This window comes from Lemur catta, chromosome 3 (assembly GCF_020740605.2).
Source record: "Lemur catta isolate mLemCat1 chromosome 3, mLemCat1.pri, whole genome shotgun sequence".
Classification (NCBI taxonomy): domain Eukaryota; kingdom Metazoa; phylum Chordata; class Mammalia; order Primates; family Lemuridae; genus Lemur; species Lemur catta.
Window position 1 is genome coordinate 84,273,240 of NC_059130.1, and position 144,179 is coordinate 84,417,418.

General features: G+C 40.9%; 1 long non-coding RNA gene across 1 annotated transcript; it reads left to right on the top strand.

Annotated features, from left to right (window-relative positions):
- The first annotated feature begins 6,680 nt into the window (after positions 1-6,680).
- LOC123634715 lies at positions 6,681-84,819 on the top strand. The gene is made up of 4 exons (XR_006733991.1): positions 6,681-6,870; positions 10,334-10,387; positions 39,162-39,236; positions 84,765-84,819. It is a non-coding gene; the product is annotated as an uncharacterized LOC123634715 (long non-coding RNA).
- The last annotated feature ends 59,360 nt before the right edge of the window (positions 84,820-144,179 follow it).

Consider the following 144,179-nt stretch of genomic DNA (forward strand, 5'->3'; position numbering starts at 1 on the left):
TTAAATTTTAATATCATTATTGACCCAAGGGTCATTCAGTAGCAATTTGTTTAATTTCCATGGATTTGTGTAGATTTGAGTGTTTCTCTTGGAATTGATTTCTAGTTTTACTCCACTGTGGTCCGAGAAGGTACGTGGTATGATTTTGATTTTTTTTTTTTTAATTTGCTGAGACTTTTTTGTGTGGCTTAAGATATGATCAGTCTTGGAAAATGTCCCATGTGCTGATGAGAAGAATGCATATTCAGTAATTTTTGGGTAGAATGCTCCGTACATGTCTGGTACGTCCATTTGTCCTAGAGTCTCGTTTAAGTCCAGTGTTTCTTTGTTCATTTTCTGCTTCAATGATCTGCCCAGTTCTGTCAGCAGGGTGTTGAAGTCCCCAGCAATGATGATGCTACCATTTATTTCTTTGCTTAGTTCTATATACATAGAATTTGCTTTATGAACCTGGAAGCTCCTTTGTTAGGTACATACATGTTTAGGATTATGTCTTGTTGAATCGCTCTCTTTACTGTTATAAAATGACCATCTTTGTCTTATTTTACCACTGTTGATTTGAAATCTATTTTACCTGATATGAGAATGACTACACCTGCTTGCTTTTGGTTTCCAGTTATGAGGAGTATTTTTTCCATCCCTTTACCTTGAATCTGTGCGAGTCCTTGTGAGTTACATGTGTTTCTTGGAGACAGGATATACTTGGGGTATGTTTTCCCCATGTATTCAGTGAGGCTATGTCTTTTAAGTGGGGCATTCAGACCATTCATGTTCAGTGATGTAGGATACTGTTTGTTCATCATGTTGAACAATACCTATTTGTTTTGTTTTCCCTCTTGTATGATTGTTTTATTAGAGCTGTGAGCTTTAAATTTCAGGTGTTTTTACACTGGTAGGTATCTATTGTGCTGTCCCATGTATAATGCAGTTTGGAGTATTTCCTGAGTAGTGACAAATTCCTTCAGTGTTTGCTTGTCTGGAAAAATCTTTATTTCTCCATCAACTATGAAATTCAGTTTTGCAGAATACAAAATTCTTGACTGGCAGTTGTTTTATTTAAGAAGACTCAAAATGGGGCCCCCAATTCCTTTTGGCTTATAAGAAGCTGAAAAGTCTGCTGTGAGCCTGATGGGTTTTCCTTTGTAGATTAGTTGTTGCTTTCATTTTGCAGCTCCTAGAATTTTCTCCCACATTTTGACTTTGGCCAGGTTGGAGACAGTGTGGCAGAGGAGGAATGCCTCCCTCCCCTACACGGGGCTGTCTGCCCATGTTCCAACAGAGGTTTTGCTGTTCCCCAAATACTCTCCAGCATACTTCCTCGGTTACATTAGTTGCCTGTAGTAGTTTATTAATTGTTTGGGTCTCTCTTTATGAAGGAGATGAGCATCAGGTAACTCTAGTTGGCCATCTTGCTGACATCACTCCTTTCATTTCTGTCAATTGATTTGTTTTATAAAGGTGCTAAGGTAATTCAATGGGAGGAAAGATAGTCTTTTCAACAAATTGTATTGGAATAATTAAATACCCATATGGAGAAAAATTAACCTTGATTTTTTCATTATACCATACACAATAACTAGCTGAAATGGATCAAAAACCTAAATGTAAAACCCAAAACTATAAAACTTCTTAAAAATAAACCAAGAGAAAAATATTACAACAATAGAGGAGGCCATGGTCTCTTAGGACACAGAAAGTGTGAGACTTAAAAGGAAAAATTAATAAATTGAGTTTCACCCAAATTAAAATATCTGTTCTAAAAACAGTTAAGAAATGAAAAGGCAAGCCATAGACTACGAAAAAATTTTTGGAAACATGTATTTAACAAAGGTTTTGTATCCAGAACAAAGAACTTTTACAATTCAATAAGATCATTAACAATTCAATAGAAATGGTGAACAAAAGATTAGAGCACATTTTTCATAAAACAAGATATATACAAATGATTAAGAAGCACATGAAAGGATGCTCTGCCTCAGAACACTTTTCATATCATCCTGCATATGTTATTGCAAGATTTCTTTACAAGTCATCCCAAGGTTTCTAGTCTATACCACAGTGCCTTGCAAAAACACCGTATGAATAAAGCAATCTAATTTGATTATTGAGCTGTAGTGATGGATCTAACTTATTCACTCAGTAAAGTTTAAGGTTTTTTTTTTTTTTTGTCCCACGTGGTTGTTAAAACACTCAAAATCATTAGTAATTAAGGAAACAAAATAAAACAATAATTAGTTGCCCACTAATTAGAATGATTAAAATAAAAAGATTGACAATATTGAATGCTGGTAAGGAAGTGGAGTACCAAAACTGTTGTATATTACTGGTGGGAATGTAAAACGGAACACTTACTTTGAAAAACAATTTGACAGTTTCTTGTAAAGTTAAACATGTGCTTACCATACAACCAGGCAATTCCACTCCTGAGTATTTATCTAAAAGAAATAAAATCACATGTCCACACAAAGACTTGTCTGCAATGTTCATAACGTCTTTATTCATAATATCCAAAACCTAGAAACAACCCAATATCATCAACAGGTAAATGAATAAAGAAATTATAGTATGTTGATACAATGGAATAGTAGTTAGCAATAAAAAGTAACAAACTAGTGAGGTATTCAACTATATGAAAAAAATCTCAAAAACATTATTTTTAGCAAAAGAAGACTTACACAAAGAACACGTATCACATCTTTCCATTTACAGTGACAGAAGGAACGTCACTGGTTTCATGGCATGTGGGTGTGGGGTAGGTAGGTGGGAGCAAGGCAGGGAAGCTCTTCTTCATGTTGAGGGCGTGGATTACAAGGGGAACCTGGAAGGGGCACAAGTAAAGTTTTGGGATGATGGACATATTTTATATCTTGATTGTGGTGATGGTTATATGAGTGACATTTGTCAAAACTCATCAAATTGTTCAAATGGATGCATTTCATTGATATAAATTATACCTCAGTAAAGTTGATTTTCTTTCTTTTCTTTCCTTCCCTCCTTCCTTTCTTTTTCTTTTCTTTTTTTAGAGATGGAGGTTTCACTGTGTTGCCCAGGCTAGACTTGAACTCCTGGGCTCAAGCGATGCTCCTGCCTCAGCCTCCCGAGTATCTGGGACTACAGGCATGTGCCACTGCACCTGGCTAATGAACTGATTTTTTTTTTTTTTTTTTTTTTTTAAGGCCAGGGTATAGACTTCAGGGACTTACCCGTATCAATAGGTGACAAGGCAGATACTCAGAATTAAGTACTCTTCCTTCACTCTCAGCCCAGGTTCCTCCTCTTTCGGGATATATTTTCCCAGGTAAGGGCAAAAGTGCCCTAAAACTGGATGTGCCTCCTACCTGTACAGAGCTCACTGGAGCTACTCAGTCTGTATTAACAAATCTAGAGTGATGCTAAGATGATGATCATTAACTCTAATTTTGCTTTTTGGCAATTGCCCCTTTGTTTTAGCTTCAAGTGTTAAAACTTTAAAAACTCCCCCCTCTGACAGAGCAGTTGTAACTTTGTGATCCACCATCAGCATCAAACAATTTTTAGAAACACATTATAACTGTAGAAGAAAACTATCTCAGATTAAAACATTGTATATTTCTGAGTCTTTGTTTACATAATGATATACTAGGATAATAAAATATTCACTTCTCAGGTCAAATAATGTTATTCCATGGCTTACAACCCTCTGTGTTTTTCTGTTGTCTTGGAGATAAAGTCCAAACTCCCTGGCCTGGCTCCTTAGATCCTTCATAATCCAACCCTTGCCATTCTGTTCAGTCTCATCCATCAACACTTCTCTCATCGGGTTTTAAGCTTGTGCTTTTCCATGCATAGTACTATGTTGGCTCTATTCCTACTCCCTGGAATGTCCCTTTTTCATATGTTAATCTGACTAAGGCATACTTGACTTTTACGACTTAAGTCACATGAAAACTCTGTCCAGAAACCTTTCTGACCTTCCCCCTTCCCATGTCTGTGCCACATAAGGCTTGTCTCATATACCATACATAGACCTCGATCGCTGCATTTATTTAACCATATGGAATTATTTCCTTCTAATCTTTCTTGTTCATCTTGAGGGCACAGATTATTCATCTTTGTGTTTTCCCACCCAAGAGCGTTGGCTGGCACCTAGTGGATATTAATAAATATTTGTTGAATGGGCAGACCCAAGAATCACATAATTCATAGCTTCTGAAAGGAAACTTCTCCCCAAACTCTTCCTCAATAGAAGGAAATATTTCTCTGTTCCCTCATCCCACCTCCAAAGCTTGCTGTAGAGTCTTGAACAAAGAAGGTATTTAATCAATTTTGGCATCTTTGTTGCAATGGGCATTTAATGCAGGTTGCCTTTAATACTTCTTTTTATTTTAAAGTCAAAAGACCTTAGTTTTACTTTTGGTTCTGCTATACTTGTGAGCGTGAATAAACACTTTCACCTCTCTCAGCTTCACTTTCCACATCTAAAATAATAGGAATGATAAAACTTGCCGCATTGGATTACTTTGAAAATTCAATGACATATCATATAGATCAAGAACTGTTGCATTTGAAATGGTCAAGCAGGTCTCTCCCAAAGGGTGATAGCCACAGTTGTTCAGGGGTCTTCAAGTCTGTAGAAACTGGGGCTGCTGTCTCAGAAAGATGTCACGGGATAGATAGTCAGTTTGGGGGCCTATGGTTGATAAATAATCTGGAAAAATCGGAACAGGTTGTGGCACAGCAGGGAAAGGCTATAATCTTTTCTCCCCCTCCTTGTTTCTTCTAGAGACTTCTATCCATGTCTGGCATAGGTCATCGGGCAAAATTCATTTGTTGGTTTCACCCTATTGACATCTGTTTCTGTCAGTGCAAGCCCAAGGCAACTTTGGTGCAAATCTGCACAAGTGTCAGCCTTTTTTTCCTCAAGAAGGCCCAGAGAATATGCTTGAATCAGGAAGGGGATTTGGGGATGAGTGAAAAAACATTCCATGGTATAGGCTGGAAATATTTGGGGTACACTAAATAGCAAAACTTGGGCAAGGACTACCTCTGAATCTTATGGCCAGTGTCAAACCTCTTGCCTTGCAGATAGTAACAAAACAAAACAAAACAAAACAAAAGACAACTACTTTGTTTCCTGGTTCCTTTCTTGTTTAAAGTGGGAAAAATTGCATAAGAGACTATCAATGGTAATAATTATCCTATTGTAAAGGCACACAATCTTTTTCTCTGTGAAAGTAACTATATATTATCTCATTTGATCCTCACCACAGGTCCATGGGGATAGTTAGGGCAGGTGTTACTACTTTATAGCTAAGGAAAGAAATATTCAAGTCCGCAGAAGTTAACTTAGCTGTCCAAGTTCACCAGCTAAGAAGTACGTGGCGTGGAACTTGAACTCTAGTCTCCTGGTTCTAAATTCTCAATGAACGACATAAGCTGTTTTCTCTTCCATGCCTTTGCTCTTATTATCCTCTTTGCCTAAAACAACCTGAAGGGAAGGAAGAAGTTTCCAACAGCCACATTATCCCGAGAAGGAATGAGGTAATGAGCTCCTCATTGCTGGAGAGGGGTAAGCAGAGGATAAACCACTTGGCAGGGATATGGTAGATGAGATCCAACTGTTGAATAGTAGATTGGACTCGACAGCCTTAAAGTCCCTTCCAAACCTGTGATTCAGTATCATTAACCTGCAAGCACTAGAGCTGGCATGTAAGCCTTGGACATGGAAGCCGAGCTGAGAGAGCAGAAGTACAAGATACAAACTCTAAATCAGAGGAGACCCTTCAGTTCACAGAATTACAGAGCATCATAGCCAAGGGGGTCTTTGGCCCAGCTCCCTGTGACAACTGTCAAACTCTCCTCCCCCCTAGCATCCATGCTTATTAGGACAGCCCCAGCGACTTGACAAAGGAGAACCTCCAGGTCTGTGTGGCTCTGAGAGTCTGGAAAGAGGCATCTTGATGGCTCCTGGAGGGATCAGGGCTGGAGTAGGTGGTAGGAGGGACCCTCACAGGGACCAGCTGGACTGGAGCTCCTCAGGACACGGAGGACTGAAGACACTTGACTTGAAGATTTAGACAGGACTCTGTTGGGAGAAACAATTCACTTTAAAACTTAGCCGGTGAAACACGGGCACAGATTATCAACAGGTGAGAGATGGGCCAAACCAACTCCTGTTACTGATTCTTGGAGCAGAGACTGGGCGGGCAGAGCATGGACTGATTGCACTGTAGAGCTGCATAGCTTCGAGTTGAAATTCTGGTTCTGTCACTCTCTTGTGAGGTGACTCTGCAAGTTAGTCACCTGTCTTTCCCTGTTTCCTTCTCTATAATTTGGGAAATCCTTATCCACACCTCTCAGAGAAATGAATGAGATGACAGATACACATGCATACACATGGCACACAATAGGTGTTTAATAAATTCCAATTTCTTCCTCCCTTCTTGGATCGTAATAGCACGTCCAATTATTGAAATATAAACTGTTGTATAACATCAAAGATACATAAAAACACTAAAAATCTAATAAATTGTTTACTGCTTTTCTCAGACTAAGTGAGGACCAAAGGTTAACATTTACTGTCCATCATCTAGTACACTTTGAAACAAAAAATGGGAATCTGTGGGTCATTAATTTGGCTCACAGGGTCACCGTGCCCAAGGCCAAACCAGTTCTTTGCAGCTTTGCCAACGCCGAGTTTTCCCCTGCAGCCTGGGAGCTCCTTCCCTCACCCCACGCCCCCTGTCAACAAGACTGATGAATTCAATACCCCTCTCCCCAGCTGACAGCTCGCTGAGCTGACTCCAATCAGCGGGATCCCCTGGTCGCCTGACTCAGACCTCCCCAGTCAGAGGCGGGGTCGGCGGACAGACAGACGGTCTGGAGAGGCTGGTAAGTAAGAACTCCCCAAGCGCCTCGCCAAGGGACGGTTTGACGAGGCTGCCATTCACTCTAGTCAGCCGCGTGTGGGATTCGTCAGGACCCAGCCTGGCTCTCCTTCCCCCCATCTCTGAGCCCTGAAGGATTTTTCTGTAAACCTGATTGCGCCCGCGGAAGGCATTGTAAGTCCGCTGGTTTGTGATTCATCAATCCACGACAGCTTGTTATTCCAGAAGCGCTTAGGCCCTGAACCAGGAGAGTGGGAAAGGGTTCTCGGTGCCACGACAGGACAAAAGTTCACTGGTTTATTGATTCACGACACAAATATTTACTCAGCCTGCTGTTTATGGAGTTCAGCTGAGGAGGAGGATGTTTACTGGCAGGACTCACTATAAAGAAATCCAATTCAGTGAAATGGAATCCAGAAATCCTGACTTAAGGACGATTGATAGGGAATTAATATTGAGCATGTGAGTCAGGCATTTTACATATGTCACTTGATGGACTCCATGATGTCTTTGTATGTAATACAGTAATCTTCATTTTATAGATGAGAAAACTGAGGTTCATAGGTGCTCATTGACTTATTCAAGGCCCACAGCTAGGAGGTAACAGAAATGGGATTCAAGCCTGTCTGGCTTAAAATCCCATGATCTTAGCCATTTTTGCTGTATTACTTGTTCTCATATCCTTATTAAATTGTTGATGGGATAAAAGGAAGACAAAGCTGTTTATGGAAGCACTTTGGAAAATGTAATACTCTCCACTGGGAATACTGGAGTGTTCTTTTTGAGTTATCTGGAATTGCAGTGGGTGTAGCTTTCAGTGGACAATGGAGCATTTGGTCGACTGACCTCTCTTCCAAGTTCAGGAGGCCTCTCGAGTTTCAGTCATCAAGGCTGCCTTGGAGCACTGGGATTCTGAACTATTTCCTTATGTGCTTGTCCTGGGCCGCGGCTCCTCAGTGTGAGCTGAGGCTGGTGGTACTCTCCTGCCACATGGAGAGATGAGGTCAGCCCAGACTCTGCCCTGGGGTTTTAATCTAAATAACCACTGCAACAGGCTGTATTCAACCTGGTGAAAATGTTTATTTCTTATATCTGCTTGAAGTAAGCTTCCTTTCCGAAGACCCCCACTAAAGGAGGTAGAGAGGGCTTTCCTATGTTCAGAGAAATTTCTCTTGCATTTCTTAGCTATTATCCATAGAGGTTGAGTTTTTCAGATCCAGAAGACATGGAGATAGTGTTTTAAGAGACAATATGGAGTGGCAAACCACGCACCGAGCTGGGAGTCTTGTTCTGGGTCAGAGGCCCAGGTACTCAATGATTCACTCACTGCATGACTTTGGAAGAGTTGCTTAGCTTCTCTGTTTCCAATTTTTTTCATCTTACAGAGTTATTCTGCAGGTGAAATGTAATAATAATTTTATTTATTCAGTTTTTTCATTCATTTAGTAACTGCAAGAAACTTCAGATATACTGATGAATAAGACAGCCATGTGCTATGGTCATGAAGCTTACAGTCTAGTGGGAGAGGGAGTCATAAATCAATCTTGATAGAGAGATAATTATTTAAAGAAACGCTGTGAGAAGTATTAGAAGAAAGGAAGGAACACAAGGTACCTTGCGGGCCTGGGGCTGAAAGTGTGAAGGTGAAGCTTGAAGGATGAGTCATAGGTTGTGGCGTGAAGGGGAGGAGAAGGGAGGAGAAGGGCGTTTTGCTTAAGGAAAGCAGCAGGCATGCAGTTTCAGAGGAGTTTGGCACAAACTAAGAATGGAGAGAAGGTCAATGTGTAGTGTGACCACATGGCCCTGTTTGCTGGAAACAGTCCCTATTTAAGCCCAAAGTACTCATGAATAGAGTCTTCCTGCTCTCCCTACATCATCCCATTGGGTGAGAAATGATGCAGTCATCTCTTTAATGTGCCTAGTGTGTAGTGAGCAAAATGGAACGATAGGATGAACAGGTTCACAGGGGTAGGCTCAGGCTTTGTAGGCCATATTAAGGAGTTTGGTCTTTACCCCAAGAGCAGGAGGCACCGATGAGAGGGTAAAAAATAGATTATAATACTAGTTAGTATTCAGGATTTCTATGTGCCTGCATTATGCAATCTGCTCTAGAAGAGATAGGTAATATTCCTATCCCCATGTTATATATGAGGAAACTGAGACTTACACTGATCAAGGGACTTGCCTAGGACTACATGGATGGATAGCTGGCAGAGTGCTGATTTAAAGCCAGGTCTCATTCCAGAGACTGGGCACTTAACCATTTTGACAGTGACTCAAGTGTGAAAGCCTTTTGCTAGAAATGTCTTCTGTTCAAGGGATACTTCTTTTCTGAACACTTAGCTGACTTTAGTGCATGTGTGTTGAAACGAATTGAAGTAAACTAAAGACTTCACAGCAACGTCTCCCCACTCTATAGAATGGCAGAACTGAGTGTTAGAAGGAACATGAAAACAGCCACAGTAGCCGTCACGGTGGCATCAGGATTCAGGATTCTGCCAGCTGTGAATGAGCAAAGCCACTTCCCTTCCCAGAGTGCAGTGCTCAGCTCTCTGGCTGGAATAAACCTGCCCCTTCACCACGCTGTGTCCAAGAACACATCAAATGTGAAAGGGCTCTCGAAGCTGAAAAATGCAATAGTGATAATAACAACCAAACACATGGCAAACATTTGTTAAGAACTTCCTTTTTATCCAAGGACTGTGTTAAGTGATTTATGTAATTTTTTTTCATTTACCCTTCAAAATTACCCCACAGAGTAGACGCTATCATCATCACCATTTAACAGATGTGTGAATTGAGGCAAGAGAATTAAATAACTTGTCCAAGGTCACAGGGCTGGTACTCAGAGCCACCCTAGTGGCCCCCAAGCCAGGGCTCTTAGCCATTATATAAGTTATTAAATAATTTTATCCATTCCAAAGGGGATAAGGTCCCATAAATGGCTCTCAACTATTTCTTCTGGGAGCTTAAGAGCCCCAAGTAGGATGAGGATGTTCAAGAGGAGAAGAGGTGGAGGGCAGAGAGGCACTGGCTTATGGGGGGCTGTCCAGGAGGAGAAATGGGACTTCAGATCAAGGTGCACCCACAGGGCTTTGAGGGGCTTCTGAGACAGCCAGGCAGGGCCAGAGAGGAATTAGTGATGAGGCCCAAATTTGTTAGGTTAGAACACAAACAACAGATTCTATTTGGAAGACAGATCTCCTTCTTGCTCCAAGTAGCAATAGTAAATGACAATGTGACTGCCATTGAGGTGAGTTCTCAGGTGAATTACGTTAGGGATGATACAACACTGCCATGTGCTTTTCCTCATCAATCAGCCAGCAAACACTGCATAAGCTCAGACTCAACTAACACCATAACTGTCATATTTTGATAATTTATTACATATCAACCATCATGCCATATTCTTTTGCACCTTACTCCAATAAACCTTCATATCAGGCATTAATATTCCTGTTTTACAGATGAAGAAACTGAGCACAGAGAGATGAGATCCCAAGCCCAAGGTCCATTAGCTGGTAAGTGGGTTTGAACCCAGTTGTTCTGACCTCAGTGTGTTCTTAATTACTGGGCAATGTCACCTCCACCAGCATAACACCAAGTGAAGTATTTACAGAATACCTGCTCTGTGCCAGGCCCTGAGAGATGCTGTTACATAATTTATTTAATTTTGGTCTTGTTATATAACCTTGGGCATGGTAGTTAACCCTTCTGGTCTTCTATTTCCTCATCTGTAAAATGGGGATAAAATAGCACTTACCTCAGAGGGCTGATGTGAGGATTAAACGAGAGGAGCAAAGCAAAGCACTTCATACAGAGCCTGCAAACAGCAAGCAGTGAAAAAGTGTTTGCCAAATAAATACTCTCCACAACTGCCTTGTCATGTGCTTACTTTATTTTATTATTCCTGTTTTATCCTGGAGCCGGGATCCCTAAGGAAGCAGAAGATACTGCTTGCCTGCCTCTGAATGATGTAGAAGAGACTCAAAGTCATAGCTACTGTTTTTTCTCCTCTTCCTGCTCCTCCTCTTCCTCCCCTTCCTCCTCTTCACATACGATAAACTGCACGTATTGAAAGTATACAATTTGATAAGTGTGTGTATGCACCTATGAAGCCAACAGCATAGTCAAGATCATGAGTGTATCTGTCACCCGCACACGTTCCCTCACGCCCCTTGGTGGTCCCCTCCTGTCCTTCTCTGCTGCTTTCCTCCCACCCCCACCCCCATCCCCATCCCCGGGCAACCATGGATCTGCTTTCTCTTCTCATAGATTAGTTGCATTTCTAGCATTTTACATAAACAAATCACACAGTATTCTTTTTAAATTTTGCCTTTTTTAACTTAGCATAATTATTTTGAGGTTTACCATGTTATTTCATGTATAAATAGTTCATTCCTTCCTATTGCTGAGTACTATTTCATTGTAAGGATATACCACATTTATTTATTGATTCACCTGGCCAGGCATGGTGGCTCACGTCTGTAGTAGTAGCACTCTGGGAGGCCAAGGTGGGAGGATTGCTTGAGGCCAGGAGTTTGAGACCAGCCTGAGCAAGAGCAAGACCCCATCTCTATTAAAAATAGAAATTAGCTGGGTGTCATGGCGCATCTGTAGTCCCAGGTACTCAGGAGGCTGAAGCAGGAGGATTGCTTGAGCCCAGGAGTTTGAGGTTGCAGTGAGCTATGATGACACCACTGCACTCTAGCCAAGGCGACAGAGTGAGACTCTGTCTCAAAAAAAAAAAAAAAAATTATTCATTCACCTGCTGATGAGCATTTAAGTTTGTGAATTTTGAATATCACAAATAAAGTTGTCAGAAACATCAGTCTTTTGGGGGGAATATGCTTTCAGTTCTCTTGGTTAAATTCCTGGGAGTAGAATGGCCAGGTCACATAATAGGTGTGTGCTTAACTTTAAAAGGCTGTCCGAGCTGTTTTCCAAATGGGTAACATTTTGTATTTCTACCGGCAATGTATGAGAGTTCTACTTGCTCCATATCCTCACCAGCGCTTGGTATGTCAGTCTTTTAACATTTTTGATATTCTAATAGGTGAGTAGCATATCTTTCTGTGTTTTAGTTTGCATTTCTCTAATTACTAATGATGGCAAGCATCTTTTCACATGTTTATTTGTCATCTATGTGGCGTTTTTTGGTAGAGTGTCCATTCAAATCTGATGTCTCTAAGATTTGGTTGTTTGTTTTCTTACAGAGTTTTGAGAATTCTTTATAAATTATAGATACAAATCATTTATCAAATATGTGATTTGAAAATATTTTCTCCCCTTCTGTGGTTTGTCTTTTCATTCTCTATATAGTGTTCTCCCACAGCTTAGTGATAATCTGTTCATTACAGTTTTTACTCTTCTCTCTGTGTTTAACTTTGGATAATCTTCACATTCACTCACTTGTGCAGTGTGGAATCTGCCATTAATCCCATACAGTTCATTTTTCATCTCAGATGTTGGAGTTCAGTTTGGGTCTTTTTTTACATTTTTCATGTCTCTACTGAACATGCTCAGTCTTTCCTCTAGCTTCTTGAAGATATGGAATGTGGTTAAAAAAACCTATTTTAATCTGTTAATTTTATCATCTGGGTTAGTGCCATTTATTGAGTGTTCTCCTCATAACAGGTTGGTTCTTCCCCCACCTTGGGTAGTTTTCTCACATTCTGTGCTATGACCATCTTGCAGGAATCATAGTCCTGCATCGTCTAATGTCCCATGTCTTGGAAACCATTGATTTTTTTTTTGTTTGGTTGGTTTTTTAGTTGTTTCAGGTAGGAGAATAAATCTGATCCCTGTTACTCCATGTTGGCCAGAATTAGATATCTCCATAGTTTCTTTAGGCAGAAAAACTCTTTCTATACATTGTCAAGGCTCTCATTTTTACAGATTAGAAAACTTAGCAACCACAATCTATTATCTACAGTTTTGGGGGCCTAAGGAGTATTACAGCTAGGGGGAGAAGTGTCATTAAGGCCACAGGGGTGGGATGAAGCCAGGCTGTAAAGGATGTCAAAGGCTATATAAGCAGAAGGGATTTTATCCTGTGGTTGGTGAAGGAAGAATCGAAGAATCATTTTACATCTAGGAACGGCAGAGTCAGGCTTGATATCCTAGTTTATCTTAACACATCCCCTTTTTATGGGGTTGAATTGTATTTACCTCTAATAGCAGAAGGGAATTGATAGAGAGTGAAGAGTTGAGTTTGCTGAGCTTTAGACCACATTCTGATCGTATCTGTGTGACTGAACAAACCAGTTTATCACCCTCGGGCCTCAGTTTCCACATTTGTAAAATAAGCATCTGAACACTTTACACCCATGCCCCTTGATTGTAGTAAAGATTAGCTGAGAGAATGTACATTAGGTGCCTAATATGCTTCGTGGCATATCGTAAGCCCTGCATAAAAAGAAGCAATTATTAATTGAGAAAACTGAGGCTTAATGAAGCTATTTCAATTGTGGTAATAGAGCAAGTAAGAGGCAGCACTGAGCCTCCATCCAACTCAGCTCTCCCATAGCTTTCCATGCCTGTGATCCTTGGAAGCAGGATTTTATCCAAAAGAGGTAAAAACAATTAGTTTAGGCAAATAGCCATGGGGCCACAAAGATACACATAGTGGTGATATAGGAATGTCCACTGCCCTCCAACACGTCCTAATCTAGCAGTTATAGCCCAACCTGATACATTTTCTAAGGAATGAATGTCAGAAGCTGTTGAATTTCAGCCACACAAGAGAGTTAATTTGACCAATTGTCTGTCAAATGAAGAATCAGAACTAGACTATAGTGTGCAATGATTTGTGGTCGTATGTTTTAATATAACGTTTTCGGCAAAATTAAACTGTAAGAAACTTCATCAAGAAACAAAAAAAGCTTTTATTCGTCTTAGTTCTTCCATGTTGCCAAAACTTTGTACAGCCTGTTCTCATGGCCTGAGATGCAGTGTCCTGTGTATACAATATTCCCTCCCTGTCTGATTAGAGAACCTGTACTCTTCTTTCCATTCTCAGCTCAAATACTAATAAACTTTTCCTGACTTTCCCAGGCAGATTATATATTCTTTCTATCTTGATTCTACTGCATTTTGCAAATATTGCCATTTTCACAATTGACTTGTTTTATTTTATTTTTCTGTTTGTATCTCCCATTAGTATGTAGACTCTATATTGGTAGTTGCTTCTCTGCTGTTCACCATGGCATCCCTGGAATCTAGGACAAGTCCTGAAACTGTTAGTGCTCAATAAATATTTTTGGATAAATGAATGAACAAATGGACATTGGGAATATAAGGTGAAGTGATGTACATAAATAGCTTTGCACATAGTAGGCCTTCCCTTTTTCTCATTTCCCTCCCTTCTGCCCACCTGAGCTTTCAATAGCATACATGATGTCTTCCTATCTCTACATATTTATACCGATTGGTTCCTGAAGAACATAGTAGAGGCTCAGCAGACGCTGAATGAACAAACATACAAGCCTTGAGCCTTAGTTGCTTTATCTGTTGCATGAAATGGTTGGATTAGATTTCATAGTCACTCAACCAATATTTCCTGAACCTCTACCATGTGTCAGGCACTCAGCCTGCATCGGTCATGGACAGTGTCACCCAGAATCCTACCGACGAGTAGAATTGAGACTGGGACTACAATGCAAGGTAGAAAGTGAGGAGTCACATCTTGAGATACACCTGAGACTGACAAGGAGTGAAGGAGACTGAAACCCAGACCTGTCCTGTAGAATGGGACAGGTTTTCGGGAGATGGTGCAGCTGCAGTTATAAAGAAAAGACTCAGGCTGGGTGCGATGGCTCACGCCTGTAATCCTAGCACTCTGGGAGGCCGAGGCGGTTGGATCATTTGAGCTCAGGAGTTCGAGACCAGCCTGAGCAAGAGTGAGACCCTATCTCTACTAAAAATAGAAAGACATTAGCTGGACAACTAAAAATATATATAGAAAAAATTAGCCAGGCATGGTGGCGCATGCCTGTAGTCCCAGCTACTTGGGAGGCTGAGGCAGTAGGATTGCTGGAGCCCAGGAGTTTGAGGTTGCTGTGAGCTAGGCTGACGCCACGGCACTCTAGCCTGGGCAACAGAGCGAGACTCTGTCTCAAAAAAAATAAATATAAATAAGTAAATAAATAAATAAATAAAATAAAAGACTCTGTACTCCTCATCCAGAAGTCACCTTTTTTCATTCAAAATACTCTAGCCCTCTCTCTGAACCCCTTTTGGAACAATTCCTTTGTTGGGAGGTGTGATGTTTTGTGTGTAAAATGGGTCAGACATTTGGTTAAACATCATTCTGGGTGTTTCTGGGTGAGATTAACATTTGAATGGGTAGGCTGAGTAAAGCAGGTTGCCCTCCCTAACGTGGATGGGCCTCATCCAATCAGTTGAAGACCCGAATAGAACAGAAAGGCCCAATGGAGGAACTCCTGCCTGGCTGCGTGAACTGAGACATTGATCATTTCCTGCCGGCAGCTTCCAACTGAAAAGTTGGCTCTTCTTGGGTCTAGAGCTGGCTTTCAGACTGGAACTTATCGCAGACTCTCCTGGTTCTCGGGCCTTTAGAGTCTAACTGGAACCACACCATTGGCTTTCCTGGGTATGCTGGGTGTATAGATGTTGGGATGTCTCAGCCTCTATAATCAGCCATGTGAACCAATTCCTTATAACACACACACACACACACACACACACACACACACACACACACACACACATATCTATCTATCTATCTATCTATCTAATCTATCTAACTACTGGTTCTGTTTCTCTGGTTCCGACCCAATACAGAGAGTAAGAAGGAAACCACCCTTTCCTGAGCCTGAACATGACAGGTACTGTGCTAGGTGCCTTATGTCCATTACCTAATTCATTCCACATAACACTCCTCTGAGAGTGCCTATGACTTCTAGTTTCAGGTGAGAGCCCTGAGGCTGAGAGAAATGAAGCACCATTCCCAAGGTCACACAACTAGCAAATGAAAAAATCAGGTTAAAACTCCATTTCCTCTGGTTCTGTAGCCCTTGCTATGTCTCCTTCGCTCAACCACATCCTTCTCTGCATGTTTTGTTTCTCTATTAGACAGTAAGTTCTTTGTGGGCAGAAACCAGATCTAATTACTTTTTTCCTACTTGCTCACCTTTAATTCTTGTGCCTAACACAGTGTCTGGCACATGAAGGTGAGGCAGGAAGGGTGGCCTCAGGACTTACTGTGTGATCTAGCTGGGTCATGGGATCTCCGCAGGAAAGGATTTCAGAGCCCACCTCACCCTTCCCATCTCTCCCTTCACCCTTGTTTCTAGTCCAAATCCCTTTCTTCCCTGTGCAGTTGGTAATAATTATATGGCCATGCATTCCCCCAGGAATTGCAGGGTGTCCTGAAGTTTGCATGGAAAGGTTGTGGGGCACACCTCCTCAGGAAACACTTCCACAAGCCCCTTTCGGCACCTCGACTTTCCTGCCACCTGGGCCTGGAGCCAGATCTGCAGTTGGGCTGGAGGAGGGAGGACAGAGTGTGAGCTGAAGGGGACGGGGAGACCCTGACAGACTCGCTGGGCCCCTGATGATTGAACACTGGCTATAAATAGAAGGACTACGAAGCAGAATGTCTTTTTAATATGCACATGGAATTCATTTGTTTAATGAAGAATTTTCCTGGAACAGAGAGCTTGCCATCAGAGCTGAGCTATTTTTGAGTAGGATGTGAAGGAAAAACTCCAGAGGATTATTTGCTGTTTGGATTTATGCTTTTAAAATAGGTTGCAATAAAAAGCAACACTATAGGGGCAGAAATAAGATCTGAGCTTGCCAAGGGCTGGAGGTGGGGTCAAGGGATTGACTAGAAATAGGCATGAAGGAACTTATTGGGGTGATGGTGGCGTTCTGTATTTATCGTGGTAGTAGTTATTAATACATGGCTGCCTACGTGTGCCAGAACTTGTAGAGCTGTTCACCCAAAGTCAATGAATTCTACTGTATGTAAACGATACCTCAATAACCCCGACTTACAAACATGCCACCATGTTCTTTTTGAAGGAGGAAGGGAAGAGAGGGGAATGAATGCTTTCAAACACCTACTTTGTGTGGGGTCTCTGTAGCTTCTTTATGTAATTTATCTGCAAAGCACCATGAGTTAGAGATTATTATCCACCTTTTACAGGTCAAACACCTGAGCCTTGGAGAACCTGAATTAATTGCCCAAGGTCACACATCAGCTCCCACTGAGCTTTATGAGGCGGTTTAGAATTCCACGATGACCCCTTCTACGTACCTGGACGTTCAGGGAGATGGAGCCTAGAACTGAAACTGTGGGAATAGACAGAATTGAGTTTTTGCTTCCTAAATAAAATGCTTCAGACAGCTCTATGTTTTCTCTCCAAAATGTTCCTCCATTCTGTATTCTTTGGCTGTTTCTAGCTGCATCTGGGAAAAGGTCTTAATAAGGTGCTAATGGTCTTTAACAGCTTTATTTAGTACCCTACGTACCCCTAGATCTCCCTTTTTATCAAGTGTTCTTGGCTTTGAGCAGACTTTCAAATCTTAAAGGGGGCAGGGGGTGCTCCGTAGGACTTGCCATCATTCCTGGATCCCATTCCCATGGCTGACGTCATTAATCAATCATGACACTCTATGAACCCTGACTTGCCCTTGCAATCCTTCATAATACAATCATCTGGGCAGTAATTACTAACAGATTTGAGTTGGCATTTAAGATCAAAAGCCTATTTGCCATTCTACCTGTGTTTCCAGGCCTAACCTAGGTGCATTTATAAATTGAGGGTGAAATCTTATCCTTTCCACTCCTTGGACCTGGAACCCTGAGAAGAGTTAATGTCTGGATCTAGAGGCAAAAGTAGAAAGAACACAGATTAGACAATTACAGTTGGGTTTGGATATGAGCTCTGTACCACATTCTTCCATCTCACCCTCAACACCCATTTTCTTCACCTGTAAAATGGGGATAATAATAATAAAAATAGCTACCCAAAGGTGTTGAGGTGAAGTGTAAATCACATGAGATAGCACACAGGAAACAGAAGCTCGCTATGTCCCAGGTTCTGTACTAAAAAATTTTACATGTATAATCTCATTCAACCCTACAACAAAATTATGCATAAGAAACTTTTATGTCTACATTATGTAGATAATACTTAATTTGTCCAAGTCACACAGTAAAGGATAAAGTTGAGAACCGAACTCAGGTCTGACTCTGAAGCTCATAGTGTTGATCACAAGCTACACTGCCTCTTGTTCCAGGCATGGGGCAAACAGTATTTGGGATGGTCCTTCCCTTACTGCACGGCTGAGAGGACTGGCAAGGACTCAGACCAGGGATCAGCTCACACATTAGACTGGCGCAGGCGCTGAAGAGATGGAAGAAGCCCAGTGTAGCAGGAAAATCTGGGAGTGGTGACAGGTATTGGTACCAGCACCAGCAGGCACCTGTGTTAGGGAGGGGGCTCATTCCTGGAAATGGTTCTCTCAGGGTCCTGCTAGTCTATATGGTGTCTTTGTACAAATTAGAAAAAGTGCTCCCTCTGGGCAAATGAATTATAAAAAATCACTCCCTCTAGGAGGACACAGCTCAGAAGAATCAAGGCTAAGAGTATTTGAATGAAAAAAAATAGGGCTCTTTCCACTAGGTAAAGGAATTAGCACAGTGTGAACTGGATGTCAACAAGCATTCAGCCCCATGACTGATGTGCTTGCGCATTACACAACTTGTATAGCAATACAAAGGGGTCCTGGGTCTTGATGGGAGAGAAGGGTACAGTCTTGAGGAATCTGGGAACAGGTAAAAGAGGAATGTCCAGGTAGGTAATTTTGTCAGGTAGGTAACATCATTGACTTGAACCAGAATTGGACTCCAGCTCTGAGTGATTCCAAAGCCAGTGTGACTGATCATAAGAATCATTTGGGAAGTGGCAGGTGGGGGGGGGGTGGTCTTGGTAAAATGCAGATTACCAGGCCCTTCTCCTGAATAGTCTAGCTCAGAAAGTCTGGAGTGAGTAATTCTAATGATCAGAAAAGTTTAGGAAATATTGCTCTATCTCATGCTTATCACGCTGTATTATAACTGTCTCTGTTAGCAGCCATGGCAACCAGCTGGTCTTCTGGACTATGAGGTTTTCAAGGGCAGGGCCATGGCTGATTCAATTCCACAGCCATAGCACATAAAGCAAGGTCTGGCACATAAAATGAAAATGGGATCAATTAACAGAGAACTGATCCATCAGCTTCATAGTCAATCTAAGAATCCTGGCTTACCCGCCATGCTATTGTCACATCTGCCAAGGTAACTAATACGTATTCCTCCCTGCTTCCTCACTTTCCCCTATTCCCCTAACCAACCTCTGTTACTCAGCCTACCCCCAAAGGACAGGGCCTGCCATTCTGGAAGACCCCTTCAGACTTAAATCTAGAACTTGGCACGTTTCCTGATATCCACACCTATGTTTGGGTCTGGTCTGTACTTCTAACCCATTGTCCGTGATCTTGCATAATTGGGCCTCATTTTTCCCTCTATAAAATGACATGGTTTTACAACATGATTTTTGAGGTCTCTTCCAACTCTGACATGCTGGAATGCTCTGACTTGAATCTAGAATTTCTGGGAAATTCTGTAAGAAGTGAAGTCCTTATTTGAGGCCTTCATACTGGCATCCTTTAGCTTTTTGGTTGGAGCCCAGGCGATGAACAGCTGCAGTCTGGGATTTTCCTGAGGTAGGCTTCACTGGTGGGTCTGCTTCGCTTTATGGGCAGGCTCTGGAGGGCTCTGGGCACCCCCTCGGGCGGCTCAGTAAATACTGGCTGCCTGACGATGTCTTGGATGGGAACCCAGTTGGACGAGGAATGCGTGGGAGACTTGGAAAACACAGTTCAAAGGCTGTGCTGAGTAGGTTTCCAAATGTACTTACCCTTCCAGGCTTTGAATTCGAGCTCCATCGGAAAAACACAAGTGTCTAATTCCAAGGGAATGGCTTCTAGTAATAATAATAATGATGAAAAGGGCTTTGAAGGCTTCTTGGAAATCAGTTTCTATAAAATACTGTTTTGAGGATTTGAGTGTAAGTCAAGCAGAAACATGGATTGAAATTCTCCCTTTTCATACTCATTCTTTTAAAATATTTTATTTTTGAATATGAAAATAATGTGTGCATATGGTTGAAGAATGCAAACAGTACTGAAAAATACAAAACAAAAGTGTAGGTCTTCTTCTCATCTCATCCTCAGTCTCACGTGGTAACAATTTATTTCGTTTTTGTGTGTGATTACTATGTGAGTTTTTAAAAATTTAAAAAGTTTTTTTATTGTGATAAAATATACTAACATAATATTTACCATTTTAACCATTTTTTCAGGATACAGCTCAGTGGCATTAAATACATTCACATGGTTGTGTAACCGTTACCACCACCCGTCTCCATAACTTTTTCCATCTTCCCAAACTGAAACTTCAGCCTCATGAAACCATAGCTCCCCATGCCCTCCTCCCCTCTGCCCCTGGAAAACCTCATTCTACTTTATGTCCCTATGAATTTGACTACTCTGGGGTCCTCAGATAAGTGGGATCATACAATATTTGTCCTTCTGTGACTTGCTTATTTCACTTAGCACAAACAATTTTTGACTACTTTTTATTTTAGGTAGGCTACTACCCTACCTCTAATTTATATGCTTGTATGGTGTTACCTAAGCTCTCCAACTTAAACAGTGTTTATCGATTCTTTGCAAGGAAAGATTGAGCGTAATCACCCCATTTCCAAGATTTCTTCACACCTTTTCTCCCTCATGCTGTTATTTTTAGATCTTCAAGTAGGTGTTCCTCTCTGCTGAACCCCAGTCATACCCAACTGCTTGCTTGCTATCTCCACTTGGATGTCTAATAAATATCTCAACCTTAAAGTATCCCAGCCTAAATTCATGATCTTTGGTCCCTCTTACCACCCCCCAACCCCACCACCATCTCCAATCTGTTCCCCCTGAGTTGTTCAAGTCCCCAATCTTGTAATCATCCTCCAGTTATGTTTGTTCCCCTCCCACCTCATATTCAAACTGATGAAAACTCCTGTTCACTTGACTTCACGATATATCCAGACCCTGGGCTGGGTGCAGTGGCTCACACCTGTAGTCCCAGCTACTTGGGGGGCTAAGGTGAGAGGATCACTTGAGCCTGGGAGTTCAAGGCTGCAGTGAGCTGTGATTGCGCCACTGCACTCCAGCCTGGGTGACAGAGTGAGACCCTGTCTCTAAAAATATATATATATATCTCCAGATTCTGACCACTTCTTATTAACTCTCCCTAGTCCAAATCAACATTACCTTTCACTTGGATTATTGAAATATTCCAGCTTGCTTTTCTGCGTTCCCTCTTGCCCTCCTACAGTCTAATTACAAAATAGTATCCAAATAGTTCTTGAAAAACAAAAATCAGATCACGTCACTGTTCTGCTTGGAGTCAGCCCCTGGCTTTCCATCCCATTAGCAGTAAAAGCCAAAGTCTTTATGCTAGCCCAGGGAGCTCCACACAAGTGCTGTTCAAACTGTACTGTGCACAGGATTCACTTGGGGGCTTGTTAAAGTGCAAATTCTGATCCCAGGTGACCTAATGCTGCTGGTTGGAAGACTACACTTTTGCTGCGAGATTGCACAATCTCGTGCTCAGACCTGCACCGTGCTGCTGGCCTCTGGGGCCTGCCCTGATGCTCCCCTCCTCTCTCCTCTTGCTTCAGCCCCAGGGTCCCTTGGGTACACACTCCCACCTCTGTCTTAGCACTTGCCGTTCTCTCTGCCTAGTGCTCTCTCCCCCAGACATAAGCTATAGGGCACAGTCCTCCTCTTCTGCAGCTCTGTACCCTAGCATCGGTTTCTTTTGAGGCCTTTTCTCCTTTTCCCTATTTAAAATGACAGCCCTTCCTTCTGTGGCTCTCCCTAGTCCTTGTCCCTGCTTAATTTTTTTCTTTTTAATAGCAAAGATGTACAAACCATGGCCTGTGGGCTATGGGTCAAATGGGGCCCACAGCTTGTTTTTGTAAATAGATTTTTGTTAAAGTCACATGCATTTGTTTATGTATTGTTTATGGCTGCTTTCCTGAGATAATGGCAAAGTTCAGTGTTTGTGACAGAGGCCTTCTGGCCTACAACACTTAAAATATTTACTGTCTATCTTCTCTTTACAGAAAAAGTTTGCTAACGCCTTGGTTTAGTCCATTTGTGTTGTCAGAAAGGAACACCTGAGGCTGGGTAGTTTATAAAGAAAAGAGGTTTATTTGGCTCATGGTTCTGCTGGCTGTACAAGCAGCCTGGGGCTGGTACTTGCTTCTGGTGAGGGCTTCAGGAAGCTTCCAATCATGGCAGAAGGCGAAGGGGAGCTGCTATGTGCAGAGGTCACATGGAGAGAAAGCAGGAGAGACAGAGGCAGTTGCCAGTTCTTTCAAACCACCAGCGCTAATGAGGACTCACTCAGTAGCTAGAGCATGGCCCCGAGCCATTCCCACCACCCAAACACCTCCCACTAGGCCCCATCTCCAACCTGGGAATCAAATTTCAACACGAGGTTTGGAGGGCTCAAACTATAGCACCCCTGCTTGATAGCAGCCATCACCATCTGACTTCCTAGAGAAGTCATTCATTTGTTTATGGTCTGTTTCCCCACATTAGAATGTAAACTCTGTGATAAATGGAACTTTATCTGTTTTTTTGTTGCTGTATTCCTAATACTTAGAAAGGTGCCTAGCATGGAGAGTTACTCAATGAATAATTATTAGATGAAAAATTATTGTTACAAATTAAAATATATATATTTAACCTTTTATTTTCTTAGCCATTTAGACACTATCTACTGACTTCCTCCCATGTGAGAGGACACTGTGGGACTATCTTTTGTCTCCTACCCAATTCTCTGACTCCTGATGGCCAATATCATTTTCATATTATTAGTGTTGATACCATTATGTTCTGTGCTATAATTACTGCTAAATCTTAATTGCTTTGTCTATAGGTTGATTATATAAAAGGTCAACCAAAAAAAAGTAATTTTAAATGTGATAATTGGGTAAACACTATTTACAACAGAATCCAGGAGTGTGATTGAACCCATGGAGAAGAAATGATAATTCTAGGTAATGTTTCTGCTGCCAGAGAGAAATGGACTTTCTTTTCTCACTCTTATCAATAACTAACTATCCTACATAGTTAGGCCATGACTTTTGTATATAGCTTCTGAATTTTTCCAAAGTTCCTAATGAATCTTTTCTAAAATTCATAGAAAATATAAATATCTTAGATTATTGTGCTTCTCAATCCTATAGTTTTTGAAATAGAATAAACTTTCTCCTTTAAGACTCCCCACCCCCCAGGATAGCTTCTGGCTTGCTATTCTAATTTTGACAGAATGCTTGCTACATCTGTTATACAGTAGTCAACCTGGTCTTTACATTTCATGTCTGCATTACTTCTATGGTATCTTGTATCATATGTGTTTCTCTTTCTTAGCTTCCATTTTCATTTTGCTACATTATGGTATCTTGTATCATGTTTCTCTTTCTTAACTTCCATTTTCATTTTGCTAGATTATATCCTGAAGTAATATTTCCAAAGAGGAGTGTGGGAGTGTGGGAGGTAACTGTATAATTTCCTATTGTTATAACACATTACCACAAACTTAGTGGCTTAAAACAACACAAATTTATTATCTTACAGTTCTGTAGGTTAGATGTCTGACATGAGTCTCACAAAGCTAAAATCAAGGACTGAATTTCTTTTTGGAGGATAAATCTGTTTCCTTGCCTTTTCCAGCTTCTAGAGGTTGCCCCTATCCCTTGGCTTGTGGCACCGTTCTTGCATCTTCAAAGCTAGCAACATTACATCTCAGACCATTCTTCCATAGTAACAGCTCCCTCTAACCACAGCGTGAAGTTTCCAGCTTTTAAAAAAAGTATTTATTTTTTTAATTGACAAAATTGTATAGTGTACAACATGACGTTTTAAAATATGTATATTTTGTGAAATGGCTAAATCAAGCTAATTAAGATATGCATTAAAGTTTCCTGCTTTTAATGATCCATGTCAAGGTCCTTAGTTTGATTACATCTGCAAATTTCTTTTGTCATGTAAGGTAACATGTTCACAGATTTCTGGAATTGGGATGTGGACACCTTTGGCAGGGATGGGGGAATCATTTTTTTGTCTATCATATAACTTTTCAGAGTCCTTCTCCATCCTACAATCTCTTTAATAGCTTTACAATGCTTATAGAATTCTAGGTTCAAAAACATATTTCCTCATCCTTTTTTTTGAGGAGAACCTCTATTTTTTATTTTTTTTAGCTTTTAAAATTTTTTAATTTTTAATTATTATGGGTGCATAATAATTGCATATCTTTATAGGGTACATGTGATGTTTTGATATAGGCATACAATGTGAATTAATCAAATCAGGGTAATTGGGGTATCTATCACCTCAGCCATTTATCATTTCTTTGTGTTAAGAACATTCTAATTCTACTCTTCTAGTTATTTTAAAGTATAGCCTTATTGTTGATTATAGTCACTTTGCTGTGCTAGCAAATATTGTTCATTCTGTCTAACTGTCTAACTATATTTTTGCACTGATTAACCATCCCTACTTTATCCCCCACTGCCCACTACCCTTCCCAGCCTCTGGTAACTGTCATTCTAATCTATCATCTCCATGAAATCAATTGTTTTTAGTATTTAGCTCCCACATATGAGTGAGAACATGTGAAATTTGTCTTTCTGTGCTTGGATTATTTCACTTAACACAATGTTCTCCAGTTTTTGTTGCATGTTGTTGCAAATGACAGGATTTCATTCTTTTTTGTGGCTATATGATATTCCATTGTGTACATGTACTACAAATTCTTTATCCATTCACTTGTTGATGGACATATAGGTTGATTCCAAATGCTGGCTATTGTGCACAGTGCTGCAATAAACATGGGGGTACAAATATCTTTTCAATACACTGAATTCCCCTCCTCTGAATATATCCCCAGCAGGGGGATTGCTGGGTCATATGATAGTTCTATTTTTAGTTTTTTGAGGAACCTCCCTACTGTTTTCCATAGTGATTGCTCTAATTTACATTCCCACCAACAGTGTACAAGGGTTCCCTTTCTCCACATCCTCTCCAGCATTTGTTATTGCCTTTTTGATAAAAGGCATTTTAACTGGGGTGAGGTGATATCTCATTGTAGATTTGATATGCATTTATTTCTCTGATGACTAATGATTTTGAGCATTTTTGCATATACCTGTTGGCTATTTGTATGTGATCTTTTGAGAAATGTCTATTCAGATCCTTTGCCCATTTTTTAAATCAGATTATTTGATTTTTTCCTATTGAATTGTTGGAGTACCTTATATATTCTAGTTATTAGTATTATTACTTTTATTTATGTTTTGAAATAGAGTCTTGCTCTGTTTCCTGGTCTAGAGTGCCATGGCATCAGCCTTGCTAACAGAAATCTCAAACTCTGGGCATAAGCAATCTTCCTGCCTCAGCCTCCCAAGTAGCTGGGACTACAGGTGCATGCCACCATGCCTGGCAATTTTTTCTATTTTTAATAGAGATGGGGTCTCACTCTTGCTCAGGCTGGTCTTGAACTCCTCAGCTCAAGCAATCCTCCTGCCTTTGATTCCCAGAGTGCTAGCATTACAGGCATGAGCCACCGTGCCCAGCCATATTCCATTTCTTTGATGACTAATGATGTTGAGCATTTTTCCATAAACCTGTCTGTCATTTGTATGTCCCTTTTTGAGAAATGTCTGTTTACATACTTTGCCCATTTTTAAATTGGATTATTTGATTTTTTACGATTTAGTTGTTGGAGTTCCTTATATATTCTAGTTATTAATCCCTTGTCAGATGGTTAGTTTGCAAATATTTTCTCCCATTCTATGGGTTATCTCTTCACTTTCTTGATTGTTTCATTTGCTGTACAGAACCTTTTTAGCTTGATGTGATCCCATTTGTCCAATTTTGCTTTGGTTGCCTGTGCTTTGGGGTTATTGCTTAAGAAGTCCTTGCTCAGACCAATGTCCTGAAGCATTTCCCCAATGTTTTCTTTTAGTAGTTTCATAGTTTGAGGTCTTAAGTTTGTTTTTAATCCATTTTGATTTGATTTTTGTGTATAAAGAGAGATAAGTGTCTAGTTTCATTCTTTTGTATATGTATGTCCAGTTTTCCCAGTACCATTTATTGAAAAAACTGTCCTTTGCTTACTATAAGTTTTGGCACCTTTGTTGAAGATAAGATCACTATAGATGTGTGGATTTATTTCTGTATTCTCTATTCTGTTCCATTGGTCTATATGTCTGTTCTTATGCCAGTACCTTGCTGTTTTGGTTACCACAGTTCTGTAGTATAATTTGAAATCAGGTAATGTGAGTCCTCCAGTTTTGTGCTTTTTGCTCAGGATGGCTTTGGCTATTCTGGGTCTTTTGTGGTTCTGTATAAATGTTAGAATTATTTTTTCTATTTTTGTGAAGAATGCCATTGTATTTTGATGGGGATTGCATTGAATCTGTAGATTGCTTTGGGTAGTATAGACATTTTAACAATATTAATTCTTCCCGTCTGTGAGCATGGAATATCTTTTCATTTTCTGTATCCTCTTTAATTTCTGTCATCCATGTTTTATACTTTTCATTATAGAGATCTTTTACTTCTTTGAATAAGTTTATTCCTAAATATTTTATTTTATTTGTAGCTATTGTAAATGGGATTACTTTCTTGGTTGCTTGTTCAGATTGTCCACTGTTGGCATATAGAAATGCTACTGATTTCTGTATGTTGATTATGTATCCTACCACTTTACTGAGTTTGTTTAGTAGTTCTAATAGTTTTTTTTGTGTGTGTGGAGTCTGTGTTTCCCTAGATATCAGATCATATCATATCATCTGTAAACAAGGATAATTTGACTTCTTCCTTTCAAATTTAGATGCCCTTCAATTTTTCTTTTGTCTGATTGCTCTAGCTAGAACTTCTAGTGCTATGTTGAAGAACAGTGGTAAAAGTGGGCATCCTTGTCTTGTTCCAGATCTTAAAGTAAGACTTGCAGTTTTTCCCCATTCAGTATGACACTAGCTATGCATTTGTCATATATGGCTTTTATCATGTTGGGGGAAGTTTCTTCTATACCGAGTTTTTTGAGAGCTTTTATCATGAATGGATGTTAAATTTTATTGAATACTTTTTCAGCATCAATTGAAATAATCACATGTTTTTTGTCCTTTGTTCTGTTGATATGATGTATCATATTGATTGAGTTGCATATGTTGAACCATCCTTGCATCCCTGGGATGGATCCCACTTGATCATGATGAATGCTCTTTTTAATGTGTTGTTGAATTCAATTAGCTAGTATTTTGCTGAGGATTTTTGCATCTCTGTTTATCAGAGATGTTAGCCTATGGTTTTCTTTTTTTTTGTTTTGTCTTTGTTTGGTTTTGGTATCAGGATGATACAGGACTCTTAGAATGAGTTTGGGAGTATCCCCTCCTCCTTGACTCTTTGGAATAGTTTAAGTAGGATTGGTATTAGTTCTTCTTTGAATGCTTGGTAGAATTCAGCAGTGAAGCCATCAGGTCCTGGGCTTTCCTTTGATGGGAGACTTTTTATTACTGCTTCTATCTTGTTACTTGTTATTGGTTTATTCAGGTTTTGGATTTCTTCCTGATTCAATCTTGGTAGGTTGTATGTTGCTAGCAATTTATCCATTTCTTCTAGGTTTTCCCATGTATTGGCTTATAGTTGCTCATAGTAGTCTCTAATGATCCTTTGAATTTCTGCAGTATCAGTTGTAATGTCTCCTTTTTCATCTCTGATTTTATTTATTTGGGTATTCCCTCTTTTTTCTTAGTCTGGATAATGCTGTGTCAATTTTGTTTATCTTTTCAAAAAACCAACTTGTTGATTCACTGATCTTTTGCATTTTTTTTGTTTCAATTTCATTTATTTCTGCTCTGATCTTTATTATTTCTTTTCTTCTACTAATGTTGAGTTTGGTTTGCTCTTGTCTTTCTAGTTCTCTGAGATGCATTGTTAGGTTGCTTATTTGAAGCTTTTCTACTTTTTTGATGTAGGCACTTATTTCTATAAACTTTTCTCTTATTACTGCTTTTACTGTATCCCGTAGGTTTTTATATGTTGTGTTTTCCTTTTCATTTGTTTCAAGAAATTTTTAAATTGCCTTCTCAATCTCTTCATTGACCCACTGGTCATTCAGAAGCATATTGTTTAATTTCCATGTGTTTGTATATTTTCCAATGTTTCTCTTGTATTGATTTCTAGTTTTATTTGATTGTGGTCAGAGAAAATACTTGGTATGCTTCCAATTGGTTTGAATTTTTTACTTATTTTATTTTTTGACTTATTATTTTGACTTATTTTGTGGCCTAACATATGGTCTACCCTCAAGAATGATCCATGAACTGAGGAGAAGAATGTGTATTCTGCAGCTGTTGGATGAAATATTCTATAAATATTTATTAGGTCTATTTGGTCTATAGTGCAGATTAAGTCCAATGTTTCATTGTGGATTTTCTGTCTGGATGATTTGTCCATTGCTAAAAGTAGAGTGTTGAGGTTTCCAGTGGTTATTGTATTAGGGTCTATCTCTCTCTTTAGCTCTGATAATATTTGCTTTATTTATCTGGCTGCTCCAGTTTTGGATGCCTATATATTCAGAATTGTTGTATCCTCTTGCTGACCCCTTTGTCATTATATAATGACCTTCTTTGTCTCTTTTACAGTTTTTGTCTTGAAATGTATTTTATCTGATAGAAGTATAGCTATTCCTGCTCTTTTTTGGTTTCTATTTGCATGGAATATCTTTTTCCATCCTTTTATGTTCAGTCTATGTGAATCTTTGTAGGTGAAGTGGGTTTCTTGGCAGACAATATGTGGTTGGCTCTTTTTTTTTTTTAATCCATTCAGCCACTCCATGTCTTCTGATTGGAGAGTTTAGACTATTCACATTCAATGTTGTTATTGTTAGGTAAGGGCTTACTCCTGCCATGTTGTTATTTGATTTCTGGTTGTTTTGTGGTCCCCTCTTTCTTTCTTACTTCCTTCCTGTCTTCGTTTGTTAAAAGTGATTTTCTCTGGTAGTGTGTTTTAATTTCTTGCTTTTTATTTTTTCGTGTATCTGTTGTAGATTTTTTGATTTGAGCTTCCCATAAGGCTTGCAAAAAACATTTTATAACGAATTATTTTAAATGTATGACAACTCTGCTTATAAACAAATGAGCAAAGAGAAATATAACAGAAATTCTGTGGTTAACCCCATCTCCCCCAGCTCTTTAATTTTTTTTTGTTTCCATCTATATCTTTTTATACTTTCTATCTTTCAAAAAGTTGTAAGTATTTTTGGGAGGTTTGTCTTTTAGTTTTTCTACTCAAGATATAAGTGATTTGTTACCAGTGAGTTTTATGTCTTCTGATGATCTCTTATTATTCATTATTGTCCTTTTCTTTCAGATTAAAGAATTCCTTTTAGCATTTCTTGTAAGACAGGTCTGGTGTTGATGAAATCCCTCAGCTTTTGTTTGTCTGGGAAAGTCTTCATTTCTCCTTCATGATTGAAGGATATTTTTACAGTCTATAATATTCTAGGGTTAAGGTTTTTTTTCCATCAGAACTTTGAATATGTCATGCCACTCTCTCTTGGCCTGTAAGTTTTCCACTGAGCAGTCTGCTGCCAGACATATTGGAGCTCCTTTATATGTTATTTTTTTCTTTTTTCTTTCTTCTTTTAGGACCTTTTCTTTATCTGTGATCTTTGGGAGCTTGATTATTGAATACCTTTAGGTAGTCTTGTTTGGGTTAAAACTACTTGGTGTTCTATGACCTTCTAGTACTTGAATATTGACATCTTTCTTTAGGTTTGGAAAGTTCTTTGTTATTATTTCTTTGAATAAACATTCTACCCCAATCTCTCTCTCTACCTTCTTTCTAAGGCCAGTATCTCTTAGATTTGCTGTTTTGAGGCTATTTTCTATATCTTACAGGGATGCTTCCTTCTTTTTTACTCTATTTTTTCTTTTTTCTCTTCTGACTATATATTTTCAAATAGCCTGTCTTCAAGCTCACTAATTTTTTTTCTGCTTGGTCAGTTCTGCTATTGAGAGTCTCTGATGCATTTCTCAATTTGTCAATTGAATTTGTAAGCTCCAGAATTTCCACTTGATTTTTTAAATTATTATTTCAATCTCTTTGTTAAGTTTCTTTGATAGCCTTCTAAATTCCTTCCAGTGTTGTCTTGAAGTTCACTGAGCTTCTTCAGGACAGCTATTTTGAATTCTTTGTCTGAAAGGTCACATATCTCCATCACTCCACAACTGGTCACTGATATCTTATTTATTCAATAGTTCGTTTGTTGAGATCATGTCTTCCTAGATGTTCTTGATGCTTGTGGACGTTTTTTAATGTCTGGGTATTGAATAATTAAGTATTTATTTTAATCTTCACAGTCTGGACTTGTTTGAATCTGTCCTTCTTGAGAAGGCTTTCTAGATATTCCAAAGGAATTGAGTGTTGTGACCTAAATCTTTGGTCACTGTAGCTGTATCAGCACTGGGGGTGCCCCAAGCCCAGTAATTCTGTGAATCTGGCAGACTCCTGGTGGTACCACCTTGGTAGAGTTGGGTAAGATACAGGAAAATTCCCCGAATTACCAGGCACAGTCTCTCACTCTCTTCCTTCACTCTGTTCTGGGCTGCTGGAGTTGGAGGAGGAATGATGTGGGCACTTTCTCTTGGCCACTAGCACCAGGTCACATCTGAAGCCAGCCCAGTCTCACCCAAAACCCATGGTGACTGTTGCCTGGCTACTTCTGATGTTTATTCAAAGACCAAGGGATTTTTAGTCAGCATGTGATGAATCCTGCCAGGACTGGGTCCTTCCCTTCAGGGCAGCATGTTTCCTTCTGGCCCAGAGTGGGTCCGGAAATTCCATTCAGAACATAAGGCCTGGATTCAGGGGCTTCAGGAGTCTGTTTGCTACTTTTTTGCTGTGGCTGAGCTGGTACCCAAGTTACAAAACAAAGTCCTCTGAGTTCTTCCCTTTCCTTTCCAAAAGTGGAAGAAGACTCTCCCTGAGCTTCACTGCCTGCAGTTGGGGGAAGGGTGACATAGGCACTGGCTGGGCTGCAGCTGCTGGTGTCTCACGGAGTCATGTGCACCCCATGTCCACTGGCTTTGAGCCAGCACAGCTGCAGGAATTGCCCAAGGAGTACAGCCTTTGTTGCCCGGATTGCCCTACAAATTTTTGCAGGCCCCAGGCTACTTTTTACCAGCCACTGGTGGCGCTAGCAAGGACTTGGGTTTTGGGGCAGAGAATTTCCCTCTTACCAGGCTGATCTAAATGCCCAGCCCTGTGCTGTGTTCCCCTGTGCCAGGGTGGCCCTGAGTTTCAATGCAAAGTCCCACATTCACTTCTCTCTTGTCCCAGACACACTGATTCTCTCTCCACTGGGCATGCTGGTGCGGCACTGCTGGGAGATGGGGGAGGAATGGCGTAGACAATGCAAGATTATCTTTACTACCCTCTTCTGTGTCTCTTTCCTTGATATCATGTCAAAACCAGGTAGTATGATCGCTCATCTGATTTTTGGTTCTTCTGAAGGTGCTTGCTTGCTTGGATCGTTGTTGAATTTGGTGTGGTGCAGAGGGATGATCACTGGAGGTTTCTATTTGGCCATCTGCCCTCTCCCCTTATAGCTTTGGAGACATTGCACTATTGTCATCTGAGATCTGGTTTTTGTCCTTTGTAGGTCCATTTACTGCCACATCCCTTGGCAACTTTTAAGATTGTCTCCTTGAAATTTCACCAAATTATGACTGGGAGTGGGTATTTGCTTTGTTTGTTTGCTTTTTTTCATCCATCACATGTCACACTGAAATGCCTATTTCAATCTGAAGAATTGTATCTCTATTTAGGATAAGAAATATTTTTTTCTGTGTTTTCTTTAATAATATCTGTATCCCGTTGGTCTGTATTAACTTACTATGTACCTCTTTTTTCCATGTCTGAAATTCCTATTAAAGAAATGCTGAGCCTTCTGGATCTATTCTCCATTTAGTTTATCTTTTAATTTTCTCTTATTTTCCTCTTCCTCACCTTTTGCTACATGTTTCATGAGATTTCCTTGACTTCACTTCCAGATTACTAATTTTGTCCTTAAGTATGATCAATCTGTTATCTGGCCCTTCCATTAAAATTTTTTAATGTTGATAAACATAGTTTATATTTCCAAGAATTTTTGACTACCTGTTTCTCATATCAAAAATAACTTTTTCAATTTCTTGGAGGTTACTGATTAAATTTATTTTGAAAATTCTTTTCTATTTTTTGCATATTTCTATTCCTGCAGGGTCGGTTGTTTGTATTTTTTAAATCTTTGTGTTTCTCTTTCTCATCAGTTTTCCTCAAATGTTGAGCCAATTGACTTACTTTTATCTGTGAATCTCTTGTTTGATAGCATAGGTAGCTGGCAGGGGTTCCCTTTGTAATCCAACAAGTGGATTTACCCAGAAGGCCTTTTTCTCTAGCCAGGAGAGCTGATGGTGAGCTCTGTGTAGATGAGGAGGTCTTGTTGCAGGGCAGGCTTGTCTTTATTGAGCATTGTGGGGAGCAATCTGTTGTGTGAGTCCCCACAGTCTCCATGGTGAGTTGACCCTGGGGTTGGAGCACTGCAGTGCATTTCCATTCCGGATGGAATCATCTTTCCTCTTGTTCTTCAGGTCAAGGTGGGCTTGCACATGTTTACCTTGAACTCTTCTGTGCCTCCATCCCTAGGCAAGACTTCCATTCTGCAGCCTTCTCTGGCTCCCATCTGGAGACCTCTCTAAACACCATCAGGAGGCACAGCTCACACGCTCACTGCAGTCCTCTGTGGGGTCCAGTGCTCAGTTCTCATGTTCCCACTTATGCTTCAATGACCCTTCAGAAATGTGTGTAAATCTTCTGTGTGTGGATACCACCCTCTTTTGTAAAAAATTAAAACTGCCTAGGATTTATGTATTCCATTTTGTACAACTTTGGTGTCTGTTCAATGGGCTTTTGTCTGGGTGCATGCCTAGTCTGCCATCTTCAACCATAAACCTGACATTCTAAAAGTCTAACCACAATTCAAATTTAAAGAAAATAACTTGTGTTTTCTCCACTTAGAAAGTGTTTCTCCCCTCTTCTTGTAGACTGGTCACGGCCTCTCCATGGGGCTCCCATAAGAGGATCTTGTGCTTCTTTTTCCCATGACACATCACATTGTATTTGCCTCTCCCTGTATTGGCTGCATCTCCAGGTTATAAGGCTGTTGAGTGCAGGGCACGTATTTGTGTTTAGATCCCCAGTGCTACACACATAGTACAGTGCATCTTCCCAGACTGAATTCATGCATACCCATTCTATGAACATGGGAACCCAACGTGATACCACATAGCTTTAGCTTTCAAGGAATTCAAAGCATAATGGAGAAAACAGACTTGCCAACAGAAAATCCCAAGACCATGTAAGTGGAACAGGTACAAAGTACATGGGACCATAGACAATGGAGCAGATAACTGTGCCTGGGGTGGGCAGAGAGGTCAGGAAAGGCCTAAAGAGGACCTTCTATTTATTAGTTTTGAAGGGCATACAGGGGCTCTCGGGGAGGTCTGGGTATATTATAGCCTTCTAGAAACAAAAGAGAAATTCAGAGATAATTATGGCTGGGGTATAAAGTATAATAGGGGTGGGGGCAGGGAAGGGGTCCTAAGAGGTAGGCAGGGGCTAGAACACACTAAGAGTGTTAGTGGCCCAGGTGAGCACTTGGTATTTTATCCTGAGCAGAGCCGCTGGGAGGTTTTAGGCAGAGAGTGTATGATCATGTTGACATATTGTAAAGATCTTGACTGCAGTATGGAACACGGACTGGCAGAGTCCTGAAGATTTTGAGACGTGAACGCGATAGTCTCAGTGAGAGGTGCCCAAGGCTTGACCAGGGGAATCAGAGCTGGGATGAAGGGAGACAGAGGCAGATTTGGGCAGTGGCAAGAGGGTAGAATGGGTGGGATTTGGTGGTGAAGAAAGAGGAAGGCTTTCTGAGGGCCCTTCCAGTGCTGGAGTTCTAGGACCCAGTGACTACAGGAAGGACACGAGCTGCGTTGTTTTTGAGTCAATCTCAAGCGAAAGGCAGAAAGGCTGTGGCCAGAGTAATTTACAAGATTCCTCTGGGCTGTTTTAATCCATTATGAAGCTGCAGATCCAGCTGAAATGGCACATCTTCAGCTCTGTTTTGACAGCCCTGCTACCCACTTCCTTCCCAGGAAATCGACTGGGAGTGGGATGTTCTGGTAAGATATATGAGATCAGTTTTTTTGTCAATTTGGTTTAATTTTTGAAAATTGGATTAGCATCCAACTGAAATGGATGTCAACTGCTTGGAATGCATCTTTGGATCTGAGTGATCTTGATGTAAACCAAATGTGATTGCCTAGTAAAGTTTTTATCTATGCAGAACCATCTTGATATCTCAACCACTTCCCAAGTTTAACTCTTACGTAGCCGCCAAAAGCAACATATTTCACCTATTTGGCCTTTGTGGATTTCTACTTTACCATTATGCTCCTTTCCTGTTCCCAACCAAGACAACACAATGCAAAGATGTTCAGGAAAAGGGAGGTCTTGCCATATTCTGAGCACCTTTTGTGTGTTAAGCACGTCCACTGATGTTATTGGATAGACCCTCACAGCCACATTAAAGATAAGAATTATTATCTCCATTTGAGAGATGTGGAAATTAGGTCTCAAAGGGATCTCTAAGTTAGTAAATGGGAGAGAGGAATTCAAATCCAGATCCATGTGATATATGGAGCACTTACTATGGCCTGACATTTTACCTGCATTACTTCATTTAATCCTCATAGCAATGTAAAATATAAAGGCTAGAAAGGCTAAATAAAAAGAGGCTTAGCAAGATTAAATAACTTCCCCCAAGGTCACTCACCAGAGAGACCCATGATTTCTTTATTTGCAGGCCAAAGGTAAATATTATATGCCTAAGGGCATGTTAAGAAATATATGGGTAATATTATATGTCATCGCTAGGAAAACTCCCTACGATGCTATTCAAATAAAGAGAAAGGAAGGTTTCAGGTTCAGAAGCAAAAATCTCTGTTTGCTTGATGGCCACTCTCAAAGCCTTTGGAGAGGGGGCTAGGATGAGTTGTTCCAGGCCCTGTATCAGACCGCTCCACATGCCGTGTGGAATTCTAACACTCCAAACAACCCTTTGGGGCGGGTGTAATTATTCCTGTTTCCCAGATGAAAAAAAATGAAGTTCAGAACGTTTATGTAAAGGTTAAGTAATTTTTCCAAGGTTCCTACATAGGTCTGTCTCACCCAAAGCCACAGGTTGTCAGGATAGTGCTAACCCACTTTGAGGGTAGTTGTTTAGAGCAACACGTGAAAAGGAAGGTGAGCAGAACGCAAGCTCTGCCATTGGTATTTCACTTGGCCTATGATGTTTCCCTGGGTAGGTGGTGAATAAACGCCCTGTGATGAAATTTGCAGATGATTCTAAATCAGGCCCTGGGTAAACATGAGCGACACAAAAAAGCAATACAAATGATCCCAAATGAGGGAGGTTAGAAGTGCAGGCAGGAAATAACATGATGAGACTGATTACCACACGGGAAATTCTGAATTAAAACATCTGGGTAGGCCAACGTGAAACAGGCCACTAAACATAAGCATCTTTCAGTAGCTCGGAGCTCTGCCGTTGGAAGGGCCTCAGTGGTCATTGTATCCAATTCCTTCATCCACAGATGAGGAAACTCAGACAGGGGAAGGAAATCACCCAAAGCCTTTGTCAAATTAATGGCAGAGCTGGGATAATTCCCCTATCTTCCATCTCCGAGTTGACTTCTCCTTTCTTTATGGCCCACTGGTTTTGGAGTCAAAGGGACATCAACCTAACTCTACCCTTTAGATGCTGTGTGTCTTCAGGTACATTACCTAATCTGCTTCAAACCCAGTTTTCTTATCTGGAAAAGTAAAGTAATACATATTTCTTAGGGTTATTTTGGGAAATAAGTGAAATAAAGATTGGCACCTAGCATTTAGGAGTTCAAGAACGATTAATTCTCTGGTTTGTTACCAGCAGAGAAATGCTAGAAGGGCAATAGCTGTGGTCCAGTGTGTTGGATGATCACACCTTGCATGAATTACATGAATTATATGAATTACACCACGCATGGATGGACGCTGAGGCTCTTCAAGGAAGATCTGCAGTGGATGCAATGGGAATAGGTCATGTGATGCAGCTGCAGTTGACAGTGTCTTTAAATCAAGGAATAAAAAATCAGTTATAGAGAGCCTATGATATGCGAGGTAGACTTTGTGTCCCCTGTGTGGCCCAGACAGTGAGGGATGGAGGGGGGTGGGGTAGCATGATGTCACCATCTGCTGAAGCCATCTAGAAAGAATCACTTTCAGAGGAAAGTAGTAGTCTTTCTGCTAATGTTGGGTCTTGCCTTGATGTTCATGGTGGCTGACTGAGCAGGGTGGTAGGTTGCTGAAGGTTGGGGTGGCTGTAGCAATTTCTTAAAATAAGACAATGATGGAGTTTGTCATCTCAATTTTTTTTCATGAAAGATTTCTCTGTAGCATGCCATGCTGTTTAACAGCATTTTTACCCACAGTAGAACTTCTTTCAAGATTGGAGTTAATCCTCTCAAAACTTGGTGTTGCTTTGTCAACTAAGTTTGTGTCATATTCTAAATCTTTTGTCATCATTTCAACAATGTTCGCAGCATCTTCACCATGAGTAGATATCATTTCAAGAAACCACTTCCTTTGCTCATCCACAAGAAGCAACTCCTCATCTGTTAAAGCTTTATCATAAGATTGCAGAAATTCAGTCCCATCTTTAGGCTCCACTTCTAATTCTATTTCTCTTGCTATTTCCACCACATCTGCAGTTCCTTCCTCCACTGAAGTCTTGAACCCTTCAACATCGTCCTTGAGAACTGGAATCAATTTCTTCCAAACTCCTATTAATGTTGATTAATTTTGACCTCCTCCCATGAATCATGAATGTTCTCAATGGCATCTAGAATGGTGAATCCTTTCCAGAAGGTTTTCAATGCATTTTGCCCAAGTCCATCAGAGGAATCACTGTCTATGGCAGCTATAGTCTTATGAAATGTATTTCTTAAATAATAAGACTTGAAAGTCAAAATTAGTCCTTGATCCACGGGCTAGAGAAGAGATGTGTGTTAGCAGGCATGAAAACAACATTCATCTCATTGTGTATCTCAATCAGAGCTCTTGGGCGACCAAGTGCATTGACAAGGAGCAATAATATTTTCAAAGAAACCTTTTTTTCTTAGCAATAGGTCTCAACATTGGGCTTAAAATATTCATTAAACCATTCTGTACACAGATGTACTGTCATCCAGGCTTTGTTGTTGCATTTCTAGAACACAGGCAGAATAGATTCAACACAATTCTTGAGGGCCATAGGATTTTCAGAATGGTAAATGAGCATTGGCTTCAGCTTAAAGCCACCAGCTGCATCATCCCCTAATAAGAGAGTCAGCCTGTCCTTTGAAGCTTTGAAGCCAGGTGTTGACTTCTCCTCTGTAGCTATTAAAGTCCTAGATGGCATCTTTTTCTAATAGAAAGCTGTTTTGTCTACATTGGAGATCTCTTGTTTAGTATAACCACCTTCATCAATGTTCTTAGCTAGATCTTCTAGATAACTTGCTGCAGCTTCTACATCCCCACTTGCTGCTTCACCTTGTACTTTAATACTATAGAGATGGCTTCTTTCCTTAAACCTCTTGAATCAACCTCTGTTACCTTCAACTTTTCTTCTGCAGCTTTCTTATCTTGCTCAGCCTTCACAGAATTGAGGAGAGTTAGGACCAAGCTCTGGATTAGGTTTTGGCTTAAGGGAATGTTGCGGCTGGTTTGATCTTCTATACAGATCACTAAAACTTTCTCCATACCAGCAATAAGCCTGTCTGACTTGCTTATTATTAATGTGTTCACTGGAGTAGAAGTTTTAATTTCCTTCAAGAACTTTACCTTTGCATTCACAACTTGATTAACTGGCACAAGAAGCCTAGCTTTTGGCCTGTCTTGGCTTTTGACATGCCTTTCTCACTAAGGTTAATTATTTCTAGCTTTTGATTTAAAATGAGAGATGTGTGACTTTCCTTTCACTTGAACACTTAGAAGCCATTGTAGGGCTGTTAATTGGCCTAATTTCAATACTTTCGTGTTTCAGAGAATACAGAGGCCCAGGGATAGACACAAAATTTCTAGATTAAGTTTTCTGTCTTATGTGGATTTGGTTCATGGTGCCCCAAAACCATTAGAATAGTAACATCAAAGATGACTGATCACAAATTACCGTAACGACAAAAAGTTTTGAAATATTGGGAGAATTACCAAAATGTGACACAGAGACAAGATATGAGTACATGCTGTTGGAAAAATGGTGTTAATAGACTGTTCAATGCAGGGTTGCCACGAACCTTCAATTTGTAAAAAAAAAAAGGCAGTATCTGTGGAATTCAATAAAGTGAAGCACAATAAAAGGAGGTATGCCCATAAATCAGAATAAGTGATTCTCTTCTAAATATTTGAATGTACTAATTCACTTAATCCTTATAGCAACACTGTGAGGTTGGTACTCTTAAGTTTACTTGGTAAATGGAATGTCACTAACATATCAGTAAATCAAATCAAAAGGGAAAATGTCAAGCAAAAGTAATTTGTAAACTTCAAGTTCCATAAAAATATGAGTTAGCCTTTTAGTTATTCTATTTCTCTACTTTGATTTAGAAGACACACTGCTAGGAGTATAAAAAAGGGAGAGGGATCCTTTATAGAGATTTTAGAGACATTGCCCTTTGTTTATGCTATTTATTTCATCTTTGCTACAGGTCTTTGAGGAAGATACAACCATTGCATTTTACAGATTTGGAGACTGAGGCTCAGATAAATTAAACAACTTAGTCACTTGCTTTATGGCCACCCAACTATGAAGTGGCAAAGTTACGATCCCAGCCCAAGTCATTTGTCTCTATAGCTCTGGCACACCCAGAGATGGCGAGGGAAGTAGGGGCAGAGCCAGGAAAATGAGAGGAAGGAAAAAGAAGGAGGAGGACTGGATTAAAAGAGGGGTTAGAAACATCAGAAGAAAACTGGAGCCTTGCATCCCCTCTGCTTTCAGCACCATTTCAAATGTTTTCCTTATTCCAACAGTCAGGAGCAGATGTCCCCAAAGAACCTCTGTTCCCAGGGAAAGGCCAGGGATCAATCTGCTGGGAACCGCAAAAGGTAAGGAGAGTCTTTTATTTACAGAGAAATCCGAGAGGGCAAGCGGAGGGCCAGGCTTTGAGATGTGTGCCCATGGGCTCTATTAAACGTGAACATGATGTTTGCCGTGGTTGGGTTACAAGTTTTCTTCTTTTCCTGAGTGTCAGGAAGAAAGCACAGTGTGAGGGGCATGAACGTTGGACCAGCCTTAGGTGACAGCACCTGGGCAGGAGCCTCCCTAACTTGCTTTCTGCCCTGGGTCCTCCCATGTCCTCCCCTCTAACAGATCTCATTGTCCTCAACTGAGTCAGAGCGGGCTGGACCAGCTGGCATGTACAGGGCCTTCTGCTCTGTATTCTATGATCTTAATTTATTGTTTTTTATTCTAATTTCGCACATCTCAGGGAGAGTGATTCAGGTCTAAGTTTTGGAGAAGAGGGAGCATTCCTTACTGCTATTTCGGAAGCACATGTTTATTAATGTCACATCTATGCTTCGCCCTCTAGTTTGGCACTTTTGCAGGTTTCCCACACCACGTGTTTTGGACCCTGTATTTGATACTTCAGATGCTTCTATTATTTAACTAGGGGTTATGGGGTGGTGGGAGGGGACTGGGGGGTACCTGAAAGGTAGATTCCCTGTTTGCAATCCCAGGTCCACTCAGTACTAACTGTGAAAGCTTGAGCGAGTTACCGACCTCTCTAGGCTTCCGTTTCATCCTCTGTAAGAGAGGGTGATAGTAGTCTTAATACCGACCTGAGTGGGTGGTTGTGAGGAGTAAATGCATTCGTTTCCGTAAAGCACTTCGAAGAGTGCCTGGCCGGTAGTAAACACTCAATGATACATATAACTTTTAAATACATTCTTACCAACACTACCATTTTATACATGATAAAATGGACCCTCAGAATGTTTAAGCAACTTACTCAAGGTCCCAGAATAAGCCTATGCTAGGAAGAATGGTGGGAGATTGAGGATATTTTGTTTACATTTCAACCTGGGACCCAGAAGTGCCTGGATCGTGCCCAGCTGGTCACTGTGCTTTCCTAACCTTGGTCAGTTCTGCCCAAATCTGAGGCAGGTTGGCAAGAGAGGAAGCAGAATGTATGTGTGCTGGCTCCTAAGGCACAAGCCCCTACGCAAATACAGCTTGCCCCCTGAATAGCCTAGACCTGACCTGACCGTCAGACTAAGGCTCCTTCCTAGGAGCCAGGAAACTGGTGGGCAGAGGGTGGAAGCATGGGAGGGGGTGGTCTCTCCCAACAGCAGCTGCAATTTAGCTGGTAGTGTTCAAGGCCATTCACAAACTGGCCCCATTCTCACTTCTGGACTTCATCCTCAAGACCTTTGTGTTTCAGCCTCATCTGAATATTCCCTTTCCTGGGCTTTGTCTACACCACAGTTTGTCCTGGCAGGAGGCAGAGTGGCTTCACCCCCCATTCCCATTTTAATCCTTCGTATCTCGACAGACAGCAGCCCGATTAAAAAGGTCCATCCTACTGTTAATTTGGCCATAGCCTGAGCAAAGCATCACAATGTGTTGGTGTCATTAGAAATGGCAAAATCTGTCCTTGTGTAGATTGAACTTAGATGAAGCAATGACCACAACGTAAAACTCACAGTGACGCAAACTGCGTATGCTAATCTCTGGTATTGAACCCTCCCCCCAAATGTGATGGAATGATCAAAGTTTGTTGCCAAAATTAGATCTGTATTATTTTATGTGAGAAATTGGACTTGGTAGAAGTAATGGCCACAAAATAAATTTCACTGTGACCAAAGCTATAATTGACAAAATGGGATAGGGACAATAAACTGATTCAGTGAATCAAATCTATATATGATGAAAATGAAGAAGATTTCATCATGTAGAACATACAATGGGGGAAATAAAAGTAAAAATGCAGATTATAAGCACATGTTTCCTGTAGTACAGCAATGATTTAAGTGTCAGCATCCACAAATAAGTAATGCACATCTTTAGGGAAGGTGGGGTCACAGCATCTGATGAATCAAAGGACAAGGTCAAATTGTCAGGGTCCATAGTGACTTGCATGTGGCCCACCACAGTGGTTTATGTGAAATATTTGATGACACCTTTCCCTAAACATTCTGGCTGGAGGCACCATTTGATATCCCAATGAGGTGGTCATGCAGTTCTTAATTAACGCACCCTTGGCTAGGTGAGATTACCTGTATTTTCTGAAATTATGAGGGTCTTTCTCAGTGTCCTCAGCAGCCGTTACAGGGAGTGAAACCACAAAATTGACATAGGCTTTGCTATGGCCTGCAACTCCTGTAGAGCACCCCAGGTGTGCTGGACAAACCTTTCTTCTTGGACACTGTATACTTCAGGGGTCAAAGTAGGTAACGTCAACAGCTGGTGCTAAAAAGTACCTAATACTCATATACATAAAATTGACCCATAAAACTTCCTTCCAGAAAACACCTCCTTTGAATGTCCTTTTGTGATTTTAGTCATTTACTCGTCATTGCCTAAGTGGGGCACCAGATGCATTCAGTATGGTTCATAGCTTCCAAGAAGGCAAGACACGTCACTCACACAAATACAGTGCAATGTGCTAACTTAATGCTAGACTCTACCAACTATGTGGAGGGGGAATGTGCTAACTTAATACTAGACTCTACCAACTATGTGGAGGGGGTGGTAACCAGTTTTGCTAGATCAGTCTTCAGAAGGGGGTGATACTTAAGCAAAATTTAAAGTCAAAGGGACGAACGCATCCAGGCAGACAAATAGCATGGAGAGTGCGGTGAGGACAGAAAGTCCTTCAGGCAGCTGGAGGGTTGGCACCTGAGAAGAGCCCTCTGATCACTTTTACCTGCTGCCATGTTCACGGGCGTGAGCCTGCTGAGCGCATTGGAGAGAGGCAGTCGTAGATTGGATATCCATCAGAAAATGTGCTCAGCAGTAATTTTCACCCTGGTTAATATAAAATTGGAGACAATTAGTTTTTTGAGTCATGACTAATTCTTTCAACAAATGTTTTATTGATTAACTCATTCAGCATTTTATCAGACTCTTATTCCATAACAGACACTGACCTGGGCCCTGAATTTACAAAGGTATGTAAAATATTCTCCGTGCCCTCAAAAGGCTCACGGACTAGAAGAACCACTGGTCTCCTGATCTCTAGACTGGCACCCTGTCATTTATGATTCACTATAGGCAGATTTCTAAACCACAATGCAGGCCTGGGCATTCCTGGATTAGACCCTGAAATGGCTCTTCCTTGTGAAGAGGAAATAAGTCTCAGCTCTGTAGCATGGCACACAGACTTCTTCACACCTCCCCAAGCTCACTGTGGCACCTCCTTCCTAACCCACCTGGAGGTGTTTGCCCCCAGGCCTTTGCTTAGGACTTGCCCTGTGCCTTTGATGGTGTTCCTCCTTCTGTTCTGGCCACCTCTGTCTTGGCCTTCAGTTTTCACTTAGATGTTAGTGCCTCTAGGAAGCTACTGGCCTAGGCGTGCCTCCTAATGTCCACTTTGAATCTCCTCTCTCGTCAGTCTCCCTGTTCTGTCTTCTTTGTCCTCATCTCTTCTGTGCTGAGCCTTATTTGGGTTGATTTCATCATGGTATCTATCAGCTTCCAATTTGGAATGCTTGGAAGGTGCTCTTCTCTTCTCTTTAGGCTATCCCTGCTTACCCAAGGAAGATGGTTGGACAACTAGCGCTTGATTTGTAATATGAACATGATGAACTGATAAAACTCCAGTCTAAAATGATGGCAAGAAAAATCCTTTTTCTGTTCGTGTAGCATGGTGGCCCTAGGATGGGTGCAGCATGATTTCCTTGAAGCCTTGTGAAATCTTGAGCGTTAGAATCCCCTGAGCTATTCAACTTTGGGGAATTTTGTCTAGGACTCTCTTCACAAAGCTGAACCTCAAGTCTCTTCATTATACCAGGGGACAGCAGGGAAGCAGTTGAGGAGGAGAAATTAATGAAAAGGATTCTTATCATAAGCTTCCTCTCTAATTTGGGGAAACAGAAATCTCGGTATGTTTTCTCAATAAGCACTCTATTAGAAGCCTTCTTATCCTGACAGGCTTCGCTCTTTCATAAACACAGCAAGAATAACCTCTGGACGCTGGCTTACCATAGTCAAGTATGAAAATGTGAATTCCACGGGTCACTGTTTTTGCAGCCGCCAGATGTGGATGAAAGGGGAAGGGTGTTTTATTGTGTTTTCTCAAGAAACAGAGAAAGGTCTGTCCTGAGATGGGCCTGTTTCCTCCCACACAAGTGGCCACCATGTGGCCAGAGGACAGCTAGCTAATTTGCAAGATTAAGCTTTTCCAAATATTTGGAATTGGTCTATTCTGTCTTCAGCTAATAAAATAGATTTTTGCTTCAAAATGGATTTAGGAAGCAGACACAAGAGCTTCTAAGGGCTTGTTGGCAAGTTACCTGTTAACAGGGTCCATGTGTCAAATGAATGTACAGCGGGTAGGCTCTATGTGGACTGTCTCTAACTTGACCTCTCAAGGTTGCCTGCCTTCATGCAGAGGTTTAGCCAAGGGCAGATGGTGCCCAGTGCCAGCTGATGCTAAGAGATGCCCAGGACACAAGCTTCTGTCCTATCGTCTACTCACACTTGAAGTACAAGAACAAACATACATTAAAAAAAATAAACCCATGCACAAAATGAAGAATCCACATTAATTGCAAATATTTGATTCAATGTTTCATTCATTAATTTAATATTGAGTGTCTACGATGTGCCAGAGACTCTGCTAGGTACTAGAGAAATAGATGAAGTAAGTCACAGTCCCTGCCATAAAGGAGCTTATGGCTTATTTGGGGAGACAGAGTTATAAACATCTATAATATAAAGTGCTATAAAATATAAGCTGCGAAAGAGCTTTGGAGAAGGAGGCCCAGAGTCTGTCTGGGGGAGGCAGGGAAAGTTTTATAGTGGAAGTAGACCTCGCATTGAGGCTTAAAGAATGAGTAGGAGATTTCCACTGGGGAAAGTGTGTTCAGGACAGAAGCGTAGACCCTACAGAGAGAATGCTGTGTCTGGGGAATGACAAGTTGTTCACATGGCTGGGCTGTGAAGTAGGAGAAAAGGGAGAAGTGGCTTGGGGGGAGGCAAGGGCTAAGTTGTCAGGGGTGTTAGTCATAATACATTTATGTTTGCCTCTGTAGGCAATGGGAGGATATGGCGGGGCATTGAATCATGTTGAGTGGAAGAGCCACATGGTCACACTACAGCGTAGAAGATGGTTTGGAAGTGAGACAATGAATATCTTGTCCAGACAGTGGAGCATACCTGCCAGTAACTAACTAGAATGCAGGACAATGAGCTTCAGTGTGATGAGATGGGGCTCTTCCATTTGCCCCTCTGATCTACTCCCCACACTTCTCACCATGCTCTGTGCTCCGGGGGGAGGGAGTGACCCATATGGACTGTGTCATACCCACATGGCCTCCTATCCCTCTGGGTCTAGCTGGGTTCTGCTAATGGAAGCCCAGGCAGGAGATGGAAAGGAGAGAGGAGTGAGGGTGAAGTCAAGGTACTCATTCTCCTCGGTCTACCCCTGTGAGGTTAGCTTTGCCTGATTTTGTCCTTTGATAGGAGTTATAGCTCCTCTCAGGGTGGCCTTCTCCACAGGACTCTTTCCTTTTGAGTTCCAGTAACCTCTCCTGTCCTTACTCCTTTAGGTGTAGGGATGTTAAAAGCCTTGCTAACTTTTGAATACTATGCTATTCCTTGTAGTTTCTCTACATTCTGCCCACACCTTCCTAAATCATCCTTTACTAAATACTGCTTGAATTACCCAAGTTTGAGTGGGTCCTCCATTATCTGGTGGGGCCCTGACTGGTCTGTACCAGGTGGTACAGGAGGAGAGTGCATAGAACTGTTTGTGCTGCCTGGACCAGGGAAGAAGGAACCCAGGAGTCTGCAGAGAAGAGGGGGCCATGGAGCCCTGTCCTGAAGGATGAGATTGAGTTTCCCAGGCATCAGGAGCATGGAAGGCATCTGGACTGAAGAAACAGAATTAGCAAATGAATGGAAAATGAGGAACAGGGTGTGTAGGGATGGTGACTGGAAGTGAGGTGAGGTGTGGCATGAGATAAGGAGACAAAGATAAAATTGGGTCAGATTGTAGGAAGCTTGAATGCAGACTTGGGAGTTGGTGCTTTGATTCCAGAGGAAAAGTGGCAAGAATGGTGACCACACTGGGAAATGAGTCATATAAGAAAGGATAGAAGGATCTGAGGGTGTTTATCTTGGAGAAAAGACTTGAGACCATGATTATCGTCTTCAAATATGTGAGGGATCTGGATAACACTATGGCACTATGTATCATGAGTTCATATTTTTTGGCCCAGTAATTCTATGTCTAGGAATTTAGCTGAAGGAAATAATCTAAAATGCAGACAAAACCTTCTGGACAAAAACATCCATTGCTGCACTATTTGTAATAATCAAGAATTGGAAACAACCTAAATGCCCAGTAACAAGAGAGCTGTTAAATAAATTATGGCAGGTCTTTACAATAGAATATTGTGTGTTGTTACAACAAAGTACAAAAAACTTAAAGGCTTGAAAATAGACTTTTAATATCATGTTAAGTGGAAAAGTAGGACATAAAAATGTCCATACAAAATAATCTAAATGATATAAAAATAATGTAAACTAAAAAAAGATGCCAAAATCTCATCCGTAGTTATCGCTGTTGATGAGTTTGTGACTGATGAATATTCTCAGGCTGGTCCAAAGATCATTCATAAGGAAGAGTTGGGAGTTGGTAGTATCATCAAGTACACAGTCTTCTAAGTGCAAATCATTGAATGGGACCCCTACCGTTTAAACATATATTTTATACTGTTTGCTTACCACCATTGCCATCACCACTGTCTAATTTACTGAATATGTACCATGCATTAGGCATGTACTGTTTTTCCTATGTATTATGTCTCTTACCACTTTTAACTCTGAAAAGTAGGTTTTATATTTACTTGGGTTTATCAGATAAGAAAACCAAAGCTCAGAGAGGTCAAGCAACTTGTCCAAGATCACACCACAAGTAAGTTTCAGAGTTGGGATTTGAACCTAGGATATGTGACTCCAAACTGTTACGTTATGCTGCTAGTCCACTGCTTTTGCATAGTCACATCACTGTCTCTGGTCATATGTCCAGAAGTTTTTCACCCTAATGAACTCCAGTGGTCAAAAGGGTACATCTTCTTGGTAATGCCTTGTAGGTGTTGACTGCATTTTAAGTAGGTGACTCAACTAGGACAAAGTCCTCTGAGTGAGAGAAAGGGGTCATAGTAAATGCACTAAAAATTGTTTAGTAAAAGTGAATAACTAATATTTATTGAGACCTTATCATGTGTCAAGCAATGTCCTAGGATTTTTAACATATGTTAACTAATTTAATTCTTATAACACTAGAAGTTTAGTACCATTAGAATCTTCATTTTACATATGAGGATACTGAGTTTAAATAATTTGTCCAAGGTCACACAACTAGACAAGATATACATCCCACCACACTCATTACCATTATGCAACACTGCCTCTGTATATGTGTGTAATGAAATAAAAAAAATTAACAAAAAATCTTAATGGCTAGTACCAGAATTCTTTATAAAAATCAACTATCTTTTATTATAAAAATGCCTTGGTAAACTATTTGGCAATAAAAGTGTTAGTGAGAGCTTCAGCAGCAAAAGAAGAGTCAAGGCTCTCTGCCTGAAAAAGTGAGAGGAATCTGTTTTTGTTATAGAGAAGGAGAAGGGAGGAAGAGGTGTAGCTGCAGCACAGGTGGGGGACAGGCAGGAAGGGGTGGGGAGCAGAGAGATGGAAGGTAGGGAGGCCAGGGGTGTGAAGGACAGGCTACACCTTCATTTCAATGTGAAGTTATTTATGTTTTCAATGTAAATCTCTCCAAAATGTTGGTAAGTGCTGCTAGGCTCACAAACATGTATGGTTATATTATTGTTGTTATTATTATTGGAAATTAAAGAAGAGCCTGAATTTCATATCTGGCTCGATACTATGTGAAGCAGAATTTGCAAATTTAAAATAGGACCCTAGAATCGTATACATGTAAGCAAGGAATGCCACTGGAATTTGCAGACTTTTGCAGGGGGTTTTAGACTTTTACAGAGTCTGAAATTGGGGGCTGCAGGAAATCTTTTCTAGATGTCTCCAGGAGACCCCAGCCAACACTTGAGTTACCTATGAATAGTTCTGGTTGAAGCCTCCTGGCCATCCTGTAATCTCTTGCTCTGGCCATTCTTTTTTCAAAAGAAAGAAACCATGTTCCGAGAAGGTACAGAACTCCCTCAGGTTTAAGGCAGTAGGAGGAAGAGCTGATTCAAAGCCAGGCTGGTGTGACTGATTGCAGGGCCCATGGCCTTCCCAGGACCCCTCACTGCCTCCTCTGTCTGGGTTTTACTTCTCCGTGGAACCTCTCTGGGAGACCAGCACAGCTTCAGTGGTGGAGATTCTTATCTCTAGGTATCGTGATGGTCCAGGTCTTAGTCCACAGACCAGCCCTTGACACTAAGTCAGTGACCAGGGATGAACTTGTCCGTTTGATTGTTCAGAACAGCAAGTGACTCCAGACCCCTGTGGGGGTGAGCCAACAGGCTAAGTTAAGGGAGCAATACGTTATTACCTGGAATCTAGTAAAGATTTTAGAAGTAACAGTTTCCCAGTCTTAAAAATGTAAAAGTTACATTTTCCCAGTTTTAAACATGCAAATTTAAACATGCAAATCAGATCTGCTCACCCTTGTAACAGAATTTTCATAATATTGAAGTACTTTTTAAATTAAAAATGAGTATTTGTTAATGGTAGAACATTTGAAAAATATAAAAAAGGGTAAAGGAGACAAAATCTTAGGCATTTTGGCATGACATTATCGCTTAAAAGGTACCTTTGCCAATATGGTTCATAAAAACCATCCCTTCTTTTTTTTTTTTTTTTTTTTTTTTGAGACAGAGTCTCGCTGTTGCCCGGGCTAGAGTGAGTGCCATGGCGTCAGCCTAGCTCACAGCAACCTCAAACTCCTGAGCTTGAGCAATCCTCCTGCCTCAGCCTCCCAAGTAACTGGGACTACAGGCATGTACCACCATGCCCGGCTAATTTTTTCTATATATATATGTTTTTAGCTGTCTGTATAATTTCTTTTCTATTTTTAGTAGAGATGGGGTCTCGCTCTTGCTCAGGCTGGTCTCGAACTCCTGAGCTCAAACAATCCACCTGCCTCAGCCTCCCAGAGTGCTAGGATTACAGGCATGAGCCACCGTGCCCGGCCCATCCCTTCTTATTTTAATTTGCATTGCTTCAGACTCCATACCTCTCCTTATATCGACTGACAATTTATTTCTTCTTTCATAAATTGCCTTTTAATTCCTTTGGCCACTTTTTTCTGGCTGGGATTCCTGGGCAGGTGGGAGGAGAGAGGAGGAGATGGGTATATTCACACCTAATGGTTGCGGTGCGCATCATCTGGGGGACGGACACCCTTGAAGCTCTGACTCGAGCGGGGCAACGGCAATATAAGTAACCTAAACATTTGTACCCCCGTAATATGCTGAAAAAAATGGCTTAAAATCACAAATAAATAAATAGATTGAAAATAGAGTTCTACAGGCCATGAAAAGAGGTGAAATCTCTTAGCATTTCACCTATGTAGTAACTGTCTTTCTTTGGTTCTCCCATGTAAAAAGATGAGGAGGAAGTGAGTTAATCTTGATAGAGTGAAGTGTTTCCCCAATTATGTTTTCTGGAACAATAATTCCAGAGGAAGATAATGGGTGTAATGGGATAAAGGGCTCAAATGAGTTGGAAAATGCTTCACTGAATAAAAATAAATTGATTTCTAAATTGCAGCTAAACTATAGGATTTGTGATAGCCTTTTGGTGTTAACAAGGATTAAGATTTCTTTAGAGAGGGATAGAAGAAGATAGATAATGTTTCCTAAACACCTAGGAGCCCACGTACTTTGGACAACCTTGGTGTGTAGGAAAGAAGATAGGAGAGGTGGCTAGAGGCCTATTCATCTCTTGGTTGGACACTGATGCATTTTATGACCTTAGGAGGATTCCAACCACCCAATCACTGGTAAAATAAACAAGCATATGTTTGAGATGGAGCTTGAAGGATGCAAAAAGTTTTGATAGGAGCAAAGATAATCCAGGAGGAGGCAATTGAATGGGCAAAGTCCAAGGCATTTTCCTACACAGAGTGATATCAAACCAAATGTTGTAATTCTGGCCCCTGTTTTATAACAACTCTATTCTGTGAGTAGAAAAGGGAACAGACAAGTTTACTTCCTAGCAACAGATTTTCACCAAGTTCTTTTCATTTTTATTTCAATGTTCAGAAACCCACCTGCCTTTTCCTAAGTGTTCCTGTCCACATAGGTAGACCACATCGTAAAAATTCATATTTGAAATAAGAAACCTCGTGGCTTCAGTCATTTTGACAGCCAGACTTTGGACTTACAGAGAAATTACAGATGAATGTCTTTCAAATCCAGCAAAGGGCTTTTATGATCCGTTACTTGAATGGCAGGTCTAGAATTTTCATACATGGTTTATTTTTACTAATTGTATAATATATCCCTGCAAACTCATTAGAAAAGTATTTGTTTTATTAAGAAGAAAAAGCATGAATCAGAAGATTATTTGGATTGCTAATTGTGAAATAAGTTACTCCCTTTTAAAAAATATCTTGAATTTGCGGTAGATCTACATTTCAATTTCACTCACGTTTCCTGAACATTCCTTTTGTATGTGGCACAGGACTGGAGCATTCTGCTGTGCAGGAGCTCACAGTCTGTGGGGAGACAGACTAGAACACAGCTAAAGATAATAACATAGCTCTCCCAAAGCCATGTTAGTGGCCATAACAAAAACCCTGCAGATCGCAGAGGAAGGAGTGTCTGTCTTGCTTGGGAGATGCAGACAGATTCACAGAGATAATATTTAAGCTGCATCATAAAGCTGAATAGGATTTTTCTCCTTAAAAGGAAGGACATGAAGACATTACTCCAGGCAGGCTTCCCTGACCTCCATAACTAAGTTCCTTTCTTCTACCACTACTCTCATCAACAATCCTGCTCCCCAGTGTGGCACGAAGTTTCCGTTTCTTTGTACCGTTTTCTAGCTAATGTCTACTTAGTTTATCTAGTGAATGTTAGACTACATGTCTAATGAGAGAAGGGGCTACGTCTTTCCTTTTTTCACTAACAGAACCCAGGTCAGAGAAGGAGCTCAGTAAATATTGAATGGATGAACAACATGAACAAAGACAAAGAAACAGGAGATAAGGGCATTTTAGGGGAATGCAGAGTCATTCATTCATTCAACATGGCTGGAGTAGCATGCAGAGTGGGACCTGACACTTAAAGACTTGAGCAAAAATTTGCTAGCTCTTAGCTGCCAATTTTGAGCTAAAGGAACAAGATGAAAGTGAAAGCCAACCAGCATTTCTAAATAGCCAGTTTGGTCCTCCCTCCCCCATCAATTTATTGTTTAATATATCCTGAGATGAAAGTCCTTACCTACTCTAAAGCCAGGTGGGCAGATCTCTGAGCTTTTTGCTTTTTATAAAACTCCTTTTAGTTCAAAGACATTTCATTCTGTCTACTCGTTCAAAGTGAAGAGGAGCTTTTGGGATAACAAAATCCTTCTCAACCTTCAACGTGAGATTCATGTTCTGCCTCGTGGAATCCTCGAGCCTCCAGGCTAGCAGGGACAGTAGAAAGCTAAAGACACCATGGCTCAGGTTGAGGAAGTGACTTGCCGAGGGCCATGCAGTTTGGAAGGATCAGAGCCAGGACGAGAACCCAGGTGTGTCCGACGTCACTCCATCTCATCAGCCAGCAGTGTTCTGAAGCCACTCGCCTGTCACTCAGCAAGCTCCTGCATTTCCAGGCTTCCTGCCCCAGAAGAGTTTCCAGTTTCACCTCCAAAGCCATCAGCAGCCCTTAGGCCTCTGCCAAACATCTGGCACTTGACAGGGATGTTCCCTGCTTCCCCCTCTCCGAGGGGTGCTGAAGGGGGTGGGCCGTGAATTATGCCTTGATTCCATGCAGCCAGGCACCCTGCAAATAAACAGCAGGGAGAGCACACGCAGAGATGGGGAGTGAGCCCAAGTCCTCCTTTCTCTGCTGCTGTCTGCAGGGCAGCCTCCGTGCTCCCCTCCGTGGGTGTCTCGGACTTGCCTCTCTCCTTAGCGGGCGTTTCTTGAGCCCCCGCCACTATCTGTGCCTTTGATTTCTACCCCTTGTAAACCATCTTCTTCCTCTCCAATAATACAGAACAGTGTACGTGCCATGCTCTGTGATACTTCCACATCTCTGGTCTCGCTATACCCCTTACTGGGAATTCTCCCTCCTAATCTGCAGACCTGTGAGAAAGTTCAGTTTAAAAGTTACTTCCTCCAGCCTGGGCAACATAGCGAGATCCCGTCTCAACAGAAAATAGAAAACTTATCTGGGCATGGTGGCACAGGCCTGTAGTCCCAGTTACTTAGAAGGCTGAGGCAGTGCCCTAATATAAATTATTTGGAAGGCTGTGGTGGGAGTTTGAGGTTGCAGTGAGCTATGATGACACCACTGCACTCCAGCCCGGGTGACAGAGTGAGGCTCTGTCTAAAAAAAAAAAAAAATTTACTTCCTCTGCAAAGCATCTTTAATTCCTGCAAACGTAAGGGCTCCTTTACCTGTTTTCATTCTGCACTTTTAACCCCTTATATGTGCATTATAACATTTATCTTACTGGATTATACTGTCCATCTCCCCCACCAAGAATATAATAGCTAACATCGATAACTACAATTTCTTAAGCATTGATAATGTGCTAGGAAATGCATTAAGAATTTCACTCATGTTGCTATAGTTAATCTTTGCAGTAACCTTGTAAATTTGGTGCCCTAGTTTAAATTTCTCTCAAATCAAAGCTTGGGACATAGGGACCAGTATAGGGGACCCCAAGAAGCAGGAGTGAGGGAATAGGGACAGGGAGACAAAGTAAGTTTGTGTTTTTGAGGTCCCTGATGTAGGTAATAGGGGTTCAGTTCTCTTTTCCAGGAGAGTGTGAGGCTGGAGCATCCCCTCATCACCTACCATGCCGTGAGGGCTGGGGGTTGTTTATGTCCTTGGGCTTCTGAGCTGAACTTACCTGCACAGGTCAAGCAGGTATGGCAACATTGGAGAAAGTCCTGGGGAAGAACCTGAAAGACGGAGACATCTTCATAAGGTGGGAAGCTGAAAAGTCCAAGGTGATTCTGAGCTTGCGTGGAAATATCCATCACAGCTGCAGCTGAGGGTAGGAGTGGGTCAACAGGATTTAACGAAGGTACCAGAGTCATCTGCAGTAGCAGATAGCCCCTCTTTACAAGTGGGAGAACCAATGTCTCTGACTCTGAAGCTCGGGCTCCTAATGGGTAGAGTAGATTCCGAGTGCTCCGAGGGTGGGGATCATGCTCCCTTACTCTCCGCAGCTTCAATGCCTCACAGAGTCCTGGCACATTCTGGGTGCTTTGTAGGTGATAGCTGAATAATGGATCTATGGGGTTGAGTCTTACCCCAAACATTCATCCAACTTATGCTAATGAACTCAGGGAGCTTGTAACTGATTTGAGAAGGCAGACAGTAAACAAGTATTTTTCAAAAATCTGATGAGTGTTTTAAAAGTAGACCTCTATGTTATGGGAACACGAGGTGGGGAGGCTTACCTAGTTTTTGGCTCAGGAAGGCCTTTTGGAGGAAATGAAATTTAAGCTAATACCTGAAGAATGAATGAGTTATGGAGGGTAGGTGGAGGAGGAAAAACATTTTGAGAAGGCCTGGAAGCATGGAGGGGTTGAGGAGCTAAGAGAAGACCCCTATGGCTGCAGTGTGGTGGGAGGACCTGTAATAACCAAGGCTGGGGAAGGAGATGGGGCCAGACTATGGAGGACTTCTTTGCAAGCCAAGTTAGGAAAGGGAATTCTGGCTATGGTCAGAAAAAGGGATTGGAGGGAAGCAGGAATGCAGATGGGAAGATAAGTGAGGAGGATCTGGCTGACGTCCAGAGGAAAGATGGTGGCAGCTTAGGTTAGTGTCTGGGGTGGTGAGGATTGGAGAAGGAGATGAACCCTGGAGACATGTTTGCAGTTGGCGATTGGCTGGAGGGAGGAAAAGAGAGAGTAATGTCAAGATGCTTCCCAGGATTCTGGCTGGAGCAGCCAGATATGTGGTAGGTGGTGGTGTCGCTCCCTGTGATAGGGAGTATAGGAGGACAAGGTCGGGAAATGGAAGGTGACAGGATCTATCTTGATCATGCTGAATTTAAGAAGTCTATGGAATATTCTGGTGGATCAATGGCCTATACACAGGCCTGAGGGTCAAGGGTCAGGATGGGGGTGAGGCACGCAGGCACATAGGAAGCAAAATTTAGAGAGGCATTCATTGTCAGGGTCAGCACATGAGGATGAGTGTCTCTCTCCCTAAAGTTTGCAGCCTAGGCACCTGGCTTGCCTCACCCTAGTCCTAATCCCGTATGAGGCACAGGAAAGAGGTTCTGGCTGGAGTTCCACGTTTCGATGCTAGCAGCACAGGTGATGGAGCGGACGTTTGCCATTGTTTAGCTCCCAGTAATGACTTCTACTTCCTAACCGCACTCGTTTCATTTTGGGGAATCTGCTTGCTCCAGTGGGTGTCCTGGTGGGACGCTGTGTGGGCAACAGATGCCTGCCTCCCACAGTAGAAAGCTGGGAGGGCCCTGAAAGATCACACTCTGAATATTAGAGCTTGGATCTAAAGTCCATTGTTGTACTCAGTGCGAACCTTGACCTAGTGGTTCTAGCCAAACAGTTAAGCAAGGCATTCAAAGAAGAAAATGACAAACTGTAGGCCATTTAAGTTTGCTGGATATCTTTTTGTCTTTTGGGCTCCTATTGCTGGTTTTCAATGCTAATAGAAGAAAATATCCCTTTATTCTAAGAGTGTGTCATGTGACAATTCGAGGTATGTACCTATGGCAACAATTTTTGTTACCATCAGGGGAGCCCCTAAAGCTGTTTTTGGGCTGGGGTTAGGGTAGTTTGGGGGAGTAGGGACCAGTTAGGAGAGAGGAGTCTCAGAATAAGACAGACATCATGGGAGGCAGACCAGAGACAATGAAAGAAATTGGATCCTTGGTGACATTGTTGCAAACTGCTGGGTCCACGCTAGTCTCACTGGAATGAATTGTGTTAGAAAACTGGAGGCTATGCTGCTGCAACAGACTCCTCAATAAAGGGACTTAAATAAAATAGAAATTCGTTTCTCTCTCACGTAACAGTCCAGAAAGTCTGCCATCTGCCACACGTGGCTTCCATCTCCAGGTTCAAAGTATTTTCCTCTGATTGACCCATTTCTCAGCCAGTGGGAAGAGCAAAAGAAGATATAGAGAGCAATCTGCTTCTTTTTTATCCTTCCTTTACCCTCCACTGCACAGCTGCACCTGGCTGCAAGGGAGGCTGGGAAACGCAGTCTCCGGAGTGTGCTTGGAAGACATGAGTACACCCTTTGGGTCACTTGGCGACCTAGAGATCTATTATTAAATACTAGAGAAAAGAAAGGGAGACTAGCTATTGGAAGTATTGATCAAGTTTTGCCAAACCAATAAATTCTTTTTTTTTCTCGTGCCAAGCCAATTTGAGTTGGGGTTTCTGTTCTTTGCAATAAAAATTCACTTAATAAGAATCAGAGCTTGTCTCTGAGCCTTTGCTTTTCCTGTCGTACTGTCTCTCTATGATCTTTAAGGGGCAGTCCCCTGCTGTGCTTGTTTGAATGCAATTGATTTTAATTTGTTAAGGAAGAAAGAAGGAGGGAAATAACCCGAGATTACACTCTGTGCCAGCTACCCTACTAGATTATTTACATATGTTATATCCTTTAATCTGCAACATAACTCTTTTTTGTTTTCTTTATCTCCAGGTTGCAGCTTAGGAAAATGAGCTGGAGAGGGGTTTTACTCAAGGTGGGACAATAGTGAATAAAGCTGTGATTCAATCCCCGTCTGTCTGATTTTAAAGTCCTTGTTTTTTTCATTTCCTCCCCACTGTGTCACTGGGGTAGTGAGGTGCATCGTGGTATAATAATTACTGCGGTTGGGGGAGGTGTCAGGAAAGATTGGCAGTGGGAGGTAATGATGTGAGCACAGGGAGCAGCAGGGCCAGGTGTCGTGTGTGTGTGTGTGTGTGTGTGTGTGTGTGTGTGTACACGCATGTGCATGCGTGCACGCATGTGTGTTCACCCACAGAAATGCCGAGGCGGTCAGCAGGGAGACAGGTGCTGATAGGATTGGTGAGAGATCCGCCCAAATAGCCCTAACTATCCCAAGACCTCCTCCTTGTCAACCGCACTCCGCGCTCTTTGACAGGCGTTTGCTTGTTGACTGGGTGTTTATTTGAACAGTGTGGCTTGCGGACCTGGAGCCTTCCTTGCTCTGACAGTCTTGGGAAGGCTGGTTGAAAAACGGCTGCATGGCCCAGGAGTCTGGGATTGAATGCAGAAGGTCACTGCAGCCCATCCTGGCTGTGAGGACCCTGGGGAAGCTGCTGCCTAAGCAGAGGAAGCGAGAGCTGGAAGCGCAGGGCAGCTAGTGGGCGGAAGGAGGGTGTGGACGCAGTTTGTTAGTGAGCTGGATTTCCAGGAAGGAAAGCCCGCCCTCCACCACCCAAGCTGCTTAAGGCTGCCTCAGGACGTCTCATTCCTGAGAAGGCCCTCTCAAAGAATTCTATTGTCCGATCTTCAGGAATGAGAGGAAACTGGCTCCTTCTGGGTCACAATGAGGACCCCAGCAGCCAAGGATGCAGGGGAAGCAGGCAGTCCTTGAGTCCTCTGAGGACCTGCTGCAGACGGCCATTTGGCAAGTGCCCAGGGAGCGGGGCTCCAGGAAGAGCTGTGGTGCAACAACCACGGCCTGGGAACAGTGAGGAAGCCGAGGGGTCAGCCTGTGACTCTGCCCTGTCCTGCCTCCTTGTAGGCTGTGGCCACCCTGACCATGTATCTGGAAGTCTCCAGCCTTTCTTGGGAGGACACACAACCCAGCGTGTCCTCTGTGAGCCAGGCACAGCCACTCTCCATCCCAGAAGAAACAGCCCACTCTCAGCATCCCAAGTTCTGTCTCGTGTCCCTCCTTCCCCCATGTCTGCTCATCCTTCAAAGGCCCGGTCCCATGTCACCTCTTTCGGGAAGCCCACCGTCATGATGTCTACTTTCTGCCACGCTCATGTTGCTTTTCCCTGCTTACCTTCATACCTAGCATGTCGTCTTATATTTTGTTGGTACCCAGTAAATATGTGTTGGTCAATGAAGAATCCCAATGTACTTTAATGTTATTTTGGATAAAGGTTATATATTAAATGAGTACATAAATGGGATTGCATCATATATGCTCATGGATGAAATTCACAAGATCTTTCGTTGAACTTTCTGTTTTAATTTTTCAGTTCAGGGTGTGTGGTGACTGCTCCAATGTGCATTTAACCTGCATTCGAGGGACACAGTAAATGAGCAGCAGGTCACCCACTCCTTTCTGACTGTGTGTTCTTCAGCACGGCCACTCTCCTGATTCCCATCTTGAAATTAGGGTTTAGGAACAGGTGACCCTAAAGCTTCTTTGAGCTGGGAAATGCTAAGTTCTAGGTCTGAAATATTTAAAACGTGACCTCCGAAGAATGTCTGCATTTTAAAGGAGTCACTTGACTAGAGACAAGAAGCCTTAGCATGGGGCTGCAATGGGAGATGAACTATTAACAGCAAGCAGAGTTCCAAAGGCAAAGATTCACAGGGCTTTCTGCAGGGTGACAAGGGAAAGACGCTTTTTCCAGCTTCCTTTCAGTATCCTCATTCAACTTGATGTAAATATACCTACCCCTTTTACAACTTAACGAAGGAAAAGACACGGAAGAAACTGAAATGCACATTGCTAAGTGAAAGAAGCCAATCTGAAAAGGTTGCATACTGTATGACTTCAATTCTGTGCCATTCTGGTAGAGGCAAGACTACGGGGACAGGAAAAAGCCCAGTGGTGGCCAGGGATTCAGGGAAAAAGGGAAGAGAGGGATGAATAGGCAGAGCACAGAGGATTTTTAGGGCATATTCTGTATGATACTAGAATGGTGCATGCTTGTCATCGTACCTTTATCTAGGCACATGGAATACATAACACTAAGAGAGAACACTAATGTAAACTATAGACTTTAGTTAATGGTAATGTGTCAATATTAGCTCATCAATTGTAACAAATGTGCTGCACTAATGCAAGATGCCAATAATAGGGGAAATTATGTGTGGAAGGGGAGAGGTCTACGGTAACTCTTTGTAGTTGTTGCTAAATTTTTCAGTAAACCTAAAACTCCTAAAAAAATAAAGCCTATTAATAAAAAAAGAACCACACATCTCCTTCATCATAGCTAGTATGTACATAGCACTTACCGCATGCCAGTATTGTTCTAAGCACTTTGCATATATTAACTCATTTAAAAAATTCTCATATCAAGCTTATGAGCTAAGTACTAATATTATTCTCATTTTACAGAAAAGGAAATGGAAGTACAGTGAGGTTAAGTGAGTTTGCACCACACCACACTACATGTTCCTGTTCTGTGCTGTACATGCCCAGGCGTCCCCTTTTCCAGAAAGCCTTTCAGAGCTGCCACAGGCAGGGGTGGGTGACTCCTCTCTCTGCTCTCGTCACACCCTGGCCTTCCCCTCTGCAGATGTACCACATTTAGCGTATGTCTGCTGAATGTGTGCTAAGGGATTGCCAAAGAAGGGTTTGGCACATGTTTTGTTGAACCCCAGAGAAGCTATGGAATTCCACCGAACTACCAGCTCATAACTGTCCCCCCAAAAGCAGCAGGTGAGTGAGTTTGCTGTGGCATGCTCTGTGAGCGTGCATGCAGTCTCCTGGTCTCTGCTGCTTCCTCCTCTGATGTCCTTAGGCCTCTGCTTTGATCGCCTCGTCTACATCATTGCTTGGTCTCAATATCAAGGCCACCATTGAAGTATACTGTGTCTATTTTTTTCTCTTTTTGAAAATAAAAAATAATAATGGCCAAACTCCTACCCTTTGATGCTGCTCTTGCTCTTCCTGTTTCCTCAAAGCTTGATCTGCAGATATTCTCATTTTGGGATAGACTTTAATCCCAGCCAAAAAAATGAGAACTGACCTAAAGAAATGAAGGGTTCACTCTTGGTGCCCCAATCTCCTAAGGGTGATGTCTGTTGCCAGGGAAGATAAAGAAAGGAGTGGGGTGGGTCATCGTCCCCTCGCCACTTCCGAAGCATCACAGCACTGGTCCCAATCAGTAGGCCACCTTTACCCTTCTGGTTCGCAGTGACTCTTCTATTGACAATAATCAGCCTGCAGAGACGTGGATAAGTGTGGTCTGAATTCTGTTCCCTTCCTGGTGGCCCCTGGAAGCTGTGCCTCAACAGGGACTCTGGGAGCTGGGCTGGGGCTGGGGCCTCACCGAGGACTGCAGGGTGTGAAACATGGAGCCAAAGGAGGTCTGAGTGCAGCGTAGGAAGTTGGAGGTGAGCAGAACAGGCAGTCGTAACCAGAGTCTGCTCTCTTTCAGTCCCTTTTCTCCAGTGCTCAGTCACAGTGGGCTCCTGTTTTGTCCCTTGTTCCCTGCTCTGCCTTCCCTGGGCTAACTCATAGCTTTCTGTCCAGTCTCGGCTGCAATGTCAATGGATAGGTTAGAGTGCTGGCTGTGTTCTCACAGGGTCCTGCCCTTCCCCTAGCAAAGCACTTACTACACTTAATAGTAATGGGTGAAGTCACAGTTTGACTTTCTCGTTCGTTTCTAAGCTGTGTAAGGGGAGAGACTGGCACTGTCTTGTTTGCCATTTTATTCTGCACTACAGCGCCTGGAATAGGAGAAGCGCTCATGAAATATTTGTTGAATAAATGAATGAACTCTATAAAGTGAGCGTGGTAAGAGATGGCACTCCATATAAAGTCGGGGGCCAGAAGCCACTATCGGTAGGGTGGCAGCAGTAGCATGTACATTTGTTATGTTCTGTGCCCCATAAACGTGTGTTTAATAAATGAAAGGATATTGATTTCACTTGAGGTGCTTAGAGGTTGGAACTCCCCCCAAATTGAGTTGGCCTTCAATGGAGCAAAGTACTTCCCCCCTCCAGAATCAGAATGGCCTCTGCTAATATATTTTGGGATAACATTGGATCATAGATAAAAAAATGAGCTGCCCCCTCCAAAGCACTTCCTTGAGGATGCACTGAATCACCGTGAATGGCCAATTGAGCCGCCAGCAGGCCCATTAGAAAGCGGGTTGTCAGAAACTCATATTATGTAGGATTAATATTAGGCATCTCTGTCTCAGTGCAGTGAAAGGCCTCGAGTGTCCTTGGAATTTCAGCGACCTTTCTCCATCAATGACGACATTGTTCTCCCAGCCTCATGGCTTAATTCATAGGAAATGCAACACACTCCTTGTCACCACTGCCCGCCACATCTGGGATGGGGTCCGGAGGCCTGGGAGTACTGAGCTCCAGGCACCAAAATGTTACATTTCCCTTGCACAAACTTCCTGGACTTTGGGAGCTACTGGTTGTTGTTTTCTGATCTCTCCATACAATCTTTTCAATGGTCTTACTGAGAATTAGGAGGCAATTGCACACGTTCTAGGAGCCTGGCAGGTCTTAAACCTGTCATCAGCGGCTCCTCTGATCCAACAGGGCGAAGCTGCTGCTCACAAAACCACCTAGAACTTAGGCAACAGCAGTGGGATCTGAAGCCCAGACATACCATTCTCATTTAGGGAAAGCAGAAAGACACTGATAGGTTGTTGACATATTTGTTTCTAAATCCTCTCTATAACTTTTTTTTTTCTTTGCCTCCATTTTACAGGCGAGGGTGCTGTGGTTCAGGGCACACAGCAGTTAATTGGATTGTTGTGATTCAAAGGTAGGCCTGCCCGAGGTCAAATATCAGGGTGGGTGGTGATGGTGCCTATTGAACACCTAGTTGTGTTACACAGCTATTAGGGGTTTTAGAGTCTCTTTATTACATATTTCTTAATGCAACCTTGTGATGTACAAACTGAAGCTAAGGCATGTTTGCTAATTTTTTCTGCTGCAGAGCAGCAACATTAGGCAAACTTGGCAGCCAGAGAAGATGAGTGACTGGGTGGTGCAGGATGAAGGGTCAGTGAGACCCGGGGTTGGTGAGAGGAGGTCTGGGGTGCACAGGGGAGGGGTGTGGCTGACCTGTGAAAGCAGGGTGAGTCTCATGCCTGGAGCACACTAGGGACTCAGAATATGACTTCTAGATAGACGTCTGAATGGCAGCAGGAGGCTGATGGACAGGGAGGGGACCTCCTGCACGATCCAGTGAGGCCCAGCAAAGATTCTTTGCTTGGCCAAACTTGAGTTAGGCTCCCAAATCTTCTCCTAGGCCTATCTGTGCTCTTCCCTGTAAAATCCAGTTTTAGTAAGAATCCTGCTAAGTTAGTTTTGCAAGAGCTTCCCACTCTGAACACCTGATCATCCCTGATGTCTGGTCAGGTTCCTCATCCTTCACCATCCCCCAGGTGATGTCTGACCACTGGCCTGTCTTCCGCAAGAATCCTGTTAGGTCACTTTAACCAGAAATCCCCCTTAACCCCTGATGTTTCCACTTAGTAATTTTCTACTCTCTGACCCTCACCCTACTCCTATAAATTTCCACTTGCCCATGCTGTATTCTGAGTTGAGTCCAGTCTCTCTCCCCCACTGCAAAATCCCATCGCACCTTTACCTACGGCGATCGTCCTGGATAAAGTCTGCCCTACCGTGCTTTAGCAAGTATGATTGAATGACTTTTTAAAACAGGCCTTAGAGCAGTAGTTTTGGGCATCAGCTGCTAGAAATTGGGGTCCTAGAGTGGGATGTTGGACTTTCAGAGTCCCAGAGGAGGAGCCATGTGCAGTGACGACAAGGGCTACTGTGGGGTCGTGAGCTGGGCAGCTGCACAGGCATGCGGCAATGGCCACTGGCATTGAGGAGCAAGAGGCCAACAAGGACCGAGCCTGGGGTGACTCCTTCCACTGGTCTCCTGGGTGCTCGTGGTGCATAGGACAGAAAGGATGTAAATCTCCAATCACTTTGAAGAGCCAAGTGTCAAGTTTCTCCAAAGCTCAATTTCCAAGAGGGAGAAAATGTTGTAAACATCTTTATATCAAGGTCCATTTTGCTCATGTGACAGTAATGTCACCTGTGGTGTGTAGGCAGGAAGCTCAGATGTGGGCGGTGGTGCCTCCCACTGTGGCTTTCTCTGGATTCCCTGGAAGGTGAAGACAGAGGCAGTCTGTGAGTACGTTTTCTTTTTCATCCAGGCGCTGCCTTTGCCCGATCAGCCCTGGCTTCCTGCTGCACAGATCTGGGCTGTAATAGAGCTGGCCTTATTTTATTTTTTTATTAAGTTCATGAACTTTAGAGGAAGGAACTTGAAAAAAATGGTCTCATTACCTCAGGAATGAAGGCTCATGCTTCTTTTAATGCCAGACGTTGGCGTGGCCTTGCTTGTTATAGCCACAAATAATCCGGGTGGAAAATTGCAACAGAGTGGCAAGGCACAAACAGGATGGCTTCTTGGGGTGAAGCAGGTTGGGTGGAGGGAGTGGAGGTCAGGGAAGGGTCAACCTCGAATGGAACGAGTAGAGGCTTGTAGACCTCAGCTCTTGCTAGCCATTCAGGTAGACTCTGGGAGGACAGAGTCTACTGTAGATTCTTCCAGAGGGCAGAATAATGGGAAGAACTTGGGTGCTGGATTCAGATGGATTTGATTCAAATTCCAGTTTGGCTACTTTTTATAAGCTACGTGACTGTCTACAGGATTCCTGAACCTCTTGTGCTTCAGTTTCCATGTCTGTAAAATGTAGACAATATCTACCTTGCAGGGTTGTTGAGGGGATTAGATAAGAATGCAGGAAAGGTGTCAGGCACCGGCTCTGTAAAGGAAAATGTGGTACAAGTCACATTCCTTAATGAACTATCTCCTGGAGTTATCCAGGGCAGCAATTCCCACGGCTTCATTGTTAACTGACCGGGGAGGCTGCCGTGCTGGAATCTGCCTCCTCCACAAAGGGTGTGGGAGGAGTGTGGACCTCAGGCCTACAGAGCCCGGTGTTTGCCAAACTTCTCTGATGACGAGAATCTCTGGGGGTACTTGTTATATATTATGAGTTTCTGGCTTCATCCCAGACCCACTGAATAAGAAGCTCTAGGGGGCCCAGAAACCTGTGTTGTTAATAAGAGCCCCCGAGAAATTCCTGTCATCAGGGAATTTGAGGGAAACATGGTTAATCCTCTCTGTACTACTGAATGATTAGTGATAACAGTCTAGTTTTTCTCTCTGTAAGAGTAAAATGCAAAGTTACTACAAACGTAATCTCTCAGACCCAGATTTATCTTTAAAAAACCTTTTAATTGACTGATATTTAGAGGAAGAGTGTATCATGCTTTTAGGAGAAAGATGCTCTTATATTCCTCTCCGTCTTTGCTGTTGCTGGTCTCTCTGCTTGAAATTCTCTCTCCATCTTGTTCACCTGGCAGACCTTGCTCCTTCTTCAAGAATCAGTTAGAGGATCATTTCCTCTGCAAGCCTCTTATGACCCTCCCAGGCCAACTCAGGTGCTTTTTCCTCTATGTTCCCTTGGTGTCTTTGTGATACATCTACCCTAAGATGAACCATATTATATTATGTGTTTGTTTTTGTGTTTCTTCTCTTCCCGCACTAGTTCATGTGTATAGGGGGTCAAAAGGAGTCACAGTCCCAGATTTGCATCTCTCTCTGGAGTCAAGACAGACAAAACACATTGAATACATAGATGGAGGATGAGTAAGGGTTGTCCAGATGAAGAAAGGATATTTCTGATGAATAGCAGGTGCAAACATGGGGAAGTCATAGAATAAGACATTCTCCCCTCCATCTTGAACCATTTTTATTAAGAAAATAATTTCTGCAATGGTATCTTTTGAAGTCTTGAAAAATTTTCAGGTCACAATTGGTGTCTTTTCATTAGATTTATTTACAAAGGCCAGAAAAGAGACTATTCTAATTCTCAAAATAATGTTTTTAATTACTAAACTGAAAGGATTACTGGATTAGTTCTCAGATACCGCATACACTGTATGATTTTGCAAAATGTGGTATGATCCTGTATGTGAAAGGATTTGGCTTTCGGACAAACCTGGTTCACATCATGCCTCTGCTACCTGCTGCTGGGTGGCCTTGAGCCAGTTACTTACATTTCTTAAGCTTCGGTTTTCCATGTGTAAAGTAGAAAAATTAACACCCTTTTCCTTTTCTTTTATCCTTTCAAGGTTGAGAGGGCAATTAATAAATACAACAAAGATTTTAAAGTAACCTTGATAGACTCGAGTACTGGACTAGCACTACTTAGATGAATGTAAGAGAGATAAATGGCAAGTCCGGAATTCATGTATATAATGGTAATACTGGCTTGAGGAGAATTAGTTTGGTAGCAGTTCATGTCAGAACCACCCCCCAAAATTGTTAGAAATTGAGTTCAATCAGCTCCAAAGAGGCAGTGGGGCACTAAAACTGTGCTTTTTACGTTGATATTGTAACTAGGTTTACAAAAATTAAAAAGAAATGTAATGCAACATGTTGTCAGAGAAAAGGAGACTAGTAGCCTTTATGCACTGCTGCTGGGAGTATAGACTTGTGCAGTTGTTCTAGAGAACAATCTGGCACTACAGGGCAAGTCAAGTTTGTGTATGCCCATAACCTATCAGTCTTGACCTTGGTTTACGGCAAAGTCTATACATTGGTTCTCCCAGCTTCCTCTGCCTCATCATAGAACATAGTTTCCTGCAAACTAGGGGATACAAAAGTAGAAATCAATATTTTTCAGATGTCCTTATTGCTCAGGTTCTATTAATGGATTTTTATCCCCCAGTATACAGGAAACCATGCTCTAAGGTTGCACAAATGCAAATTTGGAAGGTGGAAGTGATTATCATGAGGCAGAGACCTTGCCTTTGCTGCCTCTGCTGTTTTTACTGGTGTGCATGACCACAAAGATTTTAAATTGCTGTGGTTTATTTTTCGGAAGATTTGGCATAGGTCCCAATGTCTAGTCCTAATACGGTGGGTATTGAGGAGCTGGACACTGGGCGTTGCTTTCCTAGCCATGGTTGCAGTAGAGGTGGTGTGGTTTCCAGGTCCCACGGCCCACTGATGGTAGCAGAAGCCACTGCTCCTTGGTGGGCCAGGTCAGATGTGTAGTTCTGGGAGTCATTCATGGAAGCTCAGCCTAGATCTTGCTTTCATTCAATGATTTAAACATAAAGAATTCTTGTGCCATGTATTGTATATATGCCTACTTCATTTTGTTGTGCTTCCCTTTATTGTACTTCACAGATACTGTGTTTTTAACACACTGAGGGTTTGTGGCAACCCTGCTTCAGGCAAGTCTATTTGCACAATTTTTCCAATAGCATATGCTCACTTCATGTCTCCGTGTCACATTTTGGTAATTCTCACAATATTTCAAACTTTATCTATTATGGTGATCTGTGATCATTGATCTTTGGTGTTGCTATTGTAATTGTTTTGGGGCCCCACGAATGGTACCTGCATAAGATGGTAAATTTAATCAATAAATGTTGTGCATGTTGTGATTGCTCCACTGACCGGCTATTCCCCCAATTATCTCCCTGTTCTTAGACTTCCCTATTCCCTGAGATAAAAAATATGAAAATAAGGCCAATTAATAACCCTATGATGGCTTCTAAGTGTTCAAGTGAAAGAAAGCATTACATTTCTCTCAATTTAAATGAAAAGCTAGAAATGATTAAGCTTAGTGAGGAAGACATGTCAAAAAACAGGACAGGTCAAAAACTAGGTCTCTTGAGCCAAACAATTAGCCAAGTTGTGAATATAAAGGAAAAGTTCTTGAAAAAAATTAAAAGTACTACTCCAATGAACACACCAATGATAAGAAAGGGAAACAGCCTTATTGTTAATACGGAGAAATTTTAGAGGTCTAGATAGATATCTAATTAGCCACAAGATCCCCTTAAGTCCAACCTTAATCCAGAGCAAGGCCCTAACTCTCTTCATTTCTATGGAGGCTGAGAGGTAAGGAAGCTGCAGAAGAGAAGTTGAAGCTGGCAGAGCTTGGTTGTGGAGGTTTAAAGGAAGAAGCCATCTCTATAACATAAAAGTGCAAGGTGAAGCACCAAGTGCTGATAGAGAGGCTGTAGCAAGTAATCCAGAAGGTCTAACTAAAATAATTGATGAAGGTGGCTACATTAAACAACAGATTTTCAATTTGGTGAAACAGTCTTTTATTGGAAGAAGGTGCCATCTAGGACTTTCATAGCTAGATAGGAGTAGTCAATGCCTGGGTTCAAAGCTTCAAAGGACAGACTGAGTCTCTTATTTGGGGCTAATGTAGCTGGTGACTTAAGTTGAAGCCAGTGTTCATTTCCTATTCTAAAAATCCTACAGCCCTTAAGAAATATGCTAAATCTACTCTGCCTGCATTCTAGAAATGTAACAACAAAGCTTGAATGACAGGTCATCTGTTTATGGCATGGTTTAATGAATATTTTAAACGCAATGTTGAGACCTACTGCTCAGAAAGATAATATTCCTTTCAATTATTACTATTCACTGACAATGCACGTGGTCACCCGAGAGCTCTGATGGAGATACACAAGGAGATGAATGTTGTTTTCATGCCTGCTAACACAAAATCTGTTCTCCAGCCCATGGATCAAGGAGTAATTTTGACTTTCAAGTCTTATTATTTAAATAATACATTTCATAAGGCTGTAGCTGCCATAGACAGTGATTCCTCTGATGGATCTGGGCAAAATGAATTGAAAACCAAAGGATTCACCATTGTAGATGTCATTGAGAACATTCATGCTTCATGGGAGGAGGTCAAAATTATTCAATATTAATAGGAGTTTGGAAGAAATTGATTTCAGTTCTCATTGATGACATTGAAGGGTTCAAGACTTCAGTGGAGGAAGGAACTGCAGATGTGGTGGAAATAGCAAGATAACTAGTATTAGAAGTGGAGCCTGAACATGGGACTGAATTGCTGCAATCTCAGGATTGCAGCTTTAACAGATGAGCAAAGGAAGTGGTTTCTTGAGATACATACTCATGGTGAAGATGCTATGAACATCGTTGCAATGATGACAAAGGGTTTAGAATATGACACAAAGCAGCAGCAGGGTTTGAGAGGATTGATTTTAATTTTGAAAGAAGTTCTGCTATGGGTAAAATGCTATCTAAGAGCATTGCATGCTATATAGAAATCTCTTGTGAAAGGAGGCATCAACTGATGTGGCAACCTTCAGTATTGTCTTATTTTAAAAAATTGCCACAGCCACTTCAACCTTCAGCGACTGCCACCCTGATCAGTCAGCAGCCGTCAACATCAAGGCAAGACGCTCTACTATTAATAGCAAGAAGATTACAACTTGCTGAAGGCTTAGATGATCATTAACATTTGTTAGCACTAAAGAATTTTTAAATTAAGGTATGTACATTGTTTTTTTTTTCTCATAATGCTATTGCACACTTAATAGACTACAGTATAGTGTAAACATAACTTTTATATGCACTGGGAAACCAAAATATTTGTGTGACTGACTCATTTTATTGCAACATTCACTTTTTTGTGGTGGTCTGGAACCAAACCATAATATCTCCAAGGTATGCCTATATTTCCACATAACTAAGAGTGTAAATTTCTAATGTCTCACCATAAAAAATGATTAGTGAGATAATAGATATATTAATTACCTTTATTTAATCATCTCACATTGTATACATATATCAAAACATTACATTGTACCCCATAAGTAGTCATAATTGTGATATTTCAATAAAAATAATATTAATAAGACAATAATGAATTCTCTTCATTAGATAACTTCTTGGCTAACCTAGGTCAAGGAGATTCTGACAACTTCAACCAATCAAAGAGGATTTCTCATAAAGGGGACGTGAATGAGGATGTTCCTTACAATGTATTATATACTATGTGGTGGCTGGGAGTTAGAGGTCACTCTTTGCCATGGTTGAGGGGATGGATTTATATAATGGGGTGGGTGGACACTCTAGAAGACTATACAACATTTAGAAACAAGGAACTAAATGTCCACATAGTGACATGGACAGATCTTAACAGCATTTAGTTTTTAAAAAGTGACGTTTATAGCATCCTACCATTTATTCGAATTGAAAAATATAATCGTAAAAGACAATGACATGATTGACAATGATGTAAGTCCTTATTTAATCTTTCTCACATTAAAATAGTGCCTAATTGAGGGAGAGAAATAAAAGTAGGGAATGCAGAAACAAGGAATAAAGAAATAAGAGGGCCTTTCACATAGTGTACATCAACTTAGCAGAATGATTTACAAAAATCTTTGCACCTGGGATGGAGGGAAGAAAAGGAAAACCAATGTCATCTATTACAAGAGAAAATACTCCTAAGTGCTTCTCTAACACCACATCCTTAATGCAGCATAAATTTTTCTGTGCCATACACAAGGAAGAACATTGACAAACAGTAATTCCTATGAGGAGGGAGAATAAGGATGACGAGGGGCCATGCCATGTGTCACAAAACAGTGATTGAAGACCTAGGGGATATTCAGCCTGGAGAAGAACAGGGAGGAGGGTAGGTTGACCAGCTGTCCTGGTTTGCCTGGAACTTTCTCAGTTTTACCACTGCAAGTCCTGTATCCTAGGAAATCTCTGAGTCCTGGGCAAGCCAGGATGGTTGCTCAATCTAGGGAGACTGATTGTCTATCTTCAGCTATCTGAAGAGTTTTCATAAAAAAGAGAGGAATGAAACTGACTCTATACAACTTCAGAGGGCAGATTTCAGACCACTGAAAAGAACAATGTTAGAGGAAGGAAAAATTTGGCTTAACACATGGCGACTTTTCTAACAACCGCTGTGAACCAGTGAGCAGGCGATCTTTGATGATACTATTGACACTGCCATTTAGTGAGCTCCTGCTAGGTACCCAATCTCATTAAATCTTTACTATATTGCCTTTAACTTATGAGAAAATAAAATAACTTTCCCAAGGTCAGGCAGTTAGAGTTTGAACATAGGGCTGCCTGACTCCACAAAGCCCATGTTCTTAACCAATACCTTGTCAGATAATCATAGGCATTCCTTCAACTCCAAGAAGGTAAAATTAAGTGTTTCATTGTATGTTACAGAATAACAACCTTTAGAAGTTCAGAGGTGAGGAATTTCAATGAAACTCAATGTAATTTCAAGGACAAGTTGTGACTTGATGTCAAAAATACTTGATTCTCCTAAGAATTCTAGCAGCAGGCACGATCCTGAGAGCCTGTCTTTGGGTGTAACTCTCCACGACACTTGATAAGGAAAGAGCTCTGAAGAGCTTCATGATGTGCTAACTACAGCAGCCCACATGTAGACTCTCCTATTGTTGGGCCTTAAAAAGCAGGCACAGTTTGTCTCTAGAGGCAAGGTGGATAGCTAGGATAGTTACAACTGAGTTTAAGAATAATAATAATGGCTACTATTAATATTTTTGTACACATACTATGTGCTAAGCATGGTGCAAAGTGCTTTACATGCATCCAGAGCCTATCACAAGAATATGGTAGACACTGAATAAATATTTGATGAATAAGTAATCTTGTTTAGTTTTCTGCTACACAGCCAAACCTTGGAGATCTTACACAACTCTACATGGCAGGTCCTATTATTATGCCCCTTGGATAGATGATGCTAGTGACACGCCATTTAGTGAGTTCCTGCTAGGTACCTAATCTCATTAAGTCTTTGCCATACTGAATTTAATTTATGAGAAAATAAAATAAATTTCCCAAGATCAGGCAATCAGGGGTCAATTAGTCTCCACTGAGACTCAAGAAAGAATCTTATTGCTATTGTTTTTATCTACTACTATTATGAAGATGGTAAGTAGGAGAGTATGTGGATATACCCTCCTTTCAGCAGACCTGTTAAATCACGGCACATACATTGTTTGGTTATATAATTGGTAAAGTATAATTTTTGCAATATTTTAACATTACTAATCATACACTTCTTTTAGGTTTTAGCCCATTTCTCTTGCCAGTGGAGATATTTTTAAATTTCCTTTTAATTTTTCCCTTGATTTTATTTATTTTTAGGACAGAGATATTTTAAGCTTGATTCTGTCATCTATCATAATTTCCAAAATCTCTTCTGATGACAAGGATTATCTGGGGCTCTTATCCAGAGCAATGATTTGATCTGCCACTGGAGATCTGCTTCAGAATCTGTTTATAGATTGATCTCATTGTATTATAATTAGCTATTTACTATGCAGTGACCTCAAGGGAAAGCACAAAGTGCTCAACAGTTGTTTGTTGAATGAATAAGTGTACTGGATAGGCTTCCCTTATAAACCTTTATAAAGCAATCTGTACAGTTGTTAAAGAGGAAAGGCAAGGAAGTGATGACAATGCTCTCTCCCCAGAATAATCTTGATTCATTCATTAATACTGTTCACTAATACAGAAATGTAGTCAGCTAATAATCTGTCTAAATGGCATTATCTTCCTGCTAATGTTTTTCTATCTTTTTCACAAGAACATTATGCAAGATTTGTCAAATGTGTGAATGGGAGAGAGAATTTGGTAGCATCTGTGATTTGAAAAATTATCTATATTCTGAGATTACTTTTTGATTTTTAAAATGCTTCTAAGTTTTGCTAGTCATCAGTTAAAGTTAATCCAGGCATAGTTTCTTAAATTGACCTTTAGTTACTTTTTGAAAAACTAACACTTTAATCTATGTCCTGTCTTGCGGCATTTCTCCAGTCCTCCAATATTTTAGAAATTCCTGAAAGTGTTTCTAATATCTCAACTCAGCAAGAGATATCACTTGAACTGGATTCGTTGAGTAATGTATATCTATTATTAAGCATTCATTCATTTATCCATTCAGTTTACTGCCTTTGTTGAGTATCTACACTATGTCAGGTTTTGTGGAAGAAACTTGGGATATGCCAATGAGTGAGATATAGTCCTCATACTTTAGGCAGGGATAAAAATATTAAGCAGTCAATTATATTATGACAGAGGTAAGCTCAGAATGCTATGAGAGAGTAGAGAAGAGGCCTTCTATGTCAGCCTGGCATCAGGGAAATCTTCCTGGAAGAGTGATCCTTGGGCTATGGCTTAATGGATACATGCAACTGGTCAGGCAGAGACATGGGGAAGGACATTTTAGGCAGAGGCGGAACATTTCCCAAGCATGGAGGCCGGGCGGGAGGGTGGGGGAACGAAGTGCAACTGAGGAACAGAATGGGTGGGAATCTGGGCCCTTTCTCTCCAAGACCCAATGCAGGATCTTTTAGGCAGCATAGTCATTAAATGCTCCCCTATCTGTCCTCTCCTTGAACTCCTCTGGTGGTCGGCAGTTCTAGGCTCATGAAACAACCCACCACTAACAATATATTGGCATAGGGTGAGGTCTTATATGGAAGCAATATTGCCCCAGCCAATAATCTGAAAGACTCAAACAGATTCCTATGGGGCTGATGGGAGAGAATGAGTGATTTTATAAAGTGGATTCTGAGGAAGCCCATATTCGTTTAAGTCTTATTATAAGCACATGCCTTGTATAATCACGCTAGTTACTGCTGTGTGCTCCTTATCCCACTCACAAAGCCGCCTGGAAAGCGAGGATTTATATTTATCCATGGTTGTGCTGTCTGTAATCAAGAAGCTTTGCTTTCAACTCCCACAGCAGTTTTCATTTAAATAAAAATAAAATTGAAATCAAATGCTGCATTTTGAACTGCTCCCTTCCCCTTGCCATTTACTAATCAGCCCTTCTCTTGATTTAACCTCAGAAATCAGAGCCTCTGGAGCTGATGAACATAACTGCACACATGCCACCCTCTTGCTTATTGACTTGACTTACTTGCTTGCTCCCCTGTGGAACTCTCCCACGGGACGGTTTAATATAGTCCAGCTACATACGTGTTTCTCAAGGTGTGGACTCAAAGCATGCACTTGAAAATTTACTCGAAATGACGCCTCAGACCTCACACAGACTTTCTGCATCAGAATTTCTGGACTGAATGCCCAGGTATCAGCATTTTAAACAATCTCTGGTTGATTCCTGTGAATTGTCGTCTATTGTGTGCATCTACTCTGAGCACCATGAACTAGTGCTGGGGGTTCAAAGTTGGATAAGACACAGTTCCTGCACCCAAGCCACAGTCTGCTGGGTGACAAATGAACACACTCGTTTCATCCAAACCGGTTAAGTGTGGGGATGGGGCACACACGTTAGGTTAACAGATACTATGTTATGGCGTGGTGGGTGATGGAACAGGAACTGTGTTGCAATTGATAAGAAAAATCAAAGTTCATAAGTGATTTTTAATAACATGTATATTAAGTCTGATTCAAGGTTTCCTAGATCATTTAAAAATATTTTTATTATGAAAACTGTCAAACATACACAAAAGTGGTATAAATATAGCAATAACAATAATATCTATGTATAATAATAGTATAGTATAATAGTATAATAAACTCCATAAGCCCAATACATACATCAGGACTTTGTCTCCCTTGTGTTATCAACCCCTGGTGCCCAATTATTTACTTTTACAAATCCAAGATCTGATGTCCTTTCCACTCATACAGAGTCCAGAATATATCTTTTAAGAATATGGACATTGTCTTAGCTAACCATAGGATTATCATCACACCTAAAGAAATTCACTATAATGCCTTGGTGTCACATTCGTATTCCTCCAATTATCTCAAGAGTGTGCTGTTACCGTTGGTTTGTTCACATCAGGATCTACACACACTCTGCACACATTGCATTCGAGTGTGGTGTGTCTTAAGTCTCTGGTCATTTGGAGCAGTACGTCCTCCTTGCTGCCTTTCCCGGGCCCCTCCCTTTCTTATGCCATTTTCTTATCAAAGAAAACGGGTCTTATAGAAAGTTCCACATTCTGAATTTGTCTGTTTGCCTCTTTGTGGTGTCATTTAACTGATTTCTCTACCCGTCCTATTTATAGCAATCTTTAGAAGTTACTTCTAAGGTCTGGATTTGATTCAAGTGCAAGGTTGTTTTCCCCCAACAATATTTTGTTGTCGGTGCTGTGCTGTGCACTTCGTTGTTGCATCATATTATTATAGGAAGCCCATAAACTCTGGTTGTCCCATTTTTCATGATGCTAATTTGATCAAAGGTTCAGATGGTGACAGTCTGATATCTCCATTCTAAAATTTCCCTTTAACCTTTCATCTAACGGTTTCATGTATGGATAATCTTTGCTTGATCAAGTATTTCCTTAGGGGTTCAAAAGCAGCACTTTTTCTAATTCTGTCATCCTTCCACATTTATTGGCTATGAATGTCTATGAATGTCTAATTACCCTGAAACAAATTTCATTCAGGAAAAAACAGGATAAGTGCTTTTCCCCCTTAATTGCTAATTTACACTATTAGAGTTGGTGCTTATTTAGAACTAATGGTGGACACTGAGAACATTGAAGTTATTTATTTTTTCCCATTGAGCATCATTGTGCGTGCATGGATTTTACATGCAGAGTGCTTCAGTACTTTGTAGCCAGTGTTATTTTGGCCTTGAGTCCTTTTATCACACCCTCAGTAGTCTTTGATAACTTTCCTATTTTCTGGTACAAGAAGTTCCTGGAACTTTCTCGCTCCAGACCTTAAACATCATCCATTTCCTGGAGAAGTCCCTGTTTCTTTTGGAAGGGAACAGCACTTCTAAGCCAAAATTTGGATGCTAGATATGTTCACTGCCACGGGGTTGTAATTGCTTGTAGGCCCTCTCAGTGGGCAGAGATAGAAAATACCTACTTTTAAAAAAAATCCATAGGATCAACCTTATCATTTCCAGTCCAAATATAGCATTATAGGGTTTGACTTAACTTTATTGAATTTATACTTGTACCTCTTTTCTCTTACATGGGAAATCTTAGTTCCTGATAAAATTAGCATAAGCACTTACTTGCTATGCCCATATATATTCTTATTCTCTTTTTACTCTCACTTGCATTCCAATATAATTTCTTGAGTGGGAGTCAAAGAAGGGCAGTTTCAGCTGGTATAATGCTTGCTAATATTTGTCAGGTGCTTATTAAGTGCTGGGAAAAATTTAAATGGCTTACATTTAAGTAGTTAAATCATTTAATCCTCACGCCAATCCTGTGGGATGGTTACTATTATTATTCCCATGTGACAATTAGGAAAACCAATGAAGCAAGAGGTTTAAAATTTGCTCAAGATCACACAAATCATAAATGTAGAGCTGGACTTTGGACCAGTCAGGCTGTAGAGCCTCTATTCTTAACCACAAGGAAATATTTCCTGTCTGAATCCATCTGCTCTAGGTCACAGTAGAAAAAGAGGTTGAAGAATCTAATATCCAAGGTTCTCTAGTCCACACCTACCACTTCTTTCTCATTCAGTACAGATTAACTCTTGCCCATTTCATTCTCCATGCTTCGCTGTTGAAGATAGTAGGGATTTAATGCATTTGTTCAGATCAGATCCACTTGTGGTCATTCATTCAGTAAACCAATAACTCGGAAGCACAATCTGATTCATTTATGAGTACTGACCCAGTACTCTTTGCTCAGGTTGCCTCTTATTTCTCAGGCCATTCTTGGACAGGCAGATTTGGATCTATTTAATGTAACAAAAGTGACAATTCTTTCTATGTCCTTAACATTTTCACACCCAGTATTTCTCTCCATCCATCCATCCATCTATCCCTCTCACAAATATTTATTGAGCACTTACTATGAGGCACCAGGGACTGTTTTCAGGAACAAAAGCTCTTGAGTCATACTGGATTGAGTAACTCTCCCAGTTACTGGTTGTCAGGTCTTGGATACATTTAACCATTCTTTGTCTTAGTTCCTTGTCAGCAAAATGGAGATTATAATGACTCTGTTCCCAGGGCTGTGTTGAGGATTTTCTATTTTCTGCTGCTGCTATAATAAATAACACAGACTTAGGGCCTTAAAGATAACACCCATGTTTTGTCTCACAGTTCTGTAGGTCAGAAGTCCAGGCACAGTGTAGCTCAGCTGGGTCTCTGCTGGGGGCTTCATGAGGCTGAAATCAGGTGTTGCTTTTTGGAGGCTCTAGAGATGGATCTACTTCCAGGCTCATTTAAGTTGTTGACAGAATTCAGTTCCTGTGGTTGTGGGACTGCAATTCCTGTTTCCTTTCTGAATGTTGTCCAGGGGTTGTTTTTAGGGGCCACTTGCATTCCTTGGATTGTGGCCTTTTTCCTCCATCTGCAAAGCCAGCGACATGTCAAGTCCTTCCCACGCTTCAACTCTCGCTGACTTCATCTTCTCCCTCATCCCTCCTACCACCAGTTGGAGGAAGTTCTCCGCTTTTAAGGTTTTGTGTGATTAGACTGAGCCCACTCAGATAATGCAGCATAATCTCCCCATCTCAGAATCCTCAGCTTAATCACATCTGCAAAGTCTCTTTTGCCATGCGAGGTAATATTTACAGGTCCTAGGGATCAAGGTATGGACATCTTTGGGGGTCATTTTTCTGCCTGCTGTAAAGATTAAATAGACAATGTATGTAATACACTTGGTAACACTCCTAGCCATATAGTAACCACTCGGTAAGTGTTAGGTATTATAATTGATTGTTGTGTTGTTATTAATTTTATCATTAGTCCCGTGAGTAAGTCAGGGAAGGAAGTTTTACCCTACATTGTGGATAAGGAAATGGGTATGCAGAGATGTGAAGTAACTAGTTAGCTCTGACGATCGGGTACATCACTGAGCGTCTATCTTCAGTGCCTAGCAGGGGATCTGGTGAGGAATAAGAATCACTACTTTTTGAGCACTTGTGTATTTCAGATGCTTTGCAAAAGTATTTCTCACTCCTATAACAATTCTGCACGGCAAGTGTTAATATTATTAACCTATTTTGTAGGGGAGGAATGGAGGGTCAGAGGGGTTAAGAAAGATCTCAGAGTCAGGGCTTGTATATAATGGAGCTGAGACATGACCCCACTCTGGTTTGATTGTAAACCCTTCTTCTCTCTGCCTGCGTGGCAGCCCTCTGATTTGCCTTATTGCAACAGGCCTGGCTATCCTGATATTCTCTGGCTAGGCCCACCCCACCAGTATTGTTATTTTTATTTTTTTGCTGTGAATCTGAAATTCAGAGAGGGTGGAAGACTCACTTGAGGTCACAGATACTAAATGGCAGAGATGGGATTTGAACCCAGGGCTAGCCTGATTCTGACATCCTTGCTTCTCCTACCACTGTGTTGCTCAGGATGTTTACTGGGCTGGGGCTCAGTACATTAAGTGTTGAATAATGAAGGTGCCTATTCCAGCCCTGCCTCTATCTTCTTGTTTTGCATGGAAGACAGCCCACGGTGCTGCTGCTTTAGGGGACCTCATGAGTTGGGACAGCAGCTGGCTTCTTGAGGGCTGAGAATGATGAACGTTTTCCTCTGGGAATGAGAATTCTGTGAAGGTACCATGCTGCCTGTGGTCTGGGCCTATTTTCTCCTACGATTGGACTCTGGGCCGTTGTGGAGTTGCCGGGCTTGGGTGCTGGCAGGACACTTACTAGATTATTCTCACTATCTGGGTTTCTTTTTAAAAGGCCAATTAAAGGCCAGTGGGAAAGGAGTTTGGAGGCTGTGAGGCTCTGGTGGCTTTATCACCATGGCTTTGTCACCTTTCCTATCTGATTTCTGTCCATAAAAATTCAGTTAGGCTAAAGATTCTTGTGCTTCCATTCAGGAAAATGGTTTCAGGGGATTTTAGTCATTCAAGTGGACAAGAGCAACTTTGTATCAGCAACTATTGATTGATTGACCTAAAAATGTATTGGAGGATTTCTTCCGGCAACAGAAAAGCTTAAGGTCATAAACATTTCTATCAATGATAATGGATACTGGTATGACTTGGTACAAAGCTGTTAACCTTTGCCATCTCGGTAGATCTTAAAGCCCCTCATAAGGTGAGTGAGACACTGACTGCTTATGAAGTCAGGCACTGAAGTCATCAGACCATGGACTAGATTCTGGCTCTGTCATCTCTCATGTGTCCTTGGATAACTCAGTCCGCCCCTCTGAGTGTCAGTTTTCTCATCCCTAAATATTGATGATGACATCAAACTTCTAGGGCTTTTTGGGAATTAAATGATAAAATGTAAGAACAGAGACTGATTCCAGCTGGCAGGGAGTGGATGCTCAATACGTGGCACTGTCCTCTTTCAGGAAAAGCACCTGCTGCTGTGGGAGGACACGCAATGTGGGCAGAGTCACACAGCAGATTAGAGGCAGAAGAGTCAGGGGCTCTCTCCTTTTGTTGACCAAATCCTCGTTTATGAGCCTGTCCATTCACCATCTCCACCAGCTCTTTCTAAGTGCAACCAGTGGAGACCCTTCTGAACTGTAACCACAAAGTAGGTTGCAAGAGACAGACCAGTCTCCTGGCATCTGTCTCCACCAACATGGCCTGTTTTTTTGCATCTTTTACCTAGATAATTGGAAATCTTAACTAATTGCTTTCCCTGTTTTATTTTGGCCATTCACTGCTGCTAGAGCAACACTACTGAACTAATATTTACTTTAGCAACCTAACCAGCACCCAAGACCCCATCCACCCCAGGTCCACACTGGGAAGTAGGGTTTCCATCTCTCCCACCTGACCCCTGCCTCCCAGTACTGGCCGAGGGATGTGGTCTTCCCAGAGGATAGTGGAATGTAAACAGTCCAGCCACATCACCTCTGGGTGCTCTAGGTTCTCTTTTAGAACCCAGTGGAGCCATCAAAGCTCAGCAGACTGCACTGCTCGGGCCCCGTGCAGAATCGAGCTGGGTTTTACCCTCACTGCCTTTGCTGTAGGGACGCCATTGTGAGCACTGTTCACTGCATCATGTAGTGCCTCTGGTGTGAAGCTCGTGGAAGAAAGTCTTTCAGAATTGTCCTGGGAAAATAATTATGGATTGGCTCTCTTTTCTACTTTGGCTGCCAGGAAACTGGAAGTCAAACTTGAAACCGTCCCATAACAGCCATGTGAGACTTTATGGTCTGGGTTTTGGTGCTCTGTGTTCCTTCGCCGTATTAATCAAGGATTCTTATGTATATTTTCTCCCACTCTCACTCATTATGCAAGTTTCCCCAGTCATCAGAAATAATTGGAATAAAAAATAAAGTGTCCGGAATTGTAGAAGTTGATGTGTGAGGTAATACTAACAAGTAACACTTATTGAACAATCACTGTGTGTGAGGCATTGTGCTAAGTCCCTTATATATATTTTCTCATTTGATTTGCACACAAACCTTATGTGGTAGGTGATACTACTGCCCGCTTTTTACAGTTGAAGAAACTGAAGCATGAGAAGATTAAATGGCTTGCTTAATGGTATGCAGCAAGTGAGTGGCAAAGCTAGGGCTTGAAGGTGGGGCGGTTTGACTTCAGAACCCAAGGTCTGAACCATCGGGCTTTCGGCTTCCCAGGAAACAAGAGCAATGGGCAGAACCTACCTAAGCCTCAGGCAGCGTGTCTTTGCCTACAGTGGAAGTGAGATGTGTACAGGTAAGAAGATGCTGGGTTGGTGTACTCATAAAAGCAATTAAAGCAGCCGAAAGATCTGAGTGAAGCAACAGGTTCTGGAAGACTCTAGAAGACCTCACCATGTTTCACCATGTTCTGGAATGGGGACATCTGGGAGCAGAGCTGGGGGTTATTTCAGCTCGGCTAACTTCGTCACATATGTCCTACCCACCTCCACAACTTCAACCTTCAGCCAGGCCAATTATTTGCAGTTCCACAACTCTGCCAACTCACACGCCCTCTCACCCTGGGTGTGAATATCCTGCTCCTCTTTCACCGCCAGCTTTGGCCTTGTAAACCAATCCATTTTTCAGGAAACAGCTCAGAAATTCCAGCAGCACTTTCTTGGGTTAGGTGTCTTTTTGTCACAGTCCCCAAACTTACAACTTGCTGTGTTTTTCTTTCCTGCAGTGCTGAACACACTATTGAAATGGCTTGATTGTTACCCTATCTTCTCTTGCAGACTCTGAGATCCTTGAGGGCAGGCAGTGTGTTTTATTCATCATTTATATATTGTACTCGGGTCTGGCCCAATGCAGGGGCTCAGCCAGGGTTTGTTGAATGGATGATTGCATGCGTGGGGGATTAGAATTATTAGGTTTTGTTTGTGCACACAGAGTCTCTCTCCAGCAGAAAATGTTATCTACTCTGCGCTTCCATCTGCACTGTAATTCAAATTATTATACAGTGTTATTCTACTGCGTGTGGTCTCATGTAGGCCTCATTGTGGTACAAAATGGGGTATAAACAAGCAAGCAGGCAAAGAAACAAACACATGGAACTCAAATTTGCATAGTGCTTAGTGGTTGATGAAGTAATTTCGTGTAGATTATCTCACTGGTTACAACATCTTCATTTTATAGGTGAGGAACAAGAGAGTGGATGCTCAGGGTTGCTCAGCCTGTAAGGTGATTAAGAGAGGACTCAAGTCCAGAACAGGGGCTTTGGATATGACAGATCTCGGGCATAAAGCCTGCCTTGACCACAGTGGGCCTCTTTGAGATTTAATTTCCTCATTTCTAAAATGGGAATAATAAGAGAACCTAGGGTTGTTGTGTAGATCAAGAGAGTTATGTTAAGTACAAAAGCTGCATAATTGCTTGGTGAATAAATTAATATACAATTTGACTCTGTAGAAAGCTTTGCAACAAAAGCCAGAGGTAAGATAGCACTGGAATTCTCTGCGTGTCCCTGACCACACTAATTCTTCACCCTAACCTTCTGCTCATTCACTTCCTTCTAGTTCTTGCAGTCACTAAGATCCTTAGTTCTTGCCACGTGTACTTTAAGTCATGATTCTTGGCATTGTCTGGGACTCCCACTGTCCCTGAGCTCATTCTCCAAGACCTGTTCTTTTGCTGAGTTGGAAAACTTCTTCCTCCTCTTGCACAACTTCTCTGATTCCACAGCTGTGACACTCCACCTGGCAGGGAGCTCTGCTGTGGAGACAGAGCTCGCTTGGGGACCGCAGCCAGGAACACAGAGACCTCACTGCCTTGGCCCGGCAAAGAACACCTTCCTCTGATTCTAGGCAATGCACAAGAGAGGACCTGCATTATTTCAAAGCCAATGTTTTTCAGGCGTTGGACAATTTAATGGTGGAGTTCATTCCCCCTTCCATTTGGCCTGGGTCATTTTGATCTGTCAAGTAGTCTTGGGGCCAGAAGGACTGCCAGATTGGGTAATTTTCTCAGAAAAGAGCTATAAAGATGAGGGTTTCAGATGTGCTTTCAGCATGAATCACAAGTTGCAGGCACCAGGGCCAGTGTGGAGAACATGTCCACCAGTGGGGGTGAGGTGAAGCAAAGTGGGGCTTATGTGTGACATCCTTGGGGCCACCAGATTTCAAAGGAGAGTTCTCCACCTGTGGACTTTCAGTGTTTTTTAAAGGTATTTCCATAACCCTTTAGATTGAATTCACATTATTGCTCATTCAATAAAGAATTATTGGGCCTTGAAACAGACAGATATGGTCCTGGGAACATGGACGTGGAAAGTGACTCCATACAGTGTGATGAAGACTGTGGGGAGAAAAGCACAGAGAGGTACGGGGTGCTGCAGAAAAGGCCGTTGATCTAGACATCATGGGGTGGTGGGGTTGGAGGTGCCAGGAGTCAGGGACACCTTGTCAGAGGAATTTGTCACATAGCCGAGATCTAAGGGGTGAGCAGAAACTAGCTAGTTGAAGAAGGGAGAGGAAGAGTAATCCGTGGGGAGGAAATAATACCTGCAAAACCCAGGAGGTGAGGGAGCATGACTTGTTTGGGGAACAAGCACCATTTCTGAGTGGGACTAGGCTACAGGTAAAGACGGGGTGAAGGTGAGTGAGAGATGAGGGAGCTCACCTCCTGCTTTTCCCCTCTTCCCTTTACTCCAACTCATGTCCAGGCGAGGATTCCAAGGAAAAAATGTGCTCGAGAATATATATAACAAGTGGGAAATTCCTTACACACATAGATTTGGAAATCCTTCAAGTTCTGATGGGACTTCCAAAGCCACCCATTCGAACCTATATTGCTTGGTCCTGTCACTCATTCTCTGTTTCTGTGTCTGTCTACCCCAGTGGTCTGAGCCCATTCATTCATTCATTCATTCACTCATTCACAAAACAACCCTTGAGTACCAATGTGACTTTGACATTTTAAGGAATTTCAATTTCAACCTGAAGTCGAGAAGGCCACATCAGAAGTTTGTAAAGAAAGGACAGAGTCAGTTGACAGGAATTACTTGGCAATATGAGAGAAAATGGACTGGAGAAGGTGAGCCCAAAGGCAGAAAAACCATTTTGAGAGTAATTTCAATAGTCCAAGGTAGAAAATATGGCTGTATAAACCAGAGCATTGATGATGGGGATGGACAGGGAGGAGCATTCTGGAGAGATTGCTAAAGGGGGGTATACAATAACCTCTGTCAGATGGACCTGTTGCTTCTTCATTAATCAGGGCAGTGGCCGCCATCCCTGGCTGCACATTAGAATCTCCTAAGGAGAATCAGGCTCAGAGCAATGGAATCAAAATCATTGAGGGCAGGGCCCTGGTTCCCAGGTGAATCTTTTTGTGTAGCCTTGGTTGAGAATGATCATCCGTCCTCTAGGCCTTTGTTCTCTGGACTGGGCAAGATCTGACACTTATTTATACCAGGAAAGCTAGGAAGAACAGCGTGTACTGTTATGTGGATGAAAGGGTGCAGTGTGTTAGTAGATACCTAGAAAGAGTTGTCTATACTTGGAATTATCATATAATTTATAATCCAGACCAGGGCACTGTAACTGGACAGAACACTGGACATGAGTTATAGGTGCTGGCTGGTGACCCAGACAAATGGCAACCCTGTCTATACTTTGTCACCAATTCCACTCCTCACATTCTTTCTAGAACCTTCCTCCCAATAAGGCTTTCACCCCATTATTCACAAAAACTTTTCTTGTCCAGGTCACCAATTTCTACCTGGTTAAATCTGATGGTCATTTGTCCACATTGTATTTGGCCCAACAGTTGACACAGTTGATCATTTCATAGTGGACGTGGCCACACGCCACACTCCCCTGGTCTTCCTCCCAGCTCGCCAGCTGCCCTTGCCTGTGCTGGATCCTCATAACCCTCTGCCCTCTTAATATCAGAGTGCACCTGCGTCCAGCCCGGGCCCATCTCCTCTGTCCCTGCCCAGCCCTTGCTGTTGTCATCCAGTCCCACGGGTTGAAATGCTACTGTTACACTGACAAGTCCCAAATTTATGTTTCTAGCCCTGGACCTCTTCTGTGAACTCCAGACTCTTCTTCCTAATTGCCACCAATGTGGCATCTCGCCTGGATGACAAAGGAACCTCACGCCTCCCCTTCCACACTGAACTCCTGGAGTCCCGGCGCCTGCGCTAGATTTGTTTCCCTCCCAGGCTTCCCCACCAAAACAAACAATAGCCCCTTTCATCTAGCTGCTCAGACCACAGCGCTTGTTGCCTCTCTGTGTCTTCTCTTTCCCTTAAATGCCACATTTAATCTGTCAGCAAGTGCTTTCAAAATACATCCGGAATCTGCCCACCTTCTATCCCACAGCAGCTGCCAGTCCACCCTGGTGTCTTAAGTCAGGTCAGGCTACTGTGACAAAGTACCATAGACGGGGAGGCTTAGAAACAACAGAAATTTCTCAGAGCTCTGGAGGCTAGAAGTCCAAGATCAGAGTGGTAGCGTGGTCAGGTTCTGGTGAGGGTTCCCTTCCCGGTTGCAGACAGCCAACTTCTTGTATCCTCACATGGAGTGAGAGAGCTCTCTGGGGTCCCTTATTTAAGAGTTCTAATCCTATTCACTGGGGCTCCATCCTATGATCTAATCACCTCCCAAAGGTGCTGCCTACTAATACCATCACATTGGGGGTTAGGATTTCAACATAGGAATTTGGGAGGGGGTACAAAAACACTGAGGCCATCGCACTGTGGCTGACCATGATTTCCTCTAACTTGGATCGCAGACACTGCTGCTGCCACTGGGCCTTGGTGCTGGATGCTCCATCTGTCTGAATGGCTCACACCCGGGTGTCAGTCTGCTCACTGTCTTACTGCCTTTGGACCTGTGCCCCAGGTCTCCTCCTGTTAGAGGTCTAGGAGGAACTCCTTAACATACCATGTCAGCCCCAGCACACAATGTATTCTTTATTCCCTTTTATGCTTTCTATTTCCCTGTAGTATTTTTCACCACTTGATGTACTTTGTATTATACTAATTTTATTATTTGTCTCCCACTCATTTAAATATAAGCACCACAGGGACAGAGATTTATTTTTCTGCATCCATAGTGCTTACAAGAGTATCTTAAATATGATAGATGCTTAATAAATATCTGATGAATAAGTAAATTGAAGTATTGGAGTTGGAGTGAAGGCTGCAGTCTGGTTTTCAGGAGAACAGCATCTTAAAGCTCTCCTAGGGGCCCACCAGGGGAAGCCAGGGACAACAGAAGTGGATCCCCCATGCAGATGTGTCAGGGGGGTTCAGTTCAGCAAACATTTATTGAGTGCTTATTCTATGTCAGGAGCTGCTTCTGACCTGGAGGAACTCACATGCTACCAAGAGACATGTAGGAATATAGACCATGATATTAAGCAGAATCAGGTGTGCACAAAAAAGAAGTGTAAGCATGTGGATAGAAGCAGAAAGGGAGGGGATATTCATCCTGAGGACAGGGGCTTACAGGGACACTTCCACAGAGACATGGCATTATGTTGCCTTTGTATCAGACGAGGAGAATGCCAATGGAGGGAGAATGGACTAAAGGGTACCACGTGGAAATAGAAAAGAATAGGATGTATCTGGCCAGTGGGGAGGAAACAATCATGATTGCATCATGAAGCCAGTGGGCAGGTTTAGTGAGATACAAATACAGACAGGTGGTTGAAAGCCAGACCATTTGGTGGAGGGGCAGTGCCATGCTGGAGAATTCGGTTATTTGTCAGTAGGCCACCCATGGCATTTTGGAGACCTTAAGTGATAATGATGTAACTGACTTCATAGTATAATAACTCAGCCTGAAAAATTGGAGAGACCAGCAATTTTGAGATCAGTTAGGAGGCTATTTCTCACATGAGAGATCAGGGACTTAGGTGAGGAATGAACATGTGCTTGCCCATTTTCTTTGTTCTCCACCTTCCTAAATCCTTACCATTCTTTAGGTCTGCTACTTCTTACAGGAGGGCTTCCTGAGCTCCCCAAGATTCCTTTTGAGCCTCTTGTCTGTTCATTTGTTCATTCACTTAGCCTACAAATATTGATTAAACATCTACTCTTTTCTATGACTGTGCCACTGTACTGAGAATGCAATGATCAACAAAATAGACATGATTATGCTAAGGGCTAGAAAGGAAAAGAATAGAGGGAAATAAGGAAATAAATAACAAGAGAATTTAATTCATTTCAGGGTCAGGGTACTCCTCTCTGAGGAAGTTGCATTTGGATTCTTTGAAAGAAGAGCAGGAGCTGACCAGGGGAAAGAGAGGAGACGACTGTCCCAGGCAGAAGCGATACGTGTGCAAAGGCACTGCGGTGGGAAGAATCTTGTCTGTCTCCCTTGCTAGAATGTGGGCACTGTACCCTTAGTATCCTGCAGAGTAGCTGGGGCATACATGCTTAAAAATATTTATTTAATGAATGAATCAAGGCATGAGCCAAGTGCAAATATGATTGGCTATTTAACAGACACCCCAGAATCTGCCCTCCTAAGTCCAGTGTGGTTTTATTATACTGTAGCTGGGGTTTAACTGAATTATCGATCTGGGCAATAACAATAGTCATACCTATTCTTGGATACAACCTGGCAATAAAGGAAAGAAATCTAGGGTGTGTGTGTGTGTGTGTGTGTGTGTGTGTGTGTGTGTGTGTACAATAGAACTATAGATTTACTTGGTTAATTATAATATTAGTTCTCATTCATATTCTTGTATTGCAAAAATAATTCTTCCTGAGAATCAGAGATTAAGAGAGTGTCAGAGCTAGAAAGTGCTCTGAAAAAATAAACTCACACCTAAACAGGCTCAGTGTCTTGTCTGTGGTTGGATTGCTGGTTATGCAAAAATAGTGGGGCAGGGATATTGGAGGTAAGAGGAAGTTTTCAAAGCCCGAACAATAGTTCCTCAATTCTCAAAAGGCAGAGGAAGAACTCTAATAAGGGGAGTGTTTTGTTGGTGGTAAATTTTTAAACAAAAAAAAAAACAAAACCAAGTTCTGGATTTGGGCCTAAAAAAAAGGAACTAAAAAGGAACTGCTTTTTCAAATATAGCCTTTCCGGCTCTGTGGAATAACAGAAAACCCACATGAATCTATTTACTTCAGAGAGCTGTAAAGATTTTACATAGGAATTTTCATTAGTCTTTACTTTTTCTCCAGGGCCCAAGTGACCACCTGGTAATTACTTCACCAGCAGAGCGACTCCTACAGCGAGCAGCCTACTATGTTCTTCTAGAGATTACTCTTGCAGTGTTGAATCTAAGAACTCTTTTCCTGACCCAAAGGTTTTCTTTTAGAAATTTTATAGGTATAGATTTTAGTTTTTTGTTTTTTTTTTGAGACAGAGTCTCACTCTGTTTCCCAGGCTAGAGTGCCATGGCATCAGCCTAGCTCACAGCAACCTCAAACTCCTGGGCTCAAGTGATCCTCCTGCCTCAGCCTCCAGAGTAGCTGGGACTATAGGCATGTGCCACCATGCCCAGCTAATTTTTTCTATATATATTTTTAGTTGTCCATATAATTTCTTTCTATTTTTAGTAGAGATGAGGTCTCATTCTTGCCCAGGCTGGTCTTGAACTCCTGAGCTCAAATGATCCACCCGCCTCGGCCTCCCTGAGTGCTAGGATTACAGGCGTGAGCCACTGCACTGGGCCTAGATTTTACATTTGTGTCTATGATCCATTTTGAGCTAATTGTTTTAAATAGTGCAAAGTATGGATTGAAGTTTTTTTTTTGTTTTTGCAAATGCATATCCAATTTTTCCCTGTATCATTTGTTGAACATATTAATGTTCTTACCTGAATAGCCTTTGCACTTTTGTTGACAATCATACACACACAGACTCCATCACACTATCTCTGTGCTAATACTACTGTTGTGCTTAATGTGGATTTATAGGAAGTCTTGCAATCAGTTGTCCAACTTTTAATAAAGTTGTCCAACCTTATTCTTCTTTTTAAAAGTTATTTTGGCTAATCTAGATCTCTTGCATTTCTGTATGAATTTTATAAGTAATTTGCCAATTTATTTAAAAATTTCTTCTGGGACTTTGATTGACATTACATTGAGTCTATACATCAAAATTTGGGAAGAATTGACTCTAAACAATATTGAGTTATCTAATGTATAATTACAATAATCTTTCCATTTATTTAGATCTTCTTTAACACTCTCAGCAATGTTTTGTAGTTTTCAGTGCAGAGGTAATTCATAGATTTTTCATATAATCCTAAATATTCAATATTTTGATGCTATTGGAAATAATGAAAAAAATTAATTTCTGATTTTCCTTTGCTAGTACATAGAAATACAATTGATCTTTGTATTAGTGATCTTGCATCCTACAGCCTTGCTAAACTAACTTACTCCTGTTAGCTTTATTTTTTTGCAGAATTTATTGGATTTTCTACATAGATGATCATGTCATTTGTGAATGAAATCAGTTTAACTCTTCCTTGCTAAACTTGATGTCTTTATTTCTTTTTCTTGTCTGGAAACTCTCTCAAGTGAGTAAACCAGGGCAAACATGGGACTCAACTTGTTTGTTTCTCACATATCAGTGAATACTATCCTTTTTCACCTAATGCTCAGTGCCTTAAAGACCATTGTTTCATATTTGTAGTCTGTTTTTTGGAGGTATACATCAGGAGGGTAAATCCAGTTCCTGTTATTACATCTTGACCAGAAGCAGATGTTTTCCCCATTTGTATTAAAGATATAGGCAAAAGAGGAGATTTTAAAAATAATCTTTAGACCTTTGGTCAAACTCATAGCTACTGCCCAAAGAGCTTTGTGAGCACATCGTGCTTAATTTCTCATGGGAGCAGATTAAGTGTGAAGAGATGTGTTATAAAGGGACCACAGAGGCCAAAGGATCTAAATTATCATCCAGATCAACAGTGGTAGCAACAAAGCAGTTCCTTGCAGGTATGTAGCCCTTCATGGTAAATAGAATGCTTTGCTTTTATGAGCTCAGTTGGGCCTCACAGCATCACTAGAAAATGATGAGTATATAGGGGTAGGGCGGGTATTGGTTTGGAAATGGAGGTTCAGAAAAGTAAAGTGAATTTCCTGGAATGTGAACCTAAAGAGAAGAGATAGAGGAGCTGCTACTTGAACCCAGGGCTGTCTGACTCCTTGTCCAACTCTTTCTTTTCCCCCTAAGACTTAATTTTTTAGAGTAATTTAGGTTCACAGCAAAATTGAGAGAAAGGTACAGAGATTGCCATGTACTTCCTGTCCCCACACATGCATAGCCACCCCTAAATGAACATCTCTCATCACAGTGGTAAATTTGTTATAATTGATGGACCCACACTGACACATCATAATCATCCAAAATTCATTGTTTGCATTAGGATTCATTCTAGGTGCTCACATTTTATGGGTTTGAACAAATGTATACAGACATGTATCCACCATTATAGTATCATACAGAGTAGTTTCATTGCCCTACAATTCCTCTGTGCTTCATCTATTCATCCCTCCCCAGGTCCCAACCCCTGGCCTTTTTACTGTCTCTATAGTTTTGCTAATACCATACTGTCTTGAATGTAGTCGCTTTAAAGTAAGTCTCAAGCTAAGGCAGTGTCAGTCTTTCAACTTTGTTTCTCTCCTTCAACATTGTGCTGGCATTCTGCATCTTTTCCCTCTCCATATAAGATTTAGAATCAGTTCATCAAGATCCACAAAATAATTTGGGATTTGGATTGGGATTGCATTGAATCTACAGATCAAGTTGGGAAGAATTGACACCTTGACAAGATTGAGTCTTTTTCATTAATTTTGTAGTTTTCCTCATATGGATCTTTTATATATTTTATTAGATTTATACCTAAGTATCTCATTTTGGAGGTTACTAATGTAAATGGTATTGTGATTTTAATTTCAATTCCATTTGTTCATTGCCGTTGTATAGGAAAGTGATTAACTTTTGCATGTTAATCTTATATTTTGCAAACTTACTACAATTGCTTATTAGTTCCAGGTTTTTTTTTTTTTTTTTTTTTTTTTGGTCAATTCTTCTAGATTTTCTACGTAGACAATTGTATTGTCTGTGAACAAAAACACTTTTATTTCTTCCTTCCCAATCTGTCACCTTTTCTTTTCTTTTCTTATTTTATTGTATTAGCTAGGACTTCTCGAATGATGTTGAAAGGAATGGTGAGAAGAGACATCCTTGCCTTGCTTATGATCTTAGTAGGAAAACTTCTCATTTCTCACTATTAGGTATGAGATTGGCTGTAGGTTTTTTGTAAATACCTTCTATCAAGTTGAAGAGGCTCTCCTATATTACTATTATACTGAGAATTTTTGTCATGAATGGGTATTGGGGTTCATCAAATTCTTTTTATGCATCTATTGACTCAATCATGTAATTTTTCTTTTTTAGTGTATGGATATGGTGGATAACATTAATTGATATTTGAATGTTGAATCAGCCTTGCATTCCTGGGATAAATCTCACTTGGTCATAGCATATAATTCTTTTTTCAAATTGTTGGATTCCATTTGCTAATATTTTGTTGAACATTTTTGCATCTATGTTCCTGAAAGATATTGGTCTATAGTTTTCTTTTCTTGTAATCTTTGTCTAGTTTGATATTTCACTCTTTTCTTGAAAAATAAAAACGTACTTATTGTGAAACATTTGAAACATATACTAAAGTAGCCAGAATTATATAATGAATCCTCATGTACTCATCATTCAGCTTTAATAGTTGTCAACTCACAGACATTCTTTCTTCATCTATATCCCCATCTACTTACTTCTACTCCATATTAATAAATCTCAGCTATAAGATAATTTAACAGGTAAACATGTACTCCAAAAGATGAAGATAATTTTAAAAATACATAATCATAATACCAGTTCGCACCCCAAATTAGTAATAATCCCTTAATATCATCAATTGTCCGGTCTACTTAGAAATTTCCAATAGTCTCATAAATGTCATAATTTTTAAATAGTTTATTTGAATCAGAATCCGAATAAGTTTCACACATTATAATTGGTCTCTCTTAGTGTATGTGTTTCTTCCCCATCTCTTTTATCCCCCCTTGCAATTTATTTATTGAAAAAACCAGGTTGTTTTACTGTAGTGTCTCCCAGTTTGGATTTTGTTAATTGTACCTCTGTTTAACATGTACAGTTTAACATGTTCCTCTGTCTTCTGTAGTTCCTAAAGATTGGTAGTTGTAACTAGAGGCTTGACCAAATTGAAGTTTAATTTGTTTTTTTAAATTTTGACAAGACAACTTCAGAGGTGGTGTTGTGTTCCTCCTCTGTAGGCAGATAATCTCTATGTGTCTTGGTTTTTGTGATGTTAGCAGTCATCGATGCTTAAAGCCCAGCTCTATCAATGCATTCTGGATCGCAAAATGAGGATATTTTAATTCTATCATCTGTCTGGGACTCATTCTCATAGACTCTGCTTAATTTAGAGAGAATCAAAATCTGAAACTTTAACTTAGATCATCTTGATTTCGGTTAAATAATGTGAATACAAATATTAGAACAAACTTGAACAGCCTTGCATTAATATGACACAACACTTCACTATTTACAAAATGACTTGAGTTATATTAGCTTACCTGTTTGTAAGTAACCCTGAAGGTAGGATGGATGTGTGTTAGACTGGCACAAAAATGGCCCCTCAATGAATCATGTCTTCCTGAGATCATGTTCCTTTTTCCCCTGTGACTTTGCCTTCCTCCCATCAAGAGGCAGAGTCTCTTTTCCACTCCGGATTCTGGGCTGACCTTGTAACTTGCTTTGACTAAGAGAATTTGGAGGAATTGATGCTCTGTGAGGTTGTGCTGTAAGAGACCACACAGTTTCTGCTTTTGCTATTTTGGAACACCGTTGTCACCTAAAGAGGCCCAGTCTTGCTCCTTGAATATAAAAGACCCTATAGAAAAGCAGAAGCTCGAAGTCCCAGCTGTATCAGTTGAATGCAGATCCCAACTGATCCACCAGATGGATGCTGCCCATAAGGGGAAAGATCCGCAGAACTGCCCAACCAACCCACAGAATTGTGAGAAATAGATTGTTGATATTTTAAGTCACTAAGATTGGAGGTGATTTGTTGTGCAGCAAAGGCTCATGAAATAGAGGGAAGTTACTCACATTTTACAGATGAGAAAACTAAGTCCCAGATAGGGGAGCAATCCAAACTAGAAAACTATGAAACTAGATTAGAATTTTGGAATTTTGACTCTTAATCCAGTGTTCTTGCCATCGGTATGGTTCTTTATCATTCCCTAATTCACTGGCTGTTTTAATTTAAACTCTCTACCAGCCTAAAGCAACCTCTGAGGGTTCCTGACCCCTCGAGAAACCTTGTGAACTGAGCTGCATTTAATAACTCAACAATCAGCTGGTGCCCTAGAAGCTTCCTTAAGGGAAATAGAAACTGAAAATCTTTAGTCAAGTTTCAACCTGGGCTGTATTTTGAATCCTTATTGTCACTCAGACTTTGAGAAAATAAACTTGAAATTCTAAAATTGGAGGTGAATACAAAGAAAAGACTTGCAATATGCATAGGTTAAGGGCTTAAAAAATGTGGAAAATACTCAAGCATAACAACCGTTCTCTGTGTAAGTCAAGTGAAGTGTTGACTGATTCTATCAATTTGTAAGTCCAAACAACTTCCAGATGGTTCAAATAATAGTAAAGTATCTTATATTTGATTAGTGCCTTTTAGTTTACAAAACATTTTCACATCTGTGTCCTCATTCCAACCTCACCATGGAGCCTGTCAGGAAGGTAGGCTAGCGGTTCGTTTGTTCCATTTCCTGGTTGAGGAAACTGAGTTCTAGGAAGAAGAAGTGACTTGCACAAAGCCAACAACTAAGCGAGTAGAGGAGCCAAGATTAAACCAAATCTTCTGACTTCATGGTCAATAATTTTTCTACTCCATCACCCTTATTTTTGCCCATAGAGTTTCCTTAAGAGCATCCTCTATTCATTTCCACTTTAAGAACAATGAAAGGAGCAACTATTATGTGGCAAGCAGAGATGACAGGGACTCAAAAAAAGAGGCACTCACAGTCTGGCAGAGCACTAGATCTGGATACAAGTCCTTATGATAATAATGATGATTAAGGTTAATCGAGTGCTGTGTGTCTAGCACTGTTCTGAAAGTCTCATGTATCTTATTTCATTCTCAAAACAGTTCTGTAAGGTCTGAGCTGCTAGTATCCTCATTTTACAGATGAAACAATGGGAGCACCAAGACATTGTAAGTAAGTAGCTTCCTAAAGAAAACAACTTGCAAGTGGTAGAGCTGGGATGGCAAGTCTTACAGTAGAGGAAAGTGTAAAGTGAACAGAAACAAAGAAAAGAGATTCCTGGTTTTCCAGGAAAAATCTGAGAAGCCTTCATTGAAGATAGTGAACATGGATGAGGACACGAAGGTGCTTGGGTTTGTCGGGAGCCATGGGTGACGTGATGGGCAGGTGACACATTAGAGGATGGCCTGGTCATGGAAGCACAAACAGTTCAGTGCGGGGAAGCTTACTGTGAGAGTGTGACTGCAGCCAGAGAGACGTAAACACACAGCTACAAAGACAATGGCAACTCAAATGCTTATATACTAATTCCAGTGGGTGGTTTTGGTGATCACCAGTCCTTTTCACCTCGGCACAGCAGAGCTCTCAGCCAAGGAGAGCAAGGCTGAGGTGTTCGTCTCGTTCAGTTTCGGCTGTGTTCATTAGCCTGCTTCTGTTTCCTTCAGCCAACTCTCATTTGTGATGTTTACGCCACAGTTTCGTGCTAGTCCACGCCCGACAGGCCACTTCTCAAGTATCAGTGCTAATTATCATTATTATTGAGAATTTTAATTAGCATAATTACAACCAACATGCATTTCTGATTAATAGTAATTAACAGTAATTTCTAAGTTTCATTATTATAACTGAGATTTAATTATTTAATTAATACAACAATTAATAATAACTTATATTTATATGGGACTTGATAGTTTGCAAAGTGGTTTCAAATATAAAATCCCATTTGATCATCCCCGAAACTCCAAGTAGTAGGCAGGGTGTGGGTTATTACCCCCATTTTATAGACAAGGAGGCTTAGGAGAGGGAGGTGCTGGCACTAGCCCAGTTTCCTGCCTCCCAGGCTGGTTCTCTGTCTTCCTCCATCTCTCCATCTGCAGTTGCTCAGAGTTTCAGCCCAAGGTGCAGACTTCCTTCCTCCGTGGCACGTCTCGTTCATCGTTCTAGCTAAGGGAGGTAGCATGAGATTAAAAAAAGAGCACAGGCTATGGATCCAACTTGAGTTTCAATTCTATTCTGCTGTGTACGAGGTGGGTGACTTAGAAAATCACTTACCCTCTCTGAGTCACAGTTTTTCCTTCTGTAAAAAGAATATAAGCCCGGGTGCTATGGCTCACACCTGTAATCCTAGGAAAGTTGGGAGGCCGAGGTTGGAAGATTGCTTGAGGTCAGGATTTTGACACCAGCCTGAGCAAGAGCAAGACCCATCTCTATAAAAAATAGAAAAATTAACTGGCGGTGGTGGTGTGCGCCTGTAGTCCCAGCTACTCAGGAGGCTGAGTTGGGAGGATCACTTGAGCCCAGGAGTTTAAGGTTGCAGTGAGCTATGATGACATCATTTCACTCTAGCCTGGGGAACAGAACAAGATCCTTTCCCGAAAAAAAGAAAAAGAAAAAAAAAAAAAGGAAATGATGTTATTTACTTTGCATAGTTGTAGGAAATGTGGAGATTGTATATTTAAAGTGGCACTAAAGAGATGGAAGCCATGATTATTACGTTTCTTTCAGATCCTAACTACTAGTGCCCATGACGTGTGTCTCTTGTGTGACTAACTGCCCTCAATTTAATGCTCACAAATGCAACGGGAGAGCCTTGGTGATAGGAAGCAAGAAAACGGGCTATCTTTTGGGCTAAGAGCAATCTTGGAGACTGGCCGTGATTTTTTCAAATACCCACGCCTGTTCTGTGGATGTTTCGTGTCTGACAGATTGTCAGTCTCTTTCCCAGGCACTCCTGGGCTGGGAAAAAAGTTAAGACCATGAAGATCCTTATGAGTGAGTGAGCTTTGGTGTGTAATTCTGCCTTGTAAAAGGGAACAAAACCACCATGTATCAGCATCTATGTGTATGATTCAGGCATTTTGCATATCTTATTCAATTCACAAAAAGAAACGTGAAAAAAGTATTGTTCTTCCCATTTCACATATGAAGAAACAGGCTGATAAATAAAGGATTTCCCCAACATTAAAAAAGGCACATGAATGGCACCGCTGGACTTTGAACACAGGTTTCTCTGGCTCACAAAGGTGGTGCTCTTCTTAACACACCACCTAAGAAAACTTCCTGCCCTGCACTCGCTCTCTAAGTCCAGGGCTTTCTCTGCTAGGAGAGGCTGAATCTCTGGATACCTAGAGTAGAGAGCTGGGAATGACCTCTTATCTCCCTGTTCTCGCCTGCCCTGTGTAACTCAGTCCCAGCCACCTCTCCCGTGGACTTTTCCCTCTTCTGAGCTTTTCCAGATGCTGGTGAAGTGGCTGAGTGTAGATACTGGTTTGATGGCATCTAACAGGGCTTGGTCTTGCCCAGCACCTGATAGACACTTCTGCTCTTTTGAAGTAGTCCTGTAGACACTGATGGCAGTGGAATTTGATCCTTTGGCTTCCTTTTATCTTTGGTAAAACAGATGGAACTAGTAACTTCAACAGATAATCCGGTATTCCTGCCATATGTCTCGGGACTGTTCCTTTGAGGTCAGTGGTCCTCAGCCTCCTTCACTGGCAAATGTACCACTATTAGTTATTAGGGTGAGCATTTACTGAGTGCCTGCTAAATGCTAAGCAAGGTGCTGGTCGCTTCGTATAACTAACCTCTAATGCTCTCACTATTCTGCAAGGTAGCTATCAGTATTACAATCTAACACTTAAATAATGGAGACTGGAGAAGTTAACTAACTGCTCAAGGTAACATAGTGCAACACATCATTAGCCTCGTTTTCCTTTCTTCTCTCTCTCTTCCTGATTCTTTCCCCGTAATGTATCTGTAGGGCTGTGTCCTTGGCCCTGTTCTCCTCTCCCTTGACAGTTTCCCCTGTATCACACTTTCTCCTGACCTCTGCCCTCACCTCTGTATGATGACTTTTCAAATGGCAGTTCCAACACTGGCCCCTCCTCCTTGCCCAGGAAAGGCCATCTAGAAGTTAGTATCTTAACTAAACCCATCATTTGTCTTCCCCCTTAAACCTGTTCATGCTCTTTCACCTTTTGTTTATTTATTTGTATTTGTTATGAATTTATGGGGTGCAAGTGTGACTTTGTTACATTGATATATTGCATACTGCTGAAGGCAGGGTCTTTCTGTTGATGGTACTCCCATGCTCTAGGCACTCAGGTTCAAAGTCTTGGTATTCTTTCGGGCAGACTCTCCTTTTTACTTATCTATCCTGACACTCAGTCATGAAATCTGGCCCTTTTCCTCTATTTTCTTGACTGGAGTCCTATTCAGGCTGTCATTTTCTCACACCTCGCTGATTGCAGCAGCTTTCTGCAAATGTCACAGTTGTCATTTTCCCTTTTCTTCTCCTTCTTATATCCTGTGCAAGATTGTGCCTCTGAAGCACCTCTCTGAATCAGAAGCCACTGGTGACCCAACACCCTCTACGATCTAGCCCTTTTCCAACCTAATTCCTCACGATTCCCCTGCACGTACCATTTGTGCCAATGAACTGAGCAACTCACGCTTCCAGAGTATGTGCTCAATTCTGTCCCTTGAGCACACACAGGGGAGAGAGGGTACAGTTGTCAGGAAACTACCAGGAAGTCAGAATGCCCATGTGGCAGAGGGGAAAGCATTTGGGGGTCACATAAACCTGAGTTGGTCTTAGCTTTGTCCCCTATGTGATTGGCCATGTGATCCTGGGAAGGTTTTTTTGCTTTCTGAATCTCAGTGTAATAAAGGTAAAAGTATCTCGCCGAAGGCTTCCGAGAATTTGTGAAAAAGCATTGTGCAGAATCAGGTATGCAGTGGGCCCTCCTTAAGAGTTGGCTCTATGGGTAAGTCTCGTGGTTGTGATGATAGAGGAGGATGGGTGCTGCAGGTGTGGAGGAAGAGAGTGGCGATATGATGATGCTAGAAGGATACGCAGAAGTCAAATTATGGAGAGCACCCGTAAGTCATTTGGACTTTATTATCTCGTGAATAAGCAGCTGCTGAGAGTTTATAGGCTGGCTCATGTGGTCATACCTGTGTTTTAAGAAGGTCATCCTGGCACTGGAGTGGAGGGGAAGGGCTGGGTAGCAGGCTGTTCAAACAGTCCTGGACAGAGATGTGAGGGCCAGGGCAGAGCTTGTGACATGCTGCTGGAGAAGAAGGCACAGGCTGGAAGCATTCTAGGGATGCCCATCACCTGGCTCACTGCCTGATGGCATGTGTGGTTTAGAAGGATGGTGCCACAGTTCCTAGTTTGGGGAAATTTGTAGCTGATGGGCCATAAACAAAGTGTTGGCCAACAGAGTCTTCCCATAATAGACCTACAGCTTTTCCCTAAGGATGGTGATTCTTCCCCAGAGCCCTAGTTTCTTGAAGGAGTGCCATCTGAGACACTGCAGCAGGGCAGAACTCAGCCAAATGAAAGAAAATTTTGGTTTTCTTTGTTAATCAGTATTTCACAGCATGAGAAAGTTCAGCAGAAACCAATTATAATTCAATATCACTGAACTGGGTGAAATGAAAAAATAAGCAGAAACCAGGTGGTGTCAGCACGGAATGAATTCAGGAGAACAATGTTTATATCTGTTTTAAAAAACCAAAAAGAGTCCAACATTTGAATCCAGGGTAAATTAACTCAATTCCTGTTTCCTTAGTTAAATTCTGTCAATCTGAGTGCTAAAAAAAATAGCCTAAAATATTTGAGTTTGTCTGCCTATCGGCTCTTCACAAACATATTCTTATTTCAAAAGACAGATTTTGCTTTAAATATAGAAAGTTTCAAAATCATGGCGTACTAGGGTTAGGAGAGATAAAATAATAATGTTTTTTTTCTAAGCCTTTTCACTTGCAGTCTCAATCTCGTTATCATGAAAGTAGACAAAGCAGGAATTATTACTCTCATTTTGCACACAATAAAACTGATCCACAGAGAGATTAGGGGCCTTGTCCAAGGCCACACAGCTTGACAATGGTGGATCCCAGGATTTCTGGGTTATAACCACATTGCTTTGGTTCCCATCAAGGCCGAGGAATAAGGCAGCAGTCACAGGCAACAGGGAGTGGCTAAGAATGGGAATTAAAGACACGGCTTTGGAATCAGAGAGTCCAGGACTTGAATCTGCCCCTACCACTTACTGGTTGTGGGACTTTGAGCAACCTAATAGGCCTTTCTGAGTCTCAGTTTCCTTACACATAAACTGGAAATGATCACTAGTTCTTGTACTTGTGAAGATCAAACGTCGTAATAATAAAACTAACATGCTTTCTCAGTTCAGGGTCTGGTGCATTTTCAATCTTCCATAAATGGTAACTACTATTATTAATTTAGTAGATACCCCTTGGAGCAGCTGTTTGACTCACAAAAAGTTTTGAAGACTGACCCCTCAATATGCAGGGATGGGGTGAGCCCCCAGTAGCCATGTCTGTGACCCTACGCGTAGCTGATTGATTGGTGGGTAAACGCTTGACCTACACTGGACAGATCAGAGATCTTTCCTTGGATTCAAAACCCCGGACAGAGAGTGGATCCCTCTACAGGGGTAGAGGCTGTGAGGGGTGGGTCTCCAGGACTGCAGGCAGCCAAGCTCCCACCATATGGAGAAGGGAAGAACAAAGCTGATGGGCAGAGAGTTAGACAAGGACAGGGTCTTAGGGGGTCCTATTGTTCCTGGGGGCCAGGTGGATTCCTGTGCTTCTTATACCTGAATGCTAAACATTTCCCTATTTATGTTGATCAATTCTGACATGTCTACCATAAATTATCCCTTTTATCTAACCAAATTGAAGTTAGATCCTTCTTCTTCACAGCTAAGAGTCTGGACTAATTTAATTGTCATTTGTCAATCTTGATTCCCCACTTCTGGGGAGACTAGAAAGCCCTTGGAAGTAGAGGCACAGGATGATTCCAGAAGCCAGCCAGAAAGAATGGATTTGAATGCTGGCTCACTGCTTAATAGATACGTGACCTCAGACAGATTCTTTCACCTTTTAGTACCTCAGTTTCCTCGTCTGTAGAAAGCAGTTCTACCTGAAAATATCTGGCACCTAGTAGGTGCTAAATAAATATTATCTCCTTTTCCTTTTCTCACTTCTCCCCTCTCTCACAATGCAGGGATCTGTCTCTCATTAATACCCACATCCGAACAAATCTCCCACTCTGACCCATGTGTGGGGTTGCCACCAGGATAAAGTTCCTCAGTAGTGTTATAATTTGCCACCAATTCCACTCCCTTTAACGTCCCCACCTCATCTTGGACCTTCCTTTTCTCCTTAGTCCCCATAACACACACAAGTACTTGTAGTTTCCCAGACATGTCATTTTCTCACTCATCTTTGGGTCTTTGCATGCTTGATTTCTTCTGTGTGCACTAGGCAAACAATCTTTCATCCATCAAAATCTTGTGCATTTTTCAGTTCTCAGCTCAAATATCACTTCTTCCAGAAAGTGTTCTCTGACCACCCTCCACCCCCAGGCTAGGAAGGCTATCTTTCTCTGTGTTTCACAGCATGGTGTCTTACCCTACCATACCAACAAACCACACTCTATTATTAGTTTCCTGTTTTGCTTCTCTCTTTCCCTCCTCTTCTCCCCAGTTTCCCTCAGCTTATCTCCCACACTTGCCTGGTTGTCACTTCTTTGGAGATACCTACTGTGATGTCAATGACAATACCAGCCTTCTCTCCCCATCCATGTTACCTGCTGATGGCTCCATGTACTGCTTCTTCATTGCATTCATTACTGTGTGAGGGTCTTTCACAGAGGTCTGTCTTTGGTTTTTGCTCACCCCTTTGGCATCAGCACCTTGGACCTAGTTGGCCCTTGAACATATTTGTTGGCTGACTAACCAACCAACCTATAGAACAAAGGGATCTCTGAATTCTCTGGAGCTAGCACAGGGCCTATGGCACAGAAGGTACTTTCCATGGCCCCATGACACTGCCAAAATATGGCCACTTTTTAAACCAATAGGGTTTTGTGGAAGAAAAGGACAAAATGCTGGCAAAAATTATGGTATTAATAATTCCAATGGAGCATTGGATTGATAATTTTGAGGTGATGTGGGAAGAGTAGATGTTTGGGGGTCAAAGAGTCTGGTAGGAATCCTGGCTTGGCCACTTACTTTCTGTATGATCTTAGGCTGAAATGCAAGCTTGGATATGACATGTTATATATAAAGTGTCACCCATAGAGCAAGCATAGGACTATGACTATTATAACCTGGATAGTTCTTGCCCATGTGTGGCCAGTTTGGCCTTGATATCTGGATGACCTTGTTCATTTTTCACTCTGGCATGAACTGCTGTAGCCTCCTGATAGGCAGGCAATTTTCCCATCAACTCCAACCATGGACTTTCCATGAAAGACTGTTTACTGAACTGGAACCACTTTGGCTCTATGCGCCAAAGAGCAACATGTCCCCATGGAAAGAAGCTGAGATTGAAATTCTTTATATACTGAGTGTCCAGAATGAAGAGGGATCCAAATGCTTAGACCCTCCAGAAACTCACGGGCTGTAAAAGTGAATTGCAAAAAAGTGAATCATTCATTATGGATTTTACTACTCCAGGATCCATGGAGGATGTAGCTGGTCCAGGCCACCAAATGTGTGTAAGTTTTTATTATTGGGTGAGTGACATATTGTCTCACTCTGGCCAGGGCCAGGTTCTTAGGATTCAGAAGCAATGCTGGGGCTGGCCTCCCACAGACAAGGCTATGGTGGGTTGCTGGGGCCTCTCAGAGTTCACAGGCACCACATGGAGACCGGGTACCCGGTATCTCTGTGCCTTTGCCTGTGTTGTTTTTTCTGCCCAGAAAACTGTTCCCGAGTTCCCCACGTGACAGACTCTTGCACTTATTTGTGGAAGGCAGCAAACTAATAATCAATAAAGAATCAAACTGACACGAGTTTGAGTACTGACCTTGCTACCTACTAGCAGTGTGGAAAGTGACTCATCTCTTTAGGCCTGTTTCTCCATCTATAAACAAACAAACAAACAAATAGAAAAAAAAAGAATGGGGCTAGTATTTACTCATCTAAGAGGGTGCCATGAAGACTAAATGAGACAATGCCATATAAAGTATTTAGCACATTAGAATGCTAGATAAATAACAGGAACTTTTACTTATTCTTGATTCTCAGCTCAAGCTCTGTCTCTTTGGTATAACTGGTGGCCTCAGATATTCGTCTTTAATATTCCCACTGATTCTTGTCCAGCTTTCCATCTGAGCACTTTTCATATTCGGTTGTGACTGTCCCAGTTTTACAATTCAGGCCTTATTCCTCAGGAGCTTAGGATATGTTTTGATACCAGCCACCTCGCTCACAACTTCGGGCAATCTCTCCCTCCCCCTCCTCCCTTCTCATCCGCTACTTACCAGTTTATAAAATGAAGCTATTAGGCAATTCTCTATGGTCTCTTACAGCTCCAAGCCTTCTAAGAACTCGAACCAAAATATGATGGGATGCCAACAACCCCCCTTTCCAAATCACAAAAATATCTTTCCTTCTGGAACATTTATTATTTATACACCACTAAGCCTCGATCGGCCATTTTTCAAAAGAGTGGCACAAAATGAATTCTCCATCAGGGGAAACAAACGACCGATTGAAAAAGATTTCACGCCTGAATGCTCTCATTCTGCTCACGCCTGGACATCATGGCCGCTACCTTTCTGTACATTATCAAGGGAGCTGGGGTTTGTCACTTGCACCAGACCCCGGCCTCTCCCAGAGAACCTCCAGAGGAGGCCTCCGCGGTTACCGTAGAAACGTCTTCCTTCCTGGATGCAGACCCACGAAGGCTCAGGCAGCCACGACCCAAGAGGGGCCTTGTTTAAACAGGAAAGAGCAGACAGTTTAATGGGTAGCTTTGCAGCTCAGATTCCTACACAGTTTACAGTAGTTGCAGTAATAAATTCATAATGAATGTTTCTTTATTTTACAACTAAGATTTTATGTTTGTTTTCTTCTTCTTCTTTTTCTTTTGTCTTGTTTTTCCTGAGCACTATCCAGCTGATGACAGGCAGGGATGGTTTTTATTTTCTTGCATGTTTAATTGCTAAGAAAATAATATTGAGAAAGGTTGCACTTTATGTACATTTGTGTCATTTATTCTTCATGATATGTCTGTGACATGTGTAATGACTATGTTGGGAAAATTAAGAGTCAAAATCTTAATTTACCAGCCCAGGGACACACGGTTATTCATAAGAAGTGGAACTTTCAGATGAATAACCACGCCAAAAAAAAAAAAAAAATCATTTTGGCTTCGTTAATAAATTAGGAATTAAATGTGGAATTTTCCATAGGAAAAGACCATTTGTAATTTGATCCACAAAGAAGCATAACATCTAACTTGCAGGTACCTTAATGGGTTACTATTTCAAGGAAATAGTCACAGAAGCCAATTATTAAACTTTGTTTTGGAGAATTTTGTCCTTGGTTGCCTTTGGAGACTTGAGACCTCATAATTTGTCAGAAACATACACTGCATGCATGGTTGAAACCAAGGTAAGATCTAGAATAGTTACTGATCACCCATTATATATCAGGTTCTCTATCTATGCTCTTATTTAACTAGTTATAGCCCTGTCAGGTAGATACTAATATCTCCATTTTACTGATTCAGGAAATACAGCCTCTGAAAGGTAAAATAAGTTATTCAAAGTCAGAGTCAATTTTCTCTGATTTCCAAGCTCAGTGCTTTGCTGGCACGTCACACTGTGTTTCCGCAAAGAAATTCTTATGAGAAAAATGAAGATCTATTGTCTTAAGGCAGATGGCATTTCTCTAAATCTCAAAGGTGGTCATGTGTTAAGGAATTGGGCCTGAACTGTAAGACATTTCTGCAGTTCTGAAAAGGAATTGGTATACAGCAGTATCCAGCGGGCACTGTGCATGGAGACTGAACTCTCTCTCGCATTCACGAAGCAGGAAAACAGCAACCATCTGAAAGGCAATTATTACCCTGGAAAGGTCTCGGGAAAGAGCAGGCAGCTGTGGGGAGTTATGAACTGTGAGAACTGCCTGGAGCCAGGAGGGCAAGTAATTTTAAAAGCCAGTGGAGAGTTTTATCAGGCTGTGGAGAGTTTTAATTGGTGGAGACTCTCTTACACTTGGGACAGTTAACTGTCCTCTACTGTGCTCGTGAAGCCAAGAACAAGAAAATTACCATGTGTGTATGTGTGTGTGCACACGTGTGGGTGCATGTGTATGTAGAAGGGATGAGCAGAGGTTTGGGGGCAGGTTTAGTTGGAAAGGACCTGTTGATATATTCCACATGTCCAGAACCCATGGTAAATGCTAATCAATATGTGCCAAATGAATGAATGAATGAATTAGTGAATAAACAAGAGTAGGAAAGGAAGTGACAGATGACAAGCTTTAGGAGCACCATAAACCTCCGCCTCTGTGCTCAGTTGCCATCAAGTAAAGCATCTTGGCAACTCTCCCAGCTCCCTATTCCTTTCCAAGCCTCAGTGCCTTTGCACAAGCCTGGTCCTCTGTCTAGGATGTCCTTTGCAATTCTCCTCCCCAGACCTTAATCACATGGTAGATGCCTCTTTTTCCTTCTAGAATCTCTCTCTTCTGGGAGCCTCCTTTTACCTGCCTATTTTCCTACTTTGTTGCATGTGCCTCCCTGAGACCAGAGCCAGGTTGTGTTTTCTATTTGATATCTATATATCTTAATTTGCACTAGAGTATAAGTTCCTGGAAGGGAAAGACTAGAGCTTTTAAGTCTTTAGCATTCAGTGTATTTTTTTTTTTTTTGCACACAGGAGGTGCTCAGTGAGTGTTCAGTGAATGCATGTACTAGGCAAATCCTCTTACTTCTATGTGGCCTAGTCTGAAAACAGAAAGGATCTGTGCTTGTGTGAAGAATATTGGCTTAGGGTTCAAGGAACTGGGTTCAGGTCTCATATTGGCCACCAGCTTACTGGATGAGTTTCGGAAAGTCACTTTCCATCTCTGAACCTCATACTGCCTGGGTAATATGAAAGAGCTGGACTAGATGATGGTCCATGCCCTAGAATCTTCAGGGTTCTAAAACTTATGATTTTAGCAAGAAACTAGGTAGATTAAAAGTCATGTCTACATCCTAGTTGTTACTATTGAGGCCAAATCTCAGAAATTGTGGTTGGCAGAGTGTTGGTCCCACAAAATATTAATATTATAAGGTCCTCAGCATTTAGGGTGGAGAAGACAAAGTTGAGGATGTGCTCTGTTGCAGGTCTGCTTGGTTCACTTAATACACAAGTGGACACTTGGACACTCTAAAACTGACATACTATTTTTTGTATTGTACTAGCGAATGTGGAACAAGTGATGTGTAGAACAAGTTTTGGGAAAGTTTTGTATGGTTGTGTAAGAAGGTCCCTCTACTGCCAAGATGCTAAGAACTCCAGGTTTTGACTCAGACTGAGTTAGAATGTCTTTCTAAAGGAAGCTGTTAGAAATGAAGAAAGTTAGAGTTTTGGGGTGGGATCTGATGGGATAGGGAGGCAGAGTTAGGGCTCTGGGATGGTTGGACCCAGTATCTGACTTAGCATCCTTCTCTCTAGTGACTGAGTCAACAGGGGGGATCTGGATTTGACATTATAACTCTAGAAACCCTTTACTTATAGGTAGAGTGAGAGGACAATAGATTATGGTAAGCAGAAAAGAAAGACTGATAAGTATAGAATGTCCACTGCACCTCATTTAATTCTCACAACAAATCTAAGAGATAGGTATTACTGTACCATTTTACAACTGATATAATTGAGGCACAAAGAGGTTCAAAAATGTGCCCAAAGTCATATATACAACAGGTGGCACACCTGCAATTTGAACTTGGGTCTTTTGGGCTCCAAAACTTGAACTCTCCCCATACAACATGCCTACCTTAGGAGGGCACTTTGTTTGGTTGGTTTGTTTTGGCCATGATTTTGCCAACCATTGCTCATCTATCCTACTCTGTTGTCTATGAGCTCATTATTTCTCATATGTAAAACAGGAATAGTGATGTCTCTGTTTCTTGGAAGTTTTCATGAGGATAAAATGAACACATTTTCTTCCTTACTTTTCTTCCCATTGGATTCTTTAAACTGAGTCTCACTAAAAACAAAGTTGAGTAAGTCATTGTTTTTATGTAACGGTGTCAATCCTAAGTAAGTTAATGTTTAATGTAATTTACAGTTCCCAGATTTCCCATGAATATTGGGAAAATATGCACACATTGCTTGTTTTATTAAAGCATATAAGTCAAGTAGACAGTAATCAAACGCAAAAATCACTCTGCTCTGTCTTTGAGTGGGCTATAAGCGTAAGTAACAAACCTTGTCTTTTTATTTGTGTTATAAATAAAATTTATGAGGGAAAAAATAGCTCAGAGGGACTAATAGTGTACGCATTCATGTTTTAGCTGTTCCTATCTGTAAAGCGTGTGAGCAGGAGAGATTCCTGTCTGCAGTCCTCGGGATACACATACATCTCGTGATTAGATCAGGTGAAATAACTCCTGTGTTTCCTGAGTGGAACTCAGAAATCCAATTGACAACACTTTTCTGTTTTGCTTTTTGTGGGGTGAACTTGGTGGTAGGGTATCACTTGACCTTGGAGTTATGGTAACTGTTGGGGTTTTAGAGCATTGCCTTTTAGTGGACGTTAAGAAGCTGACTGAAAGAGAACAGAAGTAGAAATCTTTTATGTACTCTTGGGACAGTCACGTGGGTTGTTATTGGTGTCTGCCATTCCTTAGAGTAGAAGATGAGGTAGGTTAGATATCACGGCCTGTCCCGGACCTCATTTGCTCAGTGTTTGGGCAGTCACATGAGTGTCACCTGCTTTATGAAGTAGTCCTTGACTAGTTCATCCCATATGTGTCCTGGCTTCAGAAGGACTTTGTATCCTCATTATGGGCTCTCACATAACATAATTCTCTCCACAACCACAGCATCTCTTTCTTGTTGACACATACATCTACCATAGTACTTAATAGAATGCTTCCTTGGCAAGGGCCACACCTGGTCTTTCTTGGTATTCCCAGGGTGTGGTACAGCCTAGCATATGGTAATGTTGGAAATAATGACAACTAGCACCTCCTGAGTGCTTAATGGTGCCAGGCACGCTTTTAAGCACTTAATACGGATTAATTTGTTTAATCTTTGCAACACCTCTGTGAGATAGAGACTAATACCATTTCCATTTTACAGGTGAAGAAACCAAGGCAACACACCATTAAGTGACTCATCTGAGAGAGAGCACAGAGGATGAAAGTCAGAATTCAGACTCAGGCAGGGTGGCTCCATCTCCTTAGTTACTGCATAGTACTGTTGCAAGTTGGGTTCTCTGGAGGCAGACATGGAGTTTGGGATGGGACATGTCTACTAGAGACAAACAACACTTGTGTGTAAGCAGGGTCGGGCAGAGGGAGTGCTGGGGTAGATGTTGTTAATTAGAGCTGATCTGACTCTAATTAACCTGGGCTCAGATAGCTGGACCTTTATATCCCTGCCTTGCCAAGTCTGCAGTTAAGGGCTGCCCAAAGGAAGGGTGTGACTGTGGGTTAAACAGCTCCTTCCAGCTAGCCCAGACCCTGATGCTGCTGGCGTCTGGGGGTTGTGTGTTTATCATACCCTTCACAGCTGCTCAGCAAGTCTGTCCTCAAAGGGACTCTGGATGGCTCATATCCATGTCAACCACATGTAATAGATTGCCTCTCAGGGGAAATATATAACCATTTGCTAAATTAACAGAATGTTTATTAATTATAATAACTATCTTAATGGCTATAACTTTTTGAGTAATTACCATAAAAATATCTCTATAATGTATTGAGCCATTAATCATCATTAGAATAAACTAAGGTTAACACTATATTACATAACTCCATTTCAATAAAAATAAAATAGAAATCTACTAAAGTTAAACAATGTGTCCAGGGTTCTATAATTAATAAGTGAGAGTGCTCTGATTCTCTCTCAGGACACTGGAGTCCACACTCCTCACCTCTAAGTATGTATCTCCCCAGATTGATTGCTGAGAGCTTCTCTGGAGCAGAGACTGTGCTTTCATCAATTTTTGTGACAGCCAGCACCTAGTAATGCCTGACATGTAGTATGTATTCAATTTGTATTTGTTGAATGAAGGATTAGTTGGTCTCCCAGTAAAAGAATCATTTAATAATTTAGTAACTTTGGAAGCAACAGAGCATTTAATAAGGCATATTAGAGCCATAAATCTTTGTTTACTTGACAAGTCTTGTCAAAGCTAAAAGCATTAGTGAAAACAGCAGGAAGAACACAGATACACAGTGTGCAGAAGTGGCTAGCTAACATATTGAGCAAATCAATCAGGGTGAATGAAAGGCTATAGGCTGTCACACACAGAGTGTTGGCCTAGACTTAGAGAGGTTTTAACTGCAGGCATTTCACTAAAGTGAGCTTGACAGGGACAAGTCACTTCTCTACTTTCATTTCTGAAATGAGGAAACTGTGGAAGATGACCTTCCAGTTTCATTCCTTACTGATATGCTATGATTCTATAAAACTTATATGGAAGTGAGAGCTGACATTTGTGAAGGAACAGAGAGTGGAACCAGAAACTGGTGGGTTGGTAGACACAGGAAGAAAATTTCAGTTCAACATGATAAAGTATATTCTAAAGAATATCCTTGTGTGGAAGTGATTCCTCCTTTATTAGAAGTGTTTAGGCAGAGGCTGACCACAGGTAGGAGTGTTCTGGGTGGACTCGCTGTGTTGGGTCAAAGGCTGGATGAGATGACCACAAAGGTCAATGAACTCTAAGAGCTTGTGAATAAAAAAGGCAAGGATTAAATTCCAGACATTACAAAAGCGTCAAAGAGGATAGAGTGATAGACTGTAGCCTGTGACATAATAGTTGCTCAATAAATATCTATCAAAAGAATGGATATTTAAAATCATTTAATAGTGAATAAGTACTTAAGAGTAGGGTTAAATATAACAGATACAGACAACCCCAGAAAGTTTGAAGTTAAAATGAGATTATTAACGTGAATGTGTTTTGCAAATTGTAAATATCATAGTTTGGTTTCCCCAGAAAACTGTTCCTGAGGCAAGAACTTAGGTATAGATAATATGGTTGCATTCCCAGTAATTAGAAAAGAATAAATAAAAATTCCAGAGTACATATAATAGGTCCTAAACAGATGATAGCCATGGCAAATATTCCTACTAAAGAGTGATGATTTTCCTGAGAATAAAGGCACTCTGTGCAGAAGAAAGAGTGTCTCAAAAGGACTGAATGTAACAGAGCATACACATTTTCCCTAGGAAGGTAAAATATTTCTATTTGCAGGCTGAGCATGGGGAGTTGAGTGAGGCTAAGCAAGTGCAGATCATGAAGGCTTTGTGAGCCATACCCAAGGAGATGAGACAAATTTAGATGTATTGGACTAATGCAAAGCATCCCTAAAACTATGTACAGAAAATAACAAAATTGAAGTTAATAAAGACCAAGAGAGTAAAGAGAGTTAAACTCAAATGATAAAGTGCCCACAAAGAGAAACTCAGGTGTAAGGAATACTTAAGCTTGACACATTTTTAAAACAAGATGTAGGAAAAGCTAATCTGAAAGGAATTATGCCTTTTCTTCCATTTTATTTCCTTTTTTTGGTTTTCTTTGCTTTTTGTCTTCCTCTCCTCCTCTCTCTTGTTCTCCCTTTCTTTCAACAACATCAAACATGTTGGAAAGGGGCCACAAATTATAAATTTTAATATGACCCTCTACTGTTGGAGACTCCCTGCCAGTAAATGCATTTGTAATTTATATGAAAGAAGCACATGTAGTTAAAGTTGAAGTTCAGAGGCAGGTTCATATTTATATAGTGCACACTAAAACAAAGTACTTGTAAAGGATCTTAGATGATGTTTAGTATGTTTGAATAGCTATCAACAGCACTTTATTGATTAAAGAAATCCCAATCTCAATGCTGAAATATGGAGTTCCTTAGAGTGTCTCGAAGGTGACTTGGTAGTTCATGCCTCTGTGCTTTTGCACATATTCTTCCTTTTAGATTGAATGCCCAACAGCCACCCTTAGCTGCCCACCAGCCCCATCCATCCAGATTACATCTGCATTTTATCTTGTCTAGTTTATATCCCAACAGCACCCTGTACTTACCTTAGCATTGTCCTGAGCCCAGTGCACCTCCATCTTTAATGTGCATAGGAATACCCCACGACCTTGTGAAAATGCAGATTCTAATTCAGCAGATCTGGGGCGGGGCCAAAATTCTGTATTTTTAACAAACTCCTGAATGATGATGATACTTCTGGTCCCTGAACCACACTTATAGTAGTAAGGTCTTAGCTCACACTATAGCAATCATTAGTTTGTTTGTTTCAACTATGAAGGCCAAAGAATTTTTGATTTTTCATTCCTATTGCATATTATAAGTCTGGCCCCAAATAAGATACTCAGTAAAGTTCTAGTGAATGAATGCATAAGCATTATTTCAATAGTTCATTGTAACCACCTAAATTATCTGTATTACTATTAGCCTTTTTCTTTTTCTTAGGAGGAATTGACTCGAGAGATTAAGTAACCAGTTAGAAAGTGATAGAATAAGAACTTCAATACAGCTCTGTTAACTCCAAGACTTGTATGCTGTTCACTCCACTATTTGCCTTCCAAAATGCAGACACAACGCGTGTTAGATCTGAGCAGTGGAGAGGTTTTAAAAATTAATAAAATCCAACTATTCCTCATGCTGTGTTTAAGAGATTGGAACTTTACAATCTTAGCCTTAGAGAACACAGACAATATAGAGTTGCAGGAAATCCTTGGTCTTGAGAGATTTGGACCACACTCCAAACTTTGACGTTCTACACCATTCTCACAGCTGAACAAATATGACATATATAATTGTTGAGCCCACCACTGATTTTATGAATTAGTTCTTGGGATTTATGGTGGTTTGTGCTCTTTTTTTAAAGCACCTTACAATCATTAATTATTTAAGCTGCCTTACATCCCTCAGAGGAAGGAGAGGGATATTATTCTGCCCTGAGCCTGGGGGGGGTGGTGGAGGTCGAGAGAGGTGGAATACCAGTGGTTACCGGAGTCAAGGGGAGGAGAGATCAGGCTGCACCTGAATGAACTCAGGTTTCGTTATTGAGGAAATCCTGCAGGTTAGACGGGACGGAAGCTTCTTTCATGGGTTTTTGAGTTAAAAGATGAGAGTGCAAAGGCCATTTTTGATGCCCAACAAGAAGAACAATAGCTATCATTTTTTGGATACTTACCATACAGCAGATTGTGTACTATGCTATTTTAAAAATTTAATTTAATTTCATATGAGAAATGTGAGTTGGATGATAGTGATAAATGGAACCCACTCTGTGCCAGGCACTTTACATGTTTTGCCTTTTTGGACCCTGGCAGCAACCTCGTCCAGCATTATGTTGTTCCTACATTACAGAAGGGAATTGAATGACCCAAGTCATTTACTTGGTACATAACAAAACTAGGATTTGATGGTATTAAAAATCACTGGGTTGGATGAGATCACTTAGAAGCTGTGTAGCTGGAAAAGAGACAAAGGACTAACATGGAACTCAAGGAACATTTAGAGATTAAGCAAAAAAGAAAGGCAATACAAAGGCAAATTGAAAGGAGTGGCCAAGAAGATAAGGGAAAAACCAGGACTGGTGTCATGGGAGCCCTAGAGAAAAGATTGGTTTGAAGAAGAGACAGTGGTCAGAGAGGTTGAATCCTACTGAGAATAGAATATAGCAAAGTGTCCACTGGATTTGGCAGAAAGGGAGATCACTGAAAACTTGTTAAGAGACATTCCATTGAGGTAGGAAGAACAGAAGGCTGGTTTGAGTGTATTGAAGAGTCAAGGGGGACATGTACTACGGTATATTTTACTTTTTTCTTTTTAAACTTTTGCTAAAAAGAAAAATAAAATATGACTAACTGGAGGGGGACATTGAAGCAAAAGTTTTTTTTTTTAAGATGAACAAGATTTGAGAATATGTTGGTGGAAATGATACAACAGAGAGGTAGAGATTTATGATGCAGAAGAAAAAGGATTAGAGTTCATGGGGGGTGAGAAGGAATGAGAAGGTGAGCACGGTTGAGCAGCTGGTCCTTAAAAGGAGGAGGAACTGCAACAGTGGGGTGGGAGGAGAAGAAACATCCAGGGGAAGGAAGATTTACAGATTTAGTTGTGGGGAAATGAGAAACTACACTTAGGCAGCTCCATTTCCTCATTGTAGTCTGACAAGGGCATCAAACGAATATAAGCTCTGTAGAAGGAGGTAGAGTGTTTGAGAAGAGCAAAGACATGGAATGGGTGTGTTGAAGATGTGGGAAGTAAACTACAGAAGTCATGAGCTGTATTGTTCATCAGTGTTGAGTGCCCAATTGAGATTTAAGATTTATGATTAGAAATTAGAGTGGATAGATTCTTAATTGTCTAAGTTTTCTCTAGGAGGAAGACAAACTAGATACATTCAGCCAGAGTTGGGATTTTGTCATGTGAAAGAGGGACAAAGGAGTTGAGGCATCTGTAAGGAATTATTAAAATGATAGACCAAGGAAAGCTTGAAGAATCTGGGTCAATGGATTCAAGGTCATCATATGTAGTTAAAGAATTGTTGTATGATGTTGCTAGGGAAAGTGAGCAGGAAGGATTGGAGGTGATGGGCAGAAACTGAGATGCTTGAAGATGAGATTTAGGAGGTGGTACATTCACTGGTGATGCCAAGGTTTAGACTGTGACCATGAGAATAGAGAAGAAGGTCATTGGAAGAGAAGTGGTCAAGGAACTCAAACCAGGGTGTTAAACAGGCCATCAAGATGGTCCATGTAGAAGTGATAATTTAGCATACAGTTACCTCCTGAATATTTCCACAGATAGTAAAAATAGCACTTTATAAAACACTTTTACATACATTATTTCTATTACTGAGATGACCCAGATTTCAAAGTAGAAAGTGTGGATTATTTAAGATTTGAGATGAAACCCATGTTTTTTCTCTGCTCCATAAGATGTGAGGCAGTGTGGTAGAGTCAGGGGTTCATATTTTGAATCCTATTACTTGAAATCAGGGGACCCTGGGCAATTCTTCCTTTCCTCCATCCTTAGTTCTTTGCCTTCCTCCTTTTTTCCTTCTTTTTCTCCCTTCCTTTCTTTTTGAGATTCTCCTAGATGCCAGGCATCATGCAAGGTGATGGGGATATAAGAGCGAGAAATGAGACATAGTACCTACCTCATAAGCCTTATACTGGGCATAGAGGCAAACCAGTAATTATAATTATAATTATGAACTGTGACAAATGCTATGAAATAGAGTGTTAGTGGCTACTAGATTCTGTAACAAGCAGATCTGACTTCATTTAGGGGAAGAGAGAGTCAGGGAAGCTTTCCCTGAGGAAAAGCTGTTTGTGATAGGACTTTGGAGGATGTTAACTTGGATTGTGGTGTGGGGGCTAGGAGAGATGGGGATTATGTTCCAGGAAGAAGGAACAGCATATGCAAAGTCCTCGGGGTTAGAAGGATCTTGTCCTTTGGCAAAACTGACATGTAAGATTAGTATGTCTCGAGCCCAGGGAGCAAGGGCATGAGATGGGAATGAAAAGTTGGGTGGAGGCCAGACTTTGCAAGGTGATTTAGGTTACATTAAGGATTTTGGTCTTTAATTCAAGAGAAACAGGAAGAGCTTGAAGGGATTTGAGGAAAGAAGTAGCAATGATTCTGTTATGTTGCTTAAAAAAATTATTTGGAATCTTCTCTGTATTCCTTACGATAGACTATTTTTCCAAGATTATATTTGTATTTTTTAAGTGATCACGGCTACTGTGTAAAGCTAGTTGAAGGGGGATAGAGATGAACACAGGGAAATTATTTGTAGTCAATGGTCATAGTCTGGGTGAAAGACTAGCCTCAGGGATGTTGGGTGGAAGGAAGTAGATGGATTTGAAAAATAATTAGAGAGAAAAATAGATAAGACCACATGATGGTGTAAATGAGGGGCTTTGGTGGAGAGGGAGCAGTCAAAGCTTCATGGCATCTCTCCAAGCTTTCACATCATGTCAATAATGGAAATAATGTATGTGAAGGTGTTTTGTGAAGTGCTGTTTTTATTGTCTGTGAAAATGTTCAGGAGTGCACTCTATATGAATGAGCTAGTCATCAGATGGCCTCTCTTCCAAAGTAGATGGTAAGATCCTGACTGGTTTTGCCCTTTGTTGGTCCTTGATCTTCTTGCCTTCAGATCCATTCCTTACTCTTGCCTGCTTGCCTTTATGCTGCAGGGAGGCTGGACCCTAAGTTCTCTGCCTCTCAGGCTCCTGTATCAACCAGCGAGCTTCTGTCAGGGTTTTCCAGTGTGATGTACTGGTGAGATGTTGGCCAGTGGGAAGAGGGAAGAAGCCAGGGATTTTCTTCTCTCTGTGTCTTGGGTAGCGTCACAGGCTGAGGCTTTATCTTTTTCATAGCCCTTGACCCATGATGACTCCAGCTTCAGCCAGGTAACCTTATCTTTGTTTTTCTAGTCCAGGGATGGTAGTCACTTCCTGCTGTTGCTAACCTCTGGGGTGCTTCATGGTCTCTTGGGTGGCTTTGTACTCTTTCAACACTTACGTAACCAATTCCTCATATCAAATTTTTCTGTTTTAGACACTCAGAGTAATTTTTGTTAGATCCTGTCAGGTTAGATTCTGACTGATCATACAAACATACATAGGCCAACTTTTATTGATTATCAAATAATATTCTTTTCAAAATGCAATATTTTCATATAAATAATCTTTTAAGCTTAAAACACATAACATAAAATATCTTGTCAATATAAACAAATTTTGAAACTATAAACCAACTTAAAATGGTATCACATGTGAGTTTGCAATAACAAAATTAATTTTAAGTTTTTTCAATGTTATTTTTTCAGCTGACTGAGCTTCAGAGCTGAGATTAATGTTTCACTTAGTGTTCTTTAAGAAGTATTTAGCTAGTTTTAATTTTAAGAAAAAACATTCCTCTGTAGAGACAGGGACAGGAATCACCAAAAATGAAATAAACAAGTAGCATATTTTGGAAAAACTCACTATTGTATCATAGAATTACATGCTATCTTGACAAATTTATGAATAGTTTTAATTTTTTGTTTAACTTGGTAATGGTTTTATACACAACAGTGATATCATTGGCAATGGTTCTGTTATGTTGCTTGAAAATTTATTTGGAGTCCTCTGTTTTCTTTACAATAGACTATTTTTCCAAGATTATGTTATTAATTGATTTACTGATGTATTTACTGGTTTATTAAAAAAATTTATGGAATGACTACTATATTTTCTTAAAAAATAAAAATGTTTAGATACAGAACAATTCTTTGATGGACCTTTCTTTAACATTATTGAGGTTATCTATTTAAAAATAATTTATTCAGGTGAAATTCATAGAACAACATTAACCATTTTGAAGTGAACAATTCCATGGCATTTAGTACATCCACAATGTTGTGTAACTATCCCTTCTATTTAGTTCCAGAACACTTCCATCAATCCTTTTACCAGTTATGCAGTTTCTCCCCATTACTCTATCCCTCAGGCCCAGCAACCAACAATATTCATTCTCTATGGATTGATCTATTCTGAATATCGCATGTAAATGGAATCACATAATATACAACCTTTTGTATAGACCATTTGTCTCATACAGCATAATGTTTTTAAGGTTCATTCACATTGTAGCATGTATTAGCACTTCATTCTTTTACATAGATGAATAATAATTCATTTGCATATCCAGTCATCCCTTGGTATCTGTGGGGGATTTGTTCCAGGACGCTCATAGATACCAAAATTTGTGAATGCTTAAATCCATGATATAAAAAAATGGCATAGTATTAAATATTTTCATATAACCTATGCATATCCTCTTGTATACTTTAAATCATCTCTAGATTACCTATAATACCTAATACAATATAAGTGCTATATAAATAGTTCTTATATTGTTTAGGGAATAATGACCAAAAAAAGTATGTACATGTTCAGTACAAACACAATTTTTTAAAAAATATTTTTGATCCATGGTTGGTTGAATCCATGAATGCGGAACCCAGGACATGGAGAGCCAACTGTATGTACTATAATTTGTTTATCCTTTCATCCATTGATGGATATTTGGAATGTTTCTACCTTTTGGCTATTGTGAATAATGCTGCTATGAACAATATATGTGTACATGTACTTGTTTGGATACCTGTTTTCAATTCTTTTGAGTATAGACCTAAGCGTGAAATTGTGAGGTCACATGGAAATTTTACGTTTAACTTCTTGAAGAACTGCCAAACTGTTCTTCATGGCAGCTGAAACTTTTAATATTCCTAACAGCAATGTACAAGAGTTTCAATTTTTCCATGCCCTGGCCAATACTTGTTCTTTTCTGGTTTTCAAATATACTATTATAGTCGTCCTAGTGGGTGTGGAGTGATACTTCATTGTGGTTTTGATTTGTATTTCCCTAATAACTAATGATGCTAAGCATTTTTCATATGCTTATTGGCCATTTGTGTGTTTACTTTGAAGTGTTTATTCAAGTTCTCTGGCCTCTTTTTAAATTGGGTTGTTTGTCTTTTTGTTGTTGAGTTGTGGGAGTTCATTAGATATTCTAGATAACAGGCCTTTACCAGATATATCATTTGCAAATATTTTCTACCATTCTGTAGGTTTTCTTTTTACTTTGTTTTTACTGTTTTTCAATATACAAAAGTTTTTAATTTTGATGAAGTTCAATCTATTTTTTCTCTTGCTACTCATGCTTTTGTTGTTATATTTACCATTGCCAAATATAAGATCATGAAGATGGATCTGCTTTTATTTTTATTTTTTAAAAATAAATTTTATTCTCTATACTTAAGATATACAACATGATATTATGGCACACATGTAGATAGTAATAAGGTTACTATAGTGAAGCAAATTAATATATCCATCATGTCACATAGTTACTCATTTTGTTTTTTGGTGGCAAGAGCAGCTAAAATCTACACATTTAGCATGAATCCCCAATACAGCACAATTTTATTACTTATAGCCATCATGTTATACATCAGATCTCTAGATTTGTTCATCCAACATATCTGCTACTTTATTAGGTTATTTGTTTTTCTACTGTTGAGTTGTATGAGTTCTTTATAAATTTCGGACATTAACCCCTTATCACATATATGGTTTACAAATATTTTTTCCCAATCTGTAGGCTTCTGTTTCATTTTGTTGACTGTTTTCTTTTTTATGCAGAATGTTTTTAGTATTATATAGTGCCATTTATTTATTTTTTATTTTGTGGCCTGAGCTTTTAATGTAATATCCAAAAAAATCATTGCTAATATCAGTGTCCATGAGATTTTCTCCTATGTTGTCTTCTATAAGTTTTATAGTTTCTGATCTTGTGTTTAGGTCTTTTATTCATTTTGAGTTGATTTTTCTTTCTGGTATAAAATAAAAATCCATTTTCGTTCATATAGTTTTCTCAGCACCATTATTTGAAGAGACCATACTTTCCCTATTGTGGCCTCTTGGTGCTCTTGTCAAAATTTAGCTGACCATATATGTTTGTATTTATTTCTGAGCTCTCTATTCTGTTCCATTAGTCTATGTGTCTGTTTTTATGCCAGTACCATACTGTTTTGATTACTATAGCTTTGTAATATAATTTTAAATCATGAAGTGTGATGCTTCCAACTCTGTTTTTCTTGCTCAGAATTGTTTTGAACATTGGTGGTATTTCATATTTTCATATGAATTTTAGGATAGTTTTTTCTATTTCTTTGAAGAATGATACTAGGTTTTTTCCTGATTTCATTGAATTGTCCATTTGTATTCTCTTATATTTTGCTGAGTTTCCTTAAGATCATTATTTTGAATTCCTTTTCAAGCAATCCATAAATTTCCACTTCTTTGGAGTCAGTTAGTTACTAGAGAATTATTGTGTTCCTTGGGTGGTGTCATGTTTCCTTGCTTTTTTATATTTCTTGTGTTCCTGCTTTATGTCTGTGCATCTGGTGGTACAACTACCTCTTCCAAACTTAACTGAGTGGTTTTTGTAGGAGAAGACTTTCATCTGCACATGGGCCTGAGGAAGCTTCATCCAGCTTCCTGAATTGTGATCAATGTCAGCAATAACAGTAACTGCCTCAGTGTTCTAGGCTGCAGGAATTTGTGGCAGTGGCAGTGGCTACATAGGTTATTAAGGCAAGGGCTTTAGGAATCCTGTTCTTATCTTTCCCACAGTAGAGAGTCTTAGCTGAGGGGATCTCTCTTGATGTTGGGTCTGACACAGCCTACAGGCAGCTGCAGCGGCACTGGGATCCAGGGCACAGGTGCTATAGATCTGGGTTCTTGGTCTCAGGGTCTTGTGAAACTACTGTAGCACCTGGGACTTGAGGCACAGGTTCACTTTCCAAGGTCCACATCCAGGGTCTGTTGCTCTCAGGCACACCCAACAGCTTGGGCCCAGGGGCCTGTGACGTAGCTGTGGTTCTAACTCTGGGGGGCAGTTTACAGCGCTGACATGGCTCTGGAGAAAAAGGGGTGCTCCAGAGGCTTGGAACTGAGGGAGCAGGGCACAGCTGTTAATAGCTGCAATTTAGGACCTAAACCAACAGGACACAGTGGCTTTGGAATGGAGGAGATAAAGCTGTTCCTTGGTAGCTTGGCCCTAGCGGGTAGGGAATAGTAGTAGCTCAGCTGGCAACTGGAGCCTCTCTCCACGTGGCTTCTTGTCATTTAAGAGGCTAGCTCCAGCTGGCTCACACAGAGGCAGAAACGTTCCTGGCAGCAAGAAAGGATAAGCCCTAATAAACAGAAGCTTTTTAGCCTCTGTTTTTCTCATGTTTGCAAATGTCTACTTGCCCCTGTTGCAGGATGCACTCTAGCAGTGACTTTGGTTCAAAGATGGCACAGCTCAGTGGCAGCACAGGCCACAGGTGGGTTGAGGCATATCTCCTTTTTGAGGGTAGCTCGGTGTATGGACTCTTGAAGAGCTTCCTTACTTAGCTGGGCTCAAAGTCTTAAGGACTGCAGGAGTCTCTGGTAGTGAAGACTGCAGGTGTTCATGATGGTGATGGGGGGATCCTCTTGCCTACTTTTACTCTGCAGGAAGGAGTCCCTCCTGGTTCTGAGCTGATTCCAACCAGAGTGATGGGGTGGTGGAGGTGAAGTGTTTCCTTCCCTTCACTATGTGGCCATCCTGGGTTTCTCTGTTCTACAGGATTTCTGCTGCTTCTTTGCTGTTCTCTGGAGCTCTCTTTTTTTGTTTGTTTTGGTCAAAATGTAGTTGTTTATTGCCAGTTTTGGTTTTTTTTTTGGCTGGGGTGGGAAGAGTGCTAGAAGCTTTTAGTTGGTTATCTCATTGGCATCACTCTAATCTACTTTTAATGTTTGTAAATTTTTGAATATGTCTTTTATATCATGTACAACTTTTATATCATGTACATGAAACTATATTCATACATATATGTGCATACATGCACACACCCACATATGTGTTTATGTGTGTGTGTTTTATATATGTATATAAGACACACATTCATTTCTAAAGCATTTTTCAATTAGTTGATTCATTTGATTTTTTAATAATGCTGTGAAATAGACAAGGCAATAGTGATTATGCTTATTCTAAAGATTAAAAAACCTGAAGGAGGGAAACTGTCTGCCTGGTAAATGGCAGATGTAAGATACAGATTCAGCTGTCTGGCACCAATCATGCATCTGTCCCAGTCCACCACCTTGCTCCACTAGATTGTCCCAATATATTTGCTGAATGATGTGAAATAGGGAAGGGAAAGAACGGAAACCAACATTTGTTGTATTTCTGCTATGCACATGGCTGTATTAAGCTATTCTTATATCCATTGTCACACAGTTGTCACACCATTCTAAAGTAGATATTCTGATTTTACAATGAGGAAAGTCAGCCTCAGAGAGTTTGTGATTTACTGTGTATCATACACATAGCCAGTATCTGAGCTTTTGTTGAATCCCTAATTGGTTTGACTCCTTATGATAATCTAGCACTTAGAGGAGAGTCTAGTGGTATGAGATTGTTTCAAAGATATATAATAATAGAATGAAACCCCCAAATGGGATGTGAAATCAGAGTTTTTCTTCTTTGTCCTCAATCTCCTGTGTTTAATGAAATCTGAGCATCTGTTTCTCACTCTTACACCTCATCTGTTTAAATGATAAGTCTCGATTTTTTCACAACTCTCCTTCAACTAGCATCCTTTTCCTGGCAATATTAAACATTCCCCCACGGGGATGTGGAGCCATTCCTCACAGACCCAGCTGGCTGGGTCCCTGGCGAAGCTCTTGCAGCACTGTGGATCCTCACCCGGTGTTTTACACAGCCTGCCCATCCCCCCTGCTCCTGGCACACAGGCAGGAAATTAAGGACTAAGAGAAATTCACCTTTGACCTTTAATTCACTTTTTAATAAAAGCATTTGGAGTCACTTTCATGCTTCATGCCAGACTAAAGGAGAGCCAACTTAATGGCCCTTTGAAAGAAAACCCATTCATCCTCATGCCCTGGCATTTCTTCATTGTGTCAACCCTCAAAGTCAATTACCAGCCCAGAGCATGTCTATGCTAGAACCCCACCCAGTGCCTAACACATGATAGGAACTCCTAAACATTGACTGTGCTCAATAAATATTAGTTGTTCTTGAAGAGTGAAGAATAGCACTCTTCTCCTATACAGCAAAATAATGATAGAATTGTCCCAATGTTATATTTTTATCTTATCATTTTTTCTTAAATTGTTGGTGCATTTGATATGATATTTTTATTAGACATGACTCTTTTGGCTGCTTGAGAAAAACACACATTGAAACTGGCTTAAGGAAGGAATTTATTAGCTCACTTAATAGCCATGGCTGGATCCAGATATCTTCAGGAACCTGCCTCTCTCCCTATCTGGGCTGCTTTTCTCTGACTGGTCTCATTCTCAAGTAAGTTCTTGTGGCAACACAATGGGCACCAGCATCTTCAGACATACATCTTACTGGGTTGACGGTCTTGGTTGGAAGATACATCTGCTTTTCCAATAGTTTAGCCTGAATCCTGGGACCACCTGTCATGTGCCCATCTCTGGGCCAATCAGGTGGCCGGGGACTGTTGTACTCTCACTGGTTCGATCTGGGTCGCATACCCATCCCTGGGCCGGGAGTGGGCGATCAGTCCCCCAAATGACATAGACTGAGACTGGAGGAGGGCTCCTGAAAGAAAAATTGGCTGACACATTCAATGAGGGAAAAGGGAATGAATAGGCAAAACAGCGAATGCCTACCACATATCTGATAGAGTACGTGATAATTTAGGAATTATAAATTTGGAACACAAAATTTTAAGTTTGATTTCTTGGTGTTAGGCAAAAGTAACATCATTCTTAAATGTTCTACAGTTGGAGCAGAAGATGAATTTTGAATTAGAATATACATTCAAAGAACTTCTTTTGAAGCCTCCTTTATAGACACATGAGTAAAAGTTGTAGTTGCTTGTATTGATATTTTTACTCAGTCCAATGCATTGCTTATTTTCAGCATTCTCTATTGTTTACAGATTGCTTACTGTGTACTGGATATTGTACTTTACCTAGAATGTTAAGTTAGAAAAGGATTCCTGGGTAGGTGTGGTGGCTAACACCTGTAATCCTAGCACTCTGGGCCGCAGCAGGAGGATCGCTTGAGCTCAGGAGTTCAAATCAGCCTTAGCAAGAGAGAGACCCTGTTTCTACTAAACACAGAAAAATTAGCCAGATGTCATTTGTGCCTGTAGTCCCAGCTACTCGGGAGGCTGAGGCAGGAGAATCGCTTGGGCCCAGGAGTTTGAGGTTGCTGTGAGGTAGGCTGATGCCACAGCACTCTAGCCCAGGTGATAGAGTGAGACTCTGTCTCAAAAAAAAAAAAAAAATGAGCATTTCTGTCCTCATTAACTCATAACTTGGACTTACTAGAGTTATTGAACTGATGCAACAGAGTTGTTACATTTCTAAAAATGGATATGTAAATGTATCTATCTTATATAAGAATCAGGTTAATTGAATAAGTTGAATAATGATTATTTTCTTGGATCTGTGTTAGACACTTTGCACTGATGACCACTCTCATCCTTAAAATCGTTCTGTGGTTTCTCTGTGTACATGGAGTGAGATAATTGGCCCACTGTCTCACAGCAAGTGGATGGGGGAGCTCTGGGTTCACCCAGGTCTGGCTTATAAGTTTTTCAAGGGTATCCTGCTTGTATTGGATGATATATCACTTCTCTTATGTCATGGGCATCAGTCACACCCAGAAACATATACACATACATGGTTTGTTTATAGGAGCCATTGGAAAAAATTCTCAAGAACATCTGGGAAAGCTGTGATGACAATGACATTTAATGGGGTTGCCGTGTCCTCTACAGATTTGCAATCTATTCCCCAGACACCACCACCACCGCCTTGTTTCTTCATCCCTAGGGCATCGTAAATATAGCAAAGGGACGTCCTCGTGCATGCGAGTGTGTGTGTGTGCACGCCTGTATGTGCGTATGCGTGCACTTGTAGTTGTGGTGGTGGGAGGGGGCTGATTTCCATCAGCTGGCCTCAGAGCCTTTGAGCAGGCTGTGCAGGTTGTAGGTAAGGGATTTTTGGCCTACAAGGAAAGTCCACGGGAGAGGGGAGCAGTGCTGCCCAGTGGGAAAAGGGCTGGACAAGAAATCTTATGACCTGGCTGTGTATGCTGGCCCCACCTCTTAGGAACTGTAGCCACTTAACATCTCAGATTGTATTTCCATTACTAAAAGTGAGATGCCTCTTCCTTACGCTTCATGCCTCCTAGGTGATTTGTGAGAATCAAATGCAACAATACCCATGAAAATTGCTTTGGTCATTGAAAAGAGTTGTCCATCAGTGAGTCTTTATTTACCTTTTGGGTTTTTTTGGTTAAATTTTTAAATTCCAAGTATTTTGGTTACATAATAGTTGTATATATTTATAGGATACACATGATGTTTTGATACAGGCATGCAATGTGTAATAATCAAATCAAGGTAATTGGGATATCAATCACCTCAAGGATTTCTCACTTCTTTGTGTTAGGAACATTCCAATTCCACTTTTTTGTTATTTTAAAGTATGCCATAACTTATTGTTGATTATAGTCACTTTTTTGTGCTATCCAATATTGTTAATTCTATCTAATTACATTTTTCCACCCATTAGCCATCCCCACTTTATCCCCCCTTGCCTGTGAACTTTCCCAGCTTTTGGTAACCATCATTCTACTTTGTGTCTCCATGAGAGTGATTGTTTTAATATTTAGCTCCCACATATGAATGAGAACATATGAGATTTGTCTTTCTGTTACACTAAGCTTATTTCACTTAACATGATGTTCTCCAGTTCCATCCATGTTATTGTAAATGGCAGGATTTCATTCTTTTTTATGGCTGAATAATATTCCATTGTGTATACATACTATATTTGTCTTTATTCATTCATATGTTGATAAACACTTAGGTTGATTCCAAATCTTGGCTATTGTGAATAGTGCTGCAATAAACATGGGAGTACAGGTATCTTTTCGATATACCGATTTCCTTTCTTTTGGGTATATACCCAGCAGTGGGATTGCTGGGTCATATGGTAGTTCTATTTTTAGTTTTTTGAGGAAACTCCATACTGTTCTCTATAGTGGTTCCATTAATTTACATTCTCACCAACAGTGTGCATGGGTTCCCTTTTCTCCACATCCTCACTAGCATTCATTATTGCCTGTCTTTTTGTTAATAGTGTAAGGCTTTACTTTGTACACACTGCTCTCTCAGTCTGCCTCTGCTTGTCCTCTCTCTCACACATACCTCCTGACTTCCAGCACTCCAGAGGTGGTATAATTCATGCTTTGTGTAAACTAGTCTCTCTCTCATTTTCCATTTTTTCATATGTTCTTACCTGTCAACTATTTCCTCCAGAGTCTCCCATGGTCTAGATACTGCACTAGGCCCTAGAGATGAGGAAGGCAGTGTGATTTGGGGGAAAGTGTATAAATTTTGGATATAGAGAAGGGGTGGATCCTGACTGTACAGTTTTAGGACAGCCAGCTAAGCTCTCTATGCATTCAGTTTCTTTATCTGTAAAACAGAAATAATTTCCATGATTTATAGGGACTCTGCTTGAGTGCTGGAGAGAACACATGGCTCAATAAATCAGCCATTATTTTCATCAAGACATTTTCTCTGCCATCTAAGAGCTCACAGTTTAGAAGTAGAGATAAGACTTTTTTTTTCAAGATTATTTCAAATCAGGGGAGAGATTAAGTGGCTGGGAGGGTCCAACCTCTCAGTGGTTGAGCAAGGCCTGACTTAACCAAAGGCACCCAGCTGGTACGTGGCAGAAGGTAGACTTCAAATATCCTAGGAAATTTCCAGGAGGGTAGAAATCTTTAGGTTTACTAAACTATTGTTTGGACTTTTATTTTTAGGAACACTTCCTGAAGTTAGTGAATTTTCCAAACAAGAGATGGGATGGGACATCCCGCACTAGTTTAAGGAACATATGCACAGTACGCATGGGATGAAAAGTGTGATTTATTTTTTCCTTAAAGAAAATAATTACATGTATTGCAAGGCATTGAATAGGTTAGAAAAGAAAAGTTCTGGCACCAAAAGGTTGTTTGATTTTTACAACAAATGGTTAGTGTCAGAAAATTACTCATTGGTTGCCCAATCCAGGACTCTTTGGTGATCTTGTCCTGGTTTGCAGGAATGCAGGCTCTCGGCCAGTCAGCAGAATGAAGCTGTGTGTTGTTTTAGGTAGCAAACATGCTGTCCATTGTACAGCAGTCCCACTACAATCAGTCCCTCTTGACTATTTCCGTCTGCCTCCCTCCCTCCCCCCTACCAAATACCCATAGCGTATTGTATCCGCTCTTGTTTATGAACAGGTCCTTGAGAGACTACCTAGAGCATCACCATGAACCAGGTGAAGTGGAGTTTGCAGCAGCTCTCTTTAGTAGGATGAAGAACAGCCACAAATGTATCAGGTTCCAATCCCTGAAACCTGTGACTGTTACCTTATTTGGAAAAGAGTCATTGCCAATGTGATTAAATGAAGGATCTAGAGATGGAGATATCATGGATTATCTGGGCAGGCCCCAAATGCAATCGCCAATGTCCTCATAAGAGAGCAGCAGAGGGAGATTTAACACAGAACAAGAGAAGACCACAGAGACCAGGAACAAATTGGAGTGATGCAGATACAGACCAAAAATGCCAGCAGCCGCTAGGAGCTAGAAAAGGTGGAGAAGCGTTCTCCCCGAGAGCATCTGGGAGGGGGCACAGCCCTGTCAATACCTTGATTTCAATCTCCTGGCCTCCAAAGCGGGGACAATGGGTTTCTGTTGTTTTAACCCATTAAGTTTGTGATAATTTGTTGCAGTGGCCATAGGTAACTAATCTATCTTCCTTTTTCCAGGCATTCCACTATTCTGAATATGATTGTGAATGTTTACATTTTATTTTTAATAAATGGTTTTATAAAATAAGCTCATCTGCATTCTAGGAAGTCACGAGAGACACATGTTATAGTAGGTTAGAGCTGGAAGGGCCCTCAGAGACCACCCGCACTTCTGACTGCAGGTTAAGATGGGAAGAGGGAGGGTACTTGCCCCACATCACGCAGTAGGTTAGTATTAATAGTACAGCCAAGACCTGCCCCAAGGGTCAAGTTTCCTGACTTTGGTCGAGTGCTTTGTCCACTACAGATAAAGGGGCACAGCTATAAGGATTTCTAGCTTGGCAAGTAGGTAGGAAAGAGCTTATATAAGCTTGTTTGAAGAGCTTGACTTTTTGAAAAAATGAATTGTGAATTAGTCTCTTCACTCTAGTTACAAACAACAACAACAACAAAAATCCCAAGAAACATTTGGGAGGATAGAAGGGGACAATTTTTCTTTCAAAAAATGTGTCTGACTTGGAAAGATCCCTGATACGCTGTCATACTTGGGTGTGTGGGCTCTGGGGTCATAGGTCCTTGCTGGAATTTTGCCTCTGCCACTTCCTAGTTCTGTGAGCTTGGGTAAGTTACTTTCTGGGAGCCTCAGTTTCCCCAGCTATGGAACAGAGGTAGTAACAGTACTTGCCTCCGACTGATGTGAGGATTAAATGAGATGCTGTATATAAAGCTGTCCCACCCAGTGCCTGCCAATTAACCGAGGCTCCATGTTTTTATTCTATTATTATACAAAAAAGTAAGTTGTGGTGAAGTATGCAGCATTTTATCTTTTTAATATTTCTTCTTTGGACATTTTACAATGACTCCGGAATTTCTTTAGTAATCAGGAAGAGCAGTAAAGATGAAAAGCAGGTTTGACTCACTGCAGGCAGAGGCTGTCCTGAGGCACAGGGTCTCCGGTGCAGCAGCTGCTGACGCTATTATCAGACGCCCAGGGCTGATGGGAATCCTCAAACCTCTCTTCTGGGAAATGCACACTAGAAATGTTCATTCAACGAATAAATAAACAAGATCAAAGACTGCTTAAGCCCAGGGGGATTGAGGTGAGCCCATTCCTGTAACCCAAACTCCAGGTTACACAACGGCCTGACACTGTCTGGAGAGTTCGGGGCTGGTGGTCAGGGGACCTACGGTCCTGTCCTATTCCGAGCTTGTGACTGGGGCAGAAAACCTCTGTTTTCTTATCTCTTTAACACAGCTGTCGGTGAGGCTCAAACGAGGTGAAGGATATAAAATACTTAGTATCTTTCTGATTACGTCATTTTATCAAAAGACACTTGCACCCGAATGTTTATTGCAGCACAATTCACCATTGCAAAGATGTGGAATCAACCCAAGTGCCCATCAATACATAAGTGAATTAATAAAATGTGATGTATGTATGCCATGGAGCACTACTTAGCCACAAAAAAATGGTGAACTAATACTTTTTGTGACAACCTGGATGGAACTAGAGAAGATTCTTGTAAGTGAAGTATAGCAAGAATGGAAAAACAAACACTACATGTACTCACTATTAAATTGGAACTAATAGATCAACACTTATGTGCAGATATGGAAGTAAAACTCAATGGTGGAAGGGGGAGGGATGGGTATATTCACACCTAACGGGTACAGTGCACACTATCTGGATGATGGACACACTTACAGCTTTGACTCAAATTGTACAAAAGCAATGTATGTAACCAAAACATTTGTGCCCTCATAATATTCTGAAATAAAAAAATAAAGTACTTAGTAAAGAAAAAGGGATACTATTATATATCCTATCAATTACTGAGCTCAACAGAGCATACCTCTGTAGTGTATTTCAATTCTGTTCACTCTGTTCAGTTTTCACCATCTTAGTTTATGTTCTCATTGCATCTCTCTTGTCTGTTTGCATCTTAGTTGGTCTTCCCAATTCTTGTGGCTTTTCTCTGTATATCTTAATCGAATGATCTTCCTTAAAGACATCTCCTACCATGCTCTTCACCACGTATCCGTCTATAGCTCCCTATCAGTCCCATATGAAATGTTGGCCATACGAGAAGGAGGAAAGCACCCGTCAAGGTACAGAGCCATCTGCTTTAACTAAAAAGCCCCAAAGAGAGCTGTGATCTTTATTTTCCTGGCCCTGTTGCTGAGATGCCATTCCCTGGCCCCTGTAAGTCCTCTTCCTGCACCTCCAGTCCTGTTCCTGGCTCCGAACCCCACTTTAGAACTGACAAATGGCTAACATAATGTGACCAGCTGCTGATCTTTTTCCTGAATATGTTTTTGTACTTACTCTCTGGCTACCTTGGATGAGTTTCCTTCTGAGTGGCAGGCTGGCATTCTCTGTCCTGTGCAGACTTCCCTAGGAGAGGGAATGGTTTATTCTTTCATTCCATAGTTTTACCAAGTACCTAATATGTGCTAGGAGCTATGCTAGCTGGAAATGGTTCCTACTTTCATGAAGCTTATAGCTCATCAAAGAAAATAGTAATTGAAAAAATTATTGTAAGTGTGGTGAGTATTACTATATAGGAAGAAAAAAATGCTGTGGAAACTTATAACAATGGAACCCCTAACTTAGATGGGGTGTCAAGGAAGGCCACCTTGAGAAAGTGGCATTTATCTGAGATTTAATGATGAATTGGCATCAAAGAGCAGTAGGGATGCGCATGTGGGAAGACCTACAGTGTAGACTGTGCCTAGAAAGGACCCCCTGGCTTCCTTCAGTCACTGAGGACAGAAGCGTCAGGGCATTCTCCAGACAGTTTATTGATGTCAAGTTGCAGACAAATCTGGACTGGCTGGAGGTAGCATGATGCAGTGAGTGAACACTGAACAATGTTTTACCTCTGCCATTGAGGGCTGTGAGACATTTGGAAAGTTACTTATCCTATCTGACCTATAATTTCCACATATGAAAAACACAAATGATAACCTTTCAAGGTCATTTTGAATGACTCATGAGATAATGAACATGAAAGCACTTTGCAAACTGCCAACTGTATGAATTAAAGGGAGGAAGCTGGTCATCAGGTATCCGATCCAGCATCGAGGTGGAACAAGGAATGGAAAATACTGCTCTTATCGGGAACCAGTCCTTTCAAAGTTTTATACTGTCTTGGAACGTCAGAAATTCCATGTATGTTACAAATACATATGCTCCATATATGTTATTTAAAGCATTAAGAGCTGTTTTTTATATTATCCACACAGACAAGTTGTCCCAAAGGAGACAGCCCTCTTTATAATTGATATCACTGGAATTCAGTTGCCCGGCTTAATGGAACCCACTGCCTCTGTAAATCTCTGGGGCTCAGAAGGCTATATCCCACCTCAGTGTCATATGACATCATGGGTCGGTTGTTAGTGCCACACATTTGCCAGCAAAAGCCAACAACTTTCTGTAGACCCAATGGCCAACCATAGGCTGGCAGAGAACAGCTGGCTTTGTCTTTATAGAAATTGCTTTACATTTTGAGTAACAAAACTATGTTATTGACACTAGTCTGGAGCCAAGAATACCAAACATCACATGGGCTCTGGCATGACTGTAGGTTTCTGGGAGGTGTCAAGCACTAGTAAAACATTACTAATTAGCCATGTTTGCAGTATAATGAAATGGCAGAGAGATCTATGGCCCTAATCCCTGGGTGCCTACCGGTTACTTCTCCTGGACCATTTAGGAATGAAACACAGCAAGACTGACACTGACAGTGCCCTTTGCCAGTTAATCATTGGTCACTGCAAGCTAAGGCACAATTTCTCTTCTAGTTGCTAGTGGGCAAAGCTGGAGTGGGGAGCCCAGCCACTGGATGGATCTCCGCAGTAGAGAGTGGCTGGGGATGACACTCCCCCACAACCTGACTGCTTAATAGCAGCACATATATGGGTGTATTGTAAGGGTTAAATTCGCCCTACAAGTAACACACCAGCATGGTGCCCAAACGGAGTGAATGCTCTGCATACGTTACTTATTATGGCTGTCATCAATGTGCATGGGAAATAGGGCATAAGCCCACCAAAGAACAAAAACTTTTAGAAGAGCAGCACATCCCTTTTCTTTTTGTTACCCACATTTTCTAACCCCTTTGCGCTGTGCACCAGAGCTGTTTTCCCAATTATGAAGGCAAAATTACAAGAGAAGAGAAGGGCATTTGGAGCAGGCTATCCTTGGAATTTGATGTGGCAAATGCCCAACTGCCCACCTGGTGTGTCTGTGTGTGTTGTATGGTTTGTGTGTGTGGTATGTGTGTGGTGGTATGTTGTGTATGTGTGTAGTATGACATATGTGTGTGCAGTGTAGTATGTGTGTGATGTGTTTGTGGGGTATACATGTGTAGTGTGGTGTATGTTGTGTATGTGTTGTGTGGGTGTGTGTGCTAAGAATTTGAAATGGGACTTTTCAGTTGACAATCTCCTATGGCCATTCTGGCTCTGAATTCTTTGTTTGCACAGCACTGGCATTACAATAGCTCAGGGAAGAAAGAGATTGACAGGAGTCGTCAGGAGCTGTGGTCCAACCAGTTCAGGACCAATTTGCAACCAGTGTCCACTATTTTGTAATGTAACCTCATCACTATCCTGTGAGACACAGGTTAGTACTCCTGTTTTACAAATGGGAACACTGAGGACAGGAGGTAAAATAGCTGTCTAAGGTCATATAACTAGTAAGTGGCAGGGCTAGGTATTGACCTGGTGTTGCAAAGTCAACCAGTCAACCAGTCTGACTGAATGAGGAGTTCAGGCAATGAGGTGGTCAAAGTCTAGGGGGCTATAGCCAGAGGAGGAAGTAAAGAGATGATGGTGAGTTTTAACGATCAGTGTTAGACCCTGTAGATCCCACTGGAGGTCTTAAGGCAGCAATGTTCTTCAAAGGTCTCTTATTTTGGCCCTCTGGGAAGACTAACAGGGAAAGCCAGGGAAATCACCTCCCAGAAACAGCTCATTCCAGATACTCTATATGCAACAGCAATGGGCTGGGCCAAGTCAAGAGCATTTGTGATTAAATTCCCTTGGGTGTCACTTTCCAAGGACAAGTTTTAAATTCTACATCAGAAAAAAGTTTGGACTTTTTTTTTTTAATTGTTATGCCTGGACTTTGATTGCTATCTGCAAGGGAAACAGACAGTGGAAACTATTTCATTGGAACTGATGGGAAAAACATATTTTCACAGTGCCCTGAATAGCAATGCATGGTGTTTGAAGTCATTATTATAATAATGGGTAAGGTGGAGGGAGAAAAGACACCACAACTGACTTTAAAAAAGAGAGAGAGAGAAGAGAGAAAAATAATCATAAAAGTCAGACTGGATGTTAATTGCTGGGGAGAAATTTCCACTGAACATTAAGCTCTTCCTGCATCTCTCTTCCTGAGTCCTGTCTGGGCTATAAGATGGAGGAGTGTATATGTGATTAGTTGCCTGCTGGATGCACCATATTCAGGGCTTGCTAGAGCTGCCTGATGGACAGAGTGCCTCATCATTTCCTTTATTTCTTTATTCTTCATTCATTAATTCATTTCCTTATTTCTTCATTCATTCACACATTCTCTTAACACTTCCTAAATGTCAGACTATGAACTTACTGCTAAGAGAGCAAAGGTGAATCAATAAGACAAAGCTTGTGTGGCTAAAGTGAAGGTAGAGAGAAACTGCAGGAAGGATGCAGAGAACAGAGTCTAATTTTTACTTTGTTGTATGTCTTTTGTGCTAGGAATATAGAATGGACAGAATGTTCTCTGCTTTCTGCAGGTCTCACAGTCTAATGGAAAAATGGCTATTCTAGAAGAACTTGAATCAACAACCCTAAGTGCATGGAAGCTAAAGTCTTAACTATCAGTAGGCCCAATGAGTGAGAGTTAGAAGAAGATAAAATTTTCTAACCTTTAGTTAGGGTTCACAAGGAGAGTTCAACCAAAAGCTGAGGGACCTTTGGTGGCCGCACTTGATGTCTCTTGAATCAATGTCTCTTGATCCACTTGATGGATGGTATTATGATTTACCAGTGGAGAACATTGGAGGGGAACAGTTTTTGGAACAAGAATATTAATCTCCATTTTGGACACATTTAGCTTGAGATGCCTATAAGCTATCCAAGTGAAGATTTTTTTTAATATCAGAATATGACGGGGATGCAAATGTTTAGGTTACATATATTGCCTTGGCCCCACTGGAGTCAAAGCTACAAGTGTGCCCATCCCCCAGACATCACACACTGCACCCATTAGGTGGGAATATACCCATCCCCCCTCCCCTCTCCCACCTGCCTGACACTCGATGAATGTTACTACCATATGTGCACATAGATGTTGATCAATTAATACCAATTTGATGGTGAGTACATGTGGTGCTAGTTTTTCCATTCTTGTGGTACTTCACTTAGAAGAATGGGCTCCAGCTCCATCCAGGATAATATAAGAGGTGCTAGATCACCATTGTTTTTTGTGACTGAGCAGTACTCCATGGTATACATATACATTTTATTAATCCACTCATGGATTGATGGGCACCAAATGAAGCTATTAAGGTGGCAGTTGTACATATAAGGCACATCATAAGGAAATATAGTTTGGAAATATAAATTTGAAAGTTGTTACCCTGGAGATCATTGAAATCAAGAACTCTGATTAAGTCATCTCAATGGTGGTCATATGCACAGTCAATGAGTTCTGATGATAACTCTGCAGGGCTCAGGGAGAGAGGAATTACAAGAACTGTGACTGAAGTGAGTATTTAAAGAATCTTGCAGTTCATCTGATGTAAGTGTATGTGCCGATTCTCTACTTGAAAGAGACCGTTTGGTCATCTAACTCAGTTCCTACTCAGTACAATAATCCACCCAATCTCATATTGAATACCAGTCATAGGCGGTCTTGTAACCATTGCTGGGCTACACAGTTTAGTGCAAAGGGAGCAGGTTTCTGGTTTCAGATCACTCCAAATTAAATGGACTTGCCATTTAAGCCATCCAGTCCTCATTGTTCTCTTTTACCCACCAGACCATACCAAAGTACTTTGTTCAGTGCAGAGCTATTCAAATATCAGGTCTGATCCAGTAATCTAGTAATTTTATCAATTAAAGAACAAAGCTAATCTGCTATTATCTGATCTTCCTGAACTCACATGAACTACTGTTGATCATATTTCTTTTTTCTTTTCATGATTACAAAACATCTAGACTTCTTTCATAAAATTGTCCAATTTTGTGTTTCTAGTAATAACAATTTTCTTTGTAAAAAATACTGAGTTTTTTCACATTAGAGACCTATTGATTGTCAGTTTGTATGGAAATGAGTTGCCACGCAGTCAAAACCCTCCTTTCTGGGAGGTAGGGAGTTCAGGAAGACCCAGACCTCAGACCGCAGAGAGGAGAGGCATCTTTAGGGTTTATGGAGAGTTTGCAGCAGAACTGAAACTGCCATCTTGTGCCCATTTGCTGGCCAAATCCATTCCCCTATTTCTAAGGAAAGAGGCTGGGAGATATATGAATTCAAACTTTTTACAAGTCAATCTGTTATTGCAACATCTCCCTCTGATGAGTTAAGTGCAAATGAATCAGAACCAGATGTACAAATTTTCCTGAAAACAGTGTGTTTAAAAAGTGGAGAAGAAGGAGCGAAGTTTTTGGCAAAACTCTCTGTGGCTACATCATATCGTGTAGCACTTTGTCCTGCTTTCACCTACCCCATCACGGGAGAAATGCCATATCAGAGCTCCAGGGGAAGCAGGGCAGTGAGGGATAGGGATGGTACCCACCACCCTACACCTAGTGTGACTTTCTTTAGCCCTTGTTTTGTCTGAGGTCATTCCTGGCAGGCAAATCAGGTTTGGATGAATAAAGCAATCATAAGGAATCAATTCTGGAGAAAAATCCAGGCATAGACTTTTAACATGCATTTCTCTTGGACTGTAATGAGATTCAAATTTTCGGATTCAACTAAAGTCTCTTGAGTCCTTATTAAGTGCAAAGTTTTGTGCTAAGCACTTGTATGGTTCTTTTTTCTCTTTGTCAGTCCAACAAAGCTGTGAGGTGGCAGCATTAAGAACACTTTACAGATGACTGATCCCAGGCTTAGAGAAATGAAGTGACTTGTTCAAAGTTGCACAGCTAGGAAGCAATAGAGCTGTCCTGTCCAACACAGTAGTCACTAGCCACATGTGGCTATCTAAATTTAGATTAGTTAAATCTAAATGAAATTAAAAACTCAATTACTCAGTTGCCGCAGTCACATTTCAAGTGCTCTATTGTCACACGTCGCTATGGCTACTCTGTTGGACAGCGGAGGTAGAGAACATCCCTCACTATAGAAAGTTATATCATGCAGTGCTGCTGTAGAGCCTGGGTTTCAACTAATATCTTCATGACAAAGTTGTGTGCTCCTTCCATTATGTCAAAATGAGTTGTTTCATGTAATACAAGCCTCTAAAAAGGCAGACAATTCCTCCCATGCACAACTAGAAACTTTCTCCTTGTCACCCTGGATAGAGTATACTCTGAGACTCAGGCTGATTCTCTATTAAGTCTGCTCTGTCCTTTATGTGGCCGTTGTAGAACAGCCATGGACCAGGAGCCACATGGAAAGGGAGGAGAAGAACGAATGGGTTGGCCATTCTGCTCCCACCTGGGGCTCCCCCGCATTTCAGGGGCGTCCTGGGACAGTGGCAGAGGCTGTCGCCTGAGGCAGTATTAACACTCAGAGAAATTAGGGAGGAGTACAAAGGGAATCAGCATGGTAGAGAGGAAAGATGGTGCAGAATCAGTCAAAAAGATTTGGGGTCTGAATTCCTTAGCCTTGGGCAAGCTGTCAAGAATGGGTGGTGCCACCTCCCTCATAGGACTGTGGGGATTCAAGTGTTACAGCGGCTATAAAGCCCTCGGCAAAAAACTAGGTCCCTCCTCTTTGGCCACGTGTGCCTGCCTCTCTTCCCATTTCTCTCCACCCCTTTCCTTGCCACATCAGTCCCCGCGGTGGTAAAGAGAACACTCTTTGATGTCAACCCTTTCCTCTCACTATCAAAACTAGTTATCAGGGAAACTGCTGCTATTGTTCTTTACAATATGGATGAATTACAGCAACCTTCTCAGATGTGTATCTTCCTTTTTTTTTTTTTTCCGCATTCTCTAGTTTTGTAAAAGTAAGCATCTCTGTGTCAACCCGCACATGATGATACGCTTGAGGTTGAGTAATCAGAGAATGACAGTCTGATTTACTTAGGCAAAACCAGTAAGTTTTAATCCTGGAACATTTCCACTGTTCTTCTTTGTTCATTTGTTTACATATCATTATTTGCATTTCCGCCCACAATGTATTTGTAGCAACTTACCCAATGTGGCTCTACTAAAATAATAAAGTACAAATTAAAAATATTTAATATTCAGCATCTGGGAAAATATAAATTAGAATACAAGGTTAAGATCATAGAGAACAATACAACCTGGATATGAAGATCTTAAGGGACGATACCACATTGAAATAATGAAATTATATAGCTCATATAATTAACTAGTAGCAATTGATCCATAATATAATACTCATCCTTATATTTGACTAACACTTTATAGAATGCTTCACAGAACCTGCCACATAACAGAGGTTTTATGAGTATTGCTTGAGTGATGTGAGGAAAACGAGCCTCTAAGAGGTGCAGTCATTTGTGAAGGTCACCCAGCTTGCTAGTGGCAGAGCTGGGATTCAGGCCCTATGTCTCCTGACCCTAATTCATTGCCGTTTAGAGTGATCCCAACTCACAGTTATTTAACAGTAAAAAGATATGGTATAAGAGGCTCTTTTATTTCTGGAATACTTCTACGGAGCCTCCCCAGAATCCTAGGAGGTGGGTATCATCACCCCACAGCACAGGTGAGAAGTGACTCACACAAGGTGACACAACTTAGAAGAAACACAATAAGCGTTTGAATCCTGTTGGTTTCCCTTCCCATCCGTGTTCTTTCCACCATGGCCTAGGTCCTACTTTCTCTTCCGCACTGTTCCCAAAGAAGCAAAAGGAACAATAAATATAGAAATGCAGTATTTCCAAATCAGGACATTAAACATCTCTGGGTGACCTGTGGGATGATATCTATAACTCCGTGTGTGAGGAAAAGAAACCCAAGGGACGTCCCCTGGTCAGTAACTCTTGCAGACCTTGGGAAAAAATGCTCCAATGTTTGCTTTAATTAGAGGACATTTAAGTTCTGATTGTCTGCTCAGGGCTGATTCCAGGCTCAGCCTGTGTGCCTCAGTGTGCAGAGCGTGTGCAGTGGGATCTGACATGCCCAGGGCCATGTCACCAGAGCTGCTCCGTGGCTCCTCAATGCAGCTGTCTCCAACTGGGTATTTCTTTTCTTAAAGACACTATCAGGGAGGCGTGTGCTGATGTGCTGTGTGTGTGTGTTGTGTGTCTTTCTGTGTACTAAGGTGATTTTTCTGCCAATGTGTGTTGCGTGTTTTATGATCTTCACAGATGTAAGACTTCACCGTGAGGAGAAGACAGGGGAGAGAGGGTGTTATTTGGGGGAGGAGGAGAAAGAGGTGACACTGATGGGAGGCAGGAAGCCGAATTGTGTAGATTTAATTGGCCTCAGTTTATAGCAGTTAGCTCTGTTTTCACGGGGTAGCAATGAATAGGCCCATAAAGGTAAACCGTTTTTCACTATTATTGGGCCAGGAGATGAAAGTTTCATTGTTATTCTTCCTTGGAGCTCATGTGGCCACTCCAAGTATTGACTCCTTTTAGCCTCAGGGACTCCAAGTTTCAGTGAAACCATTTGAACTTGGCTGGGTTTATAACAACGATCCCGTATGTTTGTAGAGCGATACCGTTTACAGAGCATTGCTCCGTGTTATCCTGACCGCTACTTGAGCTTCAGAATAACCCTATAAAGTATCCAGTGAAGGTTATTATTCCCATTTTCCTAATGAGGAAACTGAGGCCCAGGGAAGTAAAAAGAGTTTCTAGAAACCCAGGCAGTATTGGGCTTAGAAAGGAAGAGAAGGACACAAAGATTTGCTGCTTGTTGACTCTGTGCTACTCGCCGTGTTGAAAGAGGATACTGAATCCCAGAGAGGGGCCTGTTTGGCCTGAAGTCATTCAGAGCAGGATCTGCCTGCAACTGGGGAGGTTGGCTTGGAATCAGAAACTGAGCCTCCTACCGCTGAGACTCATGCTCCTCTCCACTACACCCCCAATCTGTTCATCGCAGCTAGGGGATGGGCTTCGAAGGGAAAAAGACCTTGGCATTGATTACCCCAAACCACTGACAAACCAAACATTATGTAAATCAGGACCCACCACGTGAATAATGGCTCACATGTGTAAGGCACTTTCAAAGGCTCTTTGTGGTAGAGTCTTCTTTAACATTCACAACAATCTTGTGGGCTAGATATTATTATTATCCCAATTTTATAAATATGGAAGTTGAGGCTCAGAGAGGTGAGTAACTTCTCTAAGCTGATACAGCTAGTGGGTGGCAGAGCTGGAATTCTAACACAGGCTCTGTCTGACTGCTAAAGATTATCTCCTTTTAACTTACATTTCCTACAGGCCAATATTTGTTTCATGTGGGTCATTTCTGTGGTCTCGTGTTTTCAATTTAACCTCCCTTGCCCCACCCTCATGACCTACAACATAAAGTTCAAACTTCTCAGCCTGAAGTTCAAGATCCTCAAGTTTTCCAAATTCATCTCCCTCCACCTCTCAAGACATACCCCACGCCCCCAGCCATGTTCTAGTGGCTGCTTTCCCCCCGCCCCCGACACCTGCCCACTGCTTTTTGATCCTCCAGTTCTTTTGTGTCTAGAACAGCATTTTCTTCCTGCCTCCTCACTGAGAACCTGCTCCTCTGTCAAGGACCACCTTGAATGCTGTCAGTTTCAAGTGCCCCTGCAGGACCTCCTCAGTGCCGTGTGATGGGCCACCACATGCTCCCCTGTGGCCCAGATCATAATACTTATCTTGTCTTCCTCACCCTCCTCTGATCCGACCTTGAATGCCCAGGCACAGTCTCCTTGGTTCGTCCTCAGCCCTGACCACAGTGACACACACTGGGCACACAGTAGACATAGAGTGAGCATGTCTTTAGATATGTGAAAATTAACATATACCATGATACATAAGTGGCTTCCTATCATTCTTGTTCCTTGGTGTGATGAAGCAATTTAGGACTTTGGAATCAGATAGATCTCGGTTCAGATCCCAACATGTCCACTTCTGAATTGTATAGCCTGGGACAATTACTTATTCAGGCCTCCTGACCTTGAGTTATCTCCTCTGTTAACATATGATAGGGCCATCTTTCCTGTAGTGAGAGCAACTGCGAGATTGAACATGATGGACAGAAAGCATGCAGGACAGTGCTTGGCATGAAGAGAGCTCTCAGTGAATACTAATTGCCAGCCACAGCTATCATTATTGTCCTCGTTTATAGTATCTCCCAACAGCTGATCAGATTTCCGTTGGATTTAGGTGTGCATGTGACTTTGTTGCTGTAGAGTGTAGACCAACATGCAACTCTTCTGTTTGATTTCTGCAATTCCCCATGTTTGTTTCACTGTTGCCAGAATTACCTATTTAGAGTTGTGGCTACGTAAACTCTTTCTTCAAATGCTCCTATGCTTTAAGAGGCAGCATACTGGGAAAAGAACACAGGCAGAGAGAAGTAGGGTTGACAGAGAATAAGGGTGCAATCTATTCCTTAAGAAATCCACTCAACTCTGGCACTTGTTTCCGTCATCTGCTGAGGAATGTTTGGCAAGACAGTGTATAAAATCCCGTAGTGCTTCAATGCACTGCATGTATAAACCTTTTACTTTCCTATCCCAAGATACCAAATGCTCTCAGACATAAAGATGAATATGTATGCAAGTGCATCTCCTCCTGTCTCCTTCCAAACCACCCTTACACACATACCCCTGCACACACAGACCAAACGCCCTGAGGAAACCCACAGTTCTGTTGTTTGAACATGTTGTTTTCTTTAACCAAGTGGTTGTTTGCAAATGTTTTCTGATTGTAACAGCAGTGAGGCCACCTCTCCTGGAGGAGACTGAGTTCTTTCTCTTTGAAAGATGCTGTTTACTGAAATAAATTCCTCCTCCTTCTTTGTTTGGCTTTTCCTTTGCAAACAATCAAAACCAACTGGCAGAGTCGGGGAGCTTGTTTCAATCTAATGTGGCATATGGCTTTATTTCTTTTCTTTTTTCTCCTCCTAAGCTGAAGTACAGACTGTATTGTGAGCCCTAAATTCCCTTGTAAGAGGCAGTTAATTCCTTAAGCTTTGACCAAGAGTGCACCATGCATCAAGTACTATGGAGAGAAGAAAGGAAAGATCAGGACTGAGGTGGGTCAGGCCTGGGTGGTGCATCAGAAACCATAGAGTCCGGTGTCCCCTAAGTGTTTTCATGGAACACTTGTCCCATGAGTAGCTCCTCCGAAAATGGCCCAGTTACATGAAATTGGGAGGAAAAAAGGCATAGCATAGCCTTTAATCAGAATTCACAATGTACCTGAGCATATAAAAAGTTCTTAGACTTGCAGTTTACCAAATTGCGTTTAATTGTGTTTAATTCTGACTTTCCCAAGCATATATGATGTGGTGACTTGCAGGCATATGTGTGTCTGCATAAGCATGTGTGTGTGGGTAATGCTAATTAACAGCAGAGCGAATTTGCACCAAGGTATTTTGTTGACCTTAAAGCCCCACCCACTCCCCACTCCGCCAGTTGTACCTGCTAAAATGTTGGCCATCAAGGTGGAGGCCACCAGCTGCATCTAGCTCACTCACCTGTTAAGTTTGGCCTTTATAGCCTCGGCCCCAGGGCGATTTGCATTTTTGAACTATTTTCCAACACTTAGAACTTGGGAGTTTTCTTACGAAAAGCCAAGATTCTCGCAAAACTGGAGGATCTGACACAGTTTGTCATGGCCACAGCAGGAGTGTCCCTGCTCCCACTGGACAGGGCACTGGCTCTTCAGGTCACCACATTCCCTCCCAGGTTGACTCTACTCGCTGGTGTCTCAGGCTTGGTCCTTGTCAACATGTGAGCTGACAATTCCCAGTTCAGAGCACATCCTAATGAGGCCAGGCCTTTGCTCCTGCTACTCTCCTGCTTTTCATTCGCAACACATGAGTGGTGTCTTTGATGAGACCATCTTTTGAAGGGTGAAACCCAAGGACTACCCGGCATAGATAAACCACTGAATATTAACAACAAAACAGACAACTCATTGAGTGTCAACCTCTGTTCTTAGCATTTAGCAATGATTCCCTTATTTAATCTTCGTAGCAACCTAATAAAGTAGGTATTATTGTGATACTCCTTTTTGAGATGAGGAAATTGGAGTAAAGAATGATTAGTATAACTTGCCCCAAATTATACAGTTTATAAGTAACCAAGCTAGGGTTTGAATATAGAGAATATGCTCTTAACCACTATATTACATTTCATAAAACATTGTTTTATGTAAACAACATAATTTTATTTTTTGAAACTTTTAATTTTGAACTAATTTTAGACTTACAAGTTGAAAAAATAAGACAAAGAATTCCCTTATATACCTCATCCGGTTCCTCCGAATGTTAATAACTTAAATAATCATAGTACAATTATCAAGTGGAGGAAATTAACATTGGTACTATATTATTAACTCAACTACAGACTTTTTTCTAATTTTACCTATTTTCAAATGAATATTTTTCCCTGTGTGTTCTAGGATCCTATCCAAGATCTCTCATTGCATCTAGCTGTTATTTCTCCTTAGTCTCCCTCTATCTGTAACAATTCTGCTGTTTTTCTTTGGCTTTCATGGCCTTGACAGTTTTGATAAATATTGATTAGTTATTTCATAGAATGTTTCTCAGTTTAGGTATGTCTGATATTTTCTCATGGTAAGAATGAGGTTATATACATGATGTTGGCAAGAATTAAAAAAAAAAGATGTATGTCCCTTGCAGTGTATGATATAAATCAATCAAATTACACTGTTGATTTTTCTTATTGCTGGGTAATGTATTTTGATCATTGGATTAAGTTGGTGTCTGCTGGGTTTCTCTACCATAAAGTCACTGTTTTTCTTTGCAGTTGATAAGTTTCTTGGGGAAGATAATTTGAAATTATGTAAATCCTGTTTCTCCTCAAATTTTTGTCTACTAATTTTAGCATCTTTTAGTTGATCTTATCTGCAAAAATGTACTTCTTTTTTTAATAATCCTAAGTCTTTTGCAACAATGTGCTTCTTTTGCTTTTAACAAAAGAATTACAAAATAAATAGAAAATACTGGAAGATCATAGCCAGAATCAAGATTTTAAGGCAAAATGATTGAAAGCTACTTCTTTACTTAATAATAAGTATTCCCTTTGGATTTCATAATGAAATTGACATTTAAACTTCAGGAGTAAATTTTGTAACTTTGAGCAAGCACTAACTGTTTAGAATATCAGTTTCCCTAATGTTAAAAGGGACAAGAATTGCAATCTGAAAGTGTTGCTGCGGGAATAGAAAGTCATTGAGAGTAGATGTTCTAGTTGTACTGCCTGGGCTGGGCAGTCTGAAACCGTCACTCACTAACTATGGGACTTTTTGTAGGTTATTTCACCTTGCTGTGCCTCAAACTCTCATGGAGCCACTGTGAGGATTAAATAAGATAAAGGTTGGCAGATGCTCGCTTAGCACAGTGCCTGCCACATAGTAAGTGATCAGTACATATTTGTTGAATCTGAACATAATATATTCAACCATTAACCTTAGAAGTGACACTTGTTAAGAACTATAAAGGGTCTAAGATTTTACTCTCCTTGCAAGGTAATATAGGTTACTCTGTCACAGTTTCATGGAAGCTGAAAGAAGTCACAGTACTCCTGGATTAGAGACAAAAAATTTTATTACTGTATAGCAAATGGCATGAGCTTCGTGTTTTTATATTTGGAGACAAGGCGACCCTTGTCTTCCAAATATCATGGGGACAATGTAGAGTGGCCAAGGTGGATGCTACACACATAGTGGATTTGCCTCACAGCTGAGGAAGGCTGAGCTTAGGAAATCTTCATCTTTTATACCGGAAGGTAAAAATCCTGCTCTCTACTTTAGACGGAGACACTATCTCTATCTTTTGAGGTTGTCGACTTATATATCCTTGAAAAGATAGCCCAGAACAAAAGACGTCAGAAGATGTACAAAAATAGGAGAGACACAGGCAGAATTATCTCCTAACGGCTCTGAGTGATGTCTAATGCTTCCCTTGTGAAAGGGCAAATTGACCTCTAAGGATTTTTACCAGGGTTCCAGAAATTCACAGAAATTAGAGTACTTAGTAATTCCACAACTACTCCTGGTTTCTTAAGACACTTCATTTCAAAAAAAGACATCTGCACTTGAATGTTTATAGCAGCCCAATTCACAGTTGCACAGATGTGGAAACAATCCAAGTGTCCATCAATACATGAATGGATTAATAAAATGTGGTATATGCATACCATGGAGTTCTACTCAGACATAATAAAAAATGGTAAACTACCTCCTGTATTATCCTGGATGGAGCTGGAACCCATTCTTCTAAGTGAAGTATCACAAGAATGGAAAAACAAACATCACATGTACTCACCATTAAATTGGTGCTTATCAAACAACACTTATGTCCACATATGGAAGTAACAAACATCGGGTGACAGGCAGGTGGGAGGGGGGATGAGGGGATGGGCAAATTCACACTTAATGGGTGCAGTGCATGCTGTCTGGGGGATGGGCACACTTGTAGCTCTGACTCGGGCAGTGCAAAGGCAATTTTTGTAATCAAAGCGTTTGTACCCCCATAATATTCTGAAAAAAAATCTAAAAGAGACACATTAGCTTATTTGGTATATTAAAATTATGTAGGAAACATTGTCAAATATGAAATGGTGTTTAACTTTCTTTGGGTTATATTTATATAAATGTGTTATGAACTTAAAAAAAGACTCTTCATTTCATTTGCCACTGTATTTCAGCTTCCATAGAGCTTTCCAGTATATACATCCTACATTAATGCTTTTTCCCTTCTAACAAGGCAACATAAGGTTTCCACCACTGATTCTGGTCTGATTCCTAATTGTGTCTCAGAGCAACCAGCTCCTAAATCATAGTTCTTTCTTGTCCATATGGAGAAAACGATCTTCTCTATATGTTTGAAATGAACTTTCCTTTTAGAACTATGCCCAGCTCCATCTCTGTCTCCTTTTTGCTTTTACAGTGGAGGCTTTTAAAATGTCACATCTGTTTCTAATCACTTCCTTTATTCTTTCTCTGTAGGATCAACTCAGCAACCTGACTTGGAAAGGGGTCCACACTACTTTGTGAGACACCCAACATATGTTAAACAAAATTGCCCATTTAATATTCCAATTGAAAAACAAACAACAAACATACGATAAACATTTTCCTCACTGCTTACACTCAAGACAGAAAGAATTAACTGCCCTTTTAGGGACATAAGATTTACTGTCCAACTTAATTACAAAGAAAGATGTTTAAAGCAATATCCTTTGCTTTTTAAAAACAAAATGTTTTTAAAATTATGAAACATTTCATACATAGAAAAAAGTGCAGAAAATAATTTAGCAGACACCCATTATCCATGACAAAGACTAAACAGACATTAATATTTTGCCATATTTGCTTCAGCTCTCTTTTAATAAAAAAAGAAAAAGGGAAAGAAACACAGTTAAGCCTGACTCTCCTTCCCATCTTTCAAAGGTGTACTATTTTGTGCATGTTTAAAAAATTATTATAAATGATATCATATTGAAATATTTTTTCATAGATGCTTTGTGCATTCAATGTTATATTTTAGGCATTCAACATTATGTTTACCTCTGTTGATATATTTTGATCTATCTTATTAATTTTAAATGATTTAATATCATGTTAGGAACTGAATTCCATCATCAGATTTTCTAGGTTCAAAAGCTAAGCTGCTATTAACTAAGTCAGTGATACTGGGCAATTTACATAATCTCTTTGAGTCTCAGTTTCCTCATATATAAAGTAACGATAATAATAATACCGAGATTATTGAGTTGTTAAGATTAAAGGAGGTAATTTATGTAGAGTGTAGAGATTAATTAATGTATTTGTTTGTTAGGGCTGCTGTGACCGTGACAAAATACCACCGATTGGGTGGTTTAAACAACAGGAATTCTTTTTCTTACAGTTTTAGAGGCTGGAAGTCTAAGATCAAAGTGCCAGCAGGTTCGATTTCTTCTGAGGCCATTTTCCTTGGCTGGCAGATGGCTGCCTTCTTGATGGGCCCTTCACGTGGTCTTTTCTCTGTATGTGTGTATCTTTATTTGTTCAAATTTCCTTTTCTTGTAAGGACACTGGTCAGATTGGATTAGGGCCCCCTCTCAATGTTCTTGTTTTAACTTCATCACCTCTTTACAGGCCCTGTCTCCAAATACAATCATATTCCAAGGAACTGGGCTAGGGATTTGCCATATGACTTTTGGGGAGACACAATTTAACCCATAACAAATATGTATTATCACTTTATGTTATATGTATTCTTCTCAGTTTATCCATTACTCCACCATCACCACGGAGAGAGATTTAGATTTCTACTTTTTGACAATTTCAAAAAGTTCAGCAATAAACATCTTTGTTTAATTCTCTTTGGATATATATAAAATAGTATTTTCTTGTTGTTGTGTTCATTTATAGGATAGAAATCCAGAAGTGGAATTGATGAGTTGTAGAGTATATGAATCTTCAACTTTACCAGGTATTACCAAATTGCTCTCCAAAATAATGGTATGAATCGATGATCCTTCCAGTAGGTACAGGTATTTTCTCCCCCACATCCTTGTCAACATTAGGTGTTACCAGATTTATTAATGTTGGCCAATCTTTATGCTGTAAATTAATATCTCATTATTTTCATATGTATTTTTCTGATGTTTAATTTATTACTTTTTTCCCATCTGAGTTCTGAGAAATAATATTTGAGTGTTTTCTCATAAATTTGTCATTTGGCCTCCCTGCTCCCTGTGAACTGACAGTTCATATCCTTTGCCTATTTTTCTGTTGGATTGTCTTTATTCTATAAATTCATAAGAGATCTTTCTATGTTCTAAATAATAATCTTGATAAATTATAGGGGTTGTAATTATATTTTTTTGGTCTGTAGCTTGCATTTTTATTAATGTTATCTTTTGTCATAAGAAAGTTTGATTTAAATGCAGTAAAATTTCTTAATCTTTTCATTAATAGTTTGTGCTTTTTCCGTCTCTTAAGAAATTTTTTCTTATCACAATTCATCAAGATATTATACAATCTTGATATGCAGCAAATTGAATCCCACGTCATTATTTTTTTCCAATTGTTTTAGTTACTTTTGGCCATTTATTATTCTGTATGAGTTTCACGGTCCCCTTGTTATGTTTTTTGCAAATTCTTGTTTGGATTTTGATAGTAGTGAGGTTCATGAATGAATGTACAGATTACTTAGAGTGAAAATTGCAGCTTTTATAGAGAGTTTTATCAATCATGGACATCTAATTTCTTAATTCAGCTGGGTCTTCTTACATGTACTTCAGGAAAGTTTAACACATTTTCTCTAAAAGGTATTACACACATTTTGAAAGTTTATTTGTAGGTCTTTATATCTTTTGTTGCTATTGTAATAGTATTTAAAAAATTTTATTTCTAAATAAATTTAGAAAATATAACTTAAAACTGAGGGAAAAAATGAAGTTTCTTTCAAATAATTAATGCCATGGTTTGAAAAAGTAATCAAACAAGCTCTATCTATTTCATAGGTGACTTATACCAAATGTTCAAGAAACAGGTTACCTCATAAGCTACACCAGAGAATAAAGAAAATTAAAAGTACCCTCAACTCATTTTTTTTAAAATTTCAAATGCCTGATACATTGCACTGATGGATGGTAAGAGGCAATTTGTACATTGTCTTTCTTTTTATTAATAAACATATCAAATTAATATGATAATTACTTTTATAGATTGGTCTTCCCTGCTTCATGATTTCTAATAGGGCAAAGTCATATCATATTCAGTTTTGTATTTCTATGGGAATGACCTATAATATGCTTTTCTCATAAATTCTTCCTTAGATTTCATATCAAGGTTTCTATCTTCAAAAATGATATTAAGCATGTTCCCTTATAGATTGGGCACTTGGGGTTCTCTTTGTTTAGAATAATCACACACCCCCATCTTAGTCCTGCAGTTTATTCAGATCTTCTCCAAGTTCTCCAAGTGTCATCTAATCATGAGGTCTTCCTTGACCACTCTATAGGGAGTATCCAACTCTCATTATGCCCTTGTTTTGTTTGTTTTATGTCATTGTAATGTAAATGTCATAAGGGCAGGTTTTGTTTTGTTCATGCAATATTTGCATGCCCCAGTTTCCTGGTTCAATCACTGCCTCACTTTCCTAAGTAACAATTTAATATCTTCACTTCTAGTCACGTACATCTGCTGTCTCCTCTTTGCCCACTGATTTATTAATGATCTTGCTTCCCACCTCATTGAGAAAGTAGAACTTCTACCTATCCTCACCACAGCATCCACCAACCTACCATAACTGTATCTCTCTCACTTTAATGTAGATGGACATCCACAATTTTATTAAAGGCCAGCCCTTCTCCTTGTGTGCAGATCCATCTCCTTACCTACTCAAGGAATTTTCTCTAGCAATTTCATTCTCTCCTGATTCATTAATATATTTCTCCCTTTCTCTCTACTGGGTCTCTCACATCAGGATATAAGCATGGTGTTAGCAATTTCATCTTCAGAAGGAATCTTCCTTTTACCCCACATCCTCGTCCAGCTACTCCCTAATTTCTCTGCTCCCTATATAGCAAAACTATTAATACGTACTCGCTCATTACTTTCTGTTTTTGGAAAAGCAATTTCAAAATGAAACCAAGATATTCAGTTTTAGTGGATCTTGAGTGAAGTCAGGAAATTGCATTATATGTTTTTAAGACTCCCTTGGTGAGTGTGCTCAGGATTGAAAACTATTAATTTAAGATTTTGTGCTAGGAACTATTACTAACTGACGATGACCATAAATGAAAATAAAAGTCTCCAATTTTACTGGAAGTCAGTATTATAAAGCATTTGATTTACAAGACATATTCAGTTTACTAGGAACATGGTCATGATGGAAAAGCTGGTGTATATTTATATTATTTCCCTGTTTATCTGACTGTCATGGAAATCTGGGATGAGTAACAGGAAATCTTAGCATTGTCTCTATAGGCTAATGCTTGCATTTTCCAGCTTCATTGATGTGGGAAGCAGGCAGCAAATGAGGTGAGAGGAACAGGTGGGAACGGTGTAGGGAAATTTTGATCTTTCTACTCACTATGACTGTGTTTTCCAGACAGGTCTGTATATACCCTTGTAAAGCCCCTATAGTATTTTTTTTCTTCTTTCTTTTTTTTTTTTTTCTTTTTAAATGATTACAATCACTTTGTTGTGCTATGAAACATTGTTCATTTTATCTAACCATATTTTTATATCCATTAACTGTCCCCACTTTATCCCTCTCTCCCAGCTACCCTTCCCAGCCTCTGGTAACCATCATTCTATTCTCTGTCTCCATGAGATCATTTGTTTTTAATATTTAGCTCCCACATATGAATGAGAACAAGTGAGATTTGTCTTTCTGTGCTTGGCTCCATTTTTTTGAGAGTTTTTATTATGAAGTGATGTTGAATTTTATTAAATGCTTTTTCAGCATCAATTGAAAAGATCATATGGTTTTTGCCCTTTGTTCTGTTGATATGATGTATCACACTGATTGATTTGCATGTTGAACCATCCTTGCATCCCTGAGATGAATCCCACTT